The 127,660-nt window shown below is 32.4% G+C and overlaps 9 protein-coding genes, 1 non-coding gene and 1 pseudogene across 12 annotated transcripts; 8 read left to right on the forward strand and 3 right to left on the reverse strand.

Annotated features, from left to right (window-relative positions):
* The first annotated feature begins 3,878 nt into the window (after positions 1-3,878).
* LOC25490871 (FBD-associated F-box protein At5g18780) lies at positions 3,879-5,449 on the forward strand. Its single transcript, XM_013604778.2, has 3 exons — positions 3,879-3,987; positions 4,133-5,021; positions 5,149-5,449. Exons 2-3 carry the CDS (start codon positions 4,138-4,140, stop codon positions 5,174-5,176), a joined length of 912 nt encoding a protein of 303 aa, XP_013460232.2. The 5' UTR covers positions 3,879-3,987; positions 4,133-4,137; the 3' UTR covers positions 5,177-5,449.
* A 3,254-nt stretch (positions 5,450-8,703) lies between these two features.
* Positions 8,704-34,541, forward strand: LOC25490872 (F-box/FBD/LRR-repeat protein At5g18770). Its single transcript, XM_039832023.1, has 4 exons — positions 8,704-8,784; positions 8,943-9,796; positions 9,934-9,985; positions 33,886-34,541. Exons 2-4 carry the CDS (start codon positions 8,969-8,971, stop codon positions 34,539-34,541), a joined length of 1,536 nt encoding a protein of 511 aa, XP_039687957.1. The 5' UTR covers positions 8,704-8,784; positions 8,943-8,968.
* A 13,511-nt stretch (positions 34,542-48,052) lies between these two features.
* On the reverse strand, positions 48,053-51,779 carry LOC25490877 (peptidyl-prolyl cis-trans isomerase CYP20-1). The gene is made up of 7 exons (XM_013604784.3): positions 51,618-51,779; positions 51,349-51,424; positions 50,804-50,851; positions 50,690-50,713; positions 50,121-50,303; positions 49,934-50,009; positions 48,053-48,520 (listed from the first exon to the last, which is right to left on the reverse strand). The coding sequence occupies exons 1-7, from the start codon at positions 51,681-51,683 to the stop codon at positions 48,382-48,384; spliced, it is 612 nt and encodes a 203-aa protein (XP_013460238.1). The 5' UTR covers positions 51,684-51,779; the 3' UTR covers positions 48,053-48,381.
* A 5,252-nt stretch (positions 51,780-57,031) lies between these two features.
* LOC25490879 (E3 ubiquitin-protein ligase APD2) lies at positions 57,032-61,675 on the forward strand. The gene is made up of 10 exons (XM_039831331.1): positions 57,032-57,386; positions 58,048-58,154; positions 58,259-58,384; positions 58,500-58,593; positions 59,160-59,234; positions 59,320-59,402; positions 59,868-60,011; positions 60,142-60,217; positions 60,323-60,641; positions 61,297-61,675. The coding sequence occupies exons 1-10, from the start codon at positions 57,194-57,196 to the stop codon at positions 61,370-61,372; spliced, it is 1,293 nt and encodes a 430-aa protein (XP_039687265.1). The 5' UTR covers positions 57,032-57,193; the 3' UTR covers positions 61,373-61,675.
* Positions 61,676-67,792: 6,117 nt separating this feature from the next.
* On the reverse strand, positions 67,793-67,899 carry LOC120579837 (small nucleolar RNA R71). The gene has a single exon (XR_005645580.1). It is a non-coding gene; the product is annotated as a small nucleolar RNA R71 (small nucleolar RNA).
* A 10,635-nt stretch (positions 67,900-78,534) lies between these two features.
* On the forward strand, positions 78,535-80,331 carry LOC25490881 (GDSL esterase/lipase At5g45910). Its single transcript, XM_013604788.2, has 5 exons — positions 78,535-78,817; positions 79,013-79,234; positions 79,326-79,471; positions 79,612-79,885; positions 79,982-80,331. The coding sequence occupies exons 1-5, from the start codon at positions 78,535-78,537 to the stop codon at positions 80,221-80,223; spliced, it is 1,167 nt and encodes a 388-aa protein (XP_013460242.2). The 3' UTR covers positions 80,224-80,331.
* Positions 80,332-81,819: 1,488 nt separating this feature from the next.
* Positions 81,820-86,180, forward strand: LOC25490884 (GDSL esterase/lipase At5g45910). The gene is made up of 6 exons (XM_039832024.1): positions 81,820-81,969; positions 83,083-83,420; positions 84,949-85,193; positions 85,285-85,430; positions 85,569-85,842; positions 85,939-86,180. Exons 1-6 carry the CDS (start codon positions 81,820-81,822, stop codon positions 86,178-86,180), a joined length of 1,395 nt encoding a protein of 464 aa, XP_039687958.1.
* Positions 86,181-87,553: 1,373 nt separating this feature from the next.
* On the reverse strand, positions 87,554-90,734 carry LOC25490885 (uncharacterized; annotated as a pseudogene).
* A 5,770-nt stretch (positions 90,735-96,504) lies between these two features.
* LOC25490886 (O-glucosyltransferase rumi homolog) lies at positions 96,505-101,050 on the forward strand. The gene is made up of 6 exons (XM_013604793.3): positions 96,505-96,826; positions 97,115-97,695; positions 98,329-98,518; positions 98,630-98,694; positions 99,435-99,645; positions 100,547-101,050. The coding sequence occupies exons 1-6, from the start codon at positions 96,725-96,727 to the stop codon at positions 100,796-100,798; spliced, it is 1,401 nt and encodes a 466-aa protein (XP_013460247.1). The 5' UTR covers positions 96,505-96,724; the 3' UTR covers positions 100,799-101,050.
* Positions 101,051-109,195: 8,145 nt separating this feature from the next.
* LOC25490887 (exocyst complex component EXO70B1) lies at positions 109,196-111,424 on the forward strand. Its single transcript, XM_013604794.3, has one exon. It carries the CDS (start codon positions 109,277-109,279, stop codon positions 111,362-111,364), a length of 2,088 nt encoding a protein of 695 aa, XP_013460248.2. The 5' UTR covers positions 109,196-109,276; the 3' UTR covers positions 111,365-111,424.
* A 6,877-nt stretch (positions 111,425-118,301) lies between these two features.
* Positions 118,302-125,421, forward strand: LOC25490889 (disease resistance protein RPV1). Of its 3 annotated transcripts, none has more exons than XM_024778300.2 (5): positions 118,302-118,482; positions 121,059-121,589; positions 121,969-123,043; positions 123,802-124,113; positions 124,232-125,421. In XM_024778300.2, exons 2-5 carry the CDS (start codon positions 121,108-121,110, stop codon positions 124,532-124,534), a joined length of 2,172 nt encoding a protein of 723 aa, XP_024634068.1. In that variant the 5' UTR covers positions 118,302-118,482; positions 121,059-121,107; the 3' UTR covers positions 124,535-125,421. The 3 variants fall into 3 exon arrangements, with proteins under 3 accessions (XP_024634068.1, XP_039687223.1, XP_039687222.1); XM_039831289.1 differs by lacking the exon at positions 118,302-118,482 and adding an exon at positions 120,055-120,450; XM_039831288.1 differs by lacking the exon at positions 118,302-118,482 and having other exon boundaries at positions 120,055-121,589.
* Positions 125,422-127,660: the final 2,239 nt, after the last annotated feature.

The raw sequence follows: 127,660 nt of genomic DNA on the forward strand, positions 1-127,660 counted from the left end.
TCGATTGTCCTCGTGAGCTGAACCTTGCATATTGTATCCATTGTTCCATACCAACTGAGTTAAGCTCACGGGAACGAAGATATTGGTTCTATAAACATAGATAACATTAGTGTTTTTTTTTTTTAACAATTTTATTTAATTGTTTTTACTTCTTTTGGTTTAATAATTCTTCTAGGTCCTTTATTGTTATACCCGTATTACTTTCTTCATGGTGTGAAACATTTTCTAATTGTTGGAGAAATTCTCTAATTTAAAAATATTTTCATCTTCATTAATTCCTTCTCTTCATTTATATATCTAACATTTACTGTATATTACTTATTTCATTACATTCAATTTTAATTTTATTGAATGTGTATAATCTAACATTTTGAGTATTTTCTGTTAAAAAATGATATTTTTATTTATATCATTCATCGTATTATTTATTTATATATTAATATGATTTCTTAGGATAAAGTCATGTTTTTAATATTATGTCACTATTTAATCGTTTTCTACCAGTGGTAAAAGGTCACGTCGTGCACTGATCAAAGAAAGTCATGTAATTATCTAGTAACATGTGGCCTAGGGTTGGGAATAGGCCAGGTCGGCCTACTGGGGCCTACGGTCTGGCCTGTTTTGGTCTGACCTGAACTGTTTAGTAGATAGGCCTAGGCTTAGGCTTTTTAGAAAGTCTGTTTAGTTAAATAGGTCAAGCTTAGGTTTCAAAAAAAGACTGTTAAGCCTAATAGGCCTGCCTATTAATACGTATTTATTAAAAAATAATTTTTTATATTAAAATAATTGCATATATTAAAAATATAAACATCTTTTTCTCTATCTATTAGTCCCTTAATAGGCTTTGTTGTTATAGGCTTTTATGTAGGCTTTAATCTAGTTGAAATTTACTTGTAGTGAAATAGGCTTTTAAGTAGGCTTTAAGACATGTTTAACCTATTTAGTAGGTCAAATGAACTATTTGATGGCCTTAATGTGAAGTAGGCCTGTAAGTAGGCTTTCAGGCCAGTCTACGCTTTTAAATAGGCCAGGCCAGGCCTAAAAAAACGGCCTATGATAGGCCATAGGCCAGGCTCAGACTTGTGATTTATTTCGTAGGCCAGGCTCAGGCCTATCAAAGCCTGACCTGCCCTGGCCTATTCCCACACCTACTATGGCCCTTCCCAAGAACGAACCGCGTTGCACCTTGTTTGTCCTCCATATAGTTAGGTGTACTACGAAGGGAAATATGTCAAGAAAATGCTCCGCAACCCAGACTTGATTTTTTTTGTTTTTTTTTTTTTGTTTTATAATACAAATTAAACAACATTCAAATTCACAATCATATTTAGCAACTTCAAAAACCTAACATATAAAATGTGTGGGCTTTGAGATTGTGAACACTCCCTTATTTTTTGAGTATGACTTGTCTTGAGTTTGAGTTTGATTTGTTGAAGTAGGAGGAAAAATGTAAGAAAATAACTTGAAAAACAAATGGTGTTTTTTTTTTAACTACAATTTTATTTAAAAACCAGATCACTGCTCAAGACAAACAGAGATCGGTGATTCAGAGAATAAAAATAAAATGCGTCGTATATAGGCGGAACACCCGAAAGTAAACACCATAAAAAAACACCCTTGCACCCAACATCTAGCCAAACCATACCTTCAACACCCATGAGGACAACACCCACCACAATAAACATCACTACCTAAAACATACTCCTTCACAAAACGACCACTGAAAAAACGATATCCAAACCACCCATCGCCACTACTCATCCCAAGATAACACTCCTCTAAATGGAACACTCCGTCCTCGTCTCCAAAGTTGAGCCACTATTCTAAAGATCAATCCGCTTCCACCACATCACCACTGAAAGAACACCAAAAAAGCCCAAAGCCAATCTTGAACCAAAGAATTAACTTCCGATCTAGAATCAAAAGCGATCTACCCACCAGACTTGAGGACCAAAATAGAAGGGCACCCCATACCCCCGGTCCGCCAGAGAAAATCAAAGCCAGTCTAACAAGATGATAGCCAGACACCAAGTCCCGATCTCGAAGAAAAAGTAATCGGCCCATCAGAATCCAGCATACAATAAGTAAGACAGACGACATGAAAAGCGGTGGTGCAAACATCAATCAAAAAGGAAAAAATGTTCAGCTCAAAGGACACGCACCCTCAAAACACCCTAAACAACCCAAAACTCAAACAACAACCATCGACAATGAAAATGGACCCGAATAAAAGAGGCGGCCTCGAGAAGGAATTATCCACACCGCCAACACCATATCAACTGAATCACCAACGACACCACACATCACAACCACCACCACCACTGCTTCACCACCACACAACACCACCACAACCACTGCATCAGGTCCAACAAGAATAATAGTAAGACAGCGAAGATGAAAGTCTCCAAAGGAAAGCAGCAACATCGCCATTGCCTTCCAAAAATGCAGCCACGGTTAAAATACCCATAAACGAGCGATAGAGACGAAACTACGTTGCCAAACCGCCTCACCAAGAAACAAGCAGCAACACAAAAACAAATCTAGAGGATGACGAAACATAACAACAAAACACGTGTAGTGACGACGGTCTGAACCAAAAACACACCCCTGATCGTAAAAAGGCGATCACCGGTGGTAAGGAGAAGGCGTTCTATGGAGTACACAACCAAGCCAAAAAGCTACAGCAACCCACCAGGCCGACCCAAAAAGCGAAACAAAACTAAAAACCGAGGGTGGAGCGCGTAACGGCAGATCTAAACAGCACGCCGACGACCACCGTAAAGAAAGTGACACCATGAGCAAGGACGCGATGACCCTAAAAAGGACCCAAACTCGAACCAAACTAAAAACCTCACCATCAATGAACCACCATCGGCGAACAATACCCAACCACCTTTGGTGAATAGTGCAGTGGCTTACACCAACCACCACCAACGACAACCAACAGAAAATAAGGAAGAAGATCCAAACATAGAATAAAAGAGAGATGAATACGACAGCCACTGTCCTTCAAAAATCAACACACATGTGTGCAGATCTAGAGCGGGAAGAGATCTGGAACGAGGGTGGTGCGGAGAGCCGACACCACTAGTCGCACCATCGTGGCAGGCTGCTACATCTTGGGAAGGAATGTTTGGATGTAAGGGCTTGTGGTTGTGGAAATTTTCTAGAGAGAGGTCAGAGCACGATTGTGTTTATTTTTCTAGAGAGAGAAAACTAACAAATTCTGCTTTATTTTTCTTTTGGTATTTATCTTTATTAGAGGCGCATTGATTCGTAACTCCCAAAAAAATTTGAAATGATATTTGTACAACTATTTTGGTACAACTTTTGTATAATTTTCTCTCATACGCACATTATGTTTTTTTTTTCTCTCTCCTCCTTTTCTCTCCATTGTTTTTGACCAACAAAAAAGAGAACAATGAGATTGTCCCTAAAGTTGTACTAAAATAGTTGTTCAAATATTATTACTAAAAAAAATTAATATAAAAGAAAATAGGGCTATTTATCTTTATTAGAGGCACATGGTTTGAAAAATCAGATTGAAATAGAAGAAATTGAGAACTAAAATCATCCCCATAGACGGCGTCAATGATTCGTTCGGTAGAAACAAACTCTTGAGAAAGATAGAGAATCTCGCTTTGGTGAATGATCGATTGAAGCTTTTTCCGGAAAACTAAAATTGAAGTTTTCTGAATTAAAAGAAAGTGTGAACTAAAATTTGAAGGGTGTGATAAGTAATTAAAGAGGTCCGTCCATTGAGCAAACATATTTTTGTTAAAAAAAGAGTGTTACACAAGCCCAAAAAAATGACTAAAAGGACAAAACAAAAAAATAAAACACAGCTAAGTTCGGGTGCGCCGAAGCATGTAAGAAAAAACACATCAAAATTGAAAAACAGAAGAAGAAGAAGAACGGAACTTGTGTTCCGCTGCATGTAAGAACAAGAACAACTAAGATTCAATCCATTCTGTGTACTAAGAACAAGTAAGTTTCAATCCTTTCCCCTTATATTTTTAATTATTATCCTACTTCATACTTCAAAATACATTCAAGATTAACAGATTTTAATTAGGATCGGAAGATTGCTTTATAAATTATTGCATAATATAATTCAATTGTTTTTTATCAGTTTCAATGCCTAACAAAGTGGAAACAAGTGACGTGCCTGATTTCATTAAAAAAATGGAGAAAGCAATACACTGTGAAAATGAGAATGAAGACAGATTGAGCGATTTACCCGACAATGTTCTTCTTCACATTTTGTCATTTTTGAATACCAAGTATGCCGTTCAAACTTGCATTTTGTCTACGAGATGGAAGAATCTTTGGAAACATATTCCCACCCTTATATTGCATTGCCTTGAATTCCCCACTATGGAGAATTTTACCTCATCCGTATCTAAGATTTTAACTCTTCGTGATAGCACAACTTCACTGCATGCTCTTGATCTTGACCGTACACCCTATGATGGTAATATCCCGTCTGAACTCCTCAAAAAGATATTAGACTATGTTTCTTCTCATAATTCCCACCTTCGGGAATTAGGAATCTCTGTTAGGGGTGATAGTGGTCTCATTCTTCATTGTGTTTCTTCATGTCACGCTCTTACATCTCTTACGCTTTCAGTTTACCCAAAAGGTGGTAATAATGAGAGAACTTTATTTCCGAAATCTCTGAAATTGCCAGCATTAACTAGCTTGTTTCTACAGAATTTTGCCTTTTGCGGTGATGAAAGCAGTTGTGTTGAGCCCTTTTTCGCCTTTAAAATGTTGAATAGTTTGGTCATTCAGAAATGTGAGGTAAGGGATGCCCGTGTCTTGGTCATATCAAGTGAAACCCTAGTCAATTTATCTATCAACAATAGCCCGCACGAAGATACCATAACCGACAAAATTGAGTTATCTACTCCAAGTCTACGTAACTTTTCTTATAGAGGCAACCATGCTCAGAAAATATGTGACAAAGGTCATTCTTCTATTTCTATGCTTGCTCTTCGATTTCTATGCTTGCTCTTCGGGTACGTTGTGATATTTTCACTTTGATTTCACTTTCTTCTTAAGATTCTTGATTTTATTTGTAAATTATGTTTACAATCAATTGACTTGCATAACTGATCCTATTCATCCTCATTCTTCATTGTGTAGATTTTCTCGTCACTTCCTGATAAATTAGAGAAAAAGTGTCCTTCTTTGTGTAACTTGAAGTTTTTGGAAATAAATCAGATACAAAATGCTACAACGTAACCTAGAGCATTTAAAGCAAGTTTTCTATCACCCTGACATGATTGTGGATTTTGTGCATCAAAACTAGCCTATCTGGAAAAAGATTTCATCGCAACAATTTATTGGTGCTTGTTGAAGAGTCTATTATGACCTAATGTATTTTATTCTTTAATGTTGTCCATGTATTTTCAATGTAGTCTATTTGGAAATCTTATTAGATTGAGGTTGGTAATAGTTCGCTCTTTGATGAGTTCCCGGTTAAATATACATATGCTTGTATTTAGTTGTCTATGGTAAGTTGAATTGGACCATGATGAAAATATTTAAGGACTGATAGCATCATATTCTAATAATCCAATATCAAGTATTTGCGAAATCACATATAGTGCTCATTTGAGGACCATAAAGTTCTCTCATAACAATAAAGATTATTTTTTTAGGGCAACGAAATCTATCGGTAATTAATTGAGATTTCTCATAACTTATTAATTGTTTTTTGGTATTAAAAATTATATAGGTTTTGATGGATTCTTTCGTAGAGTGGATTTTATGAGATTTTTTAGTTAAAAATATGAATACAATACTCATTCACCAATAAATTCAATAATGATTTTTTTTAGTTCTCTCTCCAACAAAACCATCTTCATTCGTTCTCATTGTCATTTTCTTTTTCAATTTATCTTCATCGCCACTCATTTTACCCAACTTGTTTTTTCCAGCTTTATTCTTAAGTATATTTTTTAACGCCATTCCACCTAGCTAGTCTGTAGATGAAGGGGACTAGTGTGATTATGGTATCCCCAATAATTATAAAGTTCGTCCATCCCAATAATGATTGTTTATCCTAATTAAGGATGGATTTTTTAATTTTAATGTTGAATGCACCGAGTTACTTTAGACTTACTTTACATGTATTTGTTGCTTTCAGATAAGAAAGGTTTTTATTTTGCTTTCGGAAGAGGGCCGTTCCTATAAAATAGGAGGCTCGGCTCTCTTTTTAAAATAGGTCTTTAGTAAAATAAAACGTAATTTTTTTGTGTAGCTAAACTTCATTAAAAAAAATCAGAATCAGAAGAACTTCTAAACATGAAAGAAATTAAAAAAAAAAAATTAAGTGAAAGAGGTGAAATTTATCTAACGGTGTCGTTTGAATTTGTCACTCCTCTGTTGTGGAAAAGGGTAAAACGAATGGTTTATGCGAAGAAAACATGATTGTTGTGATTCTTTCAATGAAATAGTTTTTCAAATTGACTGATTAAGTGATTATATAAATTAGAGGTGGTTTGATAGAATCAGATTTATGTACAAAAAGGAGAACTAGAGTCTAAAAAAAAAACTCAAACCTGTACTGAAGAAAGAAAAGAATATAACATATTTTTTTTATTTAAGTGGAGGGTAGATATTAGACTTAATTTTTTGTTTGAAGGTCATAGTATTTGGAGACCCGGCCTGATTGAGCAACTTGCACTCCCCTAGAGTCAGGTCTGTTTTTGAATATTCTCTGACCATGCAATTTTGTATCATTATTTTTTTAAAACTAATTCCGAATTTATTAAGAATTTTTCTTGTGTTAGATGATGAGATATGAGAAAGGGGTCGTTCAGATTTCATATGCATGCAACCATTTGATGGTTGAGGCAAACTTAGTCACTTTGATTCTTCACTGAAGACATTATTGCATTTGTTTCTCAGTATTGACAAAGATAAGAAGTTAAAGTTTATTAGTCACAAGATAGAAACAATTGTCTAAGTTTGGTTAGTAAGGTTCAAGTATCGATCAAGTAGTAAATTAGAGAAGGGGGCAGTTTATTGATGCAAAAAATAATTTCATGGTAATCAAATTTTGACTATGTTTGATAAAAATGGAGGATAATTGATAAGTTAGCTTATAGTTTATAGTTGATAGTATATAATGGATAGTTTATAGTTGATATATAGTTTATTACTGCTGACATATAAATTATAAGCTAGTTGAAGTGTTTGATAAAATTAATGGTTTAACTAACTGATAAATATAAAAAGACAAAAAGGACATTCTTAATTCTTAATAAAATTAACATCAATTAAAATTTAAGTACTTAGAATTTAATAATTTAACTTTATTGATTTAGCATATCTTTTATTTTATATTATAGTATTTATTTTCATTTCAGTATAATTTATAAAAAAAATATTAACACAATGATAAAATACATAAAGTAAAAGATTTTTTTAAAAAAAAGAAAGTAAAAGATTTAGATTTAACTTAAAAAAGTAGATATCCATTAACAAAATTACACATGGTAAAATATAGAATCAAGACGTAAAAAAAAATAAAAAAATTGACGTGATATAATTTTTTTTAGGGAAAAAGTATTATTGCATTTCATAAAAACCAAGTCATACATACAAGGTAGTACATCATCATATGTTTGGGACCTAAAAAAATGATTGAAAACAGCCTCCCTGACATTAATAACAACACCTTCCACCGTAACACTTCCCACATCAATTATAGAGATGGCATTAACATGCCGCCGACTAGACATAGTACCATGAAAATATATAGAGTTAGTATTCTCTTCTTGTAACCAATTCAAACAGGATTGTTGCTAATAAATACTAGAATGAATTCGAGATAGAGAATGCAATTCTTTAGAAAGACAATGCAGTTCCTCCACCTCCTCCTTCCCAAGAGAAGATCACCTCCTCCTACGGGGAATATTTAGTACTAATGTTGGTTTGTATGATGTAGCTAGGTGTTTAGAAGGTGGTTGAAAATTTCCAGAAATGTGGTTTTGAAAGCATTTTTAAAAGATTAGTATTATTTTTCCTTTTTCAATTTCTAATCATAAATAATAAATTTTATTTTGAGCTAAAATGGATTTTTTTCCTTACTCATGCTTAAAACATCTATCATATACTAATTCTACCTTTTTAAAATGATCATATAAGTCTTTAAATTTGTTAAGTATTGTATCCATTATACGTTTGAAAATAGATGGTGATTGTTTCATACCCATTGAAAGTACATTCAATTCATATTGACCTTGAGGACAACTAAATGCTATTAGGCCATTGGATTCTTCAGTTAATCATATTTGATTTAATAAAATCCTGACTCACAATCAAAAATATGAAAAGTTAGTAAAATTTAACTTTTTATAAATTTTAATTACCCATAATAGTGAATGTTAAATATGTTTTACAAAAAAAAAAATAAAAAGTTAGTAAAAGAATTATAACTTTTTTTTATTATTTTAGTCAAAGCAACAAATAAAATTTATTTGTTTCATAAAGAAAAAGGTTGACTTATAAAATTCTTTGGTACATTTAGTCAAAGAAATAAATAAAAGTCCTTTGATTCATAAATAAAAATGTTGACTCATAAATGTGTTTGGTTCATTTAGTCAAAGAAATAAATAAAAAATATTTGATTCCTCATCCATATTTGAATAACATTCTACTCCCTCCTATCCTTTTTATAAGAGAGAAATAAGAAGAACGAAACTGGTGTGTCGCGGTTGTGCTAAGAAACTAGACTGTAAGTTCTATGTGCTAAGAAACTGGTGCGCCAAGGTATTTCACATTCCAATTATTTCCTTTACCCCTAAATTTTTAATTATTATTCTACTTCATACTTAAAAATACATTCTAGATTTTAATTAGGATTGGAATCTTGCTCTATAATCAATCTTATTGCACAATATAATTACATTGTTTTTGTTCTGATTCAGTGCTTAACAAAGTCGAAACAAGGGACATGTCTGATTTTATAAAAAATTTGAATAAAGCAATACACTCTGAGAACGAGCATGAAGACAGATTGAGTGATTTACCCGACTGTGTTCTCCTTCATATTTTGTCATTTTGTAATACCAAACATGCTGTTCAAACTTGCATTTTGTCCACAAGATGGAAGTATCTTTGGAAACGTATTCCCACCCTTATATTGCATTCCTCTGAATTTCCCACTATAAAGAGTTTTGCGGCATTCGTCTCTAAGATTTTGACTCTTCGTGATAGCTCAGCTTCATTGAATGCTCTTGATCTTGACTGTGATGGTAACATCCAGCCTCGACTCCTCAAAAAGATTTTAAAGTATGTTTCCTCTCATAATTCCCAACTCCACGAATTAGGAGTCTATGTTAGGGGTGATAGTGATCTCATTCTCCAATGTGTTTCTTCATGTCACGCTCTTACATCTCTTCAGCTTTCGGTTTACTCAAAAGGTGGTTATCATGAGAAAACATTATTTCCGAAATCTCTGATATTGCCCGCGTTGACTAGCTTGTATCTGATGAATTTTGCCTTTTGCGGTGATGAAAGCAGTTGTGTTGAACCCTTTTTGGCCTTTAAAATGTTGAATAGTTTGGTCATTCAGAATTGTGAGGTAAGGAACGCACGTGTCTTTGTCATATCAAGTGAAACCCTAGTCAATTTATCTATCTATAACCGTTCACTCAAATTTACCATAACTGACAAAATTGAACTATCTACTCCAAGTCTTCGTACCTTTACTTATAATGGTAGTCCTTCTCAGAAAATATGTGAGAAAGGTCGGTCTTCTATTACTATATCCACTCTTAAGGTACGTTATGATGTTTTCATTCTTTAATTTCACCTTCTTAAAATTCTTTATATTTATTTTTTTTGTTTTGTAAATTCTGTTTAAAATCAACTGACTTGCCTAACTGATCTTATTAACCCTAATTCCTTAATGTGTAGGTTGTTCTCTCATCACTTCCTGATGTATTAGAGAAAAGGTGTCCTACTTTATGTAAACTGAAATCATTGGAAGTAAATGAGATACATGTAAACCGAAGTCATAGGAACTAAATGAGATACAAGAGATTTAAATAAAAGTGTAATTTTCAGCAAATTACTTTTAAGATTTCATTGTTTTAGTTGAGATATAAGTTTGAAATATGCCTATTGCCTAGACTCTATTTGGAAATAGTATTAGATTGAGGTTGAGAATAGCTCTTTCAAACATGAATGGATAACAAAAAGATTTTCAAAATATCAGAGGTTCTTGAATTTGTTGGCTAATATACATATGCTTGTATTTAGTTATTGGATTGTTTGTAGTAAGATAATTAAATTGGACCATGATGAAAATATTTAAGGAATGATAGCATGATATTCTAAAATCCCATCATTAGGTTAGTTGTGATTGCTAAAATATGATTAGAGAAATCACATGTAGTGCTCATTTGAGACAATAAATATCACCCATGAGAAAAATATTGTATGTAAATGTAAAGTTAAAATCATGCATATTTACTCAATGTAATAAAACGAGAGTGAAAATTGTAAAACCCGCCTAAAATATTTTGCTGTATGGTATTTGAGGAAAAAGCCTACTAATCATTATATGGAATGTTTTTGGTGCTGGTTCCAAAAAAAAAAAAATTGTGTTTGGTATTGGAATTGATGAAGGAAACTAAGATAGGTTGTAGTTATAGAAAAAAGTTTTGGAGGTTGAAGATAAAATAAAATGTGGTGGCATATTTAGATTAGGCTTATTTGTCCTTAAAAAAAAAAAAAGAAGATTAGGCTTATTTGATGATTTGGCCCTCTAACTTATTTTTCTATTTTTGATTTGGTCCCAACTCAAAAAAAAAATCTTTTTAGTCCCTTAATATCTATGTTTTTGTCAGTCAAATTGATCTCTCCGTTTGTTTTTTAATGTTTAATATGATTGCAGCCATTAAATTACAGATCCATTGTATGTAACCGTAAACTATACCAACACAATTTTTTTTTTGTGACAACTTGTGTACCCATCTTACTATGGTGGGTATTTGTACCCATGACCTTTTAAGTCGGTTAAAATGTTAACAGACGTCATAAGATTTTTTTTTTTTTAGGAACGAGGTTTGCTCTGATACCAGAGTTTTAGCAGAGTGCGGAAGACTTTTTCTATAGACAAATTTAAATTCTTTTGTTTAGTTTTTCGAGTTGTAGAGACAACTTGAGCTTTGTAATTTATTTATCTCTTTTTGTTCTGAGATTTCAAAATCTCTTTTGGGTGGTGTTACTCTAAGGCTCTAACTCCTGATCAATGGTTTTTCTGTTTCTTCGAATAGATATTTCTCAGCTTCTATCAAAGGAAAAGCTATTTCTTGCTAAATTTCTAAATATATGTGACTTTAGGGTAACTAAAGGTGTAAATAATTCATCAATATAAATTATATTTTTTCCTATAAATTCTATGCCATGGTGTGAATTACTCAAAACATAATTAATTCTATAACAGATTGTAAAAGTATGATTACCCTTTTTCATAAAATTCGAGTTTTCCAACTTATAATGAAAAACTATAGATCTATCTAGATCTTTATCTTTTAGGGATAATCCCATTTGTAAATTTATATCAAATTTTATTTTTCCATATTTTAAATTACACTTTACTTGTGCAATTGTTGCTTGTCTTTTGTCTAAAATCCTAGAGTCTTCTAGGGCTATTTCTAGAGGTGAATCAATACCTTTCATAAATGTACTTTTGATTAAAATTTGAATAGTTGATATATGAATATAACCAATTTTACTTTTTTTCTTTTTTAGAAAATGTTTCAATTCTTTTTTCAATTTGAGTTTTATGTATGGTAGATATGACTATATTTCCTTGAGTATTTTCAATTGAAATTGCTTCTTCTCCTATCATTATTCCAAATTTCAAAATATTTTTTCTTGAGAAAAATTCTTTGAATTTATTAAACTTTCTTTTGAAATTTTCTTCAGCAGTTAAAGATAAATATGCTTCTTCTATCTTATTATCTATTATGTCATCAACATAATAACTAGATGTTCCTTCAAAGTATGAAACCTCAGTCATATTTTATAATGTTTATTATGTCAATACTATGATACTGAAAAGTAAATTTTGAATTTAATAAAGATATATTCATACCTGATTTGATCTTCTTTGAGATTTTGTTGATATTTTTGGTTTTGTTGTAGCTAGATATAATCTTCGAATGATTATATTTTGATTTCGGTGATCCCTCCAGAGTATTACTTCAAGATCTACTTCTATAAAAAAATAAGTTTTTATAGGAATGAAATACTTAGTAGTATTGAACTTCAATATTCATTGATTACAAATGAGCAACGAGGCTCTTATTTATAGTGAAAAAGGGCTCACAAATTGTTCACATGTCCCTTTCTCGACAGCTAATAAAGATAAATGTAACAGCCCAATTTTTCCCTATATTTATTTTAATTGTTTTATTACGTGTTTGTATGTACTCGTATGTGATTAATTGTCATTGGGTGCATTTTGGTATATTTTCGTATTAGAAGGGTATTTTGGTCCTTTCACTAGAGAGGGTAAATTAGTAATTTGGAGGAGGATTAATCTTAGTGTTAGTGAGAAGTATTGTTTTACTAAGTTATTAGTGTAGCAATTAGTATTTTACCGTTTAGTGACTGTTAATAGTGTTTTACCACTAAGTGATCATTAATAGCATTTTACCGTTGAGAATAGTAGTAACATTTTGGAATTGTGTTAGAATGGGTTAAGTCCACTAGAAACTAGGTTAAGTCCATTTAGAGGAATATACCTTATGAGTTTGTCTTAGAAAATATCATTCATTTCATTTGATAAGATCATTCTAGAGAGAGGTAGAGAGAGAAAGTGGTGAAGAGGAGAAAAAAGGTTAGAGAAGGAGAAACTTGAAGAATCAAGAATTTGAGTGAGCTTAGGAGCTAAAGTGAAGCCTAAGTTGAGGTTAATCATAATCTAAGGTAAGGGGGTTTGTCTTCATCATAATCATCATCATCATTTTTGCAATTTTTCAAATGTGGTATGAATTTTTCATAATTGGATAATTGTTGCTAAATTCGTGCTCCAACTGTGATGATATGTTTGTATGCATGAATTGATGATAATTGTATGATTGTTGGTGAAATTACATGTTCAATTATGTAAAAATGTGAAGTTGTGAAAATTGTGCTCAGTTGGTGAATTTTGTTAAGTTGTTGTTGAATTGAGATATGATTCATGTTCAATTGATGTTATTGTTGTTAAGTGATGTTGTTGTTGATTAATCATTGCTTGGGTATACATATTCATGAATTGATGATGAAAATTTGAACTATTGTTGGTGTTTTGGTATATTTTGAAGAGTTTGGTGAATTGGCTAAAAGTGATGTTGATTTTCATGTTCAATGTGTTTTTGAGTACTCTTATGAGTTATGTGACCTATAAACAATTTCTAGAAACACATTTGGCCATTAGGGGATTAAAATGGGGAGTTTTGGGTGAAAATGGGTTTGAACCCGTAACTTTTTCTGGAAAAATATGCATGGTCGCTTAAGCGAGCTCCTAAGCGAACACTCATAGTGTTTTCTGGGTATTGGTCGCTTAAGCGAGCTGCGAGCGAGCGGGAAAGCGTACATTTATGTAGCTTCTGTAACTCGTTCGCTTAAGCGAACCAGGTGGTCGCTTAAGCGAGCAATTCATTTTCCAAGCTTCCTAGGGCCAATCCGAACTTCTTTAAACACTTCTTTTAACTTGTATAATCATTGTTTGTACAATTAATCCTACTGGAACATCTCCTTGAATGAGATTTGGACTTGTTTTGTGAAATTGAATCAAACTTTGAAAATTGTCCAAGAACGTTGAATTTTTCGGAAATTGGATCTTCAAGGAAATGAAATGGGATTAAGATAGTACAATGATTATATGATTACTGAAAATGGTTGTGATTGGTTTCCTTGAGTCTTAATTGGTTTGGGTTTTGAAAATGGAAATTCTTGAAAAATGTCAAAAGAGACGAACATTGATGAAAATATCCTTTTAAGCCAATCGCCTTACGAATCTTTCTTGTTTAGTTTTGTATGACTAAATGGAGATGTATGAATGAATTACGGGATGTTGTATGTTTTCTTACTTGGTATGTAAGAAATATTGTAATGATGTGATTACATAATGTTGAAGATGTTGAAATGATGTTGATGATCATTGTGGTTGTTGTGATGACACTTGATTGATACGTGCTATGTTGATTTGTGTGGACGTAATTACTTGATAATGCAATTGTTGTTGAAGTTGTGCAATGTAATTGGAGGTGTACTTTTACATTGTGTTGGTGTATGTAAGTTGAGTAATTGCATTGTTGGGTCTTTGCTATGTCCATGTATTCATTTGGTTGTTGTAAAAGAGGTGATTCTTTTACTTCAGAGATTGTGTAAGAGGAGGTGTACTCTTACATTGATGTATCATTTTGGCATCATGGGTAACGGCCTAGACGTTGGTGAACTTGGATCCACATGCATCTAGAGGAGTCTAGAACATTGCATGCATTGATGAATTGATTGATTGAATGGTTGATTAACTGATTGTATCATGATTGACTACATATGATGAACTTGTACATTGGTGAATTTATTGAATGATGTGATCTATGTGGATTGTATGGATGTACATTGGTGGTTATTGTTTATGTTTGGTGATGAAATTATGGATAATGATAGTTGTTGGTATGAATGTATATTTTTGGAAACTTACCTATTCTTAATTCATTACATGATATTTGAATTGATTATTCCTGCTTTTCTGTTATATGATTATGTTGATGTAATGCTCACCCCCAGTGGTTTTAACCGCCTACTTGCATGTATGGGTGAGTAGACGTTATGCAGGAGTAGTTGCTCGGTGATGCATGGATACTGGGAGCTTTCTCCACTATCGGGTCTTATAGTAGAGTAGGCTCTGATCTAGGGATTTTGTTTGATAGCTCTAGATCTTTGTTGGATTATTTTACACTTTGAGATTTTGTCCACGTGTCGGACTTGGAGATTTTTATGCTTATGCATTTTTGAGATCATGTGACATGTATGCTTGATGTATATGATTTTGTATCCGCTGCGACCGATGAGATTTTATATGCATGCATGTTGGTTTTCGATCTTTGGATTTTCGATTCTTGAAAGTAGCGTCTATTTCTTGAATATTTTATTATTCGCATGTTTTATTGCTTTAAGAGAAATAGGGCGTTACAATAAACACCTAAAGAAAAAAACACACAATAATGTACATAATTATCTCATAAGTGGTCCCTATCTGACTCAGATAAGATAAGGTACCACTGTAATTATTCTACAACATAATAACTAGAAGATAATTATGATATTGCAGATAGGGACCACTTAGGAGATAATTATGTACATTATTGTGTATCTTTTTCTTTAGGTGTTTATCTTTATTAGCTGTCGAGAAAGGGACATGTGAACAATTTATGAGCCCTTTTTCACTATAAATAAGAGCCTTGTTTCACTCTGGAGGGGTCACCGAAATCAAAATATAATCATTTGAAGATTATATCTAGCTACAACGAAACCAAAAATATCAACAAAATCTCAAAGAAGATCAAATCAGGTATGAATATATCTTTATTAAATTCAAAATTTACTTTTCAGTATCATAGTATTGACATAATAAACAACATAGAATATGACTGAGGTTTCATACTTTGAAGGAACATCTAGTTATTATGCTGATGACAAAATAGATAATAAGATAGAAGAAGCAGATTTATCTTTAACTGCTGAAGAAAATTTCAAAAGAAAGTTTAATAAATTCAAAGAATTTTTCTCAAGAAAAAATATTTTGAAATTTGGAATAATGATAGGAGAAGAAGCAATTTCAATTGAAAATACTCAAGCAAATATAGTCATATCTACCATACATAAAACTCAAATTGAAAAAAGAATTGAAACATTTTGTGAAAAAGAAAAAAGCAAAATTGGTTATATTCATATATCAACTATTCAAATTTTAATCAAAAGTACCTTTATGAAAGGTATTGATTCACCTCTAGAAATAGCCCTAGAAGACTCTAGGATTTTAGACAAAAGACAAGCAACAATTGCACAAGTAAAGTGTAATTTAAAATATGGAAAAATAAAATTTGATATAAATTTACAAATGGGATTATCCCTAAAAGATAAAGATCTAGATAGATCTATAGTTTTTCATTATAAGTTGGAAAACTCGAATTTTATGAAAAAGGGTAATCATCCTTTTACAATATGTTATAGAATTAATTATGCTTTGAGTAATTCACACCATAGCATAGAATTTATAGGAAAAAATACAATTCATATTGATGAATTATTTACACCTTTAGTTACCCTAAAGTCACCTATATTTAGAAATTTAGCAAGAAATTGTTTTTCCTTGATAGAAGCTGAGAAATATCTATTCGAAGAAATAGAAAAACCATTGATCAGGAATTAAAGCCTTAGAGTAACACCACCCAAAAGAGATTTTGAAATCTCAGAACAAAAAGAGATAAATAAATTACAAAGCTCAAGTTGTCTTTACAACTCGAAAAACTAGACAAAAGAATTTAAATTTGTCTATAGAAAAAGTCTTCTGCACTCTGCTAAAACTGTGGTATCAGAGCAAACCTCGTTCTTAAATATAAAATTAAAAAAAAAATTAAAAAAAAATAAAATCTTATGACGTCAATTAACATTTTAACCGACTTAAAAGGTCATGGGTACAATTACCCACTAACAAAGAATTTCCTTTTTTTTTTGTTTTTCTCATCTTCTCCCCCTCATGTTCGTTCTTCTTCAGCTTCATCATAAAAATTAAAAACCCAGTAGATAAAAAATTAAAAACTCGTATTATGTTTTTAAAAAATCAATCTTCATCTTTTTTTCTCTCAAAAACACATAACTTCAACACAACCCAGAAACAACAACAACAACAACAACTCAATTGCTTTTTTCGAATTTGGGTCTCAAAAACTCAAACTCTTTTCTCAGATTGGAATTCAAAATAACAACATGAGGGTTCTTCATCCATCATCCTGGTACGAATAAAGGGTACAGGTCTGAATGAGAAGAAGAAGAAGGAGATGAAATAAGAGAAACCTAAGTTACTTTTACCCCTTCTTGATTCTATTTTCAATATTTCTTTTTTCGAGACTTGTGTAGTAGCATGATTTTGCGATTCTGAGATCGATTTCGCCCTCTTCTTTGTTCTTGTTAATTTATATTCTGAAGTGTTAGGAGACCATCAAATGATCAATTAAGCCTTCATATCACCTACAATGATTTTGGTGCCAGTTATTGCATACTAAGATTAGGCTAAAATATGGTTTTGGTCTTTACAAATAAGCCTCGTTTTGGTTTTAGTCCCTGTAAAAAAAATTGTTGTTTTTGGTCCCTGCAAAATATTTTGTTTTTGAAAATAGTCCCTGGAGGGACTATTTTCAAAAGTAAAATATTTTGCAGGGACCTTTTTAAAAATCAAAAGATTTTGCAATGACTGTTTTTCTAATAAATGGGTTCAGTCATCATGTGCCACGTGTTCAAATCATCAGAAAAGTGGAGTCAGGGACCAAAACCAAAACGAGACATATTTGCAGGGACCAAAACCAACAAAAAAATTTACAAGGACTAAAATCAAAACGAGGCATATTTGCAGGGACCAAAACCATATTTTAGCTTTAAGATTACTTATAAAGATTTACTTGTTCAAACTGACCAATGACTATTGAATTTTAAGGATTGATTTTTTAATTTTAATGTCGAATGCACCGAGTTAGTTTAGACTTACTTTACATGTATTTGTTGCTTTCATATAAGAAAGGTTTTTTATTTTGTTTTTGTAATATATTCTCTAACCATCCAATTTTGAAACATTATTTTTTGAAAACTAATTCTGAATCACTATAAGAACTTTTCTTCTGTTAGATGATGAGATATGAGAAAGGGGTATTCAAATTATAAATGCATGCAACCATTTGATGGTTGAGGAAAACTTATTCTCTCGAATTCTTCACTTGAGGAAGACATTATTGCTTTTGTTTCTCAACATTGACAAATATCAAAGTTAAAGTTTATTAGTCACAAAGTCGAAACATTTCTATGATGAACGGGGATGAGTGTGATGTTTTGCACACAATACATTCATAACTTTCTGACAAAGCTTACACTACACCTGTTTGTACCATGTCTCATTCAATTCTTCTCCATCACTTTTGCAACTCTAACAAGATTCTTGCATTTCTTTTCTTCATCTCTTGCACAATCCTTTAATTCCACATATTCTTCTACCCTTTTTAATAACCCAGCACCGCAATGAAGAAATGTGAGTACTGAATTCCACAATTTTTTTCAATCTTTGTTTCTCTTGGAAAATTATAATGTTTCTTTAATTATTACTTTCCCTGTTAGAGCCGACAAGACTTCGAAGATTTACCGTAATTTCGAGAAGTTTCAAAATACTTTAAAAGAAACATAATTGAAGTAGTAGTATTAATAGGTGATAATAACTAGAGGTGCATATCAATCTAATTATATTTTTAAATGCAATTTTACAATCATTGTCACAGAATTTGGAGTATCTAATTCTTCCTTGATACATAACATTACACTATACCACTCTTGGAAGTATCTCTTACAATACACTTTATGTTGCTAAACTTTCTCATCATTCGAGCGTAGAAGCTCCATGAATTTCATGAGGGAGAATTTTATCACCAGTTGCTAAAGAGATTTCAATTTCGTCTGTGTAACTTTTGTGTTCTGATTGTGTCTCCAGTCCATTGGTTCTTCAAAATACTACCAGAAATTCCTGTTTTTCTTACAGATTTTCCTACGAAAAAATATCCACAGGAATTCATGAGGATTTTGCTAATAATTTCATTACTCAAGAAGTTTCCTGCGGATTCCAATAAAGCAAAAATTCCGCATGTAACTATTAGTTTTGGCGAGGCTTTTCTTTCGAATGGATTTTAGATAAATTTAGATCCCTGGGGAACTATTAGTTTGTCTCCATTTTTATAAACTTTTAATACTTTCTCAATAATAAGGCTTAATTACACTTTTGATCCTCGTGTTTTGTTTTTCCAAAAAGTTAGAATACAAACTGCATACCAATTTTCATACTCAGTTACCTCTCCATCACTGCACTCTCCTTAAATTCTTCATCAATTCTTAATCTAAACTCAGATTCACCTCCATCACCAACCTTCAAACCCTAAAATTCTTAAAATTCGAATTCGAAGAATCAAATAAAACTCATAAATTTGGGTTAAAGATTTTTTCAAGGTCTTATCAAACCGGATCTAGAATATTCTTCCTCAACCTTCAACATTTGCAAATCACCGCATTCAAAGTTGACGACGACGACCATCACCGGAAAAAAGCCGGTTTTGTTTCTGTGTTCGTAATACTACAAGAACACAACAATGTTACTTTCTCTTGTTGTCTCCGCCGCAACAAAACCTATAAGGAAGAAATTGAACATAGTTGAAATTGAGAATTCGTTGAGATCGTAATATAGAGAAGATTAGAGTAGGTTTTAATGAAAGTTGATAGTTGGGAATTTGAGAACCATGAATTTGAATAAGGCAAGGTGGAGAAGAAGAAGAAGAGAGGAAGAGGATGATGTTGGGGCATTATCACGCTAACCTTTAGTTTTTAAGGTTAAAATTTAGGCTTAATTGTTCATGTATTGAAACCCAATTTGAGGAAGAGTATGAGATACTGAATGGATTGATGAAATCCAATTTGGGTATTAGGGTTAATGTATTTTATGTCAAATTAAATTTCCTATTTCTTTTAATTGTTTTTTGTTTTAATATTTGAAATTATTAAATTGTATTTTGAAATTCAAAAAACCTGTTTTATCCAAATATGCATTGCCACATAGGTGTTTTATTGGCCACATCAGTTAAAATTTTGACACATCAGCGTTTTTGGAGGATAAAATGGGGGGTAGGACGAAAAATGCAACAAAAATGATAATTAAAAGACAGTTTTGTTCTATTTTAAAAGGGCAGGACCAATTTCGTGAGTAGGTCAAAACACGAGGACCAAAAGTGTAATTAAACCCAATAATAATAGTTCTTAGAAAAATTTGTGTATTTATGATTAAACTATTTATTTAAAATACAGTCGACTATAACACACTTTAGGAAAACATATCCTTTATATCTAATGGTTGCAAACATGCTTACCCTAATTCCCTAACCCTAAACCTAATTGTTTTGGCTCCAACCTATTTGAAATTTGAATTTCAAAATTACCTTATATCCCTCCTGCATTGGAAAACGCATATACATTGGAAAACATATTCCAATTCTCACATATCAAAAACCATGGCTTTCTCCTCAAAAAAAAAAAAAAAAAAAAAAATATATATATATATATATATATATATATATATATATATATATATATATATCCCTCCTACATTGTAATTTGAAATTCCTATCAACACCATCTTCCCTGTCAACATCCTCGACTGCTCCACCGTCACCTACACACTACTCAATACAAGAAACATGAAACTCTTTCTCTTCCCTTCTATGTTCGTCCTCTGTTTTTCCAAGGCCTTCATCACCTTTCCAGTCTCTCTTCTCTTTGGAACCCATCGATGATTGACGGGCAATCAATGAATCAAAATGAGAGATAAAACCTTCTCCAACAATCACCGAACACCCATATCATAACTTGCAATCTTCTATCATTCAAACTACATCGCTAAATCGAATCTTGCTCGGTTTAAAATGGACATGAAATCTGAAGCGAATCTTAACGCAACTTTTTCTTTTGTTAACGCGTATCTTGATTGAATCGTGTGTGGTTAATTCTCATCAAGGTGATAGATCAAAAGGTTATGTTCCGTTTGATGTACAGATTGTGGCTGAATCTTCATTTCGTTCGGGTTCATCGAGGTTTAGGACGAGGATTTTGAAGGTTATGGATGAATCTCCATGATGTTCGGATTTCGTCGAATTCGACTTATGCAGAATGTCAGGTGTGGACTTGAATTGAATTGAATTGTTGAAGGGAGTGTGAATTTTCGGCAACAATGATACGTTTCAACACCCTTGGGGTTCTATTCAGGTAGTTGTTTTTTCTCAACATTTATTTCAATCTCTGAAATATTTTTTCTTTCAAATGCTCTTTGTTCTACTCTTTCTAATATTGTAAATGTATTGTTGGGTTGTACCTGACTCAAGGCTTAAAATTATTGTGTTACCAAGTTCGTTTCAGTTTGCTTTTCATGCTACAAATATCAAACTCTCATTGTTTTGTGTGTATACCTTAACTTGCAGCTTGCTTGAAGTATTTGTTAATGGTGATAGAGAAACTTCAGTAGTAGTGATTATGAGATGTATGTATTATTCCTAAAAAAATCAAAAGTAAATTGAAATTTATCGTAAAGTTAGAATTTATATATTTTATGTCGAGTGATTTCCCGCATAGACTCATGGGGATATGTACGGATTTCCCGTAAACTGAAATGATCCTGTGCTTGGCACGGAAACCCACACTTGTATAAAAGTGTTTCAAACCATTCCATATTGACAAAGATTTTGCAAGTTTTAGAATTCTGCAATGGATTTGAATCGTCGAAAGTGAGCAAAGTCGCAAAATCATAGATTTTAAAATTTAAGTCAGGATTTTTACAATAGTTTGGGCAATGTGCCTCCACCAATTTTTTTCTTAAAGTTAATACAAGTGTCTCAAACAAAATATATCTTCAGTTCCAGCAATTTGATTTCCAACAACTTGCACCATGTCCTGAAATCCATAAGACATTAAAATTCAAACATAATTTGAATTTCAAAAAATAAAGCAATGTACCAAAAGTAGAGGTGGGCAAAAAGAACCATGAACCGAACCGAATCGAACCAAATATAATCGAACCATTATAATGGTTCACGAACCGAACCGTTAATTTATTAGCAGTTCTTGAACCATAACCGAACCATCTTGAACCGAACCGTACCGTTTGAACCAAACCAAACCACTTGAACTTTATTTTTTTTAAGGAAACCACTTGAACTCTTTGTTGGATCTTTCCAAAAAAACAACTTATTTAAAATAGCTTATTTTATGCAAAACACCTTATTTTAAAAACAGTTTTTTTTATGAAAACAACTTACTTTAAAAATAACAGCTTATTTGAAAAACAACTTATTTTATGCAAAATAGCTTATTTAAAAAAAAAACTTATTCAAAACAGTTTATTTTATGCAAAACACCTTATTTTAAAAAACAACTTATTCAAAACAGCTTATTTTATGAAAACAACTTATTTTAAAAAACAGCTTATTCAAAATAGTTAATTTTATGCAAAATAGCTTATTTGAAAAACAACTTATTTTATGAAAAACATCTTATTAGAAAAAAAGCTTATTCAAAACAGCTTATTTTCAAAAAAACCACTTATTCAAAACTTGTTTTGAATAAAATAAGTTGTTTTGAATAAGCTGTTTTAAAATAAGTTGTTTTCATAAAATAAGTTGTTTTTTAAAATAAGGTGTTTTGCATAAAATAAGCTATTTTAAATAAGCTATTTTTAAAAATAAGTTGTTTTGCATAAAATAAGCTGTTTTGAATAAGTTGTTTTGCATAAAATAAGTTGTTTTGATTAAGTTGTTTTTAAAAAGAGATCGTAACAAGCTATTTTTAATAAAATAAGCTTTTTTGAATAAGTTGTTTTTCATAAAAGAAGCTGTTTTGAATAAAATAAGTTGTTTTTTGAATAAGTTGTTTTTCATAAAACGGGTTTCCTAAACAAACCCTTTACAATCTTGATTAGAGTAGGGCAAAACTTGAATGAACAAAGCTATATTCCAATCTTTGTTGATTCGATTTTTTTTACATAAAACAAGCATACTTATCGTTGTGCGAAGGATTGTGAAAATACTTCTTTATCAACAAGATATATTAAATTAACACAAATCAAATAACAAAAATAGAATCAAACCATGTATCCAGTATGTGTTGTTTTAACTAATGACATGATCTCATATGATGTTTTTTTTACCATTTTATTTTATTTTTTATTTGAGTTTGTAGCATTTTTAGAGAGCTTGGAGTTGAAGAAGGCAAGAAAATTAATTGTTTTGGTTATACAACATCGTGGCAAAAATTTTGTTCCAGAATGGAAAGTTTGCTACTGACTTGCAAGCCGTGGCACAATCTGTAGCATCGTGACACCGTTTTAAGAGCGTCAAATTAAGAAATGTAAATTTGATGCAACATCGTGGCACAATTTTAGGCGCCCATAACTCCGTCTATAAAAGTCAAACACGTTTTCAGGTAGTGTATGTTTGTTTACACGTTATTAAAATTGACTTTGCAGGTGTAGTATTAATTTTGAATTGTTTGGTTTAGTATTAATTGATTTTGTCTTCATAACTAATTTTAATTTGGAGTTAGAAATTGGACCTGTTGATTCTAAAATTTATTGTTAAAGTCATTTATATGAATGTAGTCGAATATAAATCAATTTACTTTTATCTAATATTTACTATAAAAATTAAAGGCTAAAATATGGTTTTGGTCCCTGCAAATATGCCTCGTTTTGGTTTTAGTCCCTGTAATTTTTTTTTTTTTTTTTGATCCCGCAAATATGCCTCGTTTTGGTTTTCTCCCTCACATGCATAGTACTGATTGGCGATACTGTTGGCATGTTACTTGTACCACCAGTGCACATGGGAGCCAAGAGTAATTAGAAAGGGCAAGCTGATGTTAATATACTTTCAATTGTTCAGTATACAGTTTTTGCACAATTTTGCAAACTGCCTAGTTTGTTGGATAAAGATCACACAAGATTTTGTATTTCTTGTTGGATAAAGATGTATTTGTACCCTGGGTGAACAATAGTATTAAAGGAAACCATATGCTCCTTAAACTCACACCCTTTCTCTTCATCTTTACTAAGGTTTCAACTTTTCTTTACTTACCTTCTACAAATTTTAGCAACCTTGTGATGAAAGTTTATTCATCTTTATTTCCTTCTCTAGTTTAATTTTTTATTTATAAAACTTTTAGCAGTAACCATCAGTAAATATAGAATGTAGAAAAGATCTTGTTTCCTCTCTTTTTTCGATCTTGTTTAAACATGTGCTCCTTAAACTCACACCCTCGCTCTCCATCTTTTACAAATGTTAGCAACCTTGTGCTGAATGTTTATTTATTTTTATTTCCTCCTTTAATTTAGTTCTATTTTTTTATTTATAAAACTTTTAGTTGTAACAATCTGTAAATATAGAACGTAGAAAAGATTGTGTTTCCTCTTTTTGTTGGTCATGTTTACAGTTCAAACAAGTTTATCAGCTTATTATATTCATGTAAGTTATGTCCTAGTTTTATCTTTTATATTAGCTTGATAATGTTGCAATCACTGTTCCAATCTACTTGTTGATCTTGTGTAGTTAATAAAAGCCAACTTTTTCCATTGTTCAGTTTCTGAAAGTTATGTATCGGTTATTCTTTCGATTTTGCCTCTTTGGCATTGGTTCTCACAAGCCTGTCCTTTCTCGTCTCTTGTTCCTTTTCAAGTTCTTACTGACAATTGCTAGATGATACCTCTTCCAATTTATCATTGCTTGGATATACTAGTTATATAATAAATAGGGCTCGCCATTGCTTCTGCAAATTTATTATGATTTCATTCTTTTCTCTCGAGACATGCTTATTTGGTTTTTTTTTTTTTAATTTAATATCAAAATTTTTATTGACCATGTTTCTTTCGTATTAAGCATAGAAGGTGTTCTAAATTTGTTGTACATGTAATAAACACATATTTCATTGATCTTGTGTTATAACTCAAATAATAAAAGAAACTATTGGATAATCAATAATTTTTGGGATAAGATTGGGGAGATAAAATGTACATGTACCTTTAAAAATTGTCATGAGGTACATATATCATTTATCTATATCATTGGTATCCCTAAAAAAAATTTATAATTCGATAGTCTATTACGTTTTTAGAGTCTTAACCCAAAACTAATCTAATTTGATTATTTATGATACCTTTTATGCTTAAGTGTAGCAACTTCATGCTCTAACAATTTCAATGTGACGGTGCAGCTTTTGGAAAAGGTTAAGATGTATTCTCTTCGTTGGTTGAAAGCTAAAAATGTGTGCTTTTCTTTTGGTTATCATTTATGGTGGCAGCATCCCTTTGTTTGTTTAGGGATAGGCTGAGGTTTCATTTTCATTTCTAATTTTTGTTTCGGACAGATTGTTTTCGGTGTAACTTTGTTTTGCTTCTTAATGCACTCCTTGTGCTAGGGAGCAAGACTTTTTGTTGTTAATATATATCTCATTTTGACTTGTTCAAAAAAAAAACAATTTCAATGTGGAACTACTACACATAGACAATGGTGTCAAAATATGACAACTATTGATTGAGAAATATTTACTTGGATACAACCTCTAACTAAAATTATTTGGGCGCACACAAATGAAAATGTAAAATAAAATAGAAAAGTATTAAATGATGTTACAATTATGTGTCTTTTAATTTCTTTTATTTATTTGTGTGTCTAAATAAATTTGATTTATGTTTGTATTCATGTAAGACTTCTCCTTCAGATTTGCATGGCTAATACTTGAAATCAGCCGTAAGAATGCTGAAAATATGATAACTATTTATCTTAAAGCTAAACACTACATATTTTCAGCATTCTTAATAACTATTTATCTTAAAGCTAAACACTATATATGTTCAATTTGAACTAATATCGTTCCTTCAAAAATTAAAATTGAACTAATATCATATAAAGATATGAAAGGCTCTTGTTTCTTTCCACAATTGAAGAAAAATGTTTTTTGGTGGATCCCAAGCCTTTGAATTCTTTCACACTAAAGTGGTTGGGACCTTTCTTTTTTTGACATGATAATAACTCATACTAAGCAATCAAACAAAAAGTATATCTTTGAAGTTATTAAAACAAAGGTTTGGGTCCAAGTTGAGAAATCAATTGAATATCGTGGTTTACTTGTCCAACAAGTAAACAACTTAATGCTAGTCTTTTGCACATTCAACCACATGATTGTATGGTGTATGTACTCTAGATTAGTATAGCTTATTGGAATTAGTTTCTTAATAACTGTTAGTTAGTTGGCACAAGCTAGTAGCTAGTTAGATTTCACTTGCTACAAGTAGCATACTTCTGACAAACCCTATTTATATTAAATAATACAAGTTTTTTCTTTGCCAAGTTTCTCTCCTATTCTCTCTAAGATTCTAGTATTTTCTTCATCCATATCATCATGTTGATGAAACATATATTTAACTATTGAAGCAGTGTCAATATTATTTTAAGCTCAACACACTCCACATTTAGTGCTGCTGAATATACTCAACTACCATGTTCACTTGGATTTCCTTCTACGAATTTCATGTTAACAAATGCCATTTCGCTCTTTGCATTAAGGGGAAATTCCATCTTCTGAATATCATAAAAACAGAACTAACTTGACATAAAGTACATGCTTATCATAAAGCTAGGTATAATCCTATGGAATGAGCTACCTTTGTAATGAAGAGGCTTTCCAGATTTACCAGTCCCCTTTTAACCTAATAATTTTGATAGAAATAAAATCAAAATTGAAAATTATTTACATAATATATTCCAATTTGTAACATGAACACAAACACCTAATAGTATATTAAATATTATTTAGAAATGGAGAATATGTTATTTTAGGCAAACAAAAGTGAAAAGAAGCAAAATAACAGCATATAATCCAAATCATAAACTTTATTATGTTTTCATAAGTAGACCTATCTCGTTACAAGCCAACTGATAGTCATCGGTTCTTAAATCGAGTAAATTTATTTATTCGCTCATTTCTGTGTTAAACTTAAGATGATGAACATAGAAAATGATTTAAACAAATACTTTAATCAAATCTGACGCCAATTGTGTGCTAAAATTGATTATGAATTGTATGGTTATTTTTTATTCTAGTATAACTGATTTTCTCTCCATAATTAATTCTAATTTAAAGCTAGCAATTGGAGTTTTATATTTTAGAATGAGCATTGCTATTGATAGCGAGAGAATTTTCCCGAAATCATCACGACATGGTAAAAGCCAAGTAACAATGTTTTTGGCGGAAAACATCGGAGGGAATTGGTGTAATTAAGATAAATATGTTTAGTGTAAAAAATCATTCGTGGAATTTGTCTCAGGAGAACTAGCATTTTCCTTTAGAATTGATTCTTATGTACAAATTTGCTGTCCAAGTCTCTTTAATATTAATATGGTCAAACATAAAGCATTTTACTTTCTCCTCATATTTAACCACGATCAATTTTATAAAATCAATTCATGCAAAATTTATTGGGATGTTACGAAATCGCTACTTGTACATAGTACCACTCTAGTGCACATGGGAGTCAAAAGAGTTATTAGGTATGTTTTATATGCTTTTTCATTATTTTACTGTTAAAACTTTTAGTAATAACAATTGTAAATAGAGAATGTAGAAAAGATTGTGCTTCATCTTTATTTGGTTTTGTTTATAGTTGATGTATTATTTCAAAGTTCAAACAAGTTTATCAGCTTATCATATTCATGTATTTTTTTTTTGTTTGCAAACAATTTAATAATTTATTGTCTCCATATATAACTGATTCTAATTTAGAGCTAGAAATTGGACTTTTTGATTCAAAAATTTATTTTTATGTCTAATTTATAGTTCAAGTCATTTATATGAATGTAGTACAACATAAATCACTTTACTTTCATTTAATATTTAATTATAATCAATTTTACAAAATCAATTTACTCAAAATTAATTTCTATCATGGTAGAACCAAAACCAAACATCCTCTCAAATTGTATTTGATCCAAAAAGGAGAATTAAATATTTCCTAGGGCTCCTTATTAGTCCAATGAATTGTTTACCCATACCCACCTTGAACAACAAAATTCTTTTGATTTTCTCCCTCACATGCATAGTACTGATTGGGGATACTGTTGGGATGTTACCAACTCGCTACTTGTACCACCAGTGCACATACTGATATTAATATACTTTTAATTGTTCAGTTTGCAGTTTTTATACAAATTTAAATGCCAAATTTCTCACACAGTATGCATGTTGGATAAAGATCACACAAGCTTTTGTATTTCTTATTGGAAAAAGATGTAATTGTACCCTGCGTGAATATTAGTATTAAAGAAAACTATATGGTCCTTAAACTCCCACCCATGCTCTTCATCTTAACTAAAGTATCAACTTTTCTTTACCTACCTACAACAAATTTTAGCAACCTTGTGCTCTAAATTTATTTATCTTTATTTCCTTCTTAAGTTCTATTTTTTATATATAAAACTTTTAGCAGTAACAATCTGTAAATATAAAATGTAGAAAAAAGATTGTAATTCCTCTTTTTTGGTCTTGTTTAAAGTTGAAATTTCTTTTTCAAAGTTCAAACAAGTTTATCAGCTTATATTATATTTCTGTATGCCTTTTTTTTTTGTGCTAACAATTTAATAATTTTCATGTATTTTATTGCATGTATTCCACTTCCATCCATATATAACTTGCTATTTCCTATAAGCAGTATCGGCTCATTGTTTCTACTGAAAGAGGCATCTATTGAATGACACTTGTAATATTGTCCTCATACGTATGATGATTTTTAAGCTAATTTCTACATTTTTTAAAAAATTCTGCAGAAAAGGTTGGTGCTAAATTTATCTTTTATAAGCTTAATAGTGTGGCAATCCAAGTTCCAATCTACTTGGAAGATGATTCCTTAGTTAATAAAGGATTTTTTTTCTTCTTCAAATTACCCTAGTTGTAAAAATAATACTTCAATCTACCGTTTACAAAATAAATTATCAAACAAAATATCTTAGTTTGGTTTTCGCCTATCATAAAACCATCTGAGACGACGCCGTCATACTTCAGGTTGACTTCCTCTCAGAGACCTTTCCCTCTGAGAGGGAGCCATCCTAAAGAAGGCGGTGCCGTTTAAGTGGACGCTATGAAAGGATGAAAATAAAATTAGGTAAATTGGAAAATAATGTTGAAGAAAAAACTTAATAAAGGCCAACTTTTTCATTGCTCAGTTTCTGAAACTCATTGATAAATTTTTGTATGCAAACACACATAACACGTAAATTTATACACAAATGTATACACATGCCCTCTCCACTCAACGGGTATATAAATGTGAGATTGAAACCTTCTCCACATCACCCACCTCCTTCCTATCATTCACTCTTCCAATTATTTATCTACCCACTCCCTTCTCTCCCTCCTTCTTTACCTCAGACAGATTGAATCGAGCGATGTTGGACAAAACTTGCAAATCGTCGAATTACACATTATTAAGTGCTCGTGCACCATCTTCTCAATGTGATGAACATTTTTAAAAGGAGCGATACCAAACTTATGTCCCTAACATTTCATTTCTGAGACATAGATAAGTCGCCTAAAATACCACAAGTCAGGAATCCATCCCTAAGAGAAGCACGGGAGATATTATCCATAGCATTTAGGAATTACGATGAGACTAAGTCGTCAACCTTGTTGATTCCCTTATCCATTATCCACATGCTTTCCTTCACCTACTTTCGTCGTTGATTGTCACCCTCTTGTCCAAGCCGGCCTAAACCCAAAATATAGCTTGTCGTTCAGAAACCTAATGAATCTCTTTTTCCATCACAATCTAACCATGAATTCAATAACCTCTCACCATTAATAGTATTAATTATAGTTATAGTTGAAAATATTTAAATAAATAACAAATGCAAAGTAAGTTAAGTATAGAAATATTGTCTTAAAAACCGTATAATAAATTTTTTAAAAACTCTTTCAAGTTAAAAACTTTATTTCTTATTTTTTTATAATGTATCCTATACAATATCCTAAATGAATAAATAATTGGAAATAAGACTTATGTTTGGAGATGGATGAATGATAGCTAACTTTGTTGAGTTAAGATATTAAAGGAGTTAAATGGATGAATGATCAAGAGCATACATTGAATGAATAGATGATGATGTTTAATCTGAGCGCAATATTTCTATTCATATTTCCAACTCTTTTCATAAACGGGTTTCCTATACAAACCCTTTACAATCTTGATTAGAATAGGGCAAAACATGAATAATCAAAGCTATAGTTCAATCTTTATTGATTCGATATTTGTTTTTGATAAAACAAGCACACTTATTGTTGTGCGAAGGATAGTGAAAATATTTCTATATCAACAAGATATATTAAATTAACACATTAGTAGATATTTATTGAGATCACGCTTAAAAAAAATTGATGTTTTGGTCGCCCCCTTTTTTACTCAACTTCGATTTTGGTCCCTGATTTATAAATCCGCAATTTTGGTCCCTAAATTTTTTTAATTTTCGAAATTAAAACCAACATTTCAATTGACGTTAATGTGGCACAATTTTAAATGACGTGGCACTTAAATTAGTATAGCAAGAAAGCCATGTCATATTAAACTTCAACTCTTGATTAAAATCTGATTAAACAAGTATAAAAAAAACATTTCTAAAAAATTAGAAATTGGAATGTTTTTTCACAAATAGAAACCGTGGACCCTAAAATGTCATCTGCACTATGATTTTTAGAAAGCTAAAAACTATGAACCCTAACTTTTAATCTCTATTTAACATAAGTGATTTAGCGATGAGCTTATCTGCAAAATGGAAAACGGTCGACAAAGGAAGCGGAATGCAAAACCAAAGAGATCCATTCTTATTGTCATGGACAAAACAGGATGCAAAATCACCCTTTGCATGATAATATCTATATTATTTTTTTTATAAAAGTTGAGTTACATAGAGGAGTTCCTAAAAAAAATAAATTAAATCATGTCGTTTAATTGATAATCTAACTGTTCGATCAAAGACCTAGTACAACGATCGAGTTGAAAAGTAGTCTGAATTTTAACGTGTTAAACAAATTGGCCGCCAATAAATTGCCTTCCCACAAAAAAAAAAAAAAAATCTAGCTCCACCACTCTTGACGGCCCACCCTAGTGTTTTTTTCTCGCTCCGCCACTGGATGAGATGGAGAAATGTGAACCTAACGTAGAAGCTGCTTGAAGTAACTTTGCAATGGGAGAGGTGCGATTAAACTCAAGTGGTCGATGAACTTTTGTGGATGTTGAATCAAACATATGTATGAGTTCAACCTTTGGCTGAAATAATACTTAATCCAACTTCATGTATATCATAATCGAATTTGAGATTATAAGTGTCACTTTCCATGTAAATAAGAAGATTAAGGCAACAAAACATTTCAGAGAAGTTAAATGTAATTTTCCCTGATTTATATATATATATATTCCTTATATGTTATATTTTTGGCTTGCAAACAAAATGATCTTCCTATATTGAATATATAGCTACTTTTTTATACACTCATTATTTCTTAAAAACCGAACCCCCATTATACGATAAAACATGACTATATATTTATGTCACAAGCAACTCATTATCGACTCAAGTCTTAGTAACATGATGTGAATATCGAGTTTCGTCATGTCTAATCATGTTAGATCCTAATAGTTCAGCTTCTTGATGAAGAAAGCAAGACCTTTGCAGCTCCTTGTATAGTTTTCATCCTACATAAGATAAAATTTTGCAAATGAGAACATCAAAATAGATATAATTCAAATACAGTAGAAATTAATGTAAGCTTCCATATCCCATTCCTGCAAAAGAATACTGTTAAAATAGGACGGATATTGATGTGGAAAACTATTATATATAAGAGTGCTTGCTATCTATCTATGATAAATTAAAGTATTCTCCGCATGGAATATTTGAAAATCTAACTGTTACTAATACAAATGCATAGCTAAGTGCTGGAAAGTTGAAAGAAATCAATGTATGGACTTGAGAAATTACTTGAACATATTACTAGTTGATTAGACATGAAACTCTTTTTGCACAAAATAGAAATCAAGTCTTACTTTTTATTTTTGATGTAAGGAATTCAATGAAGTTATTTATTAGTTTCTGCTATTTTGTTTTTGTGTGGGGATAATTAATTCTAATTTAAAGCTAGAAATTGGAGTTTTATATATTAGAATTGATTCTTATGTACAAATTTAGTGTCCAAATCTCTTTGATATTAATATAGTCAAACATAAAGCATTTTACTTTCTCCTCATATTTAACCATTATCAATTTTATAAAATCAATTCATTCATAATTTATTTTTGTCCAAAAGGTGAAATGAAAAATTTTCCTTTGATTGATCGAGGAATGGGGATACTATTGGGATGTTAACAAATCACAACCAGTGCACATGGGAGCCAAGAGTTATTAGAAATAGCAGGCTTGATCAGGTAAAATACCAACATGCTTTCAATTGTTTGGTATGCAGTTTTTGCATAATTTTGCAAACTGCTTAATTTCTCACACAGTAAGCATGTTGGATAAAGATCACACAAGATTTTGTATTTTTTGTTGGATAAAGCCAAGAGGCATCTATTGAATGACACTTGTAATTTTGTCCTCATACGTATTATGATATTTAACCTAATTTCTGCAAGAAAAAAAAGTAAATCATTCTACAGTAAAGGTTGGTGCTGGTTTTTTCTTTTATTAGCTTAATAGTGTTGCAATCCAAGTTTCAATCTACTTGAACGTTCGAAGGAACTTGTTGATCTTCTGTAATTAGTTAATAAAGAATTTTTTTTTTCAAATTACCTTATTTCTGAAAACAATACTTCAATCTTTCATATTCACAAAATTATTATCCAAAATGTTTAGTTTCATTTTCCTTTATCTCAGTGTCATTTCAGATGGCACCACTATCCTTTCTTCTTGATAGGGAGACATCATGAAGGACGGTAATGTCGTCTCATATGAACGTGATATGAGGAGAAAAATGGAATTGAACAAGTTGGATAATAATTTTGGAAGTAGAGCATCACCGAGTATTATTTTCAGATGTAGGGTAGTTCGAAGAAAAAATCTTAACGAATAGGCCAGCTTTTTTTATTGTTCAGTTTCTAAAACTTATGTTGTATCGGTTATTCTTGTGAGCCTCCTTGCATTGGTTCTCGTATCTCAAACTATCACCTACTCACAAGCCGTTCTTTCTTGTTTACAATTTTTTTTTTATTTCATTATCTTCTCTTTTCTCTAGAGACACACCGCATATATGGTTGTTTTATGTTTTTTAAGATCAAAGTTTTTATTGATCATGTTTCTTTTGTACATTAAGTATAGAAGGTAACCTAAATTGGTTGTGCACATGGAATAAACGCATATTTCATTGATCATGTGTTATGACTCAATTAATGGAAGAAATTATTGGGTAATTATTAATTATGGAAAACAAAGGGTGCTTAAGCAGGTAAGTTGCTAATTAATATTTTTATTTTTTGTTAGATAAAGATGTAATTGTACCTTGCGTGAATAGTAGTAGTATTAAAGAAAACTTGGTGCTCCTTAAACTCACACCCTCTCTCTCTCCATTCTTACAACAAATTTTAACAACCTTGTGCTAAAATTGTTTATTTATTTTTATTTCTTTCCTTGGTTCTGTTCTTTTATTTATAAATCTTTTCGTAGTTAGAATCTTTAAGTATAGAATGTAGAAAGGATTGTGATTCCTCCTTATTTGGTCTGGTTTAAAGGTTATGTTTGTTTTTCAAAGTTCAAACAAGTTTATAAGCTTATTATATTCGAGTATGCCCTTTATTTTTGTACAAATAATCTTAGTTTCATGTATTTTTTTCCATGTATTCCACTTCCATCCATAAATTGTGATCTACAACTTATTTACTTCTTTAATTCCATATATTGTACACTATTGGGATAATATATTCTGGTTGAGATGAGATGATAAAGTTGAGAGTTTGTTTTGGTTTTTGTGACAATCAAATCTCGGATGCAGTTGCTGGCCATGGTTTACGTAACTTGAGTCTTGACGATCACCAAATGATCTGTTACCAGCTGCACAAAGAGCTAATTGGTGAAGGAAATGTTCGTTATCGGCGGATGAGTAATGATGATGAGCGGTATAAAGAGGTCTTGGGCGCTCTAACCTTTTCCAGTATTGGTCATGCACCACCAGGTAAATGGATGGCCATGCCAGATATGGGTTTTCTCATTGCTCAGAAATACAACCACGTCGTTGTTCTAATATCCATTGCGAAAGGGCGATCTGAAACCTTTTTTCCTCTATGGGGTGAACTGCCACTTGTTGAGCGATTGATGTATATGGAACATGTCAATGACAACCATTTCATGATTATACATTTGAAAAATGGTTCTCCTATCCCTCTCACTTGCCCGCTATGGAGACAACATGCTCGTTACGATACCTTAAGCTGGCTTGACAGATATGTCAGTCGAATGGCCGACTATAATAAACTATGTCGGGCGGCGGGTTTTGAAGTTATAGGTGATGACCAAGATTTGTACATAATTGAAAATCTTGATCCAGATGAAAATGTTGTTGCTGGGAAGAAGGCTGAAGACGGTGTGAAGCTTGAAAAGGAAGATAGCTTTAATCTTGATGATATTGACATAGATCTTGGGGCGGTTTAGATTAAATGTATATCATCATTTTTTTAGGGGAATGTATATCATTAGGTAAAATGTGTAATGATATCTTAATTTTCAGTATAATGATATATATATATATATATATAATTTTTTGTTGATGCAATTTTATCATAATTGTCTTTTACTTAATTTTTTATCTTCAGAAAAGTATGAATTCACAAAAACATGCAAAAACTGTCAGTTCTGTTCAGTACTGTCTATACTGTAACATTTCGGATTATAGAATTCGGATATGTTCGGATTAAGTTTTCTGAAGGGCAATTTTATAAAAAAAAAAAAAAAAAATAGGGCGCTAGAGTAACCAATAGAGTAAGAAAAGTAATAGTCGAAAAATGATGTTATAGATAACCCAGAATCATTGATGGGTCATATTTGAGATCGTGAAGATGTTCAAAATTTTAGGATTGATCTTATAAACCATTATCATTGAAAATATAACACTTATAAATTCTTGTTGATAAATCCAATTATATTTGTTAGTTAGTAGCTAACTACCTAGCTAGTTAGTTGGTTAACTTGGGAAGAAAGTTATCTCACTAAGCCTATAAATAGTTTGTAATCAGTTAATATATCTCATATCAATATCTTGAATCATAACTATTATTCAATACAAAAACATAACTCTCTTCATTCTCTCCTCATATTTAACCACAATCAATTTTATAAAATCAATTTAGACAAAATTTATTTTTCTCACAACAGAACCAAATACACTCTCAAAAAATCTTGATCGAAACAGGTTAAATAAAATATTTTCTAGGATGTTACCAAATCGCTACTTGTACATAGTACCACGCACATGGGAGCAAAGAGTTATTAGAAATGGCAAGCTTGATCAGGTAAAATGCTAATATGCTTTCAATAATATGCTTTCAATTGTTCAATATGAAGTGTTGGAATTTGGGGCCTAACTCATCCTTACAAAACCAACTTGTAAGGTGAGGATTGCCTCCTCTTTTATATACTCTTCTGAAGAATCTTATCTATCCGATGTGGGACTTGGGTTTTTCCCAATATGCAGTTTTTGCACAATTTTGCAAAGTGCCTAATTTCTCACAAAATAAGCATGTGCTCCTTAAAGATGTAATAGTAGTATAAAAGAAAACCGGATGCCCCTTAAACTCACACCCTCGCTCTCCATCTTATTGAGATTACAACCTTTCTTTACTTGTGCTGAAATTTATTTATTTTTATTTTCTTCTTATGTTCCATTTTTTTTACTTTTAAAACTTTACATGTTCCATTTTTATTTTCAAAGTTCAAAGAAGTTTATCAGCTTATTATATTCATGTACACTCTTTTTTTTTTTTTTTGTTGCAAACAATCTAATAATTTTCATGACTTGTTTTGCATGTATTCCACTTCCATCGATCCATAAATTGTTATCTACAACTTAGATTTCGGTTTTAAGTAGATTGTACTATTGGGATGATATATTTTGGTTGAGATGAGGATGATAGAATAATTCATTTCTTAAATTTGATAGTTTATCACTTTTGCTTTTAGTCATCTTCTAAAACCAAACACACATGACTTGCTATTTCCTACAAGCAGTATTAACTTCTTCTTTTTTCTATTGAATTACACTTGTGACTTTTTTCCTCATGTGTACTATGATTTTTAACCTAATTTTCTACATTGTTTTTTAAAAACTATTCTGCAGTTTTTTAAAACTATTCTGCAGTAAAGGTAGGTACCAGTTTTATCTTTTATTATAGCTTAATCATGCTGCAATCCAAGTTCAATCTACTTGGAAGATGATTCTAAGGAACTTGTTGATCATGTGTAGTTAATAAATGCTTACTTTTTTCATTGTTTAGTTTCTGAAACTTATATATTGATTTTCTTATGATCGAGCCTCCTTGGCATTGGTTCTCGTATCTCACACTCTCGAATACACTCACAAACCTGTCCTTTCTCGTCTTGTTTCTTACCAAGTTCTTACTAAAAATAGCTAGCTGATTGCTCTTCCAATTTATCATTGCTAGGTATTCTATAGTTATATAATAAATAGTGATTGCAATTGCTTCTGCAAATTTATTATGATTTCATTAACTTCTCTTTTATCTGAAGACATGCTTATCTTGTTGTTTTTTGTTTATTAAGATCAATTTTTTATTGATGTTTCTTTCATACTAAGTAAAGGTATATTCTAAATTGGTTGTGTTGTAATAAACACGTATTTCATTGATCTTGTATTATGACTCAAACAATGAAAGAAATTATTAGATAACCAAAAAAATATATATTCAGGATAAAGATGGGGGCAATAAAAGGTACATGTATCTATGAAAATTGTTTGTAGCGATAAATGTACCATTAATTGGCGTTATTTAAGTCCTGTATGTTTTTCTTTTTTATTATTTGATAGTCCATTCCATTCTTAGAGTCATAACCCAAAACTAATATAATAGGCTTAATTACTCATTTGGTCCCTTAACTTATTTTTTGATTACGTTTTGGTCCCTTAACTATTAAAAGTTTCGTTTTGGTCACTTAACTTACTTTTTGGTTTCGTTTTGGTCCCTTAACCATTAAAAGTTTCGTTTTGGTCCCTTAACTTATTTTTTGGTTTCGTTTTGGTCCCTTAACTCTTCCTCCGTCAACCACTTTGGTCCTTTATGTTAGGATGAATGTATTAGAGTTAAGGGACCAAAATGAAACCAAAAAATAAGTTAAGGGACCAAAACGAAACCAAAAAATAAGTTAATGGACCAAAAAGAAACTTTTAATAGTTAAAGGACCAAAAGAAAACCCAGAAATAAGTTAAGGGACCGAAATGAAACTTTTAATAGTTAAGGGGCCAAAATGAAACCAAAAAATAAATTAAGGGACCAAATATAATATGATTACTTATAATATGGCCCATTTGAAGAATCTAAACTTTTTTTTTTTTTACTAATGAGTTTGAACCCTTGAAAAACAATATTTCTTCGGTTTCAAATTATATCATTTTCCAAAAATTTATTTGTCTTAAATTATATGTTATTTTACAATATCAAAGAATCATTAATACTTATTTTTCTATTTTGCTCCTTACTATTTATTACTTTATCTTTTTACATTTCATTTGTTCAAAAAAAAAAACTTTTTACAACTCTTTTAATTTATGTTTTCGATACCATTAATAAAGGATATTTTTTGTAAAACAACTCACAATTACCAATATATTGAACTAGAAGAGTTAATGAATCATTGGAGCATTATTTATATTTGGCTAAATACACGATTCATACTACTTTATGAGTTGATTGAAAAACTTTTGGACCATAGGTTTATTTCAATTGTGATGTTTTTATTGTTTTTTCATAGTTAAAGTGAGGGGGTAATTGATAGGAATATGGGCACTTAGGTGCCCATAGGGTATGGAGAATAAACACTAAAGTTTTTTCCCACAAGAGTATGGGTATTTTTTACAAATACAGGTATGGGGAAGAACACTTTACTACCTTACCCATAGGTAGAGGTGTCAAATGGGCCGGCCCGACCCGTTTATGATTGGGCCGTGAATTCTAGGGCCCGGCCCGGGTGGGCCATGGGCCAGCCCGGCCTGGCCCGTTTATGTTTTATTTTTAAAATTTATTCACTTTTTTTATGTATTTTCTTATGTGTTAGTTATTCACCATTATTTTTTCGCTAAAATATGAATGGATGGACATAAAAATATAAATAATTTTTACATTGACATTGAATAATAATTAAACTCTAGATTATTCTTTCAATTAAATCAAATTAATAATTTATAAACTTTAAAATTTTAAAACTGTAAGCTAAATTCATCCATATTTATTAAGTTTATTTATTTAAATATTTTTTTGTTAATAAATTTTAAATTAGTTGATAATTTTTTTAAAAAAATATGTTGTTTTTTAACAAAAATAAAATGAAATATGGGCTAATGGGCCGGCCCAAAGCCCGGTGGGCCAGCCCGGCCCAAAGCCCGGTGGGCCAGCCCGGCCCAACTTTTGTAAGGCCCAAATGGGCTTGGGCCAAAAAAGCCCGAGTGCATTTTTCGTTAGTTTTTTTAGGCCCGGCCCGGCCCAAAAATATGGGCCAATGGGCCGGCCCATGAGCCCGGCCCATTTTTGACAGCTCTACCCATAGGGTATCCATTGTCATCCCTGGGTATATTTGTACTCTGGGTTACTATAGCTTATTGGAGTTAGTTGCTTAATAATTGTTAGTAAGTTCGCGCTAGCGAATAGTTAGTTAGATTTTACTTGCTATAAGTAACATATTTGATTTTTTTTTGACAAAAATAAAATGATATTCATTCATTCAAATCGAGAGATTACATCATTCAACACCGCTAAAAAAGTAAAGGATGAATCTGCGAACAAACTCACATCATCCAAGTTAATAACATATAACGGCATAATGCCTACAAAAATATATGATAAAATTAAAGTGACCGGAATATCCATGGCATCCGGATCTACAACGTTGACGCCCAAATCTTTGATTGAATAATCGATCTTTCAATATAAATCAAATGAACACCGCACGAAGACGGGAAATGAAACAACGCCGCACAAGACGGAGAACAACAAACCACCACACTTAGATGATGAAATCACAAAGAAAAAAAACCTAGATCTATGTGAAAATCACTTATTTAGATTGAAATAGAGAGAAAAAGATGGAGAGGGATGATTTTAGGTCAAAAATTGACCCAAAACCACCCCTCAATGAAGAAATAGTAAGAGAAAACCTAGAGAGAGAAAACTAGTAAGTAACATATTTGTAACAAACCCTATTCATATTCAATAAAATAAGTTTCTTCTTTGCCAAGTTTCTCTCTTTTTCTCTCTAATATTCTAGTATTTTCTTCATCCATTTATCATCATCATTTTGATGAACTTCATGATTTTGCTTTTACTCTCTGCATTATACTCAACATCGAATTTGCAGTGTAGAATAATAACGGTCGTTGCTACCTGGTGGTTCACATTTATTATACAAATAATCCTCCCAAGATTTAGCTTCTAAATTATTTAGGTAACAAAGAGCTAGAATCTGCCTTATTTCATAATTATACAGGTACATCAGATTCATTACCTATATAGTCAATGCTATATCGAAGACTCATTGAAGTCCCCAAGAACTAACTGTGACATAAAGTACATGCTTATAAAAAATAAGTAGTCCTGCAGGTGCAATGGAAATGAAAACTGTTACACTATCAACATATCGTTGTTGAGATATGAGAGGGATGCATTTATAGAGGTAGTTCACCACTATAAATAGGAAAAATGAAAAATGAATCACAAGTGATCCTTGATATATCTTAAAGTCATGCTACGCAATGATTCGCAATCTGCATAATTGTTAACAGAAACACAGGTCTTCACAAATCGATGTGTGTAATGTCATGATTAATTAACAGCAAAAATGCAAATTAATCATGACTGACTAGTAAAATGATAAATAAACTCATTAATATATCTTATAATCATGCTACACAATGATTCACATCTACATACTGGTTAAAGAAAATACAGGTCTTCACAAATTGATGTATGTCATATCATGATTATGGAAGAATTGAGGTTATCTTGCATTACAAATATGCTTTAGTATATTAAATGTTAGCAATGATATTATTTCAATTTGTAAGATGAACGCAAACACCTCATAAGTTCAGACAGTGATATCAGTATACTTGTTTGTTATTAAGAAATGGAGGAAATGTTATATTTGGGAAACATAATTGAAGAAGCAAAATAACAGCATATAATCCACCTGATAAACTTATTTATGTTTTCATAAGTAGACCTATCTAGTCACAAGCCAACAAATAGTCATCGGTTCTTAAATCGAGTAAATTTATTCCCTCTTTTTTTTTTTTGAGTAAACTTAAGATGATGCATATAGAAAATGATTTAAACAAATACTTTGATCAAATCTGACGACAATTGTGTGCTAAAATTGATTTTTTTGCATAACTGGTTTTGTGTCCACAATTAATTCTAACTTAAAGCTAAAATTTGGAGTTCAACATTTTTTAATTGATGCTTATGTACAAATTTATTGTTCAGGTCTCTGTAATATTAATATGGCTTTGTCTAATTACAAATTTACTATTTTGAACTTCTTAACAAGTTCAAATTTGCACATGATAGAAAAACCCTATTAATATAGTCAAACATAAAAGCATTTTACTTTCTTCTCCTATTTAACCATGTTGTGAAAGTGATTCAAAATTGAAGAAATTGGAGTTCTGATGCTGTCAACATCGGTGGCCGAATTGACTGGCTCGGTGGCCGAATTTGACTGACTATGTTCATATTGTTCTTTATCACAAAACTAGAAGATTGGTGCAACTGTGTTTTGTCTAGCTAGCTTTATTTTCTATGTTTTCTTTGCTGGAGTTTTTGGCATTTTGAGCTTTTATTTCATGTTCTTTTCTGGTTAGGGGCCTGTATTAGGATTTCTACCAAAGTCCATCTTTTGAATTTGTACTGGCTGCAAATGTTTTCAGTTCATGATCGATTCAAAATTGTTCTATTCTCTATGTTGTTGTTGGCTTTTGAATGTGCTAGTTTTGAGTAGTTTTACACAACTTGTGCCAAGTCCTCTTGGATTTAAAAAAAATATATCTTAAAGGCCAAAGAACTATAAAATTTGATTTTTTTTTTTTTCTTCAAAAAAATGACTTTGAAATTATGTGATTCGAGCAACCGAACTGAACCTAATGAGCCGAACCGATTTGTTTGCGAACTCCAACCAAGTCGAGTTCGAGCTAAGAAATAAGTTCGTAACGAACTAGAGTACTCGAGTTTCGAGCTTAACCAAATCTCATTGAGTCGAGCTCAGACAGGTTCGAGTCGATTCGGCTCATTTCCAGCCCTAGAGGGGGCTGAAACAAGGTTTTAGAAATCAAACTAGGGTTTGTATAGAGTTTGCTCTTGGCAACAAACACTAGGGCTGGGATTGATTCACCTTGGGAGACATTATTAGGATTGAGTCTCTTGGTCACGAGAGACTTATTCTTGTAATCCATTGATATCTCTTTTGTAAAGTTACTCATCATTATAGTGAAACGAATGGCTGCTCTCTCCACCAGACTAGGACAATTTGCACCGAACTAGGTAAACAAATTTTGTGTGTTCTCTCCTTTCTTACTCTTGTTGTTTTCTACTTTTGCTTGTGTTTATAATTGTTACCCACTTGTATTGGTTGCTTGATTATTACTTGCTCCCCACATCAAGTATTTATTGGTGTGATTTTCATCGAATTCACAACAATTGGCGTCCACCGTGGGGCAAGGGTCAAAGGATAATCAAGTATCATGGGTTCGAAGTGGGATATTGAGAAGTTTACCGGAGATAATGATTTTGGGTTATGGAAGGTAAAGATAGAAGCGGTTTTAATACAACAAAAGAGTGAGAAAGCTTTGAAGGGTGAAGGTGTGTTACCGGTCACCATGTCACGAGCGAAGAAGATCGGGATGGTAGAAAAGGCTAGGAGTGTCATTGTCTTGTGCCTCGGGGATAAAGTTTTGAGAGAAGTAGCGAAGGAACTAAAATCGTGGCATCGAGTGGTCAAAGTTAGAGTCTTTATATATGACAAAGTCTTTGACTCATCAGCAATTCCTAAAGCCACAACTCTACTCATTCAAGATGGTGGAGTCAAAGGCCATCATGGAGCAACTTGCAAGTGTTATGAGGATGCAAGTGTTTTGGTGGTGTGTTGTTTGGAGGATGAAGAAGGTGATGTTTCTCACCTTGTGAATGATGCCTAGTGCGGTGGTCGTCTAGAGAGTTGTTAAATACTCAACATCAGCCTAGAGAGGCGGTGCTAAGAATACTCATGGTCAGTCTGGAGAGACGGAGGTAACAATACTCATGATCTACCTTTGACGTGGAGTTTCAAGGTGGAAGACATAGTGGGATGTACGCATTTGCTAGTTGAGAGGTAGAAAGTTCAGTTTGAGGTGGAGTTGAACACAGCGGAAATGGTACGACTATGGAGGACCTTGGGTGCTATGCTCTAGTGGGAAGCAAGGGAAAGAGCAGCATGGTGGTTGATGTTAAATTGGCATCATCACTAATTTAGAGTCAAGGTGGAGATTGTTGTGAAAGTGACTCAAAATTGAAGAAATTGGAGTTCTGATGTTGTCAGCATCGGTGGTCGAATTGACTGGCAGTGTGGCCGAATTTGACTAAGTTTTTAGCCCTTTTGATGAGTGTTTCTTCGGTGGCCGAAGAGCAAATTCGGTGGCCGAATATACGGAACAGAAAATAAAATTGTAACGTATTTTGGGCTGGATTTGTTCCAATTTTATGAGGGATGCTTTTACTATAAATATAGACTTTGTATCAGACTAGGGTTTAGAAATCAAACTAGGGTTTGTATATAGTTTGCTCTTGGCAACAAACACTAGGGTTGGGATTGGTTCACCTTGGGAAACACTATTAGGATTTAGTCTCTTGGTCACGGGAAGAGATTGAGACTTTGGGTAGAATTAGGCGGAAGACTTATTCTTGTAACCCATTGATATCTATTTTGTAAAGTTACTCATCATTATGGTGAAACAGAGGGTTGCTCTCTCCCCTCGGCTAGGCCAATTTGGACCAAACTGCGTAAACAAATTTCGTGTGTTCTCTTCTTTCTTTCACTCGTTGTTTTCTACTTTTGCTTGTGTTTATAACTGTTACCCACTTGTATTGGTTGCTTGATTATTACTTGCTCCACACATCAAGTATTTATTAGTGTGATTTTCATCGAATTCACAACAAACCACGAGCAATTTTATAAAATCAATTTATTCAAAAGTTATATTCACACAAAAAAACCTATCACGGTCTCAAATAATCATGATCCGAAAAGATGAAATAAAAAAAATTCTAGGATTGATTGGGGAATCGGGATACTATTGGGGAGCCAAGAGTAATCACAAAGGGTAAGCTTAAGCAGGCAAGATGTTAATATACTTTCAATTGTTCAGTATGCAGTTTTTGTACAATTTTGCAAACTGCCTAATTTGTTGGATAAAGATCACACAAGATTTTGTATTTCTTGTTGGATAAAGATGTAATTTTACCCTACATGAATAGTAGTATATATTAAAGAAAACTAGATGCTCCTTAAACTCACACCCTCACTATCTTTCTTTATTAAAGTTACAACATTTCTTTACTTCCCTTCAACAAATGTTAGCAACCTTGTGGTGAAAGTTTCATTTCTATTTATAAAACTTTTAATAGTAACAATCAGTAAATATAGAATGTAGCAAAAATTTTTTTTTTTAAGTTCAAACAAGTTTGTCAGCTTATAATATATTCATATATGTTTTTTTTTTCTTTTTTGCAAATAATCTTATAATTTTCATGTATTTTATTGCATCTATTCCACTTTCATCCCGAAATTGTTATATACAATATAAATTGTGTAGATTGACAATCAAATCACTGTTGCTTTTAGTCATATTCTAGAACACATAACTTTCCTATAAGCAATATCGACTCATTTTTTTCGACAATCCAAGTTCCAATCTACTTGGTTTCCGATTCGAAGGAACTTCTTGATCTTGTGTAGTTAGTTAATAAAGGAATTCTTTTTTCAAATTACCTAGTTACCAAAACCATACTTCAATCTATCTTATTTACAAAATTATTATCTAAAATGTCTAGTTTCTTTTTTCATCTATCGTAGTGCCATATGAGGTAGCGTCATCATCCGTCAAGATAGTTCTTTCTGATTGACGTCACCCTTTCCTCTGGGAGGGAGCCATCCTGAACGATGGTGATGTCGTCTCATATGATGTTATGTAAAGATGAAGATGAAACTAAAGTAAATTAGATAATAATTTCGGAAGTAGGATATAACTTAGTAATATATTCAGATGTAGGGTAGTTTAATGAAAAAAGCTTAATAAAGGCCAACTTTTTCCATTGCTTAGTTTCTGAAACTTATGTAATATTGGTTATTCTTGTGATCTAGCTTCCTTGGCATTGGTTCTTGTTGAGATTGTCTTTAAATTTGTGGTCTGGAAGAACAGGGAAATCGTGACACGATTGTGGCATCGTGACACGATTTCGAGGTGCGAGAGCTAGGGTTGCAGGGGTGCAAATCGTGGCACGATTGTGGGAAATCGTGACACGATCGTGAAACTTGCTCGTTAAGTATCCTTGATAAGGACTGGTCGTTCCTTGGGACGGACGCAAATCGTGACACGATTGGGAAAATCGTGACACGATTGGAACAGAGGAAGACTAGTACTTAAGTGTTCTTGTGCAGATTTGAAGAGGAGGTTGGAAGAGAGAGAGACTTGGGAAATCAAAGGGGAAGCTCTAGGGTTTAGGGTTCTTTGATTAGAGTATCTCTTGGGTTGAAAACATGGGAAACACCTTGTAGAGAGAATCATTGAGTGTCTTGGTGAGATTGGGAAAGGGGTAGAAATTAGGGTTTGTTCATAGTGAACTTGTCAAGCTAATTTCTTGTAACCTCTTGTATCCCTTTTGTAAGAACTCAGTTGATAGTGGATTGGAGAGTACAATCTCTCCTCCAGAGTAGGTCAAGTTTGGACCGAACTGGGTGACCAATCTCTTTGGTGCTTTTGTTTTCTTCTTCCCTCTCCTTGTTTATCTTGTGATTGTTTGCTTTGTGTTTCACACTTGTTTCCTAGATTAGATCTAGGTGGTGTTTTGTTGTTTCCTGCTTGCACAATACACTTTGTTAGGTGGTTACCACTCTCCGTCGCTCCACACATCATTATTCTTTGTATTGGTGTGGTTCGATCCGACCTTGGAGGTCCGGGGATTCACAACAATTGGCGCCCACCGTGGAGCAACGGTAGTGATTTGGTTTAGTGTGTACCATGGGTTCAAAGTGGGATATTGAGAAGTTCACCGGGCTTAACGATTTCGGGTTATGGAATGTGAAGATGCAAGCGGTGTTGATTCAACAAAAGTGTGAGAAAGCTTTGAAGGGTGAAGGTGCATCTCACACTATTATCTTTTCTTTTCTCTAGAGGCACACGATTGCCTGGTTGTTTTTTGTTTTTGAAGATCGAAGTTTTTATTGACCATGTTTCTTGCGTATCGAGTATAGAAGGTATTTATTTTTTCATACCAAAATCGGGTGTACATGTCATAAACACATATTTTCACTCGAAAAAAATGTCATAAACACATATTTTCACCTAAAAATAATAATACGTAATGCCTACACATTGAAGAGTTAATGAATAGTTGGAGCATTATTTAAATTTAATTACCAAATTTTAATTTAAAATGGTACGTTAATTTTTATATTAGTTTGGCTGATTTTTTTTTTTTTTTGGTTAAGTAGCCTATTGGCTAGAGCTCACACAATTTAATTGTAGAGAAGTTGAGTGTCCGGTGTTCGAACCTCGACCCCTACATATAATATGCAATATCTCTACCAATTGAGTTAAGTTCACGGGTAGGGGTGGGCAAAAATAACCAAAAACTGAACCGAACCGAACAATTTCACAAAATTTTTGAACTGAACCATTATTTTTATAACAGTTAATTAACCGAACCGAACCATTAATAACCACAGTTATCCAAACCAAACCAAACTTAACCATAACCATATAACACAATTACACAACACCTCTTATTTTTCAGAGAACCATATAACCATATGCTATTATTGCTGAGAAAATTTGTATGGCAAAAAGCTCATTTGAGTATGGTAAAAAGCATATTATGTAATCCTCCTAGCTTCTGTTGCTTGTGTAGTATTTGTGTATGACACACTCAGGTTTCAACAGAGAAATGAAAATGTGGATGGATTTGAGTGTGTTTTTGTGTGTGTTATGACCAAAACAGAATTAGAGTAAGGTATTTATATGTGAAAACAAATGTGTAGTAATGTGCTAAATACAAGTATATGCTATTATTGCTGAGGCAATCGTATCTAATGTTGATGTAGGATAGTATAACAGTCGTTCCAACTTGCAATTTTTTCTTCAAAATTTATATCATTATATGAGGCAGAAAGGCATGGTGGCAGGATAAGTTTGGGATATAGGCTAGAATAATGAAGGAAAAGTGGTGGGTTGAAAAGTTACTTAGTGTAATTATATGTGTTTATACTTTATTTTGGTTCATTCATAATAATGTTGTTATAATTGTATAATGTTTATACTTAAATTCAATGACTTTTTCTCAATGCAGAGAATTACCTTTCTGGGTGTTTATTTGGAAGGATTCGTGTCAAATTAATATTAGCTTGATTTTGATAATATTCTGAAAAGTGTACCTAGTTGTTTGTTAGATATTCTTAACAAAAAATCACATAACTTTGGTTTTAAAAAGGACAAAAAAACACAATTAAATTAGCAAAAGGATAAAAAAATACATTTCGATTCAAAATTTGGTTCGGTTCAATTAATAAGCAAGCAAATGGTTAACCGAACCATAACTTTGGTTCAGTTCGGTTAATTTCAAACCTTAAACGGTTTAGTTCGGTTCAATTATTTCGAACCATTTCAACAATTCGGTTCGGTTCGGTTAATATGGTTAACCGAACCATGTCCACCCCTACTCACTGGGATAGTTTGGCTGATTTCTTATACCTCCTTTCTGTACATATTAAGATTTAGTATGATTCATTTTAATTTTATATTCTTTGACAATAAAAACAATTGCTATTAGTTATACAAAATGCTATCACGCTTATAAATTTTACTCAATTTGTAAAAGATAAATTACTCCTCTCGTTCCTTTTTATAAGTATTATCTGTAGTTTTTACATATTGGATGGATGAAAAGTAAATAGTGATTTAAAGGAAAAAACAATAAATATATCTAGTAATATGAGAAAGATTTATATCTATTGAGACTTTTTTTCTCAAAAGATGCATATAAAAAGTGAAGAACGGTTATTGGGGTTGAAAAATAACTAATTTACTTTGTGGTGGTTTATACGTCTAATACGTGTACTTGTTGGAACCTTTAGGATGGGATACCTTGTTATATCATACTCTAACAATTTCAATGTGTAACTACTATTATTGTAAATTGAAATATTTACTTGGATAAACCCTCGAACTAAAATTTCATATAGAAGGTTGTTAAGAGAATACAAGGAATCTTGTAAAGTGTTTATTTCAAAGTAGTATCATTTGGAACTATATAAAATGCTCTCAGGTTGTGTTTTATAGAATACTTGTATACTAAAAAGTTGAGTTGTGATCTTTGATTAATATTTAATTATGATAAAATAGAAATATTATAAAATCGCATATATTTTAAAATTGTCCTAGAGAAAATCATTAGTAGGAATAGAATGTTTTTCTTTGTCCCCAACATTTCTCAAATTTTGCACATCCGGATTGAATGCAGGTCTGAATTAGTTGGTTCGTACAAATTACTTGTTTTGAGAAATGTAACAAGAATCCTTCTAGGAATAAGATTGAATAAAATTTCCTTCAGAAATAAGTGAACCATAAAACTAAGGCGTCATATAGCAACAAAAGTTACAAAAAGTGTTAAGTTATTTTTTCAAGCACAACAGTCTTCAAAACACAGCAAAGATACAACATATATTGAACTATTGAAGCAGTGTCAATGTCATTTTAAGTTCAACATACTCAACACATTAGTGTGCTGCTTAATATACTCAACAGCCATGTTCGCTTGGATTTCCTTCTACAAATTTCATGTTAACAAATGCCATTTTTTCTCGTCTTGAAGGAGAAATTTCATCTTAATTCTGAGTTATTATAAAGACAGAACTAACTGACATAAAGTACATGCTTATAAAAAATAAGTAGTCCTGCAGATTCAACGGAAATGAAAACTGTAACATCTTCAACATATCGTTGTTGAGATATGAGAAGATGCATTTATAGAGGTAGTTCACCACTATCAGCAATCACAACCTTGCTCTTGGGAGTTCCACTTTGATTTCCTTCAGCTTCAATCTTGTAAACAACATCCATTCCCGAAAGCACCTTTCCAAAAACAACATGCCTTCCATCCAACCTATCGAACAGATATATATACATTAATTATTAAGCAAAAATGCAAAATTAATAACACAAATGACCAGTCAAATACTAAATAAACTCATTAATATATCTAATAGTCATGCTACACAATGATTCGCATCTGCATACTTGTTAAAGAAAATACAGGTCTTCGCAAATTGATGTATGTCATGTCATGATTATGGAAGAATTGAGGTTATCATGACATGTAAATATCATTTTACTGCAGAGTCTAAACAAGTCCTTCTCTAACAAAAAATGAGGAAGTTCATCCCATCAAATATTACCAACAACAGAATGATCGTGGATTGCTAACTTATTTGCACAAATATTACCTTTCCTGTAAAGATGAGACTGAACAATATTTAGATAACGCGTTAAACAAATTTGTGAGTCAGGGTTTGCCAATGAACCTGATATTTCGAAAAAATAAACTTTATTTGGAATAATTAAAAGAGTTGTATTATTTGAACATCCATTTATATGACAACTTTTGAGACAACCAAAGTTTTACATAGAAAATAAGGTATTGGCACAAAAACAGAGAAAGTAAAAACATAATGTGAGTATGAGAGACAAAGTTGTAGCAAAAGTTGTCAAAAATAATTGTTCAAATATCATTTCTCTTAGGTTTTTTCTAAATTACCTTTGAAGAATGGTGGGTAATTTACCCACCAACCAATGAAAATGAGCAATTTATTTGTGGGGTCAAGATAGTTCATAAATATGTGCTTATGTGGCTAATGTGTATTGGTTGGGGTAAATTACCCATCATTCTTTCATGGGTAGCCTAGTTGCCACCTTTCTCTTATTAAAAAGAACGCCTTTGGAACGGGTTTTATAATTTGCATTTTCACCTTTTGCCATTTTGTTCTCAATTACACATATGGTTTAAAAGAGGCCTCTTTCTCACTTATATCACATGTTGTCGTAGGTTGCATAAATTATCGAATTACTGCAATATCATCTTGCACCACTTATTATAAAAGAGGCCTCTTTCTCACTGACAACACATTTTTTTTCAGATTATGTCATAGATTTTGATCAATTACGGAAACATGTAAAATGTTGGAATTTAGTTTCAAAAAATGTTTTTTTTATTAATATACATAATGGAAAATTCTATGACATAATCCTTCGCCTTCTATTTTATTCTCTACACAGTATACTCATGTGTTTTATAAAAGAAATCATGATAGTTAACATTGGAAATTTCTATGACACGAGCTTGCGTCAAAACTGCATGCAGTGGACATATAAGTCCTAATTATTTATCTACTCCTATCAACATCTATCATATGCTTTAGTAAAATGGAAAAAAGGAGACTGTGTGCAGTAGAACATAACATTTGAAAATGCGTTTTCTTTGGTAATAAATTATTGATGTAGAAAACAAAGATATAATTACCAGCTAGTTGTCACAGTTGTAATGAAAAATTGTGAACCATTGGTATCAGGACCAGCATTTGCCATTGATAAAAATCCTGTTGATATATACAGAAAATGACAAAAAAAAAAAAAAAAAAAAATCAGCCCCATCACGGATTCATTTGAACTTATGATTAGTAAACAACAAAGACAGATAGAACATTTACCTGGACCAGTGTGCTTTAGCTTGAAGTTCTCATCTGCAAACTTCTCTCCGTAAATTGATTCTCCGCCCATTCCATTGCCATGTGTAAAATCACCTCCTTGGATCATAAAGCTAGGGATGATCCTATGGAATGAGCTACCTTTGTAATGAAGAGGCTTTCCAGATTTACCAATCCCCTTTTCCCCTAATAATTTGATACAAATAAAAGCAAAAATGAAAAATTATTTACATAATATATTCCAGTTTGTAAGATGAACGCAAAAACCTCATAAGTTCAGACAGTGATATCAGTATATTAAATGTTATTAAGAAATGGAGGAAATTTTATTTTAGGCAAATATAAGTGAAAAGAAGCAAAATAACAGATATAATCCACCTGATAAACTTAAATATGTGTTCACAAGTAGACCTATCTAGTTCCAAGCCAACTGATAGGCATCGGTTCTTAAATCGTGTAAATTTATTTATATATGTATTACGCTTAAGAAGATGCATATAGAAAATGATTTAAACATATACTTCGGGCATATGATAAAATAAAATACACAGTAGCAGCAGAAACAAGCTCACCTGTGCAAAGAGCTCTGAAGTTTTCTGCAAAAAGGAACATCATAACAACGATTTAGATAAAGCTAATGATGTAATGTAAGAACCAATAATGTACAGAGTATTTGAAAACCTTACCTGCTGTTTTTGGAACTGTCTTCCCAAAAAGACCTATTACAACACGACCTGAAAAATCAAGAATATCAGAACCCATTACATACCAAACTAGAATTCCCTCATTTCACGTCACTAACTCGCGTTTTCTCATTTACATAATAACTTCTAACAAATTCTTATAATTTACAATTTTCATACGAATTCCTCAATTAGAAGAATTAGCCTCTATACAAGCACACTTTTCATTTTAGCTAATATCACACTAAATCACTTCAATTAACCAAATAACAAATTTATTGAGTACACACTCATTTCGTCTGAAGATGTATCAAAATTGCAAATACACCGTCTCTTTTGTTTGTAATTAACCAAATTGAATAACGAAAAAACACATTTCTAAAATGACCAACCAAAGAGATACTCGAGGATGTATTTGCAATCTCGATGCATTCATGAACTATATTTACAACACATTACCAAAAATGACTATTGAGGTTAAAAATCCAACACAAAATAATGATCTTAATAATTTATCAGATGCATGAGATATGTTTAAGCTTAAAAACCTGCATCTTTTCCATCAATCTGAACATCAAAGTAAACCTTGTTTGTCACTTCCTTATCCTCTTTCGCCTTCTTTGCCTGCATTAATTAACAGAACAATCAACAACAAAAAAATCAAAAAGAAATTTTCACCAAACACAATTGCAAATTCAAAATCTAATCATAATATATCATAATTAAGTATCGATCTTAATCTAAATGATGAACTAATTTCATGATATTAGAATAATTACAAAACTGAGATCAGATCAAGATAAAGAAAAATGGAAACCTGAATAAGAGATAGGGTTCCGAAGAGGAACAGAGAAAAGAGAAGCAACGACGTCGTTTTTGCCATCAGTTTGTTTTGCTTTGCTTTGTTCTATGATCGATCTCAGCGTTCGGTGTTAGAGTGACTGACTTAGTATGTGTGTGACGGGAGTAATGAATGCGTCACTGTATATAGGAGCTTCTGTTTGCGTGGTTTGGACTAATGGGAGTGTGACACGTAAGAATTATTTTTATCTAATTGGTTGATTAATTGGGCCTTGTTCGTAAACCCTCTTCTTGGGGAACTTTAGTTTTACTTCTTACAAAATTGCTCATTCTCACCCCAAACTTCTAAAATTAACCTCAATGCAAGTTAACTTTTGTTTGGTACCCGGCGTAAGTTAACTTTTGTTTGATAGAATTGTTTTTTTTCAAGCATCTAAACACTTGAACGTACTTTTTTCATAATATCAATTATCGGCTACCACTACCAGGGGCAGATCTCTTTGGAGACCCTCAGATGCCATTGCACCCCCCAGTTTTAATATAAATTTCATATTATGCTTGATATATCAACAAGTGCGTGTTGTTTCGGTGGTTATGTGGTCCTTTAATGTATAAAATGTTGTGTGTTCGATCCTTGGCACCCCCTCCCATTTTATAATTTTTAGCAAATTTTTCTTTTTTAATTCAAATAACAAGGTCCTGGTGGGTATCGAACTAGCATCCCCATGCATTAATCATGCAAAATTACCACCACACCACTTAACAATGTTGCACATATTTTGAATTTGTTTAATATATATGTTTCAAATATTTGGCACCCCCGAAAAAAAAACTCAAGATCCGCCACTGACCACTACATTCATTCACCCCCCTCATTCTTTCAATCATTCAATCAAAATCAAAATCAAATTGCACCAAGCAGAAGTTAACCATCGCTTAAGTTCAGTACAAGTTAACTCAGGTTGGATACCGAGCGGAAGTAAACTTGCGTTGAGATTAATTTTGGATGTTTTGGATAAGAATGAGCAATTTTGAAAGGGAGAAGAGTGAAATTCCTTCTTAGATCCTCTGGGCCATTTGAGTTATCGAATACTCTATCTTGTCCGAATTAGGAAGAGAAAATTCAATTTTTAGATTCATTCAATAAATGATGTATCTAATTATAATATAGTTAAATACATCATTTATTAAATAAATATAAAAAGTAAAGTTTTTTTAATAATAGATACCAGAATAGTAAACGAATCGTTCGGAAGAATCAAGTTCGATTCTTAAGTGGAACAATTCTACGTCAGATTATTCTTACCTCATAGGCGAACTTCGAATTATCATAGCCTCTTTCCCTTGAGAACTGAAGAGTTATCTAATTTTTATTTTTTTTAATTTAAAGGATGGTTGATTTAACTTTTGGAAGGGGTAAAATTGATTTTAGAGAAGTTTGATGATTCGACTCAAAACATATGAAAAATTAGGGTGTGCATGGATGAAACCAGATGAAGTTTGTGTTTAATTAAGTTGTTGAATTTATATTGAATTATGTTGTTGAAATTGGTTTGGTTGAGTTATGTTGTTGTTCAGGTATGATGTGATATTATTTTTTGAAGGAGTATAATGTGATGTAATGACATGTTGTTTTGGGTTCAAGATTATGCATGTTTTGGATTCTATAATTAGAAAAAGTCAAAATATACAATTGATTATATAATTTGAACGATGGTAGAAAAATGATTTTGAAAGGCACGTAAAAAGTATAAAAAGTGGGAAAATTATTTTTTGCACATTTTGAATTTGACAGGTCAACCTATAGTGTTAGTCCATTTTGACCGATTTAATTTTTTTTAAGAAAAAAAAATTAAATCGGTTAAAATGGACTAATCAATTTATTTATACCACACATTCCCTAAAAAAAAGAAATATTTATACCACACATGTGATTTATAAGATTTAAGTCTGTTTGATATGTAAGATAGCAAAACAAAATATAATAAAAGTATTATATCCTACTTAAATTATGTTATTTGGTGCATCAATATGATTAGATAAATTAAACATATTATTAATTGTATCCTATTCTTTCTTTATTGTAATTCGTATTCTTATCTTTAATTTTTGGTGAGTATCATGATATCATTTTTCAAATCGATCGCTGGCAAAATCTTTCTTTATTTGCATTCATCTCTATGACCCCAACCAAACTTCCACCTTAACCTTTTTTCACATGCAAAATCAACAAATAAGGCAATTAAAAAAACATTATTTCTCTCTCTAGAAACACTTTTCTCAGCCTTCTCTCTTACTTCCACTCACAACCGTATTATCTTTTCCCCTCAAATCCAAAAACCACCATCCACCATGTAGATCTAGATGTGTGGTGGTGTGACGAGATTCTTCCAAAGATTCTCCGCATCACCGGTGTACTATGCAAATTTGCCGGCGGCGGTTGCTCAGTGGTCATTTTTTCAGATCTTCGTATTTTGGTACTAGTTGCTGACAATGTTCACATGGTGGTTCTTATATATTGGGTGACTTTGCTCTTGTTTGGTCCCTAATCTTGTGGAGTTGTTGTTGTGAGTATTTGTTGGTGTTGTTCACAGTCTCTTTTCTTTTGATCTTGGGGTTTGTTTTTTCTTTACTCTTTTAATGTTGCTGCTGCAATTTCCATGGCCTAGTTGTTGTTTTAGAGACCTTCTTTGTAGACTTTGGGTTAGTGTGGGTTGTTCTCCTTGTATTTCTTAGGTGGTGTGTTTTCCCTCAATCATAGATTTTCTTGGTTTCTGCCATTCAAACCTTTAGTCTTTCATGGGGTCATCGTGAGTTTACAATGAGCGGCTATTGGTGTTGGCACCATAAGGGGTGGTTGTTGTGCTTTTGATGGTGTACGGATGGTGTGAGGCCTGCTGTGGTGGTGGATCTATCACGGGATTCGTTTGGAGGTCTCTTATGAGGTGGTGGTGGTGGAGACATGGTGGTGGTGGTGGGTGGTGGTCCGGTTTCGCTACTGTTTTTCTGTTTTGTGTGGTGGTGTCGTGATGGTGTTGGTGGTGCCGACAAGTGTGATTCGATTCCTACGGCTGCAGGTGTGGCGATATCTCTTCCATTCATGATTAATCATCCTTCAACGGACTCCCGGATCGTTTGTCATCGTAAGGACCGTGGTGGTTGTGTTTGTTCATGCTGGTGGCCGTGGTGCTTTGGATTTTGCTTGTTTGTGGATGGGAGCTATATAAAGGGGTGGTTGGTTTTGTTTAGGTGAGGAGGCGGGTGTTTTGTGGGTGGTGATTCATTTGGGAGGTTGCCTTTGTTACTCGGGTCCTTGTTCGTCGTCACTAGCTCTTGTTCGTGATTTTTAAGGTTGTTAAGGTGTTTAGGGTGTTTGGAGGAAGCGAGTCCCGTTGAGTTGTGCCTTTTCCTTTTGACCTGTTTGTTGTTTGCACCACTGTATATCATGTCGTTTGTCATTCTTTTTTGTGTGTTGGTTTCCGATGGGCCGGTTACTTTTGCTTCGAGAACGGGAGTCGGTGTCTAGCTGCAATTCTGTTTGGCGTGATTTGGTGTTTCTCTGGTGTACCGGGAGTGAAGGGTGCCCTTCTGATTTGGTCCTAAAGTCTGACGGGCCTATCACTTTTGATTCGAGATCGGGAGTTGGTTCTTTGGCTTAAGTTTTTGGTTTTAGGCTTTTTATGGTTTCTTTTGGTGGATCGGAGGTCGAGAGGTGGTGAAAGTTGAATGATCTTTCGGTTATGAGCTTTTCGGACGTGGCTCAGTTTTGGTGCTCAGGAAGTGGGGGTTATTTTTTAGGGGTGTTTTTATTTGGGGGTGAGTAGTGATGATGGATGGTTGGATATCGTTTTTCAGTGGTGGTTTCGTGATGGAGTATGTTTTATGTGGTGACATGTTATTTGGTGGGTGTGGTCCTCATGTGTGTTTTTAGGGTGTTTATTTTCGGGTGTTCCGTCTATATACTGCGCCTTTTGTTTGTATTCTTAGTTTCACCGATCTCTGTTCGTCTTGAACAGGGATTAGGTTGTTTAATTAAATTTGCTGATTCAAAAAAAAAAAAAAAAAAAACTTCCACCTTGCTTCCTCTCTTCTATGGCCGCCACCTCTCTCCCCTCGAGCCACCTTTTCTTCATCTGAACAAATAATGTTATCGTTCTTATTCATCCAAAACCCAAATTCCTATTACGTTTTTTTTTTCTTATATAAAATTATAAATCATTTGATCTTAATCGAAACACATGTTCGTATTCACTTGATAAAAACAAGCACTAACAATATCTCCCATGGTTGTTCATCCTTAACTTTCAGGTTGGGTTTGTCTAAAAGCGATTAGAAAAAACTTCTTTTGCATATAATTTGTCATCGATGAATTACTTATGATACATTATGAATATCTATTTTTAGAGTGTATATCAAACACATAATAATACAAAATAATGGAATTATTTTTTTATTATGTTTGCATCAAACATATAACGGAATAAATGTCTATCATCTTACTATTTCATCCTATGTTTATCTAACTCTATATAATATCATGTTTCTATCGTATCATGTACACGAAAGAGATCCATAACAAACACTCTCACTCTCTAGATATGAACGGTGGCTACTTAGGAAAAATAAAATAAAATTAAGACTATTAAATTCATGTACATGTCTTGCAACACTTGTCAATGTGATGTGTGTACGTAGTAGATGTGAGAGATGGCATGCAAATGCAATCACCTATCTGCAAATTTGCATATTATAAACCATCTATTTAAAATCGATTGTTTTTGCTTTAATTATACTAAGTTTAATCTTATATTGAAAAGATGCAGATTAATACTTATCGTCTCAATATATTGATTCGATTCCAAAGAAAACTAACCCCACCTCTCAACAAAAAAAATAAAAAAAGACAACTAACTCTAGATTATGGATAACTTCAAAAACAAAATGAAAAATATACTTCAGAATGGAAATAAAAAGTTATTAATGTTAATTAATTAAAAATGTGATTTTTTTTGAACAAATAATTAAAAATGTGATTCTCTTTTTTACTCATTTAAAATATGATTATTAATTATCAATGCCAATTTTCATAGGAGCCAAATGGTACTTATAATAAAAAATAATATAAAAATGTAAACAACATTAAAACATCAACTAAAAAAGAAATGAGAGGACCGTAAATAAAGATAATTTAAACATATTTTTATTTATTAAAAAAAACATATTTTTATTTATTAAAAAAAAACATATTTTTATATAAAGCTATAAATGTACATATAAACAAATCCATAGAATTTATGTCTAACGGTTTACTTACGGTCCCAACCCCCAGTCATATGAGTAGACCATGACCATAAGTACTATACCATATATGATATAGTTTACCTAACTTTAAAACTAGCCTTTTCTTTTTCTTTTTGACTAAACATTATATTATCTTTTATAATCTTGATAGAAATTATTTTTACAACCATGTATAGCATCATGTTTTCATGTTGCTTACAAGAAGAGAGATTCAGATAATAGTGTACATATAAGTACTATCCTTCTTTGGATCAATTTGAGAGTGTGATTTTATTTTATAATCAATAATCAATGGAAGAAGAATCATGCCACAAATCTCAAGCATCTGAGGAAGCTAAACATGAAGATTCAAATGAGAACCAACAAGAACAACTCAACACCAATCCTTATAGGGTCAACATTTCAATCACAAATTCATTTATGAATTTCATGTTGGATGATATTTGGTCTTGCATTGTTGTGCTAGTGGTGTTTTGGCTCATTGGTTTGTACATACTAAACTTTGTTACTTTCTTCGTTAAAACTTTGGAGTCGGTTTATTTCTCTGGTTTTTTTTTTTTTAATTCAATATCCAACTTAAGGATTGACTAATCGGAAGGGTTCAATCCGACTGTTCAATTTATTTCATATTTTCTTAAGAGAAGAATTCATGAATTTTTTTTAAAATACATCATGAAAGTTTTTGAAAATTATAAAAATATATTTTTAGTTACTATAAAATATAATTTAGTTCATCTTAATCTCTATAAATTTTTTTTTTTTTTATCAATTCTTGGTCCCTATCTATTTATAAAATTAGGACAAAAATCTTGATACATTGTTTTTAGTGTTTTTGAAAATGTTGTCCTTATATTGTGGGAAATTGTCGTCAAATGGATTCCATGTTGTCCTTATAATTGTTCTAAGACTTTTGAATGTTTTAGAATCTCTTCTTTGGAAATGTAAGAAAAGTAACTTTCAAGTTTCAAGCATTTTTCATCTCCTTTCCACATTTTTCATCTCTTCTTGTTTTAGAATGAGCATGTTTCCATTGATTGATGAGTTTTTACTCTTCTCATAACTTCATATTCTTGTATAATGAAATAAAATTTTATTAAACATGTTAATGAATTTTTTATTAATTCTCCAATATTCTATACTAACAGCATCTGTAACTCTGGTTGTTGGTGTCCATGGATCTGTTAATTTACAATTGGGACCTTACTCCTCAAGCTTGATAGAAATCAACTCAGTCTTAATACAATCTATCAAGGTATTTAATTAATATTTGAACATTTTCTTATGGTATTTCTTACCAATTTAGATGTTTATGGTGTTGTTATTTTTATGTACTAATCTTTTATGACTAATTAACAGGTGGAACAAAATAATAAGCCAAAACCTGGTTTAATGCTTTATGGATTTGATCTTCCTCCTCCACTAGATGTTAAAATAAATTGGACTGAAATGTATGATGCAAATATACCAGCAAAATCTCAAGAGGCATGTTTTACTTTTGTAGTATTTATTTTATTTTATTGTTTGTTGATTTTTTTATATGAATTTTGGATTTAGAGGTTTATATATTCTTATAAATGCATTTCATCTGGTTTTGCAGGAATGGATATTCTACTTGAATAAAGGTTCCCAATTAAATGTTTTTTACAATGTTAAGTCCTTAGTTGCACCCTTATTCCTTGTAATTGCCAAAGGTACACTTTTTTATTTTATATTTTACATCACAATTTATGTTCATTCTTCTCTCAAAAAATGTATGTTCATTCTATAATCTCTGCATACTTGTTTCACAGTTGAAAGGCCTTGTGATCCTTGACATTGTAAAAACAATAATGATACACGGACACCTACATTTTGTACACCCCCAAAACACTTGGTTAATCACCTAAAACATACAGCTAATTCAGTTTAGTAGATGGTTAATTCAATTCACAGTCAAAATTCTGGTTAATTTAACTGCATGAATTAACGACAATTTTTAACGTGGATTGAATTAACCATATTCTTAATTGAATTAACAATATTTTTGCACCTGATTAATCAAGTGGCGCAGGTGTATGAAAAAATAGGTGTCCATGAAACATTCTTGTTGCAAAAATTTATGGTCAAATGCAACTGATTACGATCGCAATCCAGTCGCAAGACATCAAGAACCTTGATGCAGGGCCATAATCTCAGAAATTTCTGAGAAACCTTTCATGTATTCTTACATTTATTGCATGTGTACACATTTTTCTTGCTAATCTTTACATAAACGCAGGTAGAGAAAGCCTAATTAAGTGGAAAGAGGATCCATTATTCCCTAATGCAACATTGTATTGGAATAATATATATGGTAAAGTTACTTATAAAATAGTGTTATGTCTCTCATGCTAAACTTTGTTTTTTGATGTTATCATTTATATTTATTTTACTTACAGGAAGTGGAAGTATCTCACAGAAAATATCATATTCATCTACTTACTATGTGGCTATTGGCAATATGAAACCTCAAAATGTAAAGGTGATGTATGAAAACAATCAACACTCCACTCACATAAATATTAATACTCTTGATTCAACATCATATGGTATTAACGAAGCACTGACACTCTTCGGATTAGGTGTGTCTCGGTGTCGAACACGTGTCGGTGTCCAACACTGACACAACACCTATAACTACACTGAATTATATCATTTTCTCAAATTATTATCCGTGTTGGCGTGTTAGTGTCCGTGTCGTGTCTGGTGTTCGTGTTTCATAGTATTACACTACAACATGCAATGCACAATCTATTTTCATTATGAAGTAATAGTAAATTAAGATGTATAAGCTTATTGTAAGAACTTTTTTTAACTAGTTACGCATCAATATTTTTGTTTTAGGAGTTGTACATCAATAGTAAAGAGTTGTGATATAAATTATGTTATAGTACTCTATACTAATATTAATGATTATTATTATTTTTCAATGTTATTGTATAACCAGGTAGAGTTGAAATTCATTGTAAATGCACTTCTCTACAATACAACTGGGTCTTATAAAAAATGTTCTCTGGATAATGGTTTATGTAGATTAAACCCTGCTCTTTCTGCAAACATAGCACTATTAACAACTCCTGGTCCTATTGAGGTAAATTGAGCTATATATATGTAATCCAATATATTTTTGTTTTGTTTATTTTTAGTGTCCATAAAGTTTTTCTTTTATTTACTAATTCTAAATGCTAGCATATGCTTTATATAACTAGTCTATCTTTCAGGGTGCTTCAAAAAATGAATGGTTTGATGTAAATGTTTCTTATGAACCAAGATGGATCATATATTTTGCAGGATTAGGTAACACAGATTTTTTGCTTTTTGAAGATAATTTAATTTATAAATATACTTAACCAAATTAGTGAATACTAACATATTTGAAATGTACATTATGCAATAAAACAGGTGTGTTAATTGTGCAAATCTTATCCTCCATAAAATTCTACAAAACGTTCCTAACCAACAATGAAGAAAATGCAAGATTCGAACAAGTGGAAGTGATTTCAGAACGAGCTCCATTATTGTCTAGAAAAGATAGTGATAATTCAAGCTGGTGTTCATCTTATAATTCATTCTCCAGTGAAAATTCTGATGAAGGAAAGTCAATAATTGAAGGGGAAACAAGTAATCTTCAATGTTTATGTGTTATTTGCTTTGATGCCTCGAGAGATTGCTTTTTTCTTCCATGTGGCCATTTTGCAACATGCTATGCTTGTGGAACAAGGTAAAACACATTTTTTAAATTTCTTTAATTTATTTCAAGGTGGCCTAAAAGATATCAATTATAAAAGACTTATATACACTCCAATAATTTTTTTACACCAAGTGGTTCCAACATGTGGCCTAAAACATAGGGGTGGGTTAATAACCCAAAAAATCAAACCGAACTACTGAACTGAACAGAACTAAACAAAAAAAACTGAACCATTACTGACAGTTCCGAAACTGAATTGAAACAGTTCGGTTCGGTTCAAAACATTTCAGTTTGGTTCGAAATAGTTCGGTTCGATTCAGAACAGTTCGGTTTTACCTTCTAAAATTCGATTTCGCTGTTTTTTTTATATATATTTTTTCAATAGCACCAATAATAATAGTTCAGTTTGGTTCAATTTGGAACAATTTAGTTCAGTTTAAAATGCAAACAGTACGATTCAGTTATTTTTAAATTTATCAAACAGTTTAGTTCGATTCGGTTCAGTTTTCATCCCGAACCGAGCCATGCCCACCCCTACCAAAACACATTTCATAGCTTTTTTTATTGAAAAATATATGTGCATAAATGAGAGTATTGCTTTAACTTTAGTACACACATGCATGTAAAATCTGCGAAAGTTATGTACATTAATGTAGAGTTTAACGCCTATTATTTCTGTGTGTAGAATTGCTGAAGAAACTTGCAGTTGTCCCATTTGCAGAAGGAAATTGAAGAAAGTAAGAAAAATTTATATTGTGTAGTTGAGACAGAAATTTGAATCTTGAGGATGAGCTTGAAAAATCGAGTTTTCTATGCAGAAATTCTAGCAAATTAGAATAGAATTCAGTGCAAGATCGAAAATGTGTGTCGAGAGAATTAGAATTTTAAGAGAGAAAATTGTATTTCTTAAAATGATGGTTTGGTTCATTTCTTAGATGCTTTGGTGATATATAGGCATGAGTCATTATAAGAGAGAGCAATGGCAAAATATAAATAATGTAAATTAATATATTAAAATACCAATTATGTAATAGTCTTGCTTATTGATTGCAAGCATTAAACAATAAGTATTTTTTTTTTGTTATCTTATCCACAATCAATATAATCTTAAGTTAAAGGGTGCAAGAGTTATGATTTGTTCATAAACGTAACAGTTGATAGAAACAACAAATAAATACATTTTTTAGATTAGAATTCGTTAACTACTTTCTTACATATCCTCGAGATCAGTTCTACATATTCTAGTTACAGTAAATATTTTCATTTGTTGCTCATCATACATTATTTATTCTTAAATAACGACGAGAGATTTATCGTATTGTTTAAATGTTGATTCATCAATCACTTAATACAATACGATAACATTATCTATCAGATGGTACATGTAACTGTTAAACCTAAGTATATCCCTAGAATTTCGCATATTTAACATGTGATTATCCTAGATCCAAATCTAAAAATCATTTTCCAATTTCAATCTAAAGTTTAAAGGATAAACACCGATATTCATGAATAACTAGATTATATATAATGTCATGATCAAAAGAAATACATCAAAGTTAGTTAATTACATCTAACTCCAACAAAAGAAAGATTTAGCCACTCATTGTAGCTTACGAGGAGTTGAGTGGTTCAACTGATCTGAGCTAAGGGATAAGGAGTTAGAGATCTTGGGTTCAAACTCGAAGACTTGCTCCATTGTAATCTCATTATAATTTGCTCTCTTTCTCTCTCTAGTTTGATAATTGTGAATGAAATGCTTAAAAATGGCCGTCGTTTGGCTTAGAAAAATCAACTATCTTCCTGAATGGAATACTTAAAAATGGCAGTTGTTGGTCGTTGTTATGAAAGTTAGTAGAAATTCACTTAGGGTGTATTTAGATGGAGATTTAGGAGGGGAAGGGAGGGGAGGGTTTACTTTTCATTTTTATATTACGAACACTAAGAAATGTTTTTTGAAGAGTTAACATATTAATATGATAAATGATCATATATAATACTTCAATCACACTTAATTTATTTTAGAAAAACATGTTATATAGTCCGTAATTTAAAAATGAAAGTTAAACCCTCCCCTCCCTTCTCCTCTTCAACCCTCAATCCAAACACACCCTTAACAAATTTCTTGCTTGCTTAGAAAAATCAACTTTCTTCACCTTGAAGTAATTGTTAGCTGTGTAAATCACTTTTTAAACTGTCTTAAAATTCACTTAGAGTGTGTTTGGATGGGGAAATGTTTTGAGGGAATTCAACTACTTTGAGTTGAATTCAAATAATAGAATTCAACTTAAAGTAGTTGAATTCCGTCAAAACATTTCCCCATCCAAACACACTCTTAGAGAATTGTGTCTGAAAATCTTAACAATCTTTCTCACTTGAAATTCGCTTAGTTCTTATGGTCTTGGCTTTAGTCACCTTCACTTCATTATCCATATTCTTCTAATGCTTGAAAAGAACAACTTTTGGATAGATTCACTTTTGGATAGATTCCTCCACTTGGTTCCATGATCCTTCCTACATGTGAAAACTACCAGACAAAAAGTAGTAAAATAGCTTTAAAAGCTTAGCAAAACAACTAAAGAAGCCCTAGTTAGAAATCTAACCTATCATGTGTGTGTTAGTGTTGGTTTGTTGTGTGGGGTGTGAGTTGAAGGAGGTTTATTAAATTTGTTGGGTTTGTTGTCATGGAGGAAAAAGAAAGGTGACAATTTTTTTCTTCATTATTACATATGATTTGGAGTTTTTTTTAATAATTATTAATTTTTTGTTTATTTTGTAAAACAATGTTGACTCAGATGCCACATCATGAAAACATACCTACTTAATGTGTCAAATCATCATTTTTACAAAGTCAGATGCTATGCAGATTAAAAATAGGAGATTCTTACATGACAAAGATATTTTTTTTTTATACAGGTAAAAAAATTACTCTTTCCATTTTTTTAAGGGCCATCTTATATTACTCTCCGATTAATGAAGTGAATTTTTTGAGTTTTTTATTTTTTATTGTACTCAGCAATAAATTTTTATTTTTTTGTGCACAAACTATCTCTTTTTCCAATAAACTTGATCTTAACAACTATTACATGGAATCAAATTTAGTTTCATGAACGTTTAAATTTTTACATGACAAAATGAACAAAGTTTGTTTAAAAAAAAACTTCATATAAAAAGAGAAATATTTGTAATTTTATTGAAAAGGAGTAAGTAGGAGTATTTGATAAAAAGTATTAATGACAAATTCTACCAATAAACTATCAAAATGATAGTTAAATAGAAACAACAAAATATACTCAAACGACACTAAAAAATAAGGGGTAATTATGTTTTTGGTCCCTATAAATATGTAAACTTTTCGTTTTAGTACCTCTAAAATTTTCCTTCAACTTTATGTTTTTGGTTTGTTTATTATTATTATTATTATTATTATTATTATTATTATTATTATTATTATTATTATTATTATTATTATTATTATTATTATTATTATTATTACTACTACTTTTCACCCCATATGTGTGTGTTATATTCCTTATATTTATTTTTTCGGTTAAATATGTTTTAGTCCCTCTAAATTTTTTAAATATGTTTTCTGGAAAATTTATTTAAAAATATGAATTCTACACATGAGTTTACTTTAAAAGAGGGGCCAAAAATGAAGATTGGAAATTTTATAGGGACTAAAAGTTGAAGGAAAATTTTAGAGGGACTAAAACGAAAAGTTGACATATTTATAGGGACCAAAAACATATTTAACCCAAAAAAATCAACATAAGGAATATAACACACACATATGGGAGCGAAAAGTAATAATAATAATAATAATAATAATAATAATAATAATAATAATAATAATAATAAAACAAATCAAGCGATTTGACTCAAATAGTTAATGAGTTTCACACGAATATTATGGGTTTGATTCCTTGGTGAAAAAAACATAAAAAATAATTAATATAACTATGACTATTTCTTTTTTCATTCTAACCTCTAATTTTAGTTTACGAAATCTTGTTATGGAGAGTTTAGTTGGAAAAACTAAGATTAAAAGTAACCAAAATATTGACAACAAATAACGTGTAGTATAACAAAATGTGTTAATTGATGTGTATATGTTGAGCAATATCAGCTAAATATCGAACATCACAGTTTTACAAGAATAAAAATAGTAAAGCAATTTATAGGTTAACAAATTAGAAAGATTGTTATATAAGAGGACAAGGATTGACATGACAATATATAAAGCTGATTAATCCCATTTTTCAAGCATACTCTAATATAAATCCTTTTGTATCTTTTCATAACATGGTGATGATATTCATTATCTTTGTCATCACCTTCACATATGGTTTTTTAGAAAATGTTGTTTCAATTTCTAATGGCAATGAGATTTTTGTTCGGGATGAGACATATGCAAATTCTTTACCTTACGAAGCCATCTTTAATTTTGGTGATTCTATAAGTGACACCGGAAATGATGCTGCATTCAGTAACAAAACTATGCCTGACAATAGTCCTTATGGCTCAACTTACTTCAAACATCCATCTGGACGTTTATCGAATGGACGATTGATCATAGATTTTATAGGTAATATCACTCTTCTTTTGTTCAATAAGATTTTCTAACATGAAAGTAAAAAAAAAAAAAAATGAAAATGCTAGAAAGTGGTATAACATGCTCTAGTTAATATAGTTTGTTAGAATCGTTCAAAATTATTAAATCTTAATGTCAATATATTTAGGATTGAAAAATTTACAAGATTGTACTCATTTTAATTGTAGCTGAGGCATACGGATTACCATTTTTGCCGGCATATATGAATGTCAACAATAGCCAAGTAGACATGAAGAAAGGAGTAAATTTTGCATTTTCAGGTGCTAGTGCACTTGAAAAGATTTATTTCGCTCGTCGTGGAATCATAGAACCACAAACAGATCATTCATTGAGTGTACAATTTGAGTGGTTTAAGAAACTAAAGTCATTCATGTGTAAAAGCAAAAAAGGTTTCATTATAACTCCCTACATATTTTGTTTGTTTTAAATATATAAATCTTCCTCATGAAATAACACAATTTTTGTTATGATGTGTGACAAAATGCACTAGCTACTTCAAAAAATCATTGTTTATAGTGGGAGAGATTGGTGGGAATGATGTTCTGCAGTATATCTCATCTAAAAAGTTTACAAAAATAAGAAAAGTTGTTCCCTATTTGGTTGAATCTATTACACATACCACCATCGTATGTTATATCAATTTTAAGTACATGAATGTCTTCTTTAACCATAAAAACTAAGCTCAATTAAACATATGACTAAATGAATATTATTTTTGGATAAATGTAATAGTGATTTTTTTTTCTTTGATGAGTCATTTATATGCTATTTTAATATGCTTTTTAGTTTAGTTTTATTTAGAATTTATATAATTTTATATTAGTATTATTTCCTTTTTAGGATAGTTTACTTTAAATTGCAATTTATTATATTTCAGGGAAGAATATTGGATGGATTGAGTCTTGGAGCAAAAGAAAGGGATTTGGAGCAAATTGGACACGAAAATACGAAGATTGGGAAACAAAATATATCTCCCACAAGTCAGAAGCCTGGCACGGCCGTGCCACCCTCCAGAAGACCTTTTGCTGCTTTTGCTTGGACTCCAAGCTATTCTATTTTGGCGCACAATCTACCGAGGAATATTCTTGGAATATACTTGCTTAGATTTTAAGTCAATTGTGTACTATAAATAGAGTAGCTAGCCATCACAAATATTCGTCTTTACTTGGAATACAATAAGTGACAATTGCTTTTCTAAATAAAGTTCTTTTCCTTTCCTTTATTTTCCTGTCTTTTACTTTCATGCTTTCTCTCTTCTCCCCCATGTCTACGATGAACATGAGTGAGTAGACTTCTTCTTGTCTTGGGATTGTTGGATAAGTCTAAATGACATAATCCTAATCAAACCAAGCCCTAAGCCTTAATCTTATGTAACCCTAATTTCTTATCTGAATTCACCGTCTTAACATGGATTAACCATTATCAAACTGTGGAAACGAAAGTGGAGGGTTTGATAATTGTTCGTCCATTATTCCAAATATCAATTCATAAAACGAAAGTGGAGCTTTGATATTCGAACAAGTGAATTCAGACAAGGATTACAAAGTCAGCGAAATAGGTTTTGCAATCTTTGAGACATATAGTTTCGATCTTCAAGGGAACTAATAACAATCAAGTCAGCGAAATAGGCTTGGTTGTTAGAGGAACCAAAATCCAATAGTAATCAAGTCAGCGAAATAGACTTGGTTTCTAGAGGAACTTAAGAGAAACTGTCTTGAGAAATTAGGTCTAACATAACATTATAAGCTTATGATTTTGGTTTGAGAAGGACTTGTTATTTAGATGAAACCAACGATCCCAAGGCTCTTTTATTATATTGCTTTTTAACAGTTTAAAAACCCCCAACTTACAATTCTCTTCTCTCTTCTAATCATCTCTAAAGGTTAATTAAATTGAACTACTCCCTGTCGGAACGATACTCTTTTATACTACTTCGGTAAGACCGTACACTTGCGGTTTTATCTCATCAAGTTTTTGGCGCCGCTGCCGGGGAGTAAACTAATTTAATTAAATCTTTCTTTGTGATTAGAACTCTCTTCTCTTTTCTCTTCCTCTTCTCATCTACTTTTCTTTCTTTTGTTTTACCACTAACTTCTTGGGTTCTCGGTTTCTTATGCGAAGAAGTAAAAGTCTCGGAGAATTTATTCCTGAGATCGAAAGATTTTTGCATAAGAAAAAGAGAGAGGCACAAAATAATACCGCTATGGCTGAACGTACTCTCAAAGAGTATACTACTCCTTCAACGGAAGAGCCACAAGCTATTATCGTGTACCCAACGGTTGCGGGTAATAACTTCGAAATCAAGCCTGCACTACTCAATTTAGTGCAGCAAAACCAGTTTTCTGGATCACCCACTGAGGATCCAAATCTCCATATTTCTTCCTTCCTTAGACTCAGTGGCACCATAAAAGAGAACCAAGAAGCCGTAAGACTTCATCTCTTTCCCTTTTCCTTAAGGGATAGAGCTAGCGCTTGGTTCCATTCCCTAGAAGTCGGTTCCATTACTTCATGGGACGATATGAGGCGAGCATTCCTCGCCCGATTTTTCCCCCCATCTAAAACAGCTAAGCTTAGAGACCAAATTACGCGTTTCAATCAAAAAGATGGGGAGTCTCTCTATGAGGCGTGGGAGCGTTTCAAGGAAATGCTTAGACTTTGTCCCCACCATGGCCTAGAGAAGTGGCTTATAGTCCACACGTTTTATAATGGCTTGTCATATACCACTAAAATGTCTGTTGATGCAGACGGAGGCTTATGCTTTGATTGAGGACATGGCTCAAAATCACTATCAATGGACCAACGAAAGAGCCGTCACCACTCCTACTCCCTCTAAGAAAGAGGCAGGTATATACGAAGTCTCTGAATATAACCACCTTGCTGCTAAGGTTGAGGCATTAACACAAAAAATTGAAAAACTTAATGTTAATGCTGCCCAACCTTCCCCTGCATCCCCTACCTGTGAAGTCTGTGGTATAACTGGTCATACAGGTGTTGATTGTCAGTTAGGTAGTGCTGCCAATATTGAGCAACTGAATTACGCTCAATACAACCAAGGAATGAGGCCAAATCAAAATTTTTACAAAAATCCTCAAGGTTCCTATGGGCAAACAGCACCACCTGGCTATACAAACAACCAGAGAGTAGCTCAGAAATCTAGTTTGGAAATACTGTTGGAAAATTGCATGATGAATCAAAATAAACAACTTCAGGAGTTAAAAAACCAAACAGGATCTCTGAACGACTCTCTCTCCAAGCTCAATACCAAGGTTGATTCCATCGCCACACACACCAAAATGCTTGAGACCCAAATCTCCCAAGTGGCCCAACAAGTGGCCATCTCTTCTCAAACACCAGGAGTCTTTCCTGGTCAAACTGAAACAAACACCAAAGCCCATGTCAATGCCATTTCTCTTGGGGGCAATAAGTTAGAAGAGACCATTACCAAAGCCAAAAGTGTCAAGGGAGAGAGTGTTAAGCTTCTAGGTGAGAAGAATGCGATAAAAACACCGCTTGATAAGAACAATACCCTTAATCCATTAAGGCTCACTAAGCTTAACTTGGAGGCCCAATTTGCTAATTTCCTAAACATACTTAAAAGGATTTGCATTAAGATCCCCTTTGCTGAAGCTTTATCTCGTATGCCTCTATACGCCAAATTTTTAAGGGAAATTTTTTCAAAGAAAAAGGCTATAGATCACAAGGAAACGATAGCTTTAACTAGGGAAAGTAGTGCAATCGTCAAGAAGCAACCCCAAAAGCTTAGAGATCCAGGTAGTTTTGCCATCCCTTGTGTGATAGGAAAAGAAACCGTTGACAAGGCCTTGTGTGACTTAGGGGCTAGTGTAAGTTTGTTGCCTTTATCCCTCTTCAAAAGGATGGGAATAGGAGAGCTTAAACCGACCGAGATGATCTTAAAAATAGCAGATCGTTCTACTATCCCTCTAGCTGGCTACATTGAGGACATACCCGTCAAAATAGAAGGGATATATATCCCGACTGATTTTGTAGTGGTCGACATAGAAGAGGACCATGATGTCCCAATAATCTTAGGACGACCCTTCCTAGCTACTGCAGGTGCTATAATAGATGTTCAGAGTGGTAGGATAGTTTTTCAAGCAAGTGATGCAATGATTGGGTTCGAGCTGGAAAATGTTATGAAAGGTCCCGCTCTTTATTCTTGTAACATGATTGAAGTACATAATGTGAAAGAACGCTTCCTAGCGTCAACTACACAATATGACATCTTTGATCCTTTCTAAGGACACTTTCTTAACGTCAAGCTAATGACAATAAACGAGCGCTTCGTGGGAGGCAACCCACGCATTTAACTGCTTTTGTTTTTGTTTTTGTTTCTTTTAATTATTTTGTAGGTTATTGTCCGAGAAAAATTCAAGAAAACAGAAAATTTTGAAGCCTCGCCCTCCAGAACCTTGGCACGGCCCGTGCTCACACTGGCACGGCCGTGCCAGACTCTCATGCACCAAACAAAAGGCCAAAGTCCAGAGTGTTGGCACGGCCGTGCCCGATCACAGGTAAGTATAACCTTACCTTTTGGACTTCTTCTTCCCTCACTCTCCAACACAAACTTCTCTCTACCTTCCACCTTCTCTCAAACCTCCATAACCATACAACTACAAACCTTCACAACCACCACCAAACCACACCCATTCACAAAATTTCTCCACCCAATCAGTCACTAACACCATTCCAATCATAACCCACCATTCCAAAACAACTTTCATCCACCCCAACCAACATCACCCAAATTCGTAACCCTCCCTAACCTAACCCAAAAACCATAAATTCTTCACCAACCTCCCTAACCCAACCCCAAAAACTCACCTAAACCTTCACCACAACACTAATCCAACCTTTTCCACCAAAACAACCCTTACCCAAACCACCACACCAAAGGCAAGGTTAAGGCAATGACTTCAAAGAGAAGTGGAAAGGAAGTTGCAAGCTCATCCGGAGGACCTCCCCCAAAGAAGAAAGCACAAGCCAAAAATCATGGCATCATCTTCCGGGACAACAAGCAAAGGGATAGGTACAAACTTCTAATCTCTAAACCTCTACAACCTTGCAGGTACCCTGATAACCATGACATGAATAAGCTAGGTATTAAAGATAATGTGTTTAATCTGCTAGAAAGGTTAGGATGGGTTGATATGTTGAGACCTATGCGAGGGTATGAGAATTTCACCTATGAATTTTTAAGTTCTATTGTTTTTACGAAAGATAGGTTGAACTTTGATAACCCTAACCATAGAGTTTCTTTCCGGCTTTTGAATATTGATTACGAGATGTCTCTTCAGCACTTCTGTGATGAGATGGGCTTCGCAAATGCGGGGTTCATCCACGACTCTTGGGATCAAAATTTAAAACCGGTTGACTATCAACCCGCCGCCTTTTGGGAGCAAATCACCGGTCTTGACCAATTTAACACACATGCCAACAAAGCTAGCAACATTCACAACCCCGTACTTAGGTACCTTCAAAGGGTTATGGCTTGCACCATTAGGGGACGGAAAGAACTAGGGAACACTAGGAATGATGAACTCTTCATGCTTTGGGCTATGCTGCACAACCAACCCATTAACACTTGTTTTTACTTGCTTGACTACCTTTCCCTTATAGGAAATAGGTCCGATAGTAGGGGAGAAATAGTAGTTGGTGGTATCATAACATACATAGCTGGGCGATTCGGTGTGAGTGAAGACCTAGGGATAAACAAGATCGAGGGTAACAATAGACTAAACATAGAAACTCTCATCTCTATGAATTTCATAAAAACTCGAGTCCCCTTTGTCTATACACTCCAACTCAATGTGCCCATCTTGATTTTATTGCCTAACCCATCTCGAACTAACACCGAGGTGGAAGCAAATTTGTTGTATGTTGATGATGACCCACATGTGCACATAGAACAGCATAATGAAGAAACAGAGGGTGCACACTTGCATCAAGAAGAGGAAGGTGCACAACTGCACCATGATGAGGAACACCATGACCCTAATGAAGGTGAAACAAATGAAGATGCAAGATGAGCATGGATGACTACCGAGGTCGAAAGAATAAGCACCGAGCAACAAAGGCAAGGTGTTGAACTCATGAGCATAAGACACGATGTCCAAAGGGGCAACCGCATATCCGAAGAAAATAACCAAATGCTTCGGAACATGATGCACCACTTTCACCTCCAAGGTCCTCCATATGGACCTCAATGATAAAAATGTGAGCTTTCCTCTTCCACTCTTCCCTTCTTTCTCTTTCTTCTTCTTCTTCTTCTTCTACCTCTCCTTCTCTTTTATTTTTCTTTTATCTTGAATCATTGAGGACAATGCTTCTCCCAAGTTTGGGGGGAGCCTAATAAAGTGTCTTTAGTCGTAGTGTTTCCAAACTCCCTTGAACTTTATTCTTTTGTTTTGTTTTATTGTAAAAGGCATAGTTAAGCAGCTAATTTTTATTGAAAAAAAATCATGACACACAAATTTTCATTGTCTCCTCTTATTTTTTTGATTCTTGTACATGAAAGCAAACTCTTGTGTTTTAAGTCTTCTTGATATAACCACATCTTGTTTTAAAGTGAATAAAATGAGAAAAACACAAAGTTGCTTCCCTTGAGTAAATGTATGAATAGGTATTTTAAGGAAACGCGTTCTAATCTTAGTGGTGCATTAACCTTTAAAGATTCTCAAAGCGCCAGTAGTATAAGCGAGTATAAGGGAGTTCATAAAAATCCAAAAAGCCAAATAAATTCCAAGATCTCATCACTGAATCTAGATTGGGGAAGGAGGTAGGCCCTCCGACTTCCTACGTGAAGGTGATTGTTATCTTGAGAAAAAACTTTAAAAAGCATCGTTGAAACTAGATTGGGGAAGGAGGTAGGCCCTCCGACTTCCTACGTAAAGACGATGTTTTAAGGGATACCATTGAATCTAGATTGGGGAAGGGGTAGGCCCTCCGACCTCCTACGTGAAAATGTTGTTCCTTAAATAAAGAACTTAAAATGTGCATATGGCAAAGAACAAAGATTCTCAAATACTCCCATCTCTCTTATATGAATTGTGGAAGGAATCTTCCTTGGTTAGTTTAGTGCTAGGATTAGACCATGTTTCCTCATAATGCCTATCTTATACAGGAGCAAGAAAAGGGTTGGACTTCACACACACACTCACTTGAAACTTGATCGTTGGGTAGAATAAAGATTTCAAGAAATACTTGAGTTTGTAATTAGTGTACATTTTGGATTTAAGCCCTTGAGGAGACATGTACTTTAATTTAATTGTCATTTGATTTAACTGTTGATGCTACTATGTTTATGCCTTTTGCTTGAGGACAAGCAAAGATTCAAGTATGGGGGAGTTTGATGAGTCATTTATATGCTATTTTAATATGCTTTTTAGTTTAGTTTTATTTAGATTTTATATAATTTTATATTAGTATTATTTCCTTTTTAGGATAGTTTACTTTAAATTGCAATTTATTATATTTCAGGGAAGAATATTGGATGGATTGAGTCTTGGAGCAAAAGAAAGGGATTTGGAGCAAATTGGACACGAAAATACGAAGATTGGGAAACAAAATATATCTCCCACAAGTCAGAAGCCTGGCACGGCCCGTGCTAGCCTTGGCACGGCTGTGCCACCCTCCAGAAGACCTTTTGCTGCTTTTGCTTGGACTCCAAGCTATTCTATTTTGGCGCACAATCTACCGAGGAATATTCTTGGAATATACTTGCTTAGATTTTAAGTCAATTGTGTACTATAAATAGAGTAGCTAGCCATCACAAATATTCATCTTTACTTGGAATACAATAAGTGACAATTGCTTTTCTAAATAAAGTTCTTTTCCTTTCCTTTATTTTCCTGTCTTTTACTTTCATGCTTTCTCTCTTCTCCCCCATGTCTACGATGAACATGAGTGAGTAGACTTCTTCTTGTCTTGGGATTGTTGGATAAGTCTAAATGACATAATCCTAATCAAACCAAGCCCTAAGCCTTAATCTTATGTAACCCTAATTTCTTATCTGAATTCACCGTCTTAACATGGATTAACCATTATCAAACTGTGGAAACGAAAGTGGAGGGTTTGATAATTGTTCGTCCATTATTCCAAATATCAATTCATAAAACGAAAGTGGAGCTTTGATATTCGAACAAGTGAATTCAGACAAGGATTGCAAAGTCAGCGAAATAGGCTTTGCAATCTTTGAGACATATAGTTTCGATCTTCAAGGGAACTAATAACAATCAAGTCAGCGAAATAGGCTTGGTTGTTAGAGGAACCAAAATCCAATAGTAATCAAGTCAGCGAAATAGACTTGGTTGCTAGAGGAACTTAAGAGAAACTGTCTTGAGAAATTAGGTCTAACATAACATTATAAGCTTATGGTTTTGGTTTGAGAAGGACTTGTTATTTAGATGAAACCAACGATCCCAAGGCTCTTTTATTATATTGCTTTTTAACCGTTTAAAAACCCCCAACTTACAATTCTCTTCTCTCTTCTAATCATCTCTAAAGGTTAATTAAATTGAACTACTCTCTGTCGGAACGATACTCTTTTATACTACATCGGTAAGACCGTACACTTGCGGTTTTATCTCATCACACTTCATACATCATTTTACAAAAAGTGGTTGGATATAGTACAATGGGCTAGTCTCCTACAACCTGGAAATCAATTTCCGACTCTAGACCGAGAGATGTGCCTATATTTAGCATCCAACGGTGTTTTCAATATGATTTACCTTCAGCGGAGGAAACCTATGGAAGCTAAACAAATCATAAGCAAAATATTAGTTTACTTTTCGCATGATCGATAATCTCATTGTGATTTGGTTCTTATCTCCAAAAAATAATTTATCATTGAAAATCGAATGAAATATGTATTCTTCAATATTCTTTAAAAAATAATGTATTATGTGATATTCTTTATTTTTGGAATAATATAGATTTTTCTCCACTTTATCATAGTATATATCTTTGAAACTCAAAACAGTGAAGAACCTTGACCTATAAATTATGAATACCATACTTATCTACTATTACTTTCAAATTGTTGATTGTCATTACCAAATTTTCTACATTCAGTTCTAAAATAAAATCATACCCACATTTATTTTATACTTGTTTTAGTTTTTCTAAAATAAAAAATTCATAATTATACGTGTTTTCATCCCCCTATCTATCTAGTAGAAAACTCTTATTTTTTGAACAAACATTTAGGACGACAAAAATTAGTTGTCTTTTAAATATATTCTCACTCATGTTTAGTCATATCCTCAATAATGGTGAAAATGAGATTGGTCATATCTACATAAAAGCATTTTATCATAACATATATCACATTTATATCAAGTAGCACATAAAACTACTAGAAAATTTGGTTTTAGCGACGATTGGAATCCGTTCCCAAATAGGCTACATTCCGTCGCAAATGTTTTTCTGACAGATTTTGCGACGCAGACAATATCCGTCGTAATATTGGGGGTCAGAAAAAGTTAGCGAGGAAAAATCAAATCGGTCACTATTTCGGAAGGTTTACATTTAGTCACAAACATCAAAACTCCGATGCTAAATCTCTCTTAATATGGATATTTGAAACACAATATTCATCACAAATAATTGGTGCAACAAATATCTGTCACAATTTTCTGAGGTAAAAAAATTGTTGCAAATTTCTGAGAGAATATCCCCGCTGTTAAATTTTTGCGAATTTGATTAGCATCGCAGTGAAGGCTGGCGCTATTCTGCATGACAAAAATTTGCGGCTTTTAGATTTTCCGTCGCAAATATGTTTTTTTTGTTTTGCCTTAAAATTAGTTTAGGGAATTTCTCAATTCTTTCTGAAAGCACTTTTGGAATATAAGACAAGGTGAACCACAAATATCAAAACTTTGAAGAAAACAAAATACGATAAAAATCACATTAATAATTGTTGAAAAACCTTTTTGGTTGCGTTCACAAGAATCACAGTACTTATCTTTTGTATCAAAATATATTGAAATAATTACTAAATAATATTAACCATCTGAATTTGATCAACAATCCATATGATCTTTGGTCTAAGGTCCTCTATAATTAGTATGGAAGGAACAATGACCTTAGGATTACTATGAATTCTCAACCATATGATTCTCTTTTGGAATGCATTATCAGACATATGAGAAAATTTTCAGCATAATATTATGTGGCAGTTGGGCGACGGGAACAACATCAATTTTTGGCTGGATAAATGGACCCCAAGTGGCACCTCTCTTATGTCCATCACTAATCAGACAAATATTGACACAACCTTTTCTGTTAAGGATGTGGTAACCCCTTCAGGAGATTGGGATTATAATTTTATTACTTCTAAGTTACTGTCTGTAACAGCCCGTTTTTCGCTAGAATTATTTTTATTTAATTATTATGTATGTTTATATGTGCTTGTATGTGCTTAATTGCCTCTGTGTGTATTTTATTCGGGATTAGTGGATTTTGGCTTAAGAAGGGTATTTTAGTCATTTTAGACCCAACCGTATTTTGATCATTTGATGAGCAAGGGTAAATTAGTCTTTTGTTAAGATAATTATTTTGAGCGTTTTAAGTGGGAATAATTATTTTGTTAAGATAATTTGTTATTTATGATGGTGTTGTAGCTATAGATTGTATGAATTTAATCATGTTTGTTTACTTTCATATGATTATATTTAATTGTGAATTACGAACTAACCCCCAGTGGTCGTTTGGTTGACTGCTTACCTTATTCATATGGATGGGTAGACGACGTACATGATTAGTCGCTTTTCTTATTGAGTATGCTTGGAGGATAGCTTTGGTCGGAGCTACCTCGTTTACCGTTTTGATGTCGTATTTCCTAGGGGTCGATCTAGATGTTTTATTATTATATATCTGTTGGGGATTTTTGAGACTATGTAGTACTATGAGTTGTATGATGACATGGTTACTTGGTGACTTATTTTATTATGGTTGACTGGTGTGATGATTATTGTTATTCGATGGAGAGATTTATTATTATTCCGCTGCGATGTTTTGAGAAAAATTTTGTGCATGCTTAATGAATCAGAGGCAATGTAACATCTAAATTCTATATGATTGAATTATTTGCGTAAATTATTGCTTTTAGAGTTTAAGGTGTTACACCGTCTACCTTTGCTTTTCAGGTCATCGCCCTCCCAGCTCCTAACTACACGGACGGACCTGACAATACTGTTTGGGGAGGAACCAACACTAGGAAATTCACAATTCAAAGTGCCTATGAATCTCTAAACAATAGAGCTCAGTCTATCGAGGGAGAATGGAAGGCCTTGTGGAGTTGGAAAGGCCCTCATAGAATTCAAACTTTTATGTGGATGGCGGCTCATGAGTGACTTCTCGCTAATTATCGTAGGAGCAAATAGGGTGTCGGAATATCTACCACATGCTCTGGATGTGATAAAAACAATGAAACCACTATTCATGTTTTGCGGGATTGCCCTATAGCAACACAAACTTGGATAAGGTTAGTCCCTTCAAATCAAATCTCTAATTTTTTTTCATTTAACTGCAGGATTGGATCTTCGAGAATATCAATCATCAGCTGCATGGTATTCAGAATAAAAACTGGAGAACAACTATTTTAGTGGTTTGCAGGCACATATGGATGTGGAGGGAGGAACAAAACTGTTTTTTAGGATGATTTTCGTCGTCCGACTGACCCAATGTATGCTATTCCCAAAATGGTTGAAGACATTGATAACTACTCCCACCATCCTGTGAAAACTCACCAACACGATACTATTTTTATTGGTTGGTAAAGATCTCAGGACGGGTAGGCTAAGCTTAATTGTGATGAAGCATACAAGGAATCCTTGGGTCTAGCCGGTTGTGGTGGTCTATTTTGGAACTCAGATGGTAGATGGCTTAAAGGGTACACTCGCAAAATCGAAAATTGTGACGCGCTTTGGGCTGAAATGTGGGAAATGTACTTGGGAATGCAGTTTGCTTAGAGACATGGTTTCCACCATCTTCAAGTGGAAAGTGACTCAAAAACTATGGTTGACATGATCACAGGGAAAATTAATATCAATGGCAATTCGTCCACCTTGGTGCGCCGTATACATGAGCTCTTAAAGTTGAATTGGCTGGTGCATTTCAATCATACATGGCGAGAAGGAAACACGAGTGCTGATTGGGTACCTAATCTTAATTTTTCTATATACTATTTTAACATTCATGTTATGGATACACCTCCTAGTGAGGTCTCTAGCCTCCTTTTTTATGACATTTATGGGGCTAGCATTCCTAGAAACATTCATGTAACTTTGTAGTTCTTTTCGTTTTCTGTACGTCAGCCCTCTTTTATTACCCAAAATTTTTTACTCTTTCCATTTCTTTTTGAGTGTCATCTTATATTACTCAGATTAATTAAGTGATTTTTTTGAGTTTTTTTTTATTCTAATGTACCTTCATTTTAATTCACCAATATTTTTTGTGTGTGTGTATAAAGAGTCTCTTTTTCCAATAAACATGATCTTAACTATTATAGGGAATCAAATTTAGTTTTATGGAAGTTTAAGTTTTTACATAACAAAAACAAACGAACTTTGTTTAAAAGAAGCTTTGTATAAAAAGAAAATTATTTTTAGTTTTATTAAAAAGGAGTAAGTAGGTGTAATTGAGAAAAAAGTATCAACGACAAATTATACCAATAAACTATCAAAATGGCAGCTAAATAGAAACAACAAAAATATACTCAAACGACACTAAAAATAAACATAAGGAATATAACACACACATATGGTGTGGGCGAAAAGCACTTTTAATAATGATAATAAATAAACCAAACGATTGAAATCAAGTAGTTACTGAGCTTCACACGAATAATATGTGTTTGATTCCTGGTGAAAAAAAAAACATAAAAAGATAATTAATATAACTATGACTATTTCTTTTATCAATATTTTTATTATAAAATATTTCATATTCATAACATCTATGTGGAAATATTTAATAAGGAATAAAGTCATTATGACCTCTAATTTTAGTTTACAAAATCTTGTTATAGAGAGTTTTGTTGGAAAAACCAAGATTATAAGTAACCAAAATATTGACAACAAATAATGTAAAGCATAACAAAAACGTGTTAATTGATGTGTAAATGTTGAACAATATCAGCTAAATATCGAACATCACAGTTTTACAAGAATAAAAATAGTAAAGCGGTTTATAGGTTAACAAATTAGAAAGATTGTTATATAAAGCTGATTAATTTCATTTTTCAAGCATATTCTAATATCAATCCTTTTTGTATTTTTTCATAACATGGTGATGATATTCATTATCTTTGCCATCACCTTCACATATTGTTTTTTAGGAAATGTTGTTTCAATTTCTAATGGCAATGAGATTTTTGTTCGAGATGAGATATATGCCAATTCTTTACCTTACGAAGCCATCTTTAATTTTGGTGATTCTATAAGTGACACCGGAAATGCTGCTGCATTCAGTAACAAAACTATGCCTGACAATAGTCCTTATGGCTCAACTTACTTCAAACATCCATCTGGACGTTTATCGAATGGACGACTGATCATAGATTTTATAGGTAATATTACTCTTCTTTTGTTCGATAAGATTTTCTAACATGAAAGTAAAAAAAGAAAAAATATGAAAATGCTAGAAAGTGGTATAACATGCTCTAGTTAATATAGTTTGTTAGAATCGTTCCAAATTATTAAATCTTAATGTTAATATATTTATGATTGAAAAATTTACAACATTGTACTCATTTTAATTGTAGCTGAGGCATATGGATTACCATTTTTGCCGGCATATATGAATGTCAACAATAGCCAAGAAGACATGAAGAAAGGAGTAAATTTTGCATTTTCAGGTGCTAGTGCACTTAAAAAGATTTATTTCGCTCGTCGTGGAATCATAGAACCACAAACAGATCATTCATTGAGTGTGCAATTTGAGTGGTTTAAGAAACTAAAGCCATTCATGTGTAAAAGCAAAAAAGGTTTCATTATAACTCCCTACATATTTTGTTTGTTTTAAATATATAAATCTTCCTCATGAAATAACACAATTTTTGTTATGATGTGTGACAGAATGCACTAGCTACTTCAAAAAATCATTGTTTATAGTGGGAGAGATTGGTGGGAATGATGTTCTACAGTATATCTCATCTAAAAAGTTTAAAAAAATAAGAAAAGTTGTTCCCTATTTGGTTGAATCTATTACACATACCACCATCGTATGTTTTATCAACTTTAAGTACTTGAATGTCTTCTTTAACCATAAAAACTAAGCTCCATTAAATATATGACAAAATGAATATTATTCTTGGCTAAATGTAATAGTGATTTTTTTCTTCTATTTTTTTTTTATCTTCAGTCATTAATCAAAGAAGGAGCCGTGGAGCTAGTGATTCCTGGAAACTTTCCAATTGGGTGTAATGCTGGAGTGTTGACAAATGTGATTAGTACGAAGAAAGAAGACTATGATGAACTTGGGTGCCTGATAGCTTACAATGCTTTCGCCGAATACTACAATGAACAACTTAAAAATTCTATAGAGACATTAAGACATAAATACCCTCAAGCTAAGATAATATATTTTGACTACTACAACAATCTCAAACGTTTATATCAAACACCACAACAATATGGTGTGTTGAGTTACTATTATATTTTCTTGTTTATTTTACCATAATTTATTTTTGTCAAATTCATTAAACGTCATTTTATGTAAATTAATGATGCAGGTTTTATTTCTGATAAGGAAGAGATTTTGAAAGCATGTTGTGGAGGAAGTGGACCATACCATGTTAATCTTGAAATATTTTGTGGAACGGGTAGCTCAACAGTTTGCCCCGACCCTTCAAAATATATAAATTGGGATGGCTCACACTTAACTGAAGCATCATATAAGTTAATAGCAAAGGGACTAGTTGAAGGCCCTTTTGCAAATCCTTCCCTTAAAACTCCTCTTTTCAATATAGCTTAGAATTGGTGAAGAAAAAAGTTGCACTTCATACATCATTTTACCAAAAGTGGTTGGATATAGTACAATGGGCTAGTTCCTACAACATGGAAATCAATGTTCGAATCTAGACCGAGAGATGTGCCTATATTTAGCATCCAACGGTGTTTTCAATATGATTTACCTTCAGCGGAGGAAACCTATGGAAGCTAAACAAATCATAAGCAAAATATTAGTTTACTTTTCGCATGATTGATAATCTCATTGTGATTTGGTTCGTATCTCCAAAAAATAATTTATCATTGAAAATCGAATGAAATATGTATTCTTCAATATTCTTTAAAAAGTAATGTATTATGTGATATTCTTTATTTTTGGAATAATATAGATTTTTCTCCACTTTATCATAATATATCTTTGAAACTCAAAACAGTGAAGAACCTTGACCTATAAATTATGAATACCGTGCTTATCTACTATTACTTTCAAATTGTTGATTGTCATTACCAAATTTTCTACATTGAGTTCTAAAATAAAATCATACCCACATTTATTTTATATACTTGTTTTAGTTTCTCTGAAATAAAATATTAATAATTATACATGTTTCTCTCCCCCTATCTATCTAGTAGAAAACTCTTTTATTTTTTGAACAAACATTTAGGACGACAAAAATTAGTTGTCTTTTAAAATATATTCTCACTCATGTTTAGTCATATCCTCAATAATGGTGAAAATGAGATTGGTCATATCTACATAAAAGCATTTTATCATAACATATATCACATTTATATCAAGTAGCACATAACACTACTAGAAAATTTGGTTTTAGCGACGATCGGAATCCGTTCCCAAATAGGCTACATTCCGGCGCAAATGTTTTTCTGACAGGTTTTGCGACGCAGACAATATCCGTCGTAATATTGGGGGTCGGAAAAACATCTTTCACAATTTATTATTGCGACGCAGACAATATCCGTCGTAATATTCGGAAGGTTTACATTTAGTCACAAACATCAAAACTCCGATGCTAAATCTCTCTTAATATGGATATTTGAAACACAGATACTCGTCACTGATAATTGGTGCAATAAATATCTATCACAATTTTCTGAGGTAAAAAAACTGTTGCAAATTTCTGAGAGAATACTCCCGTTGTTAAATTTCTGCGAATTTGATTAGCATCGCAGAGAAGGCCGACACTACTCTGCAAGACAAAAATTTGCGGCTTTTAGATTTTCCGTCGCAAATAATTTTTTTTTGTTTTGCCTTAAAATTAGTTTAGGGAATTTCTCAATTCTTTCTCAAAACACTTTTGGAATATAAGACAAGGTGAACCACAAATATCACAACTTTTAAGAAAACATAATACGATAAAAATCACATTGATAATTGTTGAAAAACCTTTTTGGTTGCGTTCACAAGAATCACACTACTTATCTTTTGCTTCAAAATATATTGAAATAATTACTAAATAGTATTAACCATATGAATTTGATCAACAATCCAGATGATCTTTGGTCTAAGGTCCTCTATTATTAGTATGGAAGGAACAATGACCTTAGGATTACTATCAATTCTCAACCATATGATTCTCCTTTGGAATACATTATCAGACATATGGGAAAATTTTCAGCAGAATATTATGTGGCAGTTGGGCGACGGGAACAGCATCAATTTTGGCTAAATAAATGGACCCCAAGTGGCACCTCTCTTATGTCCATCACTAATCAGACTAATATTGACACAACCTTTTCTGTTAAGGATGTGGTAACCCCTTCAGGAGATTGGGATTCTAATTTTATTACTTCTAAGTTACCGTCTGTAACAGCCCGTTTTTCGCTAGAATTATTTTTATTTAATTATTATGTATGTTTATATGTGCTTGTATGTGCTTAATTGCCTCTGTATGTATTTTATTCGGGATTAGTGGATTTTGGCTTAAGAAGGGTATTTTAGTCATTTTAGACCCAACCGGATTTTGATCATTTGATGAGAAAGGGTAAATTAGTCTTTTGTTAAGATAATTATTTTGAGCGTTTTAAGTGGGAATAATTATTTTTATGAAGTTACTAGTGAGTTGGGGTAATTAATTAGAGATAGTAATTATTCATTATTTTGACGGTTTAAGTGTGTAGTAACCTTCGTGAATTAGTTGGTAAGAATATTGAGCTCGTTAAGGCAACTAGAGGTTAAGCTCATTTATATAGTGACTATATAAACAGTCTTGTGAACATGTTGGTGAAACGTCGATGAATAATTGTATTGGTGAAATTTGGTGAATGTGTGTAGGTGTGAACATGTAATTACGTATTTCTAGGTTTGTTATTTATGATGGTGTTGTAGCTATAGATTGTATGAATTTAATCATGTTTGTTTACTTTCATATGATTATATTTAATTGTGAATTACGAACTAACCCCCAGTGGTCGTTTGGTTGACTGCCTACCTTATTCATATGGATGGGTAGACGGCGTACATGATTAGTCGCTTTTCTTGGTGAGTATGCTTGGAGGATAGCTTTGGTCGGAGCTACCTCATTTACCGTTTTGATGTCGTATTTCCTAGGGCTCTGATTAGGGGTCGATCTAGATGTTTTATTATTATATATCTGTTGGGGATTTTTGAGACTATGTAGTACTATGAGTTGTATGATGACATGGTTACTTGGTGACTTATTTTATTATGGTTGACTGGTGTGATGATTATTGTTATTCGATGGAGAGATTTATTATTATTCCGCTGCGATGTTTTGAGAAAAATTTTGTGCATGCTTAATGAATCAGAGGCAATGTAACATCTAAATTCTATATGATTGAATTATTTGCGTAAATTATTGCTTTTAGAGTTTAAGGTGTTACACCGTCTACCTTTGCTTTTCAGGTCATCGCCCTCCCAGCTCCTAACTACACGGACGGACCTGACAATACTGTTTGGGGAGGAACCAACACTAGGAAATTCACAATTCAAAGTGCCTATGAATCTCTAAACAATAGAGCTCAGTCTATCGAGGGAGAATGGAAGGCCTTGTGGAGTTGGAAAGGCCCTCATAGAATTCAAACTTTTATGTGGATGGCGGCTCATGAGCGACTTCTCGCTAATTATCGTAGGAGCAAATGGGGTGTCGGAATATCTACCACATGCTCTGGATGTGATAAAAACAATGAAACCACTATTCATGTTTTGCGGGATTTCCCTATAGCAACACAAACTTGGATAAGGTTAGTCCCTTCAAATCAAATCTCTAATTTTTTTTCATTTAACTGCAGGATTGGATCTTCGAGAATATCAATCATCAGCTGCATGGTATTCAGAATAAAAACTGGAGAACAACTATTTTAGTGGTTTGCAGGCACATATGGATGTGGAGGGAGGAACAAAACTGTTTTTTAGGATGATTTTCGTCGTCCGACTGACCCAATGTATGCTATTCCCAAAATGGTTGAAGACATTGATAACTACTCCCACCATCCTGTGAAAACTCACCAACACGATACTATTTTTATTGGTTGGTAAAGATCTCAGGACGGGTAGGCTAAGCTTAATTGTGATGAAGCATACAAGGAATCCTTGGGTCTAGCCGGTTGTGGTGGTCTATTTTGGAACTCAGATGGTAGATGGCTTAAAGGGTACACTCGCAAAATCGAAAATTGTGACGCGCTTTGGGCTGAAATGTGGGAAATGTACTTGGGAATGCAGTTTGCTTAGAGACATGGTTTCCACCATCTTCAAGTGGAAAGTGACTCAAAAACTATGGTTGACATGATCACAGGGAAAATTAATATCAATGGCAATTCGTCCACCTTGGTGCGCCGTATACATGAGCTCTTAAAGTTGAATTGGCTGGTGCATTTCAATCATACATGGCGAGAAGGAAACACGAGTGCTGATTGGGTACCTAATCTTAATTTTTCTATATACTATTTTAACATTCATGTTATGGATACACCTCCTAGTGAGGTCTCTAGCCTCCTTTTTTATGACATTTATGGGGCTAGCATTCCTAGAAACATTCATGTAACTTTGTAGTTCTTTTCGTTTTCTGTACGTCAGCCCTCTTTTATTACCCAAATTTTTTTACTCTTTCCATTTCTTTTTGAGTGTCATCTTATATTACTCCAATTAATTAAGTGATTTTTTTGAGTTTTTTTTTTATTCTATTGTACCTTCATTTTAATTCACCAATATTTTTTTTTGTGTGTATAAAGAGTCTCTTTTTCCAATAAACATGATCTTAACTATTATTATAGGGAATCAAATTTAGTTTTATGGAAGTTTAAGTTTTTACATAACAAAAACAAACGAACTTTGTTTAAAAGAAGCTTTGTATAAAAAGAAAATTATTTTTAGTTTTATTAAAAAGGAGTAACTAGGTGTAATTGAGAAAAAAGTATCAACGACAAATTATACCAATAAACTATCAAAATGGCAGCTAAATAGAAACAACAAAAATATACTCAAACGACACTAAAAATAAACATAAGGAATATAACACACACATATGGTGTGGGCGAAAAGCACTTTTAATAATGATAATAAATAAACCAAACGATTGAAATCAAGTAGTTACTGAGCTTCACACGAATAATATGTGTTTGATTCCTGGTGAAAAAAAAAACATAAAAAGATAATTAATATAACTATGACTATTTCTTTTATCATTATTTTTATTATAAAATATTTCATATTCATAACATCTATGTGGAAATATTTAATAAGGAATAAAGTCATTATGACCTCTAATTTTAGTTTACAAAATCTTGTTATAGAGAGTTTTGTTGGAAAAACCAAGATTATAAGTAACCAAAATATTGACAACAATAGCCAAGAAGACATGAAGAAAGGAGTAAATTTTGCATTTTCAGGTGCTAGTGCACTTAAAAAGATTTATTTCGCTCGTCGTGGAATCATAGAACCACAAACAGATCATTCATTGAGTGTGCAATTTGAGTGGTTTAAGAAACTAAAGCCATTCATGTGTAAAAGCAAAAAAGGTTTCATTATAACTCCCTACATATTTTGTTTGTTTTAAATATATAAATCTTCCTCATGAAATAACACAATTTTTGTTATGATGTGTGGCAGAATGCACTAGCTACTTCAAAAAATCATTGTTTATAGTGGGAGAGATTGGTGGGAATGATGTTCTACAGTATATCTCATCTAAAAAGTTTACAAAAATAAGAAAAGTTGTTCCCTATTTGGTTGAATCAATTACACATACCACCATCGTATGTTATATCAACTTTAAGTACTTGAATGTCTTCTTTAACCATAAAAACTAAGCTCCATTAAATATATGACAAAATGAATATTATTCTTGGCTAAATGTAATAGTGATTTTTTTCTTCTATTTTTTTTATCTTCAGTCATTAATCAAAGAAGGAGCCGTGGAGCTAGTGATTCCTGGAAACTTTCCAATTGGGTGTAATGCTGGTGTGTTGACAAATTTGATTAGTACGAAGAAAGAAGACTATGATGAACTTGGGTGCCTGATAGCTTACAATGCTTTCGCCGAATACTACAATGAACAACTTAAAAATTCTATAGAGACATTAAGACATAAATACCCTCAAGCTAAGATAATATATTTTGACTACTACAACAATCTCAAACGTTTATATCAAACACCACAGCAATATGGTGTGTTGAGTTACTATTATATTTTCTTGTTTATTTTACCATAATTTATTTTTGTCAAATTCATTAAACGTCATTTTATGTAAATTAATGATGCAGGTTTTATTTCTGATAAGGAAGAGATTTTGAAAGCATGTTGTGGAGGAAGTGGACCATACCATGTTAATCTTGAAATATTTTGTGGAACGGGTAGCTCAACAGTTTGCCCCGACCCTTCAAAATATATAAATTGGGATGGCTCACACTTAACTGAAGCATCATATAAGTTAATAGCAAAGGGACTAGTTGAAGGCCCTTTTGCAAATCCTTCCCTTAAAACTCCTCTTTTCAATATAGCTTAGAATTGGTTAAGAAAAAAGTTGCACTTCATACATCATTTTACCAAAAGTGGTTGGATATAGTAGTACAATGGGCTAGTCTCCTACAACATGGAAATCAATGTTCGAATCTAGACCGAGAGATGTGCCTATATTGAGTATCAAAGAGTGTTTTCAATATGATTTACCTTCAGCGGAGGAAACCTATGGAAGCTAAAACAAATCATGAAGAAAATATTACTTTACTTTTCGCATGATATGTAATCTCATTGTGATTTAGTTCTTTACTCCAAATATAATTTATGAATAACATGCTTATCTACTACTATTACTTTCAAATTGTTGATTGTCATTACCAAATTTTATACATTCAATTCTAAAATAAAATCATACACACATTTATTTTATACTTGTTTTGGCTTTTCTAAATTAAAAAATTAATAATTATACGTGTTGCTCTCCCCGATCTATCTAGTTGAAAATTCTTCTATTTTTTGAACAAACCTTTAGGACGTCACAAAATTAGTTGTTTTTTAAATATATTCACTCATGTTTAGTCATATCCTCAATAATGGTGAAAATGAGATTGGACATTTCTACATAAAAGCATTATATCATAACATATATCACATTTATATCAAGTAGCACATAAGAATACTAGAAAATTCGATTTTAGCGACGGCTGGCATCTGTAGCAAATGAGGCTACCTACAATCCGCCGAAGAGGTTTTTCTGACGGATTTTGCAACACAGACAAAATCCATGGTAATATTGGGGGTCGGAGAAAGTTAGTGAGGGAAAATCAAATCTGCACTCTCTGGGGCGGTTTTCATTTGGTCGCAAACAGCAAAACTCCAACGCTAAACCTCCCTTAATATGGATATTTGAAACCGAGATTTTCGTCACAAAATTTCAACGCAATAAATATCCGTCACAAATTTCTAAGGGAAAAAATTGTTGCCAATTTCTGAGAGAATAGTCCCGTTGCTAAATTTCTGCGAATTTGATTAGTGTCACAGTTAAGGCCGACGCTACATTGAAAGACAAAAATTTTGCCACTTTTAGATTTTTTGTTGCAAATAGTATTTGTTTTTTCTTCCTTAAAATTAGTTTAGGAAATTTCTCAATTCTTTCTCAAAACACTTTTGAAATATAAGACAAGGTGAACCACAAATATCAAAACTTTTAAGAAAACAAAATACGATAAAAATCACATTCATATTTTATAAAAAACTTTTTCGGTTGCATTCACAAGAATAACACTACTTTTCTTTTGCATCAAAATATATTAAAATAATTACTAATAGTATTATAACATTTACTTGAAAGTAAAAGTTATATTCAAATTCTCAAAATAATAGGATAAATAATCAAGTAGGTGGACACTGATGTTGATCCTAACTCGAAGGATGATGTCGATAAGGAGGTAGATGTGAATGACCTTGTGAAAAAACTCCATGAATTTCAGGAACTGCTATCGGAGCAAACGTTAATCCTCCTGTGACTGCTCTCGAACTAAACGTGACTCCTCCTGTGATGCACAAATCAATTCCTCATTAGTCTTCAGCCGCTCCTTGAGTTCCATGTTTTCAGCTGACATTTTAGATATTGCAGTCCTCATATGCTCATATTCAGATGGTGAGATAACGTCAGATGATCTGGATGAAGAAGGCTCGTATTTTCCTGCCTTTACTCCCAAACCATATATGCGTCCTTTCTTGTTGACTACTCCAACTACGTCTAAGAAGATGAAGTTCTCTGACTGATGGTCATTAGACACATCATCCCGCTCTGTTTACTGTGAGTTCCTTTCAAAAATCCATCTTTCATATTCATCCTACAAAATTAGAGTTCGTCTTAATTCTTACGTACAAAAATATGAAATTAAATTAATTATTACAATTACCTTAATTAAATTCATACATAAACCAACCAATAACAACTTAAACAAATTAAAACTAGCTTTTAATTAATAACTAAGTTATCATGACTTCTTTCCAAGTGAAGAAACATAAGATTATCATGTTCAAATGTCAGAGAACCTGATAAACAATAATAAGCACGCATAACATTAAAACTATAGCACAAAAGCAGGCAACATAAAATAACATACATGATTAGATAACAAAAAAAAAAATTATAGCACATGATGACAGAGTTATAGTATAGAAGCATGCATCAATACAGATGACGACAATTATAAATACTAAATTTAAAGCATTTCCAATTACCTTGACTATCCACCAGCATACCAAGTCCACATAAGGATATAACTAATTCTAAAAAAAAGTTCAATTGTTTTATGTTTATTTGACAAAAGACTAGAAATGATAATCTCATTGAATTGTAACTTACAACAACCATCTGAGATTTGGAGAATACCCACTTTGATGGATCACCTTTCATTTTGTGTGTCTTTTGATACACCTCCCAGCAGCTTGGAGTCATGTTTGAATCAGTTTTCTATAGTACAAAATAAATAGATTATTATTATTATTATTATTATTATTATTATTATTTTAAATCACTGTGCTTTACTGCAAATATAATTTGTTTACTTACTAATCTTTTAGAATGCTCGGCAGTTAATTAGAATTGACCCAAAAGTGTGCAATGGACCATCAGAGAATCTTCTATTTTGCTTATTAACTTCTGCCCTGTCCTTCCATTTACTATCTTCCCAATTTTGTTCCAATTTTTCACGCAATTCAATAGGGATCCATTCGCCTTTGTCTATTCCTTTTCGTACCCGATACAATGTATTTTGGTACCCATTAGACGCCTTATGATAATAAGTCTCCTTTATATCTTGTTCATGCTCAGGAAACCACTTATATATCCTCTGCAATACAAGCAATGTAAATAATATAGGATAAATTGAACATCAAACTAGGAGCTGCAAAGCAATTGAACCCGTAGGACTTACACCGCAAATATTGTACCTTCTTTTCAATATTAACTACTAGACTAATAGAATACCTTGCCTCCACATTTTGTAAGAGGAATTAGTGGTGGAACTAAATTTTAGTTGAGAACTGTTGCAAATTCGATGAGAAAACTCACACCAATAACAAACTTTATGTGTGGAGCAAGTGATAATCAGACAACCAAAATCAAAGTGTATGGAACAATTGTAAACACAAGCCAAAAGTAGAAAACATCAACGAGAGAAAAGGAAGAGAGAACACAAAAGAACTTTTTGACCCAGTTCGGTCCAAATTGACCTAGTCTGGGGGAGAGAGCAGCCCTCCGTTTCACTATATGACGAGTAACGTTACAAAAGAGATATCAATGGGTTACAAGAATAAGTCTCCCGCCTAATTCTACCCAAAGTCCCAGCCTCTTCTCGTAACCAAGAGACTCAATCCTAATAGTGTTTCCCAAGGTGAATCAACCCTCAAAACCTAGTGTTTGTTCCAAAGAGACAAACTCTATACAAACCCTAGTTTTGTTGTTGCCTTTCTAAACCCTTGTTTCAGCCCTCTCTCTCTCTCTCTCTCTCTCTCTCTCTCAAAGTTTGCTCTGATACAAGGTCTATATTTATAGTGAAAGTAATCCCTTAAAAAACTGAAACAAATCTTCAATAAAAATACGTTTTATTTTTATCTTTAATCGCACTATCGTGGCACAATTCGATCCAATCGTGGCACAATTTTTTCAGTGATTGCTCCAGAATCTTGCTTCAACAATCGTTGCACGAAGCTTCTCCATCGTGGCACGATTCTTCAGAATTCTGATTTTAAGTTAACTCTCACAATTCTCCACCTTGACTTCAAATCAGTGATGATGCCAATCATCAACCTCCTTGCTGCTCTTTCCCTTGCTTCCCACTAATCCAAGTAGCTCCACAAGTTTACACCTCTTAACCCCTTCAGCCCTCGAAATGTCTTCCGCCTTCTCGAAGGTCCTTGCAGTCCAACTACACTAGGAGTTTTAGGTAGTCCCACAAGCATTCACCTTAACCTCTTCAGCCATCGGAACGTCTTCTGTCTTCTCGAAGAGTCCTTGCAGTCCAACTACACTAGGAGTTTTAGGTAGTCCCACAAGCATTCACCATAACATCTTCAACGCAGGACATCTCCCGCTTCCTTGAAGGTCACCTTGCATCCAATCACCCTTGGCCTTCTTTTAGAGTAATCCCGCAAGCCGTGCTATACATTCTTCAACCTCATGAAGAAATCCCTTGCTCGCCATAGAGCATAGCACCCAAGGTCCTTCATAGTTGTACCATTACCGTTGTGTTCAACTCCACCTCATGCTGAGCGTACTCTACCTCAACTAGAAAATGCGTACATCCCACTATGTCTTCAACCTTTAAACTCCACCTCAACAGGTAGATCATGAGTATTCTTACCACCGCCTCTCCAGGCTGATGTTGAGTGTTTAACGTCTCTCCAGACGATCACCGTTCCACTAGGCATCAAGCCCAAGGTGAGACACATCACCTTCTTCATCCTCCAAACAACACCACACCATCAGAGCACCCGCATCCTCAAGACGCAACTTAATGTTCTCCAAATCACCAATGATTTTGTTGAACTCCACAAGTAGCCCCATGATAGCCTTTGACTTTACCATCTTGAATGAGTAAAGTTGTTGCTTTAGGACTTTCCGATGAGCCAAAGACTTTGTCATATACAAATATTCAAACTTTGACCACATCGATGTCGCGGTTGTTTCCTTTGCTGCTTCTCTCGAAACTTTATACCCGAGGCACAAGACAATGGCACTCCTGGCCTTGTCCACCATCTCGGTGTTCTCCGCTCGTGACATGGTGACCGGTAACGAACCTTCACCCTTCAAAGCTTTCTCACACTTCTGCTGTATTAACAATGCTTCCATCTTTACCTTCCATAACCCAAAATCGTTATCTCCGGTGAACTTCTCAATATCCCACTTCGAACCCATGATACTTGATTATCCTTTGACCTTTGCCCCACGGTGGGCGCCAATTGTTGCGAATTCGATGAGAAAACTCACACCAATAACAAACTTGATGTGTGGAGCAAGTGATAATCAGGAAACCAAAATCAAAGTGTATGGAACAATTATAAACACAAGCCAACAGTAGAAAACAACAGCAAGAGAAAAGGAAGAGAGAACACAGAAGAATTTGTTGACCCAGTTCGGTCCAAATTGACCTAGTCTGGGGGAGAGAGCAGCCCTCCGTTTCACTATATGATGAGTAACGTTACAAAAGAGATATCAACGGGTTACAAGAATAAGTCTCCCGCCTAATTCTACCCAAAGTCCCAGCCTCTTCCCGTAACCAAGAGACTCAATCCTAATAGTGTTTCCCAAGGTGAATCAACCCTCAAAACCTAGTGTTTGTTCCAAAGAGACAAACTCTATACAAACCCTAGTTTTGTTGTTGCCTTTCTAAACCCTTGTTTCAGCTCTCTCTCTCTCTCTCTCTCTCTCTCTCTCTCTCTCTCTCTCTCTCTCTCTCTCAAAGTTTGCTCTGATACAAGGTCTATATTTATAGTGAAAGTAATCCCTTAAAAAACTGAAACAAATCTTCAATAAAAATACGTTTTATTTTTATCTTCAATCGCACCATCGTGGCACAATTCGATCCAATCATGGCACGATTTTTCCAGTGATTGCTCCAGAATTTTTCTTCAACAATCGTGGCACGAAGCTTCTCCATCGTGGCACGATTCATCAGAATTCTGATTTTAAGTTAACTCTCACAAGAACGAAGATATACATTGTTTTATTCGTGAAACTTATATACAAATTAACATAGATATACAGTTTTGTATCTGTGGCATGTAAACAATTTTATAACAGCGAAGTACACGACTTCTTAAGTGACAGAACTAACATTGAGAATTCCGAACATAAGTTTTAGGAAGATCAAATAATATAGGCGACTAAGGACAGACCATAATAAAGGCGGACTTTCTAACAATCATCGATCTTATAAGTTATGTCGGATGTTTTGTCTTGGCTAGACATTATTTGTACTTTTTGAACAACTCTAGTCATGTTTCTCAATTTATAGGTTTGGATTTCCATGGAAAAAAGTGAAGGAGTGTCTTCACTCGATATGGATGATTTGTTTGCTCATTATTTTGAAACAACATAACTAATTGTTTTAGGCAGCCAAAATAAGCTTAAATGTACACTTGTTGATAAAGATTTGGTATGATCTAAGATTAAAAATAAATCTAAGGATTTCTCTTACAATTATTGTCAATGAAATACTCAACCGCTTAGGTGAGGTGTGCATGCTACTAAATTTTGATTTATTTTATTTTATTGGGTTATTAGCACCGTTATGTTTTGATGTCTTTTGTTTCTTGACTTTATAACTTTTCAATCTTAGCACTTCTTGTGCTTTGATTGTTTTATTTTATCTAATTATATTTTAGCCTCTTCAAAGAAAAATATTGATTGACGAAAGTATAACAAAATAACCAAGTTGAAAAATATAAATTAATTATCACATATGTAAAAATCATTGTCCAAAAATGATTGTCATTTTTAGTTTTTAATGTGATATTAATTATTGTGTTTTTCATTGTTCCCTTTAATTAATATTACGAGAATCACTTACAATTTATTATTCTTCACTTCATGTTTAACACAATAACTAAAATCACAATTGAGTAAAATCACAATTTTTTTGCGTTCAACATTTTTTTAATTTTTGTAAAATGATCAAATGCGATGATTATTGTGGGGCGGAGAAAGTATTCCATATAGTCTCATACATAAACAAAGATTTTTTTTAGATTCATGATGAAGTATTTTTCTATCAATTAAAAGTAAGTATTTATATATCGTCTCCTCAGCGACTAGTGTGATACCATACACCGTTCAACATCGATTATCATTTTAAGTTAAGGATTAATTGGTTGTTTGTTGTAAAAACTACGTCAACTAAAATACGAGAATAAAAATGGAGAGTAATAAGGCGTAAAATCGTTGGAATTAGAGTTCGTTAACCAAGCGTCGAATATAACCTAATGATCACATATACGGATTCTACCTTTTTACCGATACTATCACATATCACTCAACAACATCATTCATGTCTAAATGATATTGTGAGATCAATCGTATCGTTTAATCGATGATTTCTCAATCTTTTAAAAGATCTGAAAGCTTTAAGTTCGGATACTTTGTGTGATTATCAAAACATCAACCCTATGTCTAGAATCATGCATTGTTTTGATAGATGAATATTCTAAACCTAGATTCAAAAGTATTTCTCAATAGCATTTAAATCAAAAATAAGAATGGAATGCAAGAATAAACTCAATATCTTGTAAATTGCTAGAATCATATATTCAAAAGATCAAAAGATTACATTCTAAGTTTGATCAAGTACCTCTAATCCCAACTAAGAAGATTTAGTTGATCATTGTCATGATAACATTACAAAAGTGGAAGAAAAGATGAAGATCCATGCTAAGAGCTTGATTTCTCAAAGTTTCTTGATGAATCCACACTCAATCACTCTTGCCATATGAAGAACAACTATTTTCACCCTATTCTCTCACTAAAGTAATGATAAGATGTGTTTTGAAATGAGGGAATGAGCTTTTATACTTCTGCAGAATTTTACATTCTCACCAGGAAGAATTTGTTCACCATGGCGAGCTGACTTTTCTTTGCTAGTGGGTTTTTGCCACGTCATCCTCCAGTTGTTCCAAACCGCCTTAGCTCGCTAGGCATGATTTTTTTCACCATGGCGAACTCTGAACTTCAAAAACATGGTCTCTGGAATCACTTCTCGCCATCTTGCTCGCCTTTCCTTCGCTATGGCGAACTTGAGTGCGAGCTGGAAGCTGACATTCTGGAACTCATTCACGCCATGGTGACAAATTTCGCTATGGCGAAATTTCCTTTGCTCCTCTATTGATGTTTCTTTCTTTCGTTCTTGTCTTGTTCATTCTTTTCCTGCACAATTGGATCAAATAAGACATAAAAAGCATAAGAAGACATTTTCTTACATTTTCATAGTTTTTCCTCAAATAACTTGTGAAACAAATAATCAAAAGTGCTTAATATATATCCAATATTTACTACTTTCTAGCACTTAACAATTCATTGAACAACTAATATATCTGATCTATATTAGAACAAGGGTTAAATAAGTTTTTCGTCCCTATAATTATAACATATTTTGATTTTGGTCCTTATAAAATAAAACGAGGTGTTTTCATCCTCACAAATTTTGTTGTTTTGTTTTTGGTCCCTAACGAAAATAATTTTGACGTGTTCTTGACATTTTTTGAATATACTATAAGGTGAATCCCTTTCCTCCAGCATCTCTCTTCTTTCTCATTTCTCCCACCTTTGAGTTTCCAATATGCAGTTTTTATATCACCGTCACACCTTCCATTCACTAAAAATTAATTCACTGTCACTTTTTCAAATCAAAAAATATTTTGTTAATTAAAATTTCAGTCGAGATGATTGATAAAGGAAACATTTTAGATCTAAAACAAACAACAAAAATTTCTTAAAATAATTTCAAAAATGCTTTCTCTATTGTTGGAAACGTTAATTGTTAGATCTTAATGTTGAATATGGTATCTATGAAACCATTAAAAATGTCTTTTGTTACAAAACTCTGCAACGACCAATTTCAAATGCCATTAATTGAAGCAATTTTTTAAGCAACTCTTTTTTATAAAACAAAATTAAATAATTCAATAATATTTCCATGCTGGTGGTAAGATATGATGGCGATAGTAAGAAAAAAATGTTTGCTGCAGAAGTGCAGAGGTAGGAATGAGATTGAGAAGTTATGGAAAGAGTGGAACTGTGAAAGATAGGAGAGAAACAAATCTAATGTATAAAGTGCATATTAAAATCAATACACTTTAGTGATCCAATGGTTCATAATTATTATTTAAATTGGTCCACCGGTGAACCACTTATATGATGGTTCACTCTAGAATCAATTCTAAGGTGAACCACCAATTAAGTGATTCATCGGTGGACCACCTTCATACACCGTTAGATTTATTTCATAAATAATCGAAGGTCTAGATCAGTTAAAAATAAAAACAGTAACATATAAAACTTGCTCATGCAATCCCTTTCCTCCAGCATCTCTCTTCTTTCTCATTTCTCCCACCTTTGAGTTTCCAATATGCAGTTTTTATATCACCGTCACACCTTCCATTCACTAAAAATTAATTCACTGTCACTTTTTCAAATCAAAAAATATTTTGTTGATTAAAATTTCAGTCGAGATGATTGATAAAGGAAACATTTTAGATCTAAAACAAACAACAAAAATTTCTTAAAATAATTTCAAAAATGCTTTCTCTATTGTTGGAAACGTTAATTGTTAGATCTTAATGTTGAATATGGTATCTATGAAACCATTAAAAATGTCTTTTGTTACAAAACTCTGCAACGACCAATTTCAAATGCCATTAATTGAAGCAATTTTTTAAGCAACTCTTTTTTATAAAACAAAATTAAATAATTCAATAATATTTCCATGCTGGTGGTAAGATATGATGGCGATAGTAAGAAAAAAATGTTTGCTGCAGAAGTGCAGAGGTAGGAATGAGATTGAGAAGTTATGGAAAGAGTGGAACTGTGGAAGATAGGAGAGAAACAAATCTAATGTATAAAGTGCATATTAGAATCTATACACTTTAGTGATCCAATGGTTCATAATTATTATTTAAATTGGTCCACCGATGAACCACTTATATGATGGTTCACTCTAGAATCCACCATAATATAAACATAAATAGTTGAACATAATAAACAGATATAACATGAACACATTTTGAATAGAAAAGATTCATAATCTTGACATTTATATTAACAAAAATTGACCATTAGAGACCAAAAACAAAATAAAAAATAATTGTGAGAATGAAAACATTTTGTTTAATTTTTTAGGCACTAAAATCAAAATTCGCTATATTTTTAATTTAAGGACAAAATACTTATTTAACCCTTAAAACTATATACATTAATTATTCAATAAATTTAGATCGAATACGTCAATTATTCAATAAATTAAAACTATAAAACTGAAGAAATTAAGATTTAATTACAATTAAACAAAGTTTATATCATCCATAACAGCCTAAATCCAAAGATGGAGTGAAAAACCATCATTCCAATTCCCAACTTCCAAATGGCTTTGATTACCGTAAATTTGGAGAGAAAAATTTGCACAACGCCAATTCAAGTTAACCCGTATTTCACTGCGTCATGTCTTGTTTACCATGTGATAGTAAAATTTCCAAATCAAGTAAATTATATTCAACTCCACTTCTTCTCTCTCATGCAATTATCACCACGTTTCACACCAAGACAAAAACCAAAAAGCCAAAACTTTTTCTTTTCAATTCCTCAACAAAAACATCATCATCATAATAACCTCAATCTCAACTTTTCACAGCATTTTTCACACACGTGGTCTCCACCATCATGTGAAATGAGTGTCCTTATGTTTCTAAATCATGACTCTACCACCACTTCTTCTCAATCTTTTACAACAACATTTAGTAACATAACAAAATGTGTTACCAAACTCAAAAGACACTTTCTTCATTGTTTCTGATTTTTCTTCTTCTACAATGGCACATTCTTCTAAACACACTCCTCGTACCCCTACTTATCTCTTACCTTGTGTCATTGCTCTCTCTTTCTTCTCTCTCACAGCACTTCTTCTCTACAAGGTTCTCTCTTTCCTTCTTTTTTCCACACCCCATCACCAACCCACTTCTCAATTTCCCTTCAATCGTCAAACTATGAAACACTGACACAGACACAAACATGTATGGTCATTTGACACGACACTACATTGACATATGTATATAGGAATAATTTGAAGGAAAAAAAATTCAACATAATTACATGTATCAGTGTCGTGTCAGATACCAGTTGGTGCTAGGAGCTTTCAAATTCTATCATTGTTTTTGCTGTCTAACTATTTTTTTTCTTCTTTGTGTAATTTCATCAAACAGGTGGATGATGTAGCTAGCAGAACTGGAACAGTGGTTGGTCACAACCTAGAACCAACGCCATGGCATGTTTTCCCTACCAAATCCTTTGATGAAGAGACTCGACAGAGCCGAGCCTACAAAATTATACAATGCTCTTATCTCACATGTGGTTCTGCAGACTCTGGCGGCAAAACAGGACCTAGTTTTGCCGCCAAAGATGCAAAACAACAAAATTGTCCTGATTTCTTCCGGGCGATCCGGAAGGATCTGGAGCCATGGAAGAAAACAAAGATTTCTAAAGGGCATTTGGTGGAAGCACAAAAGTATGCTGCATTTAGAGTGGTGATTGTTGGGGGGAAGTTGTTTGTGGATTGGTATTATGCTTGTGTTCAAAGTAGGGCTATGTTTACTGTTTGGAGTTTGTTGCAGCTTTTGAGAAGGTATCCTGGGTTGGTACCTGATGTGGATTTGATGTTTGATTGCATGGATAAGCCTAGTATTAACAAAACAGAACATGCTTCAATGCCTTTGCCATTGTTTCGTTATTGTACCACAAAGGGACACTTTGATATTCCTTTTCCTGATTGGTCCTTCTGGGGATGGTAAGATCTCAATTGGGTTTCTCTCAAAATGTTACCTTTTCATCAATTTTTCATTGCCTTGTTTACTCTTTAATATTAAGTGTTATTTGATTTGATTGGACATTATGTTCTTGACTCATTGAAATTCAATGATATATTAATATCAATTATGGAGCATTGGCATAGATATGGACATCAGACACGACACTGACAATAATAAGTAGACATTGGTAATAATTTTCGAAAACTAGATGTAACCACGTGTGTTGGTGTTCAATCTAAATTCTTGGTGCTACATTGATATGAATATATTTGATAGACAAGATCAATTTTTGGACTAGGATTGATGTGCATCACCTATGTAACGTTGACGTTTGAATTAACTCCTTTAAAGTGAGCAATTTACATTAGAGGAAAGTAAGTAATCTCAATTGTAGATGAATAAATCATTAGTCTACATTTCAATATATTCACAGTTTGTTATGCATGTGTAGTTAATATCGACCATTAATATTTATTGATGTTTAGAATTACTTACTTTATCCTATAAATCGAATGACTAATTTTGAATGAATCAAATGAGGGTTTGTTGTTTGTTTTGATGATTTGTGTGCTGTTTTGATGATGTAATTGTGTTGAACATTTGTTGGTCAGGCCAGAGATAAACATACGACCTTGGCAAGAAGAGTTCCCAGATATTAAACAAGGTGCTCAAGTTGTCAGTTGGAAAAATAAGAATCCGCTAGCATACTGGAAAGGAAATCCAGATGTTGCATCTCCTCTTCGTACCGAATTACTTACTTGCAATGATTCTATGAAGTGGGGAGCAGAAATTATGCGTCAGGTTGAATGCAATGGCCTTTCACAAATTGGACATTAATCGATCTTTGTAATTTCAATATGCTTTATGTACCAAACTTTAGTTGTCTGATGTATATTTTGATATGCATTGCAGGATTGGGATGCAGCTGCTAGAAGTGGCTTTCAGGAATCAAAACTTTCAAAACAGTGTAATCACAGGCAAGCAACTTACTGTCTTTGTCTTAGAGAATTACTCAAAACTCAAAATTACACCTACCGAATAACATGGATTATAATGCTCACAAAATATACATGGACTGTTTTGCTCAGTTAAGACGACAATGCTTAATTATATATGGCTTAATTGCTATTTTGGTTCTCCTATTTTCACTAGCTCATATAATTGGTCCCCCTCCTGTTCTTAAAATACACTTTTTTGGTCCCTCACTCAGATTTTAGACCCAAAAGTGGTGATGACAGAAGTTTTTATTGACGTTAAATGAAACCTGTTGGTGTGGAATTGTCCAGGTGGATTCATAATTTCTCTATCATCTGAATTTGCAACATAATCCTCATCTTCTTCACTTACATATCATCTCATCTCCTCTTCACCAGCTCCCATTCCCTCATCTGGATGATTCTACACCGGCAAGTTCTATGCCACATCAATAGCATCACCACTCTTGGGTCAAAAAACTTGAGTGAGGGACCAAAAATCCAGATTTAAAATATGGAGGACCAATTCCGTAAACGAGTGAAAATATGTGGACCAAAATTGCAGTTAAGCCATATATACAAAGAAGATCAAATTAAATTTAGAAGTTACAGTGATTTGGGATGTTATTTGGTTACATCTTCAAGTTTTATTTTATAAAGTAGTTTTATATTGATCATGTTTTATACGATGCTGCTGATTGTTGTCCTTTGTTTCCCACTCTTTTGATTTATTTTTCCACCAGATATAAGATCTATGCTGAAGGGTATGCATGGTCTGTGAGTTTGAAATATATTCTCTCATGTGGTTCTGTGGCACTAATTATACGGCCGCAGTATGAAGATTTTTTCACACGTGGTCTTGTTCCACTACAAAACTTTTTACCAGTTGATCCTCTAGATCTATGTCCATCTATAAAGCGCAATGTAGACTGGGGAAACAAGCACCCAAAAGAGGTATTGGTTTACTCATTTTTGTATATTCCTGTCATTTAGTTTTGATCCATGTGGACCAATATAGTTCTATTCTGTGTCTACTATTTATACCCGGTGTCTTATAAAAACCTGCTCAAAACTCTTGTATTTATAAAAGAAACCATAATAAAAAATGTAAGATGTTGCAAAGTCTGACAAAATTAACAAATTCTTGAAGCGAGACGATAGAACATCGAGGTTAAGATCAAGTTCCTTGTCAAATGTTTAGCATTGTATGTTAAAAATTATAAACTTGTTCATTTTGTGTAGTTGAATTTGCCAGTCGAAATGAATGTTTTTATTTCAATTATTCAAAATGAATGTGATATGATATATTTTCAATATATAAGGAAAAACATGGTTATTATTAGGTGTGACATTTGACCACAACATTCATGAGCCTAAAAGGTTTGTTTAGGTTGGCTTATTTGAGTTTATCTATTGACATAAGCACTTATGAGACTTCTTGAGAGAGCTTATGATATTTCCATAAGCTTTCCAAGCTAGCTTGTGTAAACAACTTATAACTTAAATAAAAACAGTTTTATTTTATTTCACCTTTTGTAATAGAAATAATAGATAGGTATTTATATGATAAGCACTTATGCTATAAGCGGTTAATTGAGTTGTTTAACCAAACAAGACCCTAATGGTATAATAGAATTTAGTGTGATGGTACTATAAATACATAGAAAATGCAATGCCATGAAACATAGCTGATCCTAGTTTGATTACTCTATGTTAGTCACCTATCAATTTTATACTGCAAGTCACCTAAAGTTTTTTTCAATTATTGAACTTTTCTTTGTAATTAGATTTCTGTGAGAAGTACATTACCAATGAATTTGATTAACTATGTAGTTGCTTTTATATTGTTATACAGGCTGCAGCGTTGGGGAAAAGAGGACAAGATTATATGGAAAGCTTGAACATAGATCGAATTTATGATTACATGTTCCACCTTATCTCGGAATACTCAAAACTTCTCGACTTCAAGCCTGCTTTACCTTCAACTGCCTTGGTGGTTTGCGAGGAATCCGTTCTTTGCTTTGCTGATGAGAAGCAGAGGTCATTCCTTAGTAGATCAACTGTCTCCCCTTCACAAACCCCTCCGTGTACTCTGAAACCTGCATAGAGCGAGTGATCATACCTGTATTTTGGTGCACAAAAATACTAAACTAAAGATGTAGAAGTTCTAATATCCAAGAACATGAAATGACAGTGAACTGGCATATGCTACAGTGAGCGCCATTGTTAGTATTAAAAGAAAAAGTTGGTTATTACATGTAAATTTATAGTGCCTTGTAGGTAATCATTTAAAAGATGTTGCTTTTGTAATAGTCATCATCATTTAATAGAGCATACATTGCGGGAATTCTCATTTTCATTTCCTTCCATAGTCATTTTTTCTGTTACTCTCCACTCGACCCCTCCTCGTGATCCTCCTCCTCCTCGTTCATCATCATTACTACAATACAACAAATTAAGACAAATCAGTTTGAGCCAATTATGTTGTAACTTCAGTAAAATTCTAGCAGGGAATGATAAGTGTTATAAACCTTGGGGTAAGGGGTACGGGGTTCGATTATTCCTGATGAAAAAAGTATACGCTTCTATGCTTCTCATCATAATGGGGATGTTTGATTTGAGTATCTTTAGGCTCAACAACCACACACAGAAGAATTAATACTTAATGGATATGAGAAGAATTAATACTTAATGGATATGAGTTCAAAATTAGGCAAATGAATGGGTGTGTTAAGAAACTTATTATTGATTTTTTTTTTTTTTGTGGTGGTTGGGTTTGAATCCCAGACCCTGCACATATTATACACTGTCCTTACCTATTGAGCTAAGTTCAGAAGAACATTATTATTATTATTGAATATTCCTAAGACAAATAGTGTATTCAACTTTTTAAATGTCTAAATATTATTATTTTTTAGGCCAAATGCTATGACACAAAAAGAGACATTTTCTAAAAACTTAAAACATTAGGTATATATGGCTCACCTCTTTTATACATCCAACATTTTATCCAATCATAGGTAATCTGTGAAGCCTCGATACTTCAATGGATGATATATTGTATCCTCTGCGTATCCTGCACCGATACCTGCCTGATACTTCCTAATACGTATCAGGAGAGTATCCGAAGATTAAATTTTATTTTATTTTTAAAATAATTATCCGATACTTCCCGATACGTATCAGGAGAGTATCCGATAATTATCCTGCACTGATGTCTGCCCCGATACTTCCCAATTAATGTTTACTAAAATAACTTAACTCTTGAGTACTTATGTGTTTTTTTTTTTTATATAGTGTTTTTTATTTTTTATCGATATAGTATAACACTAACAATGTTCCTTTTGGATATAGTATAGCACTGACGGTGCTCTTTTTGGGATATATTGTGTTTGTAATTGACTAATCATCACTCTCTTAATCGTCAATATTATTTATATTTATGTTGATGTCCTACGAGCCTATGACTGATTTCTTTTGTTTGTTAATATATTTACATATTAAAAAATGGTTATAATTATATTGTACATTTGATGATATAATTTTTTTATTAACGTATCCCAGCCGACTCGTATCTTGATTTTTGAAATTTTTCCGTATCGGTACAGTATCGTATCTTGTATCCGGGCTTTATAGTAGGTAATGTGAGACTTAATCATTGACAATTGAAACCCAACAAAAATTATCACTTTTGGTTTTCTTAACATATACTCTAAATCATTTACAATGTTAGTCCATTAATAGAGACTCTTTAAATGGACCTCACGTGTACACGTCATTTATTTATAATTTTTTAATGAAAGTACCTATTAAGGATTCAAAGACTCCAATGACAATACACTAATAAGAACTTCAATTAAAAGTACTTAAATAAGTCTCACCAACTTTACATTATTATACAAAAATAATTTATTATTTCTTTTGCAAGTGGGACAAACCGGAACATATTTTATTACTTCTTTTACACGTGGGATCCGTTAGTTGTCGATGAGAGAGAGGGTTCGTATATAGCTGTCCGTTACTTAATAAATGCTCATTTTTTCTTGCTCCAATGAGATCCTTAATAGAGAGTGATTCTTGTTAAGGAAAGAATCTATTTTAAAGATTCTCTAAGAACACGAGTTAGCTAGACCCTATCCTACACGCAAACAAGGGTGCTTGTAGACCCGTTTTCAAAAATCTTTGACCCACCATGTCTAGTGTGGTTTCATATTACTAAGGGAGAGATATTACATGTGTTTTGAAGTTTCTATTCACCTTCCTCTAAAAATAATCAAAATCTGTCGACCTTAGAAATCTTGAAACAAAATTGTCTTGACCTTTTATGTAGATTTGAACGTTACGACGAATAAACAAAATTGTATCATTGAGATTATTCTTAATTTTTTTTTTAACTCTTTGATTCCTAAGGAAATGTAAGATAAGTAATTTAGAGTTCGACCAAGAAGTAAGTAAAAAAATTAATTTAATCTTGAATCAAACTTTTAGGTTCATTAAAACGATTCGTCGTGAAATTCATTAACCAATTAAGCCGAATTACTTAGTTGTATTTTAGAGAATTTAAGATCACAATATCTTATAGGAGAATATTACATTCTTAATTTCTTTTCATTAACTTTTTTATGAGTTCTTTTTATTATTACTGATACTGGTGGAAAGATTGGACACTTACGTGCACTGTCTTTCTGATTTTTTATTTTTTTTTTGCATTAATATTTATAAATTATGAATAATAACTTTTTTTGGAATTTCGCTTTTGAATAAAATTACAAATATAAATATTTGTGACATTCAAATTATAGCAAATCCAATAAATTATATTTACCTACGTTTTCAATATGTTTAGAGTATTCCAGAAAATAAATATTTTAGAGTATTCCAAAAGAAAAAAAAATACATCAAATGTAACAAAATTTATTAGTATGAATCAAATTTTTTTTTGTTAAACAGACAAAATGATAACCGTTATTTGAAAAACACATAAAAAAAAGTCATCATTTCTCTTTTTTTTTTTTTTTAAAAGAAATGTTATCTTCTGCCCTAAAGACATAAGTTAAGAATCTAAATGTAGAAGTTATTTCATGGATTCATTTAATATCTTAAAAGTTTTAAATGTTATTTTTTTCAATTTAAAACCTCTGTTGTAATTTTATTTTTAGATTATTAACTTATTCTCTAAGGATATAAGTTAGCCTAACTTTAATTTAATGATAAGATTTTTCAAAAGATATTTTATGATGAGATATTTTTTTGGTTATTTAATGATGAGATTTATTGATCCAATTATTAAAACTAGTTTGTATATGATGCAACTCATTTGTGAATTAGTCCAAGTGGTAAGAGTTTTGGGTCTCTTAAACATGTGTTTATGAGTTTGTTTCGTGGTCCATGCGTATGAGAGAGAAAAATCGATTGAAAAGGAAGAAAGTGGTTAGTATATATATATATATATATATATATATATATATATATATATATATGAGAAATAATAAAATTGGTGTTTGGCAAACCTGAAGAAGGAAAAATGTTAGATGAAAAGAAGGTTTGGGGTTTCTGCTTATGTTCAAAATATGTAAATATGGGATTAATGAAAATTTATTTAATTATAGTTAACATTTGCATTATAATATGTTGCTAAAAGATAACATAATAATTAATCGAATCTTTTTTTTTTTTAAAAAAAAAAAAAATAATCGAATCTTTTTTTCCTAAAACATAAAAACTAATTGAATAACATAGTGCTAAAAGATTAGTAATAACTAATTGAAGCTTCTTTTCCTAAAAACAAATAAACAAATTGAAGTCTTTTAATTATAAAATAAGATCGTATATGTAAATTTTGTTGAAAGTATTATGTATAGTTTGTTGAAATATTTCTGCTACATAAAATATTAGAAATTCAATAACAGTTTAAAGAAAATATCAAGTAGATAAGATCAAAATGTTGTTGAGATATTTATGTTAAATAAAATAGGGTTAATTAAGTTTTTAGTCTCTATAAATATTCACAGTTTTATTTTTAGTCCATATAAAATAAAATCACACCTTTTAGTCCCTGTGAATTTTTCCTTAAGCATTTTAGGGACAAAAAATGTTGATGGAAATTTTTTATAGGGACTAAAAATGCTAATGGAAAAATTTTATAGGGACTGAAAATGCTGATGCAAAATTCTATAAGGACTAAAAAGTGTGATTTTATTTTATAGGGATTAAAAATAAAATTATGAATATTTACAAGGATCATTTACTTAACTAACTCAATAAAATATTGGTTTTTAAAAATAGAAAAAATAATAAAAGTATTGAGAATGAATGTGGAAGTGACACGTGACATAAAAAACCTTACTTTATATATATACCATTGATTGATTGATTGATGTGTAGTTTGTTGAAATATTTCTCCTACATGAAATATTAGAAATTCAATAAAAATTTAAAGAAAATACTGAGTGCATAAGATCAAAAGTTTGTTGAGATATTTATGTTAAATAAAATATTGGTTTTTAAAAATAGAAAGAATAATAAAAATATTGAGAATGAATGTGGAAGTGACACATAACATAAAAAACCTTACTTTTATATATATTTATGGTATACCATCTATTACTTAAACTTCAAGGAACAATAGAGTCATTATCAAAAGCCAAAACCACTGGCCTAGAATCAGTTTTCAACCATAAATCAGTCTCGTCATGTATTTATATGTAGTATATGATAATTTATTTATTTTTTAAAATTCTTTAGTAGCCTTCTTCCAAAAAAAATCTTCAGTAGCCTAAAATTATTTTATGAGTTTTTCTAACCTATTCAACATTGCAAGTAATTGTATTTTCCCTCCATCTCTCACCTCTATTAACTACTCTATTTATTATATTTTGTGAAAATTTGATTAATCATCTTCTAAACACAGTTCAATGTGTAGTTGAACTTTTTTCTTTCGGTATTTTTTCCTTTTGCATTAGAATTTTTTCTGAAGGATATGGCAAGTTCCCGAAACTCATCCGGTTGTTTTAGAGCATGTTTGACCCTCCTTATTTTTCACTTCTCTTCTACTTTTAAGGAGAAGTAGGGCCAAACACAATTTTAATAAAGTTATTAATAATAGAAGTATCTTTTTTGGAAGGAAAGAAATCAAATAGAAGCAACTTTTAAAATAAGATGTAAAATTGAACTTTTGACCAACTTTTCGGAGCTATTGTTCACTGCCCACACATCGATTCCCGCAGAAACCAATTTTTATTTTTTATTTTTATTTTTTGGCACTGTTCCCGCTGATTTTAATTTTCTTTTCAAGTATACCCGCCAAAACACATAACCTAATTGTATATATTCTGATCCAACTTTCTCCTCCATTCATTCTCTGTTGTTTGCCGCTGCGGTCGCTGTCTAGTGCAGGTACAACATTTTAATATTTGATTCTCATAATTCTTATTAATTTTTTTGTCCTTTGTTCATTTGTTAGTTTACTTTATGCATTTTATGTGGATACGTATGTACGTTTGTGTTTCAGTGCCTATCATGATCAGCTTTTGACCTTTAAATAATATTAGCAATATTGTTAAATCTGATTGTTATGTCCATTTGTTTAACAGCCAGCATTTTATTTTGTACATCTGATCTGATTGTTATATTCTTTTGTTTATTTATCATGATCAAACTAGTATTGTAGTATTAATTTCTATTACTATTAATCTTCCAGTAGCATTATTAGCTTGCCTTTTGACGTTTATGCAATTGGTTATTATTAGCTTGCGTTTTGTCTTTTAGTGTTAATTTGATTGTTATGCATACCTCAATTTAAATTTATTTATGAATTATGTACTTTAGTATTAATTTGATTATATGTACCCAATTAAAATATTAGTTTGGTAATGTCATTGTTTACGGATGTCTTCTAATTAGATCAATGAACATTCAAGAAAAGTTAAAAAAAGAAAATGCATGTTTTATAAAATATGTTATGGGGCAGCAATGATTGCATATGACTATCACATGAAGTACTTACTGAAAAGCAAGGTAATAGATTTCTTTATTCTCATGGATGGACTTGGGTTCGAGAAACTCTTAACACCCCAGGTGAAAGTTACAATATGTTTAGAATGGAAACTCATGCTGTATTGAAACTTGAAAAGTTGTTAGTGAGGAAGGGATGGTTGCACCCATCAAGATGTTTATAATTTTTCATTTGCTCTAAAAAAATCAGGTCTTTACAAGATTTTAAATTTTATAAAAAAATGTCTTTTATTTTATTTATGAGAATTTATAATAAAATCTCAAAACTCTTTTAAAAATATTTTACCAAACAGATTTCAACTTTTTTTTTTTTGACAAGAACAGATTTCAACTTAAAAGTACTAATTAAGTTGGAAAAAACACCAAATACCAAACAACTTTAACTTTAACTTTAAAGTTGTAATTTTCAATTTTATTCTAAAAGTAACTTTAAGACCTCAAATAAGTAGAGCCAAACGCACCCTAATGTGCCAGCTAGGGGAGTTCAAATTCAAACCGATCTAAACTAAAACCGCAAACTGATCCAAAAAAACCGAAAACCGCAAAAAATCGAATATTTTTGGATGTGTTTGGATGTTGTTTTGAAAAAAACCGCTATGATCGGTTCGGACTTCAGATAACCTTTTCAAAACCGAACCAAACCGAACCGAACCGCAAAAGTAGATTTTAATTCTTATTTATTATTTTATTAATATTATATATTGCATTAATTTAATCTATATTATTACTACTTCATCTATTTCAAATATAATCAATCATTTTCATTGTGTAATGTTAATTTTTTTAATACATTTCTTGTCAAAAAAAACTTTTTTAATACATTTGTGTTATATTTTGTATCAAACCTATTATTTTTCTATGCATGTGTAATATTAATATTAATAAAAAAAAATTAAATGTTGCACTTTGGATGTCCAAAAATTGATCCAAAATAAACCGCATATATTTGGACCGGACCGGATCGGATTTTTTTAGAATAATCATCCAAACCGAACCGAACCGCACATGATTTTTATTTTAGATCGGTTCACTTTTCCCCTCAAAATCGATCCAAACCGAACCGCGAACACCCCGTGACAGCTATACCACATTTTTCTCATATGTTCTCAACTAATTCCTTATTTACGATTTCATCGAGTCACACAAGCATATTTACGTTTTTTTATTTTTTGTTGAGGAAAGCATATTTACGTTTTTCTTAGACACGCACAAACACTACTTGAATTTGTTATTTTTTGGGACACTACTTGAATTTGTTGCTACTATCTAAATTTTTGGAGTTAAATTTGTTCTGACTTCTATATCTAACTAAATTTTCTACTTAAAAACAAATCCAAATAATTTTTCACGGCACCCTTCTACAAAGAAATATCGTTCCATTTAATTCATGGATAGTTCTCCATGCACTATTATACTTATTACCAGATGTAATTCATGGAGTATTATATAGTCATAAAAAAAAAATAGAAAGATTAATAGGATAGAGAGAATTACCATTTTTCAAGAAAATGATAATTAATATAATAGTTTTTGTTAAAAAAAATGGTACATTTATTGTACTTTATCCTATGCAATGTTGCATAGGTAGAAAAACCCTTATTTTGATATTCTATAGACAAAATTAATTTAAGATTTAAATTTCCTTCAAAATGATTAAATATTAAAAATTAACATAACATCAAATGATTAAAAATTAACATAACATCGAATAATTGAATTTCAATAATCCAAAAAAAAAACTTCAAAATATTAGAGTTCAAGTTTTCTTTTTCTACCTACAACACTAACAATTGCACAGAAATCGAGAAGCATACATTAACGTGTTCTTTCACAGAGAAAAAAAAACATACATTAACGTGTTTTCAACTTTTCATAACTTTATTTGTCAAAAAAAAACTTTTCATAACTTTAGTTTAGGATCGGTCAATTCCTCCTGGTACATTTGCGCGTGACTCCATATAAAAAAAAGTATATTTTTTTTACTATGTACGGGTTCGAACCCAATCTGCATATTATATGCATTGTTTTTTACTACCTGAGTTAAGTTTAAGAGACAAAAAAACAAAAAGTAGAATAATATTTTCCTTAACATTAATATTGTGTAAACATCCAAAAATAATAATTCTTTCACATTAAACAATATCGGTATTTTTGTACGTTTCCTTCGACAATATCGACATTTGTTATTAAGATCCTAAAAAGTATTTTTTTTATTTTTTTTGTATTGCTATTGAGGGTCCTAGCTCCCATATATCTTTTAAATTAAAAAGTTTGTTTTATGTGTAAATTAAGAAGTTATTCATAAGAAAATTCTAAATTAAGAAGTTTTGTTGAGGTATAAATTAAGATGTTATTCACACAAAAAAAAAAAAAAACAATTTACAATGCATTAAATATATACATTTTCATAAAATATTACTATCATTTATGTTTTTTTTTTTTTGAAAGGATCATTAAGTTTTTCATAAAAAAAAAAATAGTCTTTCTTCGGAACTTTCTTGGAGCTTTCGTCCGAAATCAAATGAGAATACATGGCTTCTCAAGAAAAGCCGAAATGGCTATCACATAACAAATGTCTGCCAAAGCAATTTTAATTTATCACCTAAGAGAGAAGATGATGCCAATACTGATCCAAATTCTGAGATGGCTGATGCAGGAAAAAGTATGGAGATTTGTTGGTTTTGCTTCAGCTATTGTTGGACTAGTCTGTTATGCTCTCAGCTCTTCATTTAATTATCTGTTTGGTGAGTGGAACTTGTCAAAGATAATTCTTTACAGTGTTATAAGTTTCATAATCTGTCTTATGATTTTGTATCCAAAGGTATGGCAATCATCCAGAGGTCTGAAGTTCAAAGCTCATACCGCCTTTTTTGTTTTGACCCTCACCTCAGTTTATTCTTTTATATATGATAAAGTGGTGAATGAGAAACCAGATGCTTATAGCCTCATTTCATGTGCTGCCTTTGCTATCATGTCACTCAGTTTGTCGAGACAAACTGAGAGACAAACTCAGTGTGGATTTGAAGTTGATCTTCTTTATTTTTTTCTTGGATGTCTAATTGTGCAACTCATGAAGGTAAAATTGCAGTTAGCTGTTGTTGGAGTTGGTTTCAGCTATTTCGTTATCATTTTTCGCTCTGCCTTTTCTTCTTCAGCAGCAAGAAACGGTTATGCTGGGCTCCCGAGTGAAAATTCAGTAGTCGTTGAAGTGGACTCACTACTTACGAGGACACTTCAGCTGGAAAATCCGAATCTAATGGACATGATTTTAGAGCTGGTGAAAAAATATCGTGAAGAAAAAACACGACGAATTTTTATTCAATGGAAACTATTGGAGCCCAATCATGCTATCATGACGGATCCGATTCCATCGGGAAAGATCAACGACATTCGTGAAATTGCAAAGTTGATGGTTGGTGCAAGAGTTGAAGAGGAGTTCACCAACAAGTACATCAGTAACCGCAGGGGATTTTTGCAAGAACTCCTAATTAATAAATTGTTGGGTTTGCAAGATATCAACATCGATGACGACAATGTGAAATATGCAGAGACGATGGCTAAGAATTGGAGCATTGCTTTTGATGCCGCTCTCTGTATATTATTTCCAATTGAACAAAGACTTTGTGACCTTGTCTTTTCCGGTATCTCTTCTACCGCTGCTCGTTGTTTCACGGATATTTGCGAAGAAGCCATATGTCAGATGCTGAATTTTGCCCTTGCAGTTACCGATGGAAGGCCCTCAGCATGGCGTTTGCTCAATATAATTGAAATATATCGGTCATTGTCTCATTTTGGACCGAAATATCAATCATGGTTTCCTGATTCGTTGGTGACAAAAGTGATAGCCACCCTTAAGAGGTTAGGAGAAACAAGCAGAGACCTTTTCATGGAATTGGATAATCTAACTTTTTATGTCCCAATAGCGAAGCAAGTTTCTCCGGCATATGGCCTCTATCATCCAATCACAGACCATGTCACAGACTACCTCGATTCTATTCATTGCTCACAGAAGATGCTGGAGGAAATTTTATCAAAATACCCCAAGGTTGTTGCTTCTGAAGTGACAACTTCTTGTTCATTTACAGCGCAGATTAAAAGGATGATAGCACTGTTAGAGACAGAATTGATAGCTAAGTCTAAAAACTACAAGTACCCTGCTATGCAGCATCTTTTCATGATGAATAATAGGAAACGCATAGAACAAATGTTAAATAAGATACACTGGAATTCTAGCTTCTATATCGGTGATGATTGGTTTCCAGAAAACCAAGCAAAAATCCAACAACACATTGAGCTTTATCATAGAAACTCGTGGAGTAAGGTGATCAGGTTTCTCAAGGTTGACAGCAATGAGTTGGGTGTTACACAAGAGTCATTGATAGACAAGCTCAATTTGTTCAACATACACTTCGAGGAGATTTGTAGTGAACAATCCATGTGGCTTGTTTATGATAAAGAGCTTAGAAAAGAAGTAATAGAGTCTGTGGAAAACACTTTGCTACCAGCATACGGAATCTTCATGGGAAAGTTTCAGGATTTTCTTGGCAACCACGCCTACAAATATATTGAATATGGACTATTTGAGATTCAAGATCGACTCAGCCATTTGTTTCTGGTAAACAGTAAAGATGATTCATTTGTTTCGGGTGGATTATTATAATTTTGGGGAAACATATTAGATCTCAAAATATTAGAATGTATTGTTATTGTTAATTCTAATTATGTGATCAAAATAGTATTAGAGTTGATTGAGATTATTAGGCTCAAATATGGTTTTAGTCCCTGCAAATATGTCTCGTTTTGATTTTAGTCCCTGTAAAAAAAAAATTTGATATTGGTTCCTGCAAAATTTTTTGTTTTTGAAAATAGTCCCTGGAGGGACTATTTTCAAAAACAAAAAATTTTGCAGGGACCTTTTTTAAAAACAAAATATTTTGCAGGGACCAAAAACTACAAAATTGGTTCAGTTATAATGTGCCACGTATACAGATCATCACAAAAGTGGAGTCAGAGACTATTTTCAAAAATAAAAAATTTTGCAGACCAAAAACAATTTTTTTTTTTACAGGGACTAAAACCAAAACGAGGCATATTTGCAGGGACTAAAACCATATTTTAGCCAGATTATTATTATTAGAGTTTTTCTAGTTGCACCCTAGTTAATCATGGTTGCACCCCAAAATGACAAGATTACCCTTTCATAAAATTTGATTTTCAAAAAGCCTATTCCTTCTTTTTTGGTTACACCCCAAAACCCTTCTTCCAAAACCATAATTCTCCAATCGATCGATGGTGTTCTGCGAAGATTTTCAAAACCATATTTTCTCACGTCCATTCATGATTTCAAAGAAAATTCGAAGCAAATCAGGTTAGCAAGTGTTGTTCTTCAATCGATTGTGTTTTTCTTTTTATGGGTTCTCAGTTCTGATTTTGTGTTTTCCTTGTTCTGCGATTCACAGTTCTGCGATTTTGTAAACTCAGTTTAAGTAGGTTCATGTAAACTCAGTTTAAGTAGGTTCATGTTAACTCAATCTAAGTAGGTTCATGTAAACTCAGTTTAAGTAGGTTCATGTAAACTAAGTTTACATGAACCTACTTAAACTGAATTTAAGTTAACCTTGCCAATGTAAATTAAAACCGTAATCGTACAGTGCATCATTGCAGTTGAAGGAAAAAAATTGAAACTAGCAAATAGAAGAAGAAATTCACTTACTTATATCCAATTGAGTATGGATGAAAAATATTTTGATTCACTCTTTAATTTTCATGGAGATTGATATTGAACATCAAATTGTTTGATCGATCGCTTTGTGGGGTGAAAGAGGGTGAAACTCACTGACAATGAATAAAATTAGGGTTTTAAGAAAATTTATATAAAAAGGTAATTTTGGTATTATAAAAAAATTTTAAGAAAATTTGGGTGTAACCAGAAAAATATGGGGTGTAAATAAAAAAACTCTTATTATTATGAAGCGAAGCCGATAATGAGTGAATGCGGAAGGCTTTATGCGGACATGCTATGATGGATAAGTGAGTCCATTCATCAAACAGAAAGAGACCTCAATCTCTTTCCATTATATAGTACAGTTGATTACACACATTCTCCCACCAGTGGAATGGAGATAGTTTTCTCTCCTCACTAACACATGACTTGGAAGATTTTTCTGGCATAAGATAAGATGGCACTTAGCATACATGTCCAAAAGTGCAGTTTGAAGAACGACGTTGTCACAAAGACATAAACTCATTATTTATCATTTTGAAGCATTCAAGTTACCTGGTTACCAAATCCAATGCCAACGCCAAGAAGGATACGACCAATGATCAACATATAAATGTTGAGAGAAGCAGCATTTAGGACTGCTCCAATGAAGAAGCTAATGGAACCAACAACAATACTTAAGAACATATAACCTCCAATAACACATGTTGATGAGTGAAGTAGGAGAAATGATGAAAGAACATATAATGAGAGTAAAAAAAGTCTTACGAAATATCAGGTATTTGTGTGAGATTGTTAGTTTTAAAATTTTCAACTAAAAAGTCTCACAAAATCCATTCTACCAAGTAATCCATTGAAATCTTTAAGTTTTTGAATACCGTTTTATAGTTGGCATGATGAGTCATATATATATATATATATATATATATATATATATAATGAGCTGGTTTAGATCAATCCTAACCGGATAATTATGAATTTTTTAGATTCTATAAAATCCGGTTGGTAAGACAATTAAAGTAAAGAACAACTAAAAGACAATTAAAAAGCTAAAATAGCAAATCTTGTATTTATAGGTAATACCTTTCAGGAATACTTTTTAATTTCTTACTCATGAGTAATCCTTTTGAGTATATAATATAATGTTTTGTTTGGAATGCAAATGGTTGGGGATAATACTTTTGAGTAATACTTTTTTGAAAAGGGTTTTTTGAGTAATCCTTTATTATTCATGAATACTGCTTTTAAGTAAAAATAAAAAGTATAGTAGTATAATTACCATACTTACTATACTTTTTATTGATTATTGATTTTTATTCATTAAGTAAGAAAAACAATATTTTTTTATTTTCAACTTCCATTTTTCACTCTTTAAAAAATGATGATTTTTCCATTCTTTTTCCATTATCATTATATAAATAGTAGAATACTAATAAGAAGAACATAAAGATTATAATATATCGGAAAAAATTATCATCATCCGTATGATCATCATCATCAGGCTCATCATCATCATCAGGATTAAAAAAAAACTCAGTAATTAATCCCTTCAAAAACTGAAAAAGCCTCCAAAGTAAAAACGCTCGAGAAAACAGATTATTATTACTAAAATACGCCTTAATTAACCACTTAATTAAGTCCAAAAGCTTCAAAAGCAAAAGCAATAGAGAAGAAGAAGGCGGGTTAGGGGACGGTGGAGTAACAAATATGTTTGTCATAGCATTTAATTCCTTCTTTTTATTATTTGATTTATCTTTTGAGTGAGAACGTAGGTTGTCGTATAATGATATTATTTAACTTCTTTTTTTAAAAGAGACAATTTTTAAGTTGTGAAAAATCTTGATTGAATACCAACGGATTTTGTTGGATTCTTTAAAAAAATCATGAAAATCCTAATTGAATACCACCGGATTTATTTCTAATCTTTTAAAATCTTGATGGAATACCTCAAGATTTTTCTATAACTAAAAACTCTTTTAAAATCCTTCGAAATCCCAATTCAATACACCCTCCTAAATTCATTCCCCAAACCGCCGCCCCTCTTTCATCATCTTCATGGCTTGAACTACTTCCCTCAAAATTAATGTTGATGACACTTCGTCAATGTCCAACCAAGCCACTCCGACGGCAAAATCCAACTTTCATTCCGCTTTCACCGTAAACAATGTCAAAACCATCATACTGGTGAAGTTAGATGATGCTCTAACCTCTGTCTCTCATGCTCCGCCCTTTTTAAAGTGCAAGCACACGTCCACAACGTGCTCGACCATATCATCCCATCTTAGCAAGCAATCCAATAAACTGTCGCCATCAAAGCTCGTGATTCCGACCTTTGGAATCGTTTAGATGTTGTTGTTTGCAATGGATGTATGCAACCGTCTCACAAAATATCCACAATTCCATACTTGTGATCGATGACTCGGCCGAAAAGTGTTGGAACCGCATTGCCGCTTTGTTCCATGATAACAAAAATTCAAAGGCTGTTCAACTTGAAAATCAATTTAGCAACACAAACTTGGAGGATTTTCCATCCACCAAAAACTATTGCAAGCGTCTCAAGCTCCTTACTGATCGACGGGAAAATGTTGACTCTCCGGTCTCCAATAGATGTTTGGTATTGGAGATGATATTTGTCCTATGCAGGGTTTGTCACATACATCCAAAAAATTGATCCTCTTCCAATATTTGCAACTACAAAATCTAGATTGGAACTCTAAGAATCCACAATGCGTCAAAGGTCAACACGTGAAACCAGCTCCTCCACGCCGACGGTGCTTGTGGCCAACACCATAGCCCCGATTTTGGATTTCCCTCCCCAGTCTTATCCTGCAAACGAAAATCCAAACCGACCCCCACAAACAAATTGTTACCGCGGAAGAGGCAGAAGAAAAACCGCAACAACGACGGCCGGAACCCTGTAAGAGGTGGCCTGGCCGGTCACAATCATTTCAGCAGTGGCGGCCGAAACCAGCGGCAGGCTCCTTGGTTGTAGTGGGCTCCTTGAAATATTTCACCTTGTCCTTACCCATCCTACAATTAGGGTAGGTCCAACTATGTTCCCTAATCACAACAAGGAGGAATTCTTGGGTCAAGACCTCAACTGACTGTTTTCAATGTCAACATTCCCAGTCCAATTGACATTGAAAATGCTCTTCACACTTTCAACCTTGCAGCCAATTTTCATCGTAAATAGGCTAGATTATAAACCCATATCTAGTAGCTCAACCTATATTTACTCTATTTAAAATAATAAAATTGCTCTATAAGAACCTTTAAATGCTCATAAGTCCCTCAAAACTAAAATATATCCCTATCACAACTTACGCCCTGATAACTCCCATTCGGGAGTTGCACCCCATCTGTTAAATATCGAACCTTATGAACCGATCCGTTATTAACATATATCCTAGCCAGCTCACTTGTACTACACTTCTCTATCACCACCTACATACCTATTCCATCCATTTTCTCCAAAACTTCAACTTTTTTATTGCAAAAGTATGTCTTAAAATCATCAAAGAAGGATTGTTAAAGGTTTCTACACTCATTTAACATCAACAAATAAATATTGCTTCTCTTTATCCGTTTACATTGTTGATATTTTGTGGACTTTTTTAAACAAGATGTGATGAATCTATCACGAGTTAAGAACCGATCATGGGCTCGGGTTCTAACTTTGGATCTATTCGGCCCCAATTTTGTTTTATTCCTTCATTTTTGTGCATTTTTTGATTTTATTTGATGTTATTATTTTATAATTTACTTTTTTTCAATGTTTTGTTATTTATTTATAATTATGGTTGAATATCTGGTTGATAATTCCATTGAGTCAAAACTAAATATTGTTGAGTCTTCCGATGAATTTGATCTATTGTTGAAGCTTCCGTTGAATTGAAACCAAACATTATCGAAACTTATGTTGATTTGAAATCAGATGTTGATTATAAAGAGAACATGTTTGATCACGATGTCCCAAAACTTGGTGATAACGAAGTTGATATGACGAAATACTTTTTTTTACAAAGTTAAAGATGATATGTTTAATTGGGTTCGTCAACAATAAACAATGATCATCATGGTTGTAAAAGAAAGTCGCCAATGTTATTGTTGGTCTATAAAAGGGGTGGTGTTGTATACATAGGAAGCAAGAAGAAATTGAAACGGGCACACCAAGGTCAAGAAATGAATCATACAAAAGAAAGTACAACTTTATTTTAGCGTTTAAGAAAGTCGTAAACTGCATAGTGTTCAACTTTTCTTCATAATATATGCTGTAGTCATGCAAAGTCATATATGACGAAAATACCATATATTTGCGTTTACAATTTTAAATATTAATCCTTCAACAAAATAAAATTAAATATAAAGATTCTAGAAGACAAAGTCGGTAGTGATAATATTTTCTGAAAATAAAGAAGTGAAGTCAAATAGTTTGATAAATACCATATTCCATTTTAATAACTCATTAAAACTACATTTTTTTTTTATCAAGTAGCCTAGTGGCTAGAGCTCAAACAATTAAATGTGGAGAAGTGGAGTGTCTGAAGTTCGAATCCCAGCCTATATATATATATATATATATATATATATATATATATATATATATATATATAATATGTAATAACTCTACCAACTGAACTAATCTCACGGGGATTAAAAGTTATCTTTATTAGAAAGAATATGGAATATACAAGGAATTTTCTTAGCAATAAAAAATACATGCAAATACAACTATACAAGGAATCTCCTTTGAAAAAACCAATACACGGAATCTTTGGTTTTGTGTTTTCCCAGCACCACGGTCAACTTCCCTCTCCCTTTTCTCTGTTAGAGGTTTTTCTAGAGATATCTATTAGAAGTTAATAGCGTATTTATCTGGCGTTACACAGGGTTACATATATAATAAATATTCCTATTTGATTTGAATTATGTATAACATTCATAAAAAATCCGTGTATCCCATAAAAAATAAGAAAAATATTACTCATATTATAACCCACAATTTATTAATTGAACTGTTAACATCTATCTAAAATATAAAATAAATAAATTCTAGTTGTGCAAGAAAAAGAAATAAATGAATATAATGAGGACGGTTTAGGGTTTTTTGTGTGAACTAGTCTGTGTAATTTACCACAGTTTAAGTTTTTTTTTCTAGAGAAACACGGTTTAGGGTTTGCTATATATAGCCGAGTTTTCATGTAAATTAGGATATTCTGTTTGTAAACGTATTAAATAAGTGTACAACAACTTGTCAAAAAAAAGTCAACAGAAACAATAGATATATACATGACACAACATGATAGGAATGAAAAGTCTCATTAGTGAGGAGAAATATTAGGGATTGCTGCATTTTAGAGGGAATTTGTTAGCTTAAATTGGTGCACTGCATTTCAGATAGAATTTGTTAGGTTAAATTGCTGCTAACCTCATGCAGCATTTTAGAGGAAAATTATTAAGTTAAGTTGTTGCAGACCTAACAAAATTAACAAATAAGGATACCGTATATACTCCCTCTGATCACAATTATAATAAAAAAAAATATTTTTTGATTAATTGAATAACTAATATATCTGAATTAAATACAAATCCGATACATTAGTTATTCAATAAACTTAAATAATTGTTTTTTGTTTGTAAATGTGACCAGAGAGTATGTGTTTAACTTAAGACAAATTAAAAATATAAAAAATATTAAATTTATTTGATAATTAAATGTGATTTATATTTTAAGGATATATAAATTTGTTTTCAAATGGACTAATAATAAGAGACAAAATAATATTATTTGATATCGGAAAAATTACAATGAACTCCCTCCAATGTTATTTAAATAGGAGAAACATCACTATAGTTTTTAATTGATCATCACCAACCTTAATTCATTTTCTTTCGATATATGACATTTACTTCGTTATCCGTTAATTGTGACTTGTTGTGGTTTGGTTTATAAAAGAACTCACTGTTTGGATCCCAAAGAAGCTCTCACAAGGACACTTGAAAGAAGCCATCAAGGAAAGGAAGACATAGATTTCTCTTTTCACTCTTTCATTGTGGTAAGTTCTTTCATGTTCATGTCTATGTCTTTTATTTTATTTTTGATTTTATGATTTTCAAATCGCTAATTAGGTTGGGAGCATGTATTGATTTTAGGCAAGGGACCAAGGGGAGGGGTGAAGGGTGTAATAAAACTTTTACAAGACAAGGTATTATTTGGATTATTTTTCCTCCCTTCTTTACAATTATATGTTGAGAGAGATAAAAACAATTTTGATAAACTATTGTCACAAAAGTTATTGTTTGGATTTTTCTTGCTGTATTAACATAAGAGAGAGGAAAATAGAGATAAAAAATAGAGGATTAAAATCCAACCATGTTTATTTTATTTATTGTTTGGATTTCTCTCACTGTATTAACATAAGAGAGAAGAAAATAGAGGATCAAAATCCAACCATGTTTATTTTGAAAAACAAGTTGTTATGGACTCATATATCCTTATGTTTTGTCCTTTCCAATGCAAAAAAGGTTATTCGATTTATCTTAATAAATTTGTTACATGTAATTTTTCATGGTTTAAATATATCATTGGTCCCTGCACTTTCACCAAATTTTGACATTTGTCTGTGCATTTTTTTTTTTGGCATTGATCCCTGCACTTTATAAAAGTTTTGCTTTTGGTCCTTCTGTTAAGTTCAAATTAAAAAAATCCAAACCTAACGGTGTGCCACGTGGACCAATCATTCCGCGCCACGTGTCACACTAAAAGACAAAAAAATATTCCAACTATATCATTAGTCTCTGCAGTTTTAATACTTTTTAATATTGGTCCTTGCACTTTCTTTTTTTTGGCATTGATCCCTACACTTTGTAAAAGTTTTGCTTTTAGTCCTTCTGTTAAGTTCAAGTTAAAAAAACAATCCAAAATTAACGGGGTGCCACGTAGACCAATCGTCACGCCACATGACACATTAAAAGACAAAAAAATATTTCAACTATGATTGGTGCACAAGATTAGTTTTTTTAATGAATAAAAATGTTTTCTTAATTATTTTTTAAGAAATTGTTCTTTAAAAGATTTATTTTTTTATAATTATTCTCAATAAAAATAATAAACAAAATAATAATAACACATAATAATATCTTTGAAAGTTTTTTATATAAAAAAAAAAGTGCTCAAGATCATTATCAAAGTGCAGTGACCAATATCATAAAATATTGAAAGTGCAGGGACTAATGATATTTTTAGATCAAAAAATAATGAATAAAATATATTTTTTTTTTGAATATTTTGTTGTCTTTTAGTGTGTCACGTGGCATGAAACGATTGTGCACATGGCACACCGTTAGTTTTAGATTTTCTTTTGACTTGGACTTAACAGAAGGATCAAAAGTAAAACTTTAACAAAATACAGGGATGAATGTCAAACAAAAAAAATGCAGGATCAATGTCAAAATATGATAAAAGTGCAAAGACTAATCACATATTTATATTTATGTTAATTGAGTGTCACGTCTCGTCTTTGAGAAGTACATCAATTAATTATGACACTACACCTTTAATTTGCGAAACACAAAATCATGCATCTTCAACAAATAATATATCTAATTGTTTTTTTTTTTTTTTGTTTTTTTATTTTGCACCTCTACCCCACACACTCTCTCTGCAACACTCGTAACAGTTTAGAGATTCCATTATTGTTTGTGCTTTTCATAATTTTGTTGATAGAAATTGATTAGACCCAAATTTGGGGGTTTTGCTTGGGGAGTACGCTTCCTTTTAGTATACAACTAATTGTTCTGCTTGACTTGTTCCTCATTTAAAATAGGCTTGAATTTGTGCAAACAATGTGTTTGTTGAAATGTCACAAAGAGTTTGACTATGTTTATTTTGATCTAGAATGTTTCTAATGATTTGAACATGCTTGCATGTAGATATTATTTATTGAGAATGCATGATTTTGTGTTTTGTTGAGTAAAAGTTCATACGAATAGGCTTTACTTTATGGTGGTTAAAGTATTGAGAGGTTAGTAAATGTAATTCCAAATCATAGGTCCTGATGCTATAAATGTTAGTAAGTAATCTTAGATATGGTATCGAGTATAGCCTTGAAATTGATGATAACAAAGTCACACTTTGCTTATCTGTTTATGTCTCTTCACGTCTAAAATATTGTGCATGTTTGAATTTGCACTGAGTTTGGCAGAATCACAATGAGCTACCGTGATTTTGAAAAGCTACACTTTAGAGCTTCAACAAAATCACGGTACCATCATGATTTTGGCAAATTCATTGTGATAACAAACATAGTGATGTCTTCTATTGCCTATGAATACTCGTGTTTGTCCCTTACATGATACATTTCAAAAGCATAACATAGTAGTTTTTAGCATTCAGTTCTTCATAGAGAAGATATAGCTAATAATGGTGTACATAAATCCATGCAAACCAATGGATTTAATAATCAAACAATCCAAATCCAAAAAAGAAAATGGATTTGTTGAAAAAAAATTCTGTAAATATACAGTTTTAAGTTATGGTTTTGGCTTGTATCCAGATATTTTGTGCATCCCTAAATCATAGAGTAGTCTTATTTCCATGTGCTCATATTCAATCTCTTTGGTCATTTTGTAGCTGCAGTGCAAGGAAAGTACAGAGACGTCAGCGAAATTTAGTTGCAGCTATGTGGGGTGGTTCTTGTCCTATTTCCATGTCTCCTCCAACTGAAAAGTACGACGTGTTTCTCAGTTTCAGAGGAGAGGATACTCGTGACAACTTCATTAGTCATCTTTCTGCAGAATTATGCAGGAAAAATATCAAAACCTTCATAGATTACAGGTTAGACAGAGGGAAAGAGATTTCACCGGCACTGTACAGAGAAATAGAACAATCAATGATTTACGTCATCATTTTATCCGAGCATTATGCTTCTTCCACATGGTGTATGGATGAACTCACAAAGATACTCGAGTGCAAACAAATATATGGAAGGGATGTGATACCGGTCTTCTACAAGGTGGATCCATCAAATGTTAGGAATCAAAGAGAGAGTTTTGAGGAAGCTTTTATTGAGCATCAACAGCGATTTAGGGACAAAGTGGATACATGGAAGGATGCTCTAACTCAAGTAGCTGGACTGTCAGGATGGGATTCACAAGTAACCGGGTAACTAATCAATTTACATGGTCTCAATATATATATATATATATATATATATATATATATATATATATATGCTTGTGTATTTACACTATTCAAAATATTTCTTATCAGATATTTTTATTATAAAGTTTACCTTTGGATTGAAAGTTACTATTAATTAGATTATACGTACAAAAGTTTACATTAATATAAAAGCATTTTATATGTCAATAAGTTATGTCAAAATGAATGTATTCTGCACTTTTGTTTGTAACATTTGATTTTCATTTTACAAATTCAAAAACAACACCTATAGTTTAATGATGTTTTTTCTTATTAACCCCTTTAGACTAGTTATTTTAGGTTTATGACTCCATGTTTATTTTTTTTTTATTATGTGCAGTCCAGAACATACACTTGTTACCGACATTGTGGAAGAAATTTTGAAGAAAAAAAAGAATCGTCATCGTTTCCTAAGCAACTGTGAAGGAACAATCGGAATGGACAAACATATTGAACAAATCAAATCTTTGTTGCACCTTGAATCACCAGCTGTTCGGATCATAGGAATTTGGGGTATGGGAGGAATAGGCAAAACCGAAATTGCCCGTGCAATATATCACAGGTTTGCAACTCAATTCAATTCTAGCAGCATGATACTAAATGTTGAACAAGAAATAAAAAGAGTTGGACTATCCAATATACATAACAAGTATATATCAGAACTTCTAGAGGAAGACAAACTTTCTTCTAAATTACAGTGCTCATATGTTCAGAGGCTTCGACAAACAAAGGTTCTCCTTGTTCTTGATGATGTGAACACTTCAAATTTAACTATAAAGCATTCTAACTTTGGCCAGGGTAGTAGAATCATTATGACTAGTAGAGACAAACATGTGCTTAAGAATGCCATTTCAGATGAAATATACGAAGTCAAGGAGATGTGTTTTCAAGATTCAGTACAACTCTTCAGTTTAAATGCCTTTAAACAAAACTATCCTATAAAAGCTTATGTAGACTTATCAGAAAAGCTTGTATTAAACCATGCTAAAAGGGTTCCACTAGTTCTCAAGAATTTGGGGTTATTGCTTCATGGTAGAACAAGGGATGCATGGGAAAGTGAATTGCAAAAGTTGCAAGAGTTTCCTGATGAGGATACTTTTAAAGTGTTGAAATTAAGTTATGACTCGCTTGATGACCGACAGAAGAATATGTTTCTTGACATCGCTTGCTTCTATACTGGACATTTGGTGAATGATGTTGCACGAACACTAGATAGTTGTGGTTTCTCTGCTGACATTGGAATGGATGTTCTTAAAGATAAAGGTCTTATATTTATTTCGGAAGGTAGAATTGGGATGCATTATTTAATACAGAAAATGGGACATGAAATTGTTCGTTGGGAGTGTGTTGATGATCCTAGAAACCGTACTCGATTGTGGAATCCTGAGGAAATTTATCATGTTTTAAAAAACAAGGTACGTATATTCTTTGGCAAAATAAAAAAAAATAAAAATCTTGTGCAAATTGCTTCCATTTTATTTTGAAGCAAACAAATTGCTTACAATAATTCATACTACTAGTACTATGTATTAGATTTGTTTGCTTCTAAATATACTCATAATTAATATACTTCCATTTTAGGTGCATTTCTTTAAATGTTTTTTGTATGGTTCTTAACTTAAACTCATGAGTAGAGTAGACAGTAGAGTACTACTCTCTCTGTTTCAAAATAAGTATCGATTTAGCCAATTGCACACAGATTAAGAAATGGAATAAAGTAGTCAAATGTCATAACAATTTTACTAAAATAACCTTACTTTACAAGAATAAGACAAACTTAAAGTTGCATTGAAAATTGTGTGAGAGAGAAAAGTTGGAGTATTTATTTAGGGTAAAGTATGAAGAAAAAAATTAAAGTTGTATTGAAAATGTAAAGTGACATTCATTTTGAAATAATTTTTTTTGGCTAAAGCGACACTCATTTTGAAACGGAGGGAGTACTAAGTTAGAAGATGAAAAGCCAAAAATATCTATATACAGAATAGTATTTATATTTTAGGAATATTTGCATACAAAATTTTACATTAATCCACTACCTATAGTTTACTTGTATGTTTGGTTGGAGGGTACAAAAGGGATGAGAGGGGAGGATTCTTGTAAAGTGAAATTGATTTCCAGATTTTTCCTATTTATTTTTTTTGTCTGCTAATTCCTTGTGTTTTGATTCTTTTAGGGAACAAATGCAATCCGGTGTATATTCCTGGACGTATGCAAAATAAATAAGGTTCAAGTACATGGTAAAACGTTCAAAAAGATGAGTAATCTTCGAATAATTCAGTTTTATAAGCCTTCTGGCTTTTGGAATGACGACTCTAATGTGATCCTGCCCGAATCTCTTAAAAGCCTTCCTCATACATTAGTATTTCTCCGTTGGGATAACTTCTCTCTAAAATCTTTGCCGTTGAAGTTTTGCCCTAAAAACCTAGTTAAACTTGATATGCGTGGAAGCAATCTTGAGCAACTTTGGGAAGGAGATCAGGATCAGGTATTTTCAAGCTGTATATCAGTGTAGGATTGAATGGAAAACATTAATTTATTATAACAATAATTTTATTTTTATGATTTTATACAAAACAAACTCTTAATCATTGTTTTTTCTTCAGGTTTTGCCAAAATTGAAAAGGCTTGATCTAAGTTATTCTCGTAAGCTTACTCGAGTTCCTGATTTATCACTATGTCCAAATATTGAACAAATCATTCTCAGTGGGTGTGTAAGATTGGTTGACATTTACTCCTCGAGTTTCCTCAACAAGCTCAACTTTTTATGTTTACATGATTGTGTTGAGCTTAGGAGTTTGAATCTTCGAAGGGATGGTCTATCAAGATCTTCTGGATTAGTTGTTCTGTATGGCTGTGTCAGGCTTGAACTGGTGGTTCTTGTTGAAAGTTTATATTTTCTATTCTAATATAGGATTAATCTAATAACAGTTAGTTTAGCAATTTATAGTTACGGGGCTCGATCTGATTTGTGCTTATGGAGAATATGTCAATGTTGGTCAATAATAGGAATCATAATGCATTAACACACTCATAATGGTTATGGTTTCCAATGTACAAAATCACAAGTTATTTTCCCCGGCACACAAAAGATGTCTCGTTATCTTCAATGTTGGAACAAATTAAATTAAATTCTTGGAATTGGCTACGCTCAGAGACTCCCGGTTTTAGTTACTCAATTTCAAATTCGATGTTAAATCCATTGGCTTGTTTGGGATTTAGAGCGTGAAGTTGAGGGTCTCAAATATTTCTGGATGTTTTTACTTGTTGCTTCGACATTTGGATGAAATTCATCTTGATCCATGGGACAAGCACTTGATCTTTTACTGGAGGTAGGGGCAGTATTACGGCTTTTTCATCAGTGGCATATGTTAGAGCTGTTATGTTTTTCTGCAGCAGGTGCAAGCCTGGATACTGGTTTTGCAATAAGTTGCATAAAGTGACTATGTCTTTGAGGCAGGTTTAAGGATGCTAGAGATAGGAGTTTGTATCAAAAGCTTGAGACTATGGATTTTTGAAGTAGTTTTATCTTATAACATACGAAGTAGGAATGCTAAAGGGTGGTGTGTTGTGTGACAGAATTAGAAGGCTATTAACAATTTTTGTAGAATGAGTGTAGATGACAACTGAAAATGGAAATTAGATTCGGGTAAAGGGTACTCAATTTGCTACGCATGTGCTTTTTTTGTTGTTTTGGTTCCTTTCTTGTAATGTTGGTTGTATCATACATTGAGTCCTAACCTAGCATTCTTTGTGCGGGTTTTGAGCTCCTTTCGATTAGCAGACTTACGTTTTATCTTTTAAAAATCTAACACAATAGCGTTTTTAAGTCTAACACAATATTGACTGTATCAAGGTTTCTGCAAATTCTAATTAGCAGACTTACGTTTTATCTTTAAAAATCTAACACAATTGCCAAACATGATTTTAATGAAAATCAATCATTACACAAGATAAGATTTGAATTGTAAAACCGAAAAGAAGTAGTAAATTATGAAAATTCAACTTGAACCAAAGAATTTGTCCAAAAAAAACTTCGGTCAAAGAAATGTTTTTGAAGCTAGAGTCATATACAATTATAATTTATACATCAATAATTTATGATCAAGTTAATTAAGAAATAATAACTCGTGTTTTTATATTCATTAATTGATTTAATAACACGTTGTTCGATACATGTGTAAAATAAATTATACATTAAATACTAATTTTTTTTTTTTGGTACAATAAATACTAATTTAACTCATGAAACAAATCCATTTAAATGTACCAAAATCTAGGACAGCTCACAGATCACCATCTCTTGCGTGTAACTATAAGCATGAGTTCAGCTGGTACCGTTGAAGACGGGCTTAAATCAAATACTCATAACGTGGTCTCCGTCTCTAATCTGGCAAGTTATTGACTTACATAAACACTAATTAATTCTGCATGCTCCATGCCCCTAAGGCCAGCAATAATAAATTATGTTGAGTGTTTTCAGCATGATTAAAGAAAAAGAAGTTATTGATGAGTTAAGGATAATGAAGAAGACATCTTCGTTACATCCCATTAATAAAATTTTAAAAATGATTTCAATTCACCGTGAAAGTTTTAAATTGTCGTTTTGGGAGAATCAAGTTAATCAATTTTGAAAGCTTGTGTTTATGGGGGAAGTAAAATGAATTCATGCTCTTTCGATATGTTACTAAACAAATACGTAATCTTCCTCCTTCTTATGAGAACAAAATGATATCTTCAAAATAGTTAAGGGACCAAGAGATCAATTAAACCTTAAAATAATTAATTTGAATTTGGAACATCCAATATTGATAAAAAAATAATCATGGATATCCCATATATGCCGATGCAGCCATCTGTTCAGCCACTTGTGGCCAGGGTGAGACGGCATCTCATCTTTTTTTACAGTGTGACTACTATGCATTGTTGTGGCACTGGTCCGATCTTGGTTAGGTGTCTCAGGCGTGGATCCTCCAAGTCTTCAAGAGCATTTCTTTCAGTTTACTCATTACTTAGGGGGCACGAAGGCTTGTCGATCCTTCCTTCAGTTGTTGTGGCTTTTGTGCGTTTGGTTAATATGGGCCGATAGAAATAACAGGTTATTTAATAATTCTCAAAGCTCCATGCATGAGCTTTTGGAAAAAGTTAAGTATCATTCTTATTGGTGGTTGAAGGCTCATAGCACCATTTTTGTTTTTGGTAGTCAGAGATGGTGGTCATACCCCTTAAAATGTATGGGTATCGGCTAGTCTTGCTTTGATTTTTGGTTGTAACAGATTGACTCTATGTTCTTTTTGGAGTGGTCTCTTTAGCACACCTTATGCTAAGGAACGACTCTGTGTTTGTTAATATAATCCATTTTTATTTCTTAAAAAAAAAGAATCATAGAAAAACATAAAACAAGTTTGAAGGATGACTAGGGTCATAAAAAGGCTTATAAGTTAGAAAAGAGTTGAGAGGCATAATTATTCATTATCCACCAATAATGAGCTTAAGACCATTCAAGAGTGTTCAAGTTGTCGAGAACTCTTTCTCTCTTCTCATTTCGGCTTGTGTTAACGAATTATTCTTCTCTTCATCTCCTTTTTCTGTCCCTTCGAAATTAAGAATGTTCTTAAGACCTTAATCCTTATTCAGCATAATGTCCCTTCGAAGTTAAGAAATGTCTTAAGAACATAGTCCCTTCGATAATATATGTCCCTTTGAAATAAAGAGTACTTATCAGATCATAGTCCAATTTTGAAATAATAACGTTCCGTCGGAATTAAGAATGATCTTAATATTATATAAATATTCTTTCAATATTTTTCTACTCTTGGAAAAGTTAAAAAGTTAGAATGGTGGTATCACCATATTTGAATGGTCGTAGTACCATATTGATATTTTGGAGAACTTAAAGGTTAGAATGATGATAACACCATATTTGAGTGGTCTTAACACCATAATAGTGGTCACAATACCATATTAGAATGATTTCAGTATTTAAGAGTGGTCTTAGTACCATATTGGAGGTGTAAATCTCGAACGGTTTTCTA

This window comes from Medicago truncatula, chromosome 3 (assembly GCF_003473485.1).
Source record: "Medicago truncatula cultivar Jemalong A17 chromosome 3, MtrunA17r5.0-ANR, whole genome shotgun sequence".
NCBI lineage: Eukaryota > Viridiplantae > Streptophyta > Magnoliopsida > Fabales > Fabaceae > Medicago > Medicago truncatula.

Excerpts from the sequence above, each read along its gene's own strand:
- LOC25490871 (XM_013604778.2), top strand. The coding sequence starts at position 4,138 with ATGCCTAACAAAGTGGAAACAAGTGACGTGCCTGATTTCATTAAAAAA. Across the intron at positions 5,022-5,148 it reads TTTCTATGCTTGCTCTTCGG|ATTTTCTCGTCACTTCCTGA; the intron begins GTACGTTGTGAT and ends TTCATTGTGTAG.
- LOC25490872 (XM_039832023.1), top strand. The coding sequence starts at position 8,969 with ATGTCTGATTTTATAAAAAATTTGAATAAAGCAATACACTCTGAGAAC. Across the intron at positions 9,797-9,933 it reads TTACTATATCCACTCTTAAG|GTTGTTCTCTCATCACTTCC; the intron begins GTACGTTATGAT and ends CTTAATGTGTAG. Across the intron at positions 9,986-33,885 it reads GAAAAGGTGTCCTACTTTAT|TTGCTGGCCATGGTTTACGT; the intron begins GTAAACTGAAAT and ends TCTCGGATGCAG.
- LOC25490877 (XM_013604784.3), bottom strand. The coding sequence starts at position 51,683 with ATGGCAAAAACGACGTCGTTGCTTCTCTTTTCTCTGTTCCTCTTCGGA. Across the intron at positions 50,304-50,689 it reads CTTCAGAGCTCTTTGCACAG|GGGAAAAGGGGATTGGTAAA; the intron begins GTGAGCTTGTTT and ends TCAAATTATTAG. Across the intron at positions 48,521-49,933 it reads ACAACTGTGACAACTAGCTG|GTTGGATGGAAGGCATGTTG; the intron begins GTAATTATATCT and ends TCTGTTCGATAG.
- LOC25490879 (XM_039831331.1), top strand. The coding sequence starts at position 57,194 with ATGGAAGAAGAATCATGCCACAAATCTCAAGCATCTGAGGAAGCTAAA. Across the intron at positions 58,155-58,258 it reads TCTTAATACAATCTATCAAG|GTGGAACAAAATAATAAGCC; the intron begins GTATTTAATTAA and ends ACTAATTAACAG. Across the intron at positions 60,012-60,141 it reads CAACTCCTGGTCCTATTGAG|GGTGCTTCAAAAAATGAATG; the intron begins GTAAATTGAGCT and ends TCTATCTTTCAG.
- LOC25490881 (XM_013604788.2), top strand. The coding sequence starts at position 78,535 with ATGGTGATGATATTCATTATCTTTGCCATCACCTTCACATATTGTTTT. Across the intron at positions 78,818-79,012 it reads ACTGATCATAGATTTTATAG|CTGAGGCATATGGATTACCA; the intron begins GTAATATTACTC and ends TTTTAATTGTAG. Across the intron at positions 79,886-79,981 it reads TCAAACACCACAACAATATG|GTTTTATTTCTGATAAGGAA; the intron begins GTGTGTTGAGTT and ends TTAATGATGCAG.
- LOC25490884 (XM_039832024.1), top strand. The coding sequence starts at position 81,820 with ATGGGAAAATTTTCAGCAGAATATTATGTGGCAGTTGGGCGACGGGAA. Across the intron at positions 83,421-84,948 it reads GCAACACAAACTTGGATAAG|TTTACAAAATCTTGTTATAG; the intron begins GTTAGTCCCTTC and ends CTCTAATTTTAG. Across the intron at positions 85,431-85,568 it reads CAATTACACATACCACCATC|TCATTAATCAAAGAAGGAGC; the intron begins GTATGTTATATC and ends TTTTATCTTCAG.
- LOC25490886 (XM_013604793.3), top strand. The coding sequence starts at position 96,725 with ATGGCACATTCTTCTAAACACACTCCTCGTACCCCTACTTATCTCTTA. Across the intron at positions 96,827-97,114 it reads CAGCACTTCTTCTCTACAAG|GTGGATGATGTAGCTAGCAG; the intron begins GTTCTCTCTTTC and ends TTCATCAAACAG. Across the intron at positions 98,519-98,629 it reads GAGCAGAAATTATGCGTCAG|GATTGGGATGCAGCTGCTAG; the intron begins GTTGAATGCAAT and ends TATGCATTGCAG.
- LOC25490887 (XM_013604794.3), top strand. The coding sequence starts at position 109,277 with ATGTCTGCCAAAGCAATTTTAATTTATCACCTAAGAGAGAAGATGATG.
- LOC25490889 (XM_039831288.1), top strand. The coding sequence starts at position 120,961 with ATGGTTTTGGCTTGTATCCAGATATTTTGTGCATCCCTAAATCATAGA. Across the intron at positions 121,590-121,968 it reads TGGGATTCACAAGTAACCGG|TCCAGAACATACACTTGTTA; the intron begins GTAACTAATCAA and ends TATTATGTGCAG. Across the intron at positions 124,114-124,231 it reads GGGAAGGAGATCAGGATCAG|GTTTTGCCAAAATTGAAAAG; the intron begins GTATTTTCAAGC and ends TTTTTTCTTCAG.